Source organism: Sciurus vulgaris (assembly GCF_902686455.1).
Source record: "Sciurus vulgaris genome assembly, chromosome: 6".
NCBI classification, from domain to species: Eukaryota; Metazoa; Chordata; class Mammalia; order Rodentia; family Sciuridae; genus Sciurus; species Sciurus vulgaris.
In genome coordinates this window covers 36,472,169-36,616,347 of record NC_136466.1, presented here as the reverse complement: position 1 = coordinate 36,616,347, position 144,179 = coordinate 36,472,169, and the positions used below count along the sequence as shown (strand labels likewise).

Genomic DNA, 144,179 nt, shown 5'->3' with positions numbered 1-144,179 from the left:
CTTACAGGCAAATTGGGTCACGCTAACAAGCATCAGAATACTTAAAATCTTTCTGGATGCATCCCCTGTCCCAGAAAACGCTCTCCTTTCTGCAAATATTCCTGTAACTTTAACGTCTTTGTGGCCATTGATTCCTAGTAGTTACAGTCACACCTGGATGACCATGTCTGCCCCCGGAGACTTTCTGCCCAAAGCGTTTGCCTCACAGGATGGTCCTGGGGATCAAATGAGATGGCCTATTAAGTGTTAAGTCCTATGCCTGACACACAAAGGGTGCTTGACAGAGTTTGGTTGTAGTTAGTGGGGCTGTAGGTTTGTCATGTTCACTGTTTCTGTGTCCTGCCATTCATGCCAAGGGAGTGTGCCACAAACCAGGGTCCAGAGGGCAGAGACTCAATCTTACCTTGCTATGGAAAGCCCAGTCCTTGCCCCAGGTGTCAATCTAATACTGAGGACAGAAGTTTTTTTAAAAAAGGCAAAAGCAATTTTATTGCTTTGCTAGCAAAGAAGAAAAACAGAGGCTCCAGTCCCAGAGGCTGTGATTCTGCCCACCCCACCACAATGGAGGGCTTTTAAAAAGGTGATTCAAAGGTTACATTCCAGGTGTACCTTGTCAGGGGTGGTAAATTCACTTGAAGACATGGGCTGTTTCTTAGGTCTTTTGTATCATCCCTGAAGTCTGAATTATTTCATTCCTGTGGTGTGTTTGCACAAAGACAGATAACTCAGCCTAGGATGGGAAGAAGGGCAATCTTTTTCCCCCAAGTTGAAGGAGGAGGAGAGGGAGAAGAAAAACAACAAAAAATATGTCAGTTTTAAAATAAGCCACAGTGGTAGAACAGAAAATGTTATGTTCAGATCATGAAGTGAACTCCTGTTAACAGTATCTTATTGAATTCACATCCAGACCCACAGCAGATACATCAACACAAGTGCTAAATTACTAATATACAATGGGAACTTTTTTTAAAATTCATTCTTTTTAGATATACGTAACAGTGAGTATATTTTGACATATTATACATACATGGAGTATAACTTCCCATTCTTGTGGTTGTACATGATAGAGTTACACTGGTTGTGTATTCATATCTGAACATAGGAAAGTTATGTCTGATTCATTCTATTGTCTTCCCTATTCCCATACCCCCTCCGTTTGCTTCATTCCCCTTTGTCTAATCCAATGAACTTCTATTCTTCCCTTCCCCCTCCCCACCTATTGTGTTAGCATCCATACATCAGAGAGAACATTTGGCCTTTGGTTTTGGGGCATTGGCTTATTTCGCTTAGCGTGGTGGTCTCCAGTTCCATCCAATTTACTGGCAAATGCTGTAACTTCATTCTTCTTTATGGCTGAGTAATATTCCATTGTGTATATGTACCACATTTTCTTAATCCATTCATCTGTTGAAGGTCACCTAGGTTAGTTCCCTAGCTTTGCTATACAATGGGAACTTTATGTGTGGATGACTAAAAATTTCAGACATCTCTTTCCATGGTCATTGATATCAAATGACAAAATTATAACAATATAAAGATCTTAATTGGCTTTATTTTCAATTCTAGAATCCATCAACACTTCATTAAAAAAATAAGGAATTAGTGTTCCCATGGGCTAAGCAGAAGAGGTTGATTATATAGACAGAAGGGTTGAAAAAATCCAAGTAAAAGAGCAAAAACTATATTGCTCAAAGTTACCTTCTTTATGAAGCAGGGACTGAAAATAGAAAAATAACTTGTTGGGCTGGGGATGTGGTTCAGTGGTAGAGTGCTTGCCTAGCATATGTGAGACCATAGATTCAATCCCTAGTGCCATAAATAAATAAATAGTTACAATCAGCTTACTTCAAGTTACTTCTTGTAAGGATTAAAAGGCAGGGGAAACTTCTTTATTGCACCAATTGGAACTAGTCTGTTTGGGAAATTTGGCTCCTGTTTGTTTTCTTAGAAGGTCAGATAAAAACTTAAGTCTCAGCATGGTGATATGGATCTTTAGCTTGGGTGATTCCGTTTTGATTTTCAAGACTGATCTGTTAGAGTTCCAAGGCAGTAGCCTAGTCCAAAACAATGACCATCTGTAATTATGTAATACTAGGAAGCTGAATTAGTGATAAGATGATCATGAGAATGGGGAAGAGAGTAATAACAAGAGAGTGGCCCTTTAAGTACATGCAGGTTCTCATCCCACAACCACACATAGGAATAGGACTTTGTTAATAAAAGCTATGAAAAGCAAACAAAAATATCAAATAGTACCATCTAGAAGCAATTACTCAATGCTTTATTTTCTTTCTAGCTTTTTTGCCCAATGGTTCAGAATAATTTTTTTCTTTTTTTTTTTTTTGTCTAAGTAGTTACATCATTTAAAGTATACTAGACTTTTTATCCTGTTTATCCTTTCAATGAATATTTTCTTCCTATCATGCCTGTTGCCTCCCTCTTTTCTAAAAGCTCAATGATTCCCATAGACTAACAAGTTCTTGAAAAGTTTATGATAGATTTATTCTTAGGTACCACTTGGAGCTTGTAAAACAATTTCTGGAGAATAGATCTCTCTAAAGTGATTGTTTAATACAGCAAGTTAAACTGACCAGTTAGGAATATTTTTGGCTGCAAGTATCAGAAAGACTGACTAAACAGTCTGAAAATAAAATTACTCCATTTTGTCCTGGGTCAAGAGCATGGAAATGGGCAGATAAGAGCTGGTACATCAAAACAGAAGCATCAGGCTTACCCCCATGTACTAGTTAGAATCCTCCAGAGGAACAAAACTAAGAGGATGGAGAGACAGATGGAGATAGTGACAACAGACTGAAGTCAATCTGCTTGATTCGGTCTACCAATTTAAATGTTAATCTCATCAAAATATCCCCCCACCCAGAATAACATTTGACCAAATATCTGGGCACCCTGTGTCACATCAGATTGATATATAAATCTAAACATTATACCACATCCAAAGGATGCCTTTGGATCCTCCTGTTTTGTGTTAGTTAGAAAACTAGAGGTGTTCCAGGCATTACATGGACATTTAAGTAGGAAGAAGAGTACCAGCCAGCTCTCTTCTGTGCTGGTTTTCCTTGCTTAATTTAAAACAAAATGTTTCCCAAAGCCCACAGCAGAATTCCCCACACATCTCAGTGGCCCAAATTGGTCCCACCTGGTAAGCTGTAACCCTGAAAAAGGAGAACAAGAGTTATGTGTGGAGAGCTTATGCCAATTGTGATTAATCTAGGCATATGGCTGCCCCTTATAATCGTGGGCTTTACAAGCCCAGAAGAAAGGTGGAAATGGCTATTGGGAAGGCAAATAACAATTTCAGCTACAGTTCACAAACTGAAATCCAGATCCAGCTCTGCACTCTTGGTTTCTTTGGGGTTTATGTGTACTGTGGCCCTTTAGGGTCTCTTTTCCCTTGCTATGGAAAAACCATCATTGCCCACCAAATATCCACAAGCTCCTCTTCTTGCTAGCATTCTTTGCAGTTAGTTAGCACTATGACGTGGTCTAGTCAAAGACATATGGGTGTGACATAAGATACTTTCAGACCTAGTCCTTAAAAATATCCTATGGAATCTTCCAGCCTTTTCTTCCCCTACAGTGGTAACTCTGAATGCCACACCTTTCACATATTATAGCTGCCAGACAGAAGAATGAAGGCTGACCTATTGAGGATTATGTGAGCAACCAATGAATCTTAGACCACCAGAATGGAAGGTTTAGTTGTTACTGAAGCCTACTCTTAACTCATCCTAACAAAATCATTGCCCCTTTCCAGTGTCTCTGGGTCTTTGGGGGTATTCTCCAGGGCCAGCCAAGGATGTATGTGTGTCTATACTGCTACACTGCTGTCCCCTTTCTTCCAGTTTTAGAGTTTCTTTGTTTGGTTTTGTTTTTGTGGTGCTAGGGGTTTAACCTGGGGCTTTGCACAAGCTAACACTAGGCAAGCACTCTTCTACTGATCTACACCCCAGCCAGTCAGAGTACTTTGTACAGATAGATCACTTCCAGAGTTGTAGGGAACCTGGAACTCAACATGCAGGCCCAGATACAGTCCCAAATCTTTCCTGTAACTTCCTCTAGCCTAGTCAAAAACAAGTTTTCATGTTTCTCAAAGACTTTTGATTAGGAGAATAACCCTACTACTGGCCACTTTTCACACTCAGAGACCCTGGGTGGTTTTGTGAGGCCCCTGCAGGGCATCCACCCCCATATCCCCGCCCCCAGCTGTTGACCTCCTCCCCTGAAGTGATTCTCTGGGCTTTGAGAGAACACTTGATTCATCCTAAAGCTGCACTTTCAAGTGCTTGGGTCCTGTCCTTTCTCTTCCCAGGAAGATAGAAAGGTGATACATTGTCTTCAGGAAAATCCAATACCTATAGGAGTGAAACCACAGTGAAAATAGTTAATGTTTATATAATGTTCATTATATGGCAGGTCATGTTCAAAGGGCTTTACACATGCTAATTTAATTTTCACAGCAATCCTATGAAATAAGTACTATTACTACCTATTTTCCAGATGAGGAAATTTAAGACCCAGGAAAGTTAAGTATCAGTCCAAGTTTACATAGCTTACCATTCCTTTAGGAGACACAGTGCACAGTACTGATTCAAGAGAAATATCTTGGACCAAGTTACCATTTATTTCCCTAAAGTCAAGAAACAACAGGAAATCCAATTTTCTCTCCTTTTTAGTTATACTTTACCAACAAGTCAAATGATAATAAGTACAAGGAAAAGTGACAAGTAATGGCAAGGATGTGCAGAAAAGGGAGCCTTTACACACAGCCATTATGGAAAACAGCATGGAAAGTCCTAAAATATTAAAGGTAGTATTATTATATGATCCAGCAATCTCACTACGGGATCCAAAGGCAAAGGAAATGAAATCAGTATGCTGATGAGACATCTGTACTCCCTTGATTATTGCAGCTCTGTTTGCAAGAGCCTTCAAACACCTAAGTGTCCAAAAACTAATAAATGGATAAAGAAAATGTGGTGTTGTATGTGTGTTCTGTGTGTGTGTGTGTGTGTGTGTGTACACATGGGATGTTTTTCAGCCATAAAAAGGATGAAATCCTGTCATTTCTGGCAACATGAATGGAACTGGAGAGCACTGTTGAGTGAAATAAGTCAGGCACACAAAGGAAAGTACTGTATAATCTTCATTGGTAGAATCTACAAAGTTTGATCTCATAGAAGGTGAAAGTAGAAATGGTGGTTATCAGAGACCAGGGAGAGTAGGAGGAAGGAGAGATGGGGAGAGGTTGATCAGTGGGTACTAAGTTATAATTAGGTAGGGTCAAGAAGTTATGGTATGCTATTGCACTACAGGGCAGCTACAGATTACAATAATGTATACTTCAAAAGGCTAGAAGAAAGGATGCTGAATGTTTTCACCATAAGGAAATGATAAATGTTTTAGAAGATAAATCCATTTACCCTGATTTGAACATTATATACAATGTGTCTATGTATCAAAACATCACACAGTACCCCATAAATATGTGCAATTTTTAGGTTTTTATGTAACAGTTAAATAAATTTAAATTTTAAAAAATTACCTACTGCTTGTGTGGCAACACAACAGCCATCTTCTTGGTACCCTGTGATCTCTGAGTGACAACTATAGTATCTCCGGGAAGAGAAAAAGCAGCTGAGCTTGGACATGCAGGTGCTGAAAACAGCATTTCAAAAATACCAAAGACCAAAAAAAGAAATACATACACATGTGCATGCATGCAAAGATGTCAAATATCCCAGCTTCAAAACTGCCCAGTTGTATGTCCTTGGACAATTTACTTCCTCCTTTGTCTCTCCATCTGTAGGAATGGGTATATATATTGTGCTTTCATCATAAAGTTTTGCAGAAGATTCAATACGTGCAAGTATATAAAGCATTTAAAAGCTACTTGGCATAAGTACACCAAAAGGTCTTGCCATTGCTAATTATCATTTTAGATGAAAGTTTCAGTCAAGAATTTTGGAAAACAGGAAATATCCTTTGCAATAGAGCTCAGAAATGAGGATGGCAGAGGACTGCTTGCCCCTTCTAGATCTTTTTCCAGGGATTGTGACTTATTCCTTCAGAGTATAGATAACTGAAGTTTCTCCAGGTTCATCCCACTCTCCTTTCCAGCTCAAAGCTCAACAGCGCCACCTGCCTCACAGATTTTGCACATCCATGTAAAGGTCCACTGGTGAAAGAAATTCAGTCCACGCTAAAGAACATACAGTAAAGAGGACAGCAACATTCATGGCAAATTCAAAAGGTGAACTTCTGCATTATACAACATGCTCCCACAATGATGAAAAACTCTGCGAAAGACATCAAGAAAATACTTGATCTAAAATCAAGACAGGTAGTCCCTAGAGGAGATCACTGAGGATTAACAAACAGCAAATGAAACTATCAGATATATGTTTGGCATCCGCATTTAGAGAAAAACAAACCTGTCAAACCTAATCCCAAGTAGGCTCTTTACTTAAAATTGAAGGGCTTCGCCCCAAGCAGCCCGGCTCCCTCCGGCAGGAAGTGCCTTTCCAGGCTAGCTTCTTGGAGCAGACCGCCCAGTCAGAGCCTTTCTACACAGAGCCACCCACAAGTCCCCAAGCCAGCGGAGACCTCCGACCCCCAAGCAGCCTCTGGGACCAGGGTAGGGCAGCCAGAGACCTCTCCAGGCGGCCCTGCACCCCGGCCCCCCCCAGCCGCAGGCTTTTTCCATGGGGTGATCCAAGATGGTGGACTAGAGGGTGACTGCATCTCCAGTCGCTCCAGAGCCCAGGATTCAGAAAGAGGAGGCATTGAGAGACTCGGACTAAAATAGAACCACGGGGTGAGTCTCCCCCACCTGGTGAAGCTCGGCCCAGGCGGCAGGCCTGGATTCGGGCGGCTTATTAGAGTAGGCAGGGCAGCTAGAGTCTTCTCCAGGCAGCCCTGCGCACTCCAGCGGTGGGCTCCTCCTACACGGCCAGCTTTTCGGAGCAGGTCCCCCAGTGAGAGCCTTTCCACACAGAGCCAGCTCCAAGCCCTGGAACCACTAGCAGGCTAGGGACAGCTTTCTTCAGAAGTACTGCATTATCAAGTTACTCCAAGACTTCAGGCTAATGAAGGCTGGGAGGTGATACACTGGAAATCTACAGGGACACTATAAGCCAATAGAGGAAATCTACAATATCACAGAGTCCCACTGACATCTGACCAATATGAGAAAACAAGGGAAGAAAATACTATAAAAAATTCTTAAATTTGGTCTTTTCATCATATCCCATAATTCTTGTAGATTCTGTTCATGATTTCTTACCATCTTTTCTGTTTGGTCAACTTTGTTTTCAAGATTAAATATTTTTTCTTCAATATCTGAGGTTCTGTACTATACTATATCAATAAATACTATATCAATAAAACCCAATGACAGCACAGCAGAAGAAATGTCAGAAAGGGAGTTCAGAATGTACATAATTAAAACAATCAGGGAAGCAAACGAGGAGATGAAAGAGCAAATGTAGGCATTGAAGGAGGAGATGAAAGAGCAAATGCAGGCATTAAATGATCGCACCAATGAACAGTTAAAAGAGCAAATACGGGAAGCAAGAGATCATTTCAATAAAGAGTTAGAGATACTGAAAAAAAAAAAAAACAGAAATCCTTGAAATGAAGGAAACAATAAACCAAGTTAAAAACTCTATAGAAAGCATAACCAATAGGATAGAACACCTGGAAGACAGAACCTCAGATATTGAAGAAAAAATATTTAATCTTGAAAACAAAGTTGACCAAACAGAAAAGATGGTAAGAAATCATGAACAGAATCTACAAGAATTATGGGATATCATGAAAAGGCCAAATTTAAGAATTATTGGGATTGAGGAAGGCTTAGAGAAACAAACCAAAGGAAGGAACAATCTATTCAATGAAATAATATCAGAAAATTTCCCAAATCTGAAGAATGAAATGGAAAACCAAGTACAAGAGGCTTATAGGACTCCAAATATACAAAATTACAACAGACCCACACCAAGGCACATTATTATGAAAATACCTAACATACAAAATAAAGACAGAATTTTAAAGGCTGCGAGAGAAAAGCATCAAATTACATTCAGGGAGAAACCAATAAGAATTATCAGCAGATTTTTCACTCCAGACCCTAAAAGCTAGAAGGGCCTGGAACAACATTTACCAAGCCCTGAGAGAAAAGGGATGCCAGCCAAGAATCTTATACCCAGCAAAACTTACTTTCAGATTTGATGATAAAATAAGATCCTTCCATGATAAACAAAAGCTAAAGGAATTTACAAAAAGAAAGCCAGCATTACAGAACATTCTCAGCAAAATATTCCATGAGGAAGAGATGAAAAACAATGATGTAAATCAGCAACGGGAGAAACTAGCCTAAAGGAATAGCCAAATAAAGGAGAAACCAAATCATGTCAAAAAAAACAAAAATGAGTCAAATGACTGGGAATACAAATCATATCACAATAATAACCCTGAATGTTAATGGCCTGAACTCATCAATCAAAAGACATAGACTGGCAGATTGGATTAAAAAGAAAGATCCAACAATATGCTGCCTGCAAGAGACTCATCTCTTAGAAAGAAATACCCATAGACTAAAGGTGAAAGGATGGGAAAAAACATACCATGCACACGGACACAGCAAAAAAGCTGGAGTATCCATCCTCATTTCAGATAATGTGGTCTTCAAGCCAAAACTAGTCAGAAGGGATAAAGAAGGACATTACATACTGCTTAAGGGAAGCATAAATCAGCAAGACTTAACAATCATAAATATCTATGCCCCGAACATTGGCTCATCCATGTACGTCAAACAAATCCTTCTCAATTCCAGAAATCAAATAGACCACAACACAATAATACTAGGTGATTTTAACACACCTCTCTCACCGCTGGATAGATCTTCCAAACAAAAATTGAATAAAAAAACCATAGATCTCAAAAACACAATCAACAATTTAGACTTAACCGACTTATACAGAATATACCATCCAACAAAGAACAAATACACTCTCAGCAGCACATGGATCCTTCTCTAAAATTGACCATGTTTTATGCCACAAAGCTACTGTTAGCAAATACAAGAAGATAGAGATACTACCTTGTACTCTTATCAGATCATAATGGATTGAAATTACAAATAAATGACAGAATAAAAAACAGAAACTTCTCCAATACTTGGAGATTAAATAATACACTATTATATGATGAATGGATAACAGAAGACATCAGGAGGGAAATTAAAAAATTCTTAGAAGTAAACGAGAACAAAGACACATCATGTCAAAACCTCTGGGACACTATGAAAGCAGTACTTAGCAGAAGATTTATTTCATGGGGCGCATTCAACAAAAGAAGTAGAAATCAACAAATAAACGACTTAACACTACAGCTCAAAGCCCTAGAAAAAGAAGAGCAGACCAACACCAAAAGTAGTAGAAGACAGGAAATAGTTAAAATCAGAGCCGAAATCAACGAAATTGAAACAAAAGAAACAATCAGAAAAATTAACAAAATAAATAGTTGGTTCTTTGAAAAAATAAACAAAATTGATAAACCCTTAGCCACACTAACAAAGAGAAAGAGGGAGAAAACTCAAATTACTAAAATTCGGAATGAACAAGGAAATATCACAACAGACACGAGTGAAATACAAAACATAATTAGAAGCTATTTTGAAAATCTATACTCCAACAAAACAGAAAACCTCGAAGACATCAACAAGTTTTTAGAAACATATGAATTAGCTAAACTGAACCAGGAGGACATACACAATTTAAATAAATCAATTTCAAGCAATGAAATAGAAGAGGTCATCAAAAGCCTACCAACAAAGAAAAGTCCGGGACCAGATGGGTTCTCAGCCGAGTTCTACAAAACCTTTAAAGAAGAGCTCATTCCAATACTCCTCAAAGTATTCCATGAAATAGAAGAGGAGGGAACCCTCCCAAACTCATTCTATGAAGCCATTATCACCCTGATACCTAAACCAGACAGAGACACATCGAGGAAAGAAAATTTCAGACCAATATCCTTAATGAACATTGACGCAAAAATTCTCAACAAAATTTTAGCAAATCGCATACAAAAATATATTAAAAAGATAGTGCACCACGATCAAGTGGGTTTTATCCCAGGGATGCAAGGTTGGTTCAACGTCCTGAAATCAATAAATGTCATTCATCATATCAACAGAATTAAAGTCAAGAATCACATGATTATTTCAATAGATGCAGAAAAAGCATTTGATAAAATACAGCATTCCTTCATGCTCAAAACACTAGAAAAAATCGGGGTAGTGGGAACATTCCTTAACATTATAAAGGCCATCTATGCTAAGCCCACGGCTAATATCATTCTCAATGGTGAAAAACTGAAAGCATTCCCCCTAAAAACTGGAACAAGGCAGGGATGCCCTCTTTCACCACTTCTATTCAACATCGTCCTTGAGACTCTAGCCAGAGCAATTAGACAAACCAAAGAAATTAAAGGGATACGAACTGGAAAAGAAGAACTCAAACTATCCCTGTTCGCTGATGACATGATTATATATTTAGAGGAACCGGGAAATTCCACCAGAAAACTCTTAGAATTTATAAGTGAATTCAGTAAAGTAGCAAGTTACAAGATCAATGCTCATAAATCCAATGCATTTTTATACATAAGTGATGAATCTTCAGAAAGAGAAATTAGGAAAACTACCCCAATCACAATAGCATCAGAAAAAATAAAATACTTGGGAATCAATCTCACAAAAGAGGTGAAAGACCTCTACAATGGGAACTACAGAACACTAAAGAAAGAAATTAAAGAAAACCTTAGAAGATGGAAAGATCTCCCATGTTCTTGGATAGGAAGAATTAATATTGTCAAAATGGCCATACTACCAAAAGTGCTATACAGATTCAATGCAATTCCAATTAAAATCCCAATGATTTACCTTACAGAAATAGAGCAAGCAATTATGAAATTCATCTGGAAGAATAAGAAACCCAGAATAGCTAAAGCAATCCTCAGTAGAAAGAGCGAAGCAGGGGGTATTGCAATACCAGATCTTCAACTCTACTACAAAGCAATAGTAACAAAAACGGCATGGTATTGGTACCAAAATAGACAGGTAGATCAATGGTACAGAATAGAGGACATGGACACAAACCCAAATAAATACAATTTTCTCATACTAGACAAAGGGGCCAAAAATATGCAATGGAGAAAAGATAGTCTCTTCAACAAATGGTGCTGGGGAAACTGGAAATCCATATGCAACAGAATGAAACTAAACACCTATCTCTCACCCTGCACAAAACTCAACTCAAAATGGATCAAGGACCTCGGAATCAGACCAGAGACCCTGCATCTTATAGAAGAAAAAGTAGGTCCAAACCTTCAACTTGTTGGCTTAGGATCAGACCTCCTTAACAGGACTCCTATAGCCCAAGAAATAAAAGCAAGAATCAACAACTGGGGTAGATTCAAACTAAAAAGCTTTCTCTCAGCAAAGGAAACTATCAGTAATGTGAAGAGAGAGCCTACAGAGTGGAAGAATATCTTTGCCACTCATACTTCAGATAGAGCGCTAATTTCCAGAATCTATAAGGAACTCAAAAAACTCTACACCAAGAATACAAATAATCCAATCAACAAATGGGCTAAGGAAATGAACAGACACTTCACAGAAGATGTACAAGCAATCAACAAATATATGAAAAAATGTTCCACATCTCTAGTAATAAGAGAAATACAAATCAAAACTACCCTAAGATTCCATCTCACCCCAATTAGAATGGTGATTATCAAGAACACAAGCAACAATAGGTGTTGGAGAGGATGTGGGGAAAAAGGTACACTCATACATTGCTGGTGGGGTTGCAAATTAGTGCAGCCACTCTGGAAAGCAGTATAGAGATTCCTAGAAAGCCTGGAATGGAACCACCATTTGACCCAGCTATCCCACTCCTTGGCCTATACCCAAAGGACTTAAAATCAGCATACTACAGAGATACAGCCACATCAATGTTCATAGCTGCTCAATTCACCATAGCCAGATTGTGGAACCAACCTAGATGCCCTTCAGTTGATGAATGGATAAGGAAACTGTGGCATATATATACAATGGAATATTACTGTGCGATGAAGAATGGTAAAATTATGGCATTTGCAGGCAAATGGATGAAATTGGAGGATATCATGCTAAGTGAGATAAGCCAATCTCAAAAAACTAAAGGATGAATGATCTCACTGATAAGCGGATGAGGACATATAATGGGGGATAGGAGGAGTTAGCATTAGGGTTAGCATTAGGTTTAGGGTTAGGGATAAGGAGGGTGGTATGAATGGAGGAAGGAAGGACTGTATAGAGGGAAAAGAGGGGCAGGAGCGGTGTGGGGGAAGGGAAAAAATAACAGAATGAATCAAACAACATTGTCCTATGTAAATTTATGATTTTTTAATAAAAAAATAAAAAATGAAAAAAATAAAAATATAAAGAAAAAAAAGATTGAAGGGCCTCACAAATATAATCCTTCTCAAGAACAGTTTAACATTCTGATTCCATTTAGGTTTTATTATGTTTAAATTGATTTTTTAGTAACTAGTTCATTCTCATGATTGGAAATGCAAGGAATATATAAAGGATATGCATTGAAAATTCTCCTTCCCAGCCCTCCTTTTCAGTTACCCAGGAAACTCCCTGTATTATTTAATGAAGAGCTCCCCTTTATTTTTTATGGCTAAAAGTAGTATAGGGTTGAACTGTGTTCTCCTCCAAATTCATATTTAAGTTCTAACCCAAAATACCCCAAAATAGGACCCTATTTGTAAATAGGTTAATTTCAGACATTAGTAAGTAAAGGTCATACTGAAATAGTTTGGGGCCCTAATCCCACATGACTGCTTTCTTTGTGGAAAGGTAGAAATGTGCACATAGACACACTGTGTGAAGATTAAGAGAGTGGGGTGATGTGTCTACAAGGAACACCAAAGATTTTCAGCAAACCACAGAAACTAGGCAAGGTTCTCTCACACAGCCCTCAGAAGGAACCAACCCTTCTGACTTCTGATTTCATACTTTAAGCCTTGTGAACTGAGATAATAAATTTCTCTTCAAGCCACCTAGTTTGTGGTACTTTAGTACAGCAGCCCTGGCAAACTAATACATGTGGATATACAATACATCATTTAAGCACTTTTCTACTTTGGATCTTTTGGTTTTCCCCAATCTTTTACTTTAAAAATGCTATAGTGGATAACCTTTCCATGTAGCTTTCCATGTAACCTTTCCATGTACTTCTTTCACAAGTACATGTGTGTGAGTTGGATTTCTATCACTGTGACAAATCCCTGAGATAACTCAAAGCAAGGAAAGGTTTATCTAACAGTTTCAGAGGTCTCAGTCCATGGTCACTTGACCTACTGTTGTGGGTCTGTGGTAACATAGTACACCATAATGGGAGCATATGGTGAAGGAAAGCTGCTTGTTTCATATGGCCAGGAAGCAGAGAGAGGAAGTAGTCAGGGTTCCAATCCTTATCAACGCATATATGCCCAGTGATCCAAGTTCCTAGGCCCACTGAGGATTCTATCAGCTCCCAGGACTGCTGCAGGAAGGCTGTCTTCAGCACATGGGCCTCTGGGGTGCATTTCAGATCCAAACTATGGCAGTGTTACTACACAAGTACGGTGAATTTCTAGAGCAAAACTGTGGTGAAAAAGGATACGTGCATTTTGATCTGTATTGTCCCGTCCCCTCCCTGGAGGCTGGGTCAGTGCATGCTTCCTACAGCAGGGCAGAAGAGTGCTTTCCTCTGTGATGTCACTACCACAGTGTGTTATCAAATTTTTGGATGTTTGCCATTCTGACAGAAATAGGGTATTCTGTGTAGTTTGGATTTAAATTTTTTATTGAGTCATTTGTATATACTTTTCTGTGAACCCATTTTTCTAGTGGGTTGTTCATCTTACCAGTTTTGGAGAAGAACTTTGTATATTAGGGAAATTTGCCCTTGTGATATAAAAGGCAAATATTTTTCCCAGGTAGTCATTTGATTTTTTTTTAAACCATACTTATGGTGGTTTTGCCACACAGGGTATTTCATTTTTTATTTATTTGAATTGGTTATTCTTTACTTTTATGGTTTCTGGATTTATTACAGTAAAAAGGTAAGAAAAACAACCTTCCCTACTCCAATATGATCAAATAAAACATCTGTATTTTGTTCCCTAATATTTTATGGAGGTGGAAGCAGCATTAGTAATGGTCAATGTGTTATATTTCTATCTACCATTTATTTATTTGAGACAGAGTTTCACCATGTTGCCGAGGCTACCCTCACTCTTCTGGGCAACAAGCAATCTTCCTGCCTCAGTCTTCTGAATAGCTGGGACTACAGGCACACACAATGTAAAATGTGTATGGCATTTTACATTTCAGTCTTTTATGTATCTGTAGTTTGTCCTGACATAAGAGCTAATATTTCAATCTAACTTAACTATTTGAATAAACTTCCCAGTTGTTACATCTTTCTGTCCACATTTGTCACCTTTGTCAGATATACCCACATAGGTCTATTTTTAGGGTTCACTGATAAGTCTCAGAATTATACCAGCTTAATTATTAATGTGCTTAATATTTGCAAATAGGATAGTGATACCCCTGTTTCCCAAAACTTACATTCTATATTTTCTTTAATCTAGTTGCAGAGTGTGGTGATGGGTAATATCTCTTACTGTTTCTTTATTCTATTTTCAATGTTTCCCCCACTAAGCTTATTAGTGCTTGTAATTCCCCACTTATTATTTTGGGACCCTTAAAAACATTTTGTCCTTTGAATCCAGTAATTTCTATTCTTGTCAACTAAATATGGGAAAAGCTTTACACAGAATTATTTATTACTGCACAGACTTATTTTTTAAGATAATTTTAAACAACCTGATTAACAGAAAATGAGAATATAGTTCAACAGAATATCACAGAAATAAAACTATTAAGATATTTTACATTCTCTTCCTACTCAGCTTAGAAATCCAGTGTGAATTTTATATTCGCAACATATCTCAGTTCAGACTAGTGACATTTCATGTGCTCAATAGTCAGATGTGAACAGTAGTTCCATACTGGACAATCCAGCTCTAGACACTGCACTGATCTTCAGATATTTCAGAGTGTTGGAAGACAGTGTGAAAGGGTGTAAGGGTGTGTGTGTGGGTGTGTGTGTGTGTGTGTGTGTGTGTGTTTAAGCATAAAGCCAAACAAAAAGTACTGCAGCAGAACAAGACTCATGAATCATTATCTAAAATAAAACTCATCTAAAGCAATTTCTTAGGTTCCTCAATGATACCGCTCTCTCTCAAACTACCCTTTATGGAGCAAAGCACTCCAACCTGGACAGAAATATTTTTAACTTTGCTATCTAAATTGAAAACTCAGTCTTCACTGGCAGGCCAGCCTAACACAGCAGCCTTCAGTCTGAATTCTTCTGAAAGCTTAGGAGAAATGCCAAAGCTCCTTCTAGGCCTGGGCTGTCCAATAAGATGGTCACATGAGTCTATTTAAATTAAATATAATTAAAAATTCAGATCCTCGGTTGCACTAGCCACATTTCAAGTGCTCAATAGCTACATGTGTCCAGATTACTGGTTAGGGCAGTTCTAGGAGAATCTCCTTCCAATCTTCAACTTGTTGTGCTCATATTCAAAACTTCCTAGCCTGAAAAGGGTTTTAAGGATCTGCTTTCTACTACAGTTCATCACTGCCTTCTGCTCCAAGACAAAGCAAACCTCCATTGGCCCAGACCTCCTTTTGAGTATATGACATGCTGCCATGCAGCCCAAATACAGCCAAAGGCTTATTTGCTACAAACAAAACTCCTATACCTCTATTTACCCATGTAAACAGGGTGACTCAGACCTTGCATAGATACAAATGAAAAATAAGCATAAAATTGATGCAGAGCCCCAGCTTACTACAGCCATCAGTAAAATTTATCCTAGTATAATTTGAACTTTAAAAATAACAATCCTTACTAAAAGTTATACTTCCAAAGCATTTAATTTTTTGTGCCAGGACTGAACATAAGATTTTAAGCACACAATAACTTTGTTAATAACTAACATTTTTAAATGAGAAAAAAAATTATGAAGTTATCATTTCATCATGAAGATGTCTGTTAGGGTGTGTTAAACCAACACCCTAAAGAGCCAAGGGATCTATGGAATAAAAGGGTTTATTGAGCCACTACAGATGCTAATCAGAAAAAGAAAGGACCAACAAGATCCTGGGACAATTTTTCCCAACTACAACCAGCAGGGCTATATAACTGGAAAATGTCCACCAGAATGAAGCCAAGAGCATTTTACATAAACTTTTGGCAAAGATAGGACTCTAGGGAGAGCAGGATAGCCAGCAAAGAAAAGTATACTTGTTGCTTCCTGGAGTTTTGAGTGAGGGTTTCAATATACACTCAAGAATGTGAAGCAGTTTAGTGGGGGGGGAAGGGGGGTTCGTTTTTGGTTAGAAGCTGTTAGCTCAATAGCTTCTCTGATTTCTCTTCTCCATCCTCTTGCCTGTAACTACATTTGGGACATCTGTGAATTTTTCTTTTATCAGATGAACAATAAAACACAAAGCATAAAATATTTAACGGGATAAAATTCTACGAAGCGTGGAATAAAAACGGTTTAGATTAGGATAAAAATTCCCATGAGAAGCATAAAATAAAAACGTTTAAGTTCAAGGTAAAAAAAAAAATCTCCACAAATACAAAATGTATATTAAAAGTAGATGATAATATCAAATCCTCGAGGGTTTAGATCTCACTGGATACATTTAAATGATAAAAATTTGTTTTTTTAAATATCAACATTTACAGCACGCGAAAAATTACATTCTTTGCAATTATTTTAGCTTTGGGTTTTGGAGCCGGCACCGAGACAGGGTATGGAAAGATGGATTCTGTGCCAAGCCGACCAGACAGCGAAGTCGGGGTCTGGTCTAGAACCCGGCGGTGCGCTCCTTTCCCACACCGGCAGGCCCGGGGGCTTCGGTGGGCGTCCTCGGCCCGAGCAGTGGATTTACACTCTCGGGCCCGCTGCGCCCGCGCTCTACTAGGTTCTGGAAGCAGCGTATGGGGACCCAGCCCGAGCTCTCTTCCGCCCCCACCCGGATGCCCCCATGACCTGGTCGTGCAGTCGACCCTCCCTCTCCCCGCAGCATCCTCCCGGCTTCACTTAGTAACTGTAAGTTCGAGTATATCGGTAGAAAGTTAGGTATTTATTCTACCAAGCCACCTGCTTATTACTTGTACTCCCCTCCCCCGCGCGCCGCATTCTACACCGGAACGTAAAGTCCACGAAAACAGGAAACTCCACCTGTAGTTTCTTGGCCGCGCCCCACGTGCGGACCACAGCACCGGCACTAAATAAATAGCAGTGGGAAGAACTCCCCACCCTCCAAGACTAAGCCGGCCAAGAGGCTCCCTGGTCACGTGTCCAAAAGAGGCCATACCAACGAGTAGATCCTCCAGCTTCCCAGAGAGTCATCGGAAGTGCCCTGGGGGTGGCGCGGGTCTTTCCGGTCGGGCCGTCTGCGCTTTTGTCCCGCCGGCGGCCGGGCTCCCGCGGCGCCGCCACAGCCAGTACGTGAGTCCCCGGCAGCCTGCGCTCCCGCCCCCCCCCCCCCCGCCCCCGGCCCTTGCCTGCCACGCCCTTCCCTTCTTGGCCCGGTCCAGGCTGCCCCTTGGGTCTCGGGCGGGACCTGGGAGAAAGCATGCCCTCCCCACACGCATCTCAGGAGGCGGGTTCCAGGGGAGAAAAGGGGAAGGAGAATCTCTGGCCTGGGGTGTAGGGCCCGCCCCTGAAACAAACAGGGCTCCAACTCCCGTCCTCTGAGCAGGCCCGGGTAGTGTGAGCGCTGCCCCGGTGTCCAGGGAAGGACCGAATCTCGCCCCCGTGTTCCTTAACTGTTCATTGCTGTCTCGGGCGGGGAGGGAATACAAATCTGAAAATTAGCGCTTTAAAATAACTACCCTGTGGTACCCCGGTTACAGTTAAGTTTGGCCCTGGGCCTTAGGAGGAAATACTAGCGCCGGAAGGATCCTTAGGGGTGATCTGATTCGATCTACCTACTCCTTCTTTTTGATGGAGAGTGGTATTGAGAGACCACTGTTGCCAGTGTGGATGGAGCCCCCCAGAAAGCGCTGCCCGGCCCCACGCAAGGGTAAGCCCGGAGGAGGCGACTTGCCGCGGGCTCTCAATCTGAGGAATTGACTAGGTAGGGAGAAGGAAGGTGGAAGAGACTTCTAGACTGGGAAAGCCTAGGGGAAGCCAGATTTTGGACATATAAAAGATGAATGTGAGTTGAGGGGAGTCCGGGGCTGGTTGTGTTGTTCTAGATGTTTAGACTAGGTCGCCAACTGAGCTGTTTTCATTTTGAAAGTCCAACTTTTGAAAAATTAATTTTTGAATATATAGTATATTCATATGGTTCTGATAGTGAAAACGTAAAAAGTTGGAGAAAAGATTTTCCCCAAATTTGCTCAGCTGTTTTCTTCAACCCTCACTTTCTTGGTAACCACTTTGAGTTTGAGTGTATGTCCCAAGATTTATTTAAAAACTGGCAGATATAAATGTAGTTAGTTTTCCCTTTTTTCAAACAGGTGATACACTACAAATCACTACAAATCGCAGTGCCCTTTACTTCTTCCACTTAATCTGCTTTACAGATCCCTGTATATTAGAAAACAGTATTTTTTGTTTTTTTATTTTACAGAGCTGTGGTTTTGGATTGGTCATTGTTTAGATGTTTTGAATGTTCATAATTTGCTTTAGTTCTATTCAGGGAAATTTGGGTTGTTTCCAATTTTTTGTTACCCCCTAACAATGGTACACTGAATGACTATTAGTGTAAGGATTTTTAAGGAATTTTTGTTTTACATTAACTCAACCAGTTATTGGCAGATTGTTAAAATGTCAAGTCAGCATTATAATCACTGTGTAGAGTGTTTGGAGATCAAATAAAGCTATGTAAAAATGGAGTACTCTTTCCCTCTGGAGACTTGTGTTTATGATGTTTAGTCTTTCACTGGCCTAACAGACAACTGAATTCTATCCATGACTTTCTTCAAGCTAGTCCCTGCCCCTTTAGCTTCAGGAACTCTCTCCACCTGCTTTTCAAAATCTCCTTTACCTTATTCCCTGGGCCAATTAGAAATCTATTCTCCATTATCAGGTATGAGACTGTTCCTTTTTTCTTAAGAAAAAAAAAAAAATCACCTTTAATTCTTACTGATGTTTTTAAACAATTAGAAACAACTCATGTTAACCATTTACAATTCAGGTATTCACAGACTAAATGCAAAAATAACTAGAAAGCACAAACCACATTCTCTTTTCCCCTTTACAGATCACTTTTCTTCCCTCCTTCACTCCTTAGTCCCATCTTTCATTTGCCTGCTTCCCCTTTGTAGGTTTTTTTCCTTCTTGGTTAGTAATCATTTTGTGGTAATATTCTCTCTTTTGTTTTCTTTTTTCTCTCTAGTCATCTCCAAGTCAAATATAACATTTAAGAACTTAAGGGACAGAATCCCAATGTGACCCTTGAGATACTAGATTGCCTTGTGAACTATTGTTGCCCTTTGGAAATTCAGAGTAGCAACTGCTGTATTGTACCTGTTTCTTATTGCAGTCTGTTATTAATAGGAAAGAATTTTTAGCCACTGTGAGCCACAGTTATGCTCATGTGATTTGTCTAGGCTCTTAAGGAGTCACTCCAGACTCTTTGGTGCAGAGACAGGAATTGAGTTCGGGTTCTTATTATCAACATGTACTTTTGTTGGTACTGGTAGTAGATTGTGAACAAGCACATAAATGCCCAGAGATTGGAAGTGATACATAGTTTGTAAAAAAATGGAGAGCATTCTGTGGCTGTCTTTGACTGATGTAACCAGACATTCAGGGTCATGATCCCTCAATGTAAAGTAAATTCCAGGCACCATACCATTTTACCCTTGCATTGTTCAGATGGCATATTTTTTTTTTAAAGGGATATTTCTAACAGCTACAATACCATTATCACGCCATCGTAAAGTAACTCTGGTTCCTTTATATTATCTAAGAGGCAGTAGATTGGGAAACTACTTGGCCGGTAATCTGTGTGTATGGTCTATAAGTTAAGAATGATTATTTTCCCTTTGCAAGGGAGTGGGTACTGGAAATTAAACCCAGGGGTGCTTTATTTCACCACGGATATACATCCCCAGTCCCTTTTATTTATTTTGAAAAAGAGTCTCCTAAGTCGTTAAGGGTCTAGCCAAAGTTGCGAAGGCTGACCTCAAACTTATAATCCTGCCTCAGTCTCCTGAGTTGTTAAAATTACAGGCATGTACCTAACTGGTTTTTACATTTTTTTAAGGAATGTTAAAAAAACAATAAGCTCCAGTCCTATGTGGTCCACAAAACCAAACATATTACCTCTGATTCTTTACTGAAAATTATCACTAACCCCTGATGGCATAAAATAAGTGATCTTCCAAAATGCTTATATACATTTGCTTTTCCTTTGCCTAAAACTCTTGAGACTTAAGTCTGTACTCCTTAGTATGAATCAGACCCTGGTGCAGCCCTTATTTTTGCCCACCTGTCCAGCTTTGCCAATTGTCCTGTGGTCCAGATGTCTAGTGGGTGATGAATATCAGTTGCTTTGCACCTGTTCTTCCCTCTGCTGGGAATACTTACTCCTCCTTTCCTGAAGCTCTTCCTAGTTCTTCTGGGTAGTCTTTCCTTCCTGCCCCCACCTTTCCTCTATCTGAACTTTTTTTTGTCGTTTTTATCTCATCTGTTGTTTTCCTGTCAGGCATTCCTTCTAGTCTACAGGGACCTTGTTGGCTAAACCTTGTCTTATCTCTCTCTTTATTCTCAGGACTAGCTCAAGACCAGGGTAAAGAAAGCAAGATATGGATCATAATCTAAGTTTCTTGTGCAGCATTCAGCCTCAGAGATAACTGGAATACATTTTTAGTATTTTTCATGAGGATAAATTAATATTTTGTTACATTCTCTTGACACCTTTATTTGTTAGCAGCACTTACTCCAGGGCTATCTTGGTATTCTGTATTTTTGTTTGACCTCTTATTTATGATACTGATTAATTTGAATTCATTTTGAGCTGTTTTCAATTAATATGTACATTTGTATTAACCTATTTTCATTTTAATAAGAAGAGTGAACTACACCAAGTGATGGAACATTGTTCCCCTACTCAAACAGAGATGATTAAGCAAAATCAGAACCAGGAGACTCCTGGCTTATGACTAGCTTGGAGAGGTTGGTAGTGAAGTATTTGTGATTTTATGCAGACTAGGCCAGTCAGCAGCCAATTAGATGATTCCAAAGGATAGGAAGGGAGCTAAGAATTAGCCTGTTAAAAAGTTCAAAGAAAGGACAGACTGAGAATCATTGCAGGTAGTGGCAATGAGGGTGAATTAGCATGGTCCATTTTACGTTAAAAGAATCACTTTTTAGTGGCTGAATACAGAAGACTGACCACTGGAAAATGTGTTAGTTTGTTTTGTGTCGCTGTAACAAAATATCACAGATTGGGTAATTTATACTGAAGAGAAATTTATTTCTCACATATCAGGAGTCTGAGACTACCACGATCAAGATCACGGCACTTGTGAGGGACTTTATGCTGTGACCTCTTGGTGGAAGTCATAACTTGTCAGAACAGCAAAGAAAGAGGCAGAATGGGGCTGGACTTGCTCTTTCACTTTTCATTTTTTTTTTTTTTTTTTTAATGAGGATTGAACCCAGGACACTCTACCACTGAACTATATTCCTGGCTCCCTTTTTTATTTTTATTTTGAGACAGGGTTTTACAGAGTTGCCCAGGCTGACAACTTATCCTCCTGCTTCAGCCTTCTGAGCAGCATTCATCACTGTGCCAGGCTTAAGCTTGCTTTTTTTATAAATAATACACTCCCAGGATAATAGCATTAATCCATTCATAGCATAGAGGCAGAGCCATCATGACATCATCACCTCTTAAATGTCCCACTTCTGTCAGGCTTCTGTGGTGTGGTTCTATAGTCCCCAACTACTCAGGAAACTGAGGCTGGAGGATCCTCTGAGCCCAGGAGTTGAAGGCTAGCATGGGCAGCATAGCAAAAACAAAACAAATGGGAAAAAAAAAAAAAAAAAAGAGAGAGAGAGAGAGAAAACCAGGCTGAATGACACACTTTTATAATCCTAGCTACTGTGAAGGGGGCTGGGCTTACACAGGTGGATCACAAGTCCTAATGACTTAGCCTGAGCAGTTTAGCAAGACCCTGTCTCAAAATAAAAGAGCCAGGGGTGTAACTCAGTGTTAGAGTACCATGTTTATTCCCAGTACTGCAAATAAAGAATTTTTAAAAGAAAGAAAGAAAAAGACCCACCAGGAGTGGTGGCTCATGCCTATAACTCCAAGGACTTAGGAGGCCTGAGACAGGATTGCAAGTTTAAGGCTAGCCTTGGCAATTTCATGAGGACCTAAGCAACTGAGGGAGAACCTGTCTCAAAAATAAAAAGGCTGATGGTGTAACTCAGTGGTGAAGTGCCCCTGGGTTCAATCCCCAGTACCAAGAAAGAGAGAGAGGGCGGTAAAGAGGGAAGAAGAAAATGAAAGGAGGAAAAAGATAGGGGAGACCCACTTCTTAATTCTGTTGCAGTGGTGGCAAATTAATTTCAACATGAATTTTGGCAGGGACCTTCAAACCATAGCAGGGAGTGATCAGATGTGCGTTGTGCAAAATTCTTAACAGTTATTGGAAAATAATTGGACAGGCCTAAGAATGAAGGCAGAGAGACTATAGTAGCCGTTCAGAAGAGAATTTCGAAGCGTTTAAACTAAGGTATTAGCATCAAGAATGAAGATGGGGGAAGAGGTGGAGTTTTGAGGATTATTTTGACAATGAAATTAGCTGGTTTTATGGGCTATTTTGAAGTAGATTAGGGAAATGAAAGAGCCCCCTTCTGATTTAGGCAAAGGGAAGAACAGGGGTGGATAATTCAGTCTGTAATTAAAGAGTATTGCACTTAGGTCTGTAACTAAAGAGAAGGATCTGGGACAGAGATGAATATCTAAGAGACACCTTATGGGAGTGGTAGCAGCCATGCATATAGGTGGGACTGTCAGGGGTTAGTATCTAAGTATACAGAGTAAAGAGGAAAGATTCAAAATGGAACAAGGGGGCTAGCAACATCAAAGGAACAGTAGTCTGGGGAGCAAGCACCTGACCTAGAAAAAACTAATGCAGCATTGTCTGAATAAAAAAAAAAAAAAAAAAAAACAGGTTCATTCCATGGGACTAGAGGGGAGATGGGACATGAAGAGCACTTTTTCAAGACACTGAGTAGGAAGCAGAGTGGTGAAAGTAGTACCCAGAAGGGAAGTTGATGAGTTTATAAATTTACTTTTTGACATTTAAAACTTTTTATTTGGAAATAATTTCAGATGTACAGAAAAATTTCAAGACAGAGTACAAAAAAGGTGCCCTTTACTCAAATTCACTTATAGTTAACATTTACTTCATTTTGTTCTCTTGGTCTCTCATAGGTACAATTTTTTTCAAAATCATGTGACGGTAATTTACAGATATCCTCCCTGCACCATACCACCCCTATCCCATCTTCCTGAATGTATATAGTCAAATATTATGTTCCTAAGTTACATGAATTAGTTCTTTGTTTCTCTTTGTTTCCTCCCTGTGGGTTTGGTATTCATATGAAACACAAATGAGTTCATTTGTTTCTATTTGCTGCTTCTTTTAGCAACTCCCCCCTTTCTTATCCTTAGTGATTTAATATTATTCTTTGAATATGCAGAACATTATCATTCTTCCATAAGTAAAAGCTATACAAATGCTATATAGTACATATTTCTCCCCTATCCCTTCTGTTCTATTCTCTCACTCTACTCCTTATAAGTAATGACAGTTTTCTGGGCATTTCTATAAAGATAAGTAGATAGCTACTTATTTCTTTACTTTCCTTTATTTCTTACACAAAATTTAGCATATATGCTCTTTCCCTTTCATTTTATAATCTATATATCCTGGAAATTGCTGCATATCAATGAGATGCTCCTCATCCTTTTTTACTACTGCATTTTATGCTCAGACATGTAGGTAGTTTTTCATATTTTGTACTCACAAAAACGTTATAATGAAAAACTTTGTGCATATGCTTTTGTTTTATTGAAAGTGTACTTTCAGTATAAATTTCCAGAACTGGAGTTTCTGGATTAAAGGGGAAATGTGTATGCAGTTTTGTTACATATTGGCAGATTTCCACCCAGACAAATAGGGTTCCCAACAATGTATGAGAATACTTTTCCTTCACAACCTCAACAGAGTATTTTATCACATTTTGAATATTTACCTGTGTAACAGGTGCAAAATGGTATCTTACTGTAGTTCTTATGTTTCTTTTATTAGTGAAGTTGAATATTTTCATGTTTAGTATTTCTTTTTGTGAATCATCTGTTCATATATTTTGCCTGTTTTTCAGTGGAATTTTTGTCTTATTGTCCTTCACTTTTTGAAAATTCTTCATATTAGGATATTGACCCTAATGTATGATGTGTTGCAGATATTCTCTTCTATTTTGTCAGTTATTTCTTAATTTTTTATAGTATTCTTACCATAAAATCTTATTTTTATGTGGTTAAAATCAGTCTTTATTTTGCATCTTAGTTATAGTTAGAAAATTTTCTCTATACCCAGGTTATAGAGGCATTCACCCATATGTTCTTCTAGTATTTGTATAGCTTTTTTATGTAGAGCTATATTCCATTTGGAGTTTATTCCTATGTATGGTGTGAAGAATGAATGTAATGTCTTTTTCCAGATGGCTTTATAGTTGTTACAACACTGTTTAAAAGACAATTTTTCCCTAGCAATTTGAGATGCCATCTTTACTATTGATTTCTATGTGTATTCGGGGCAGTTTCTGAACTATTTCACTTGTCTGTTTATATACCAGTATCACACTATTTTAATTACAGCAACTTTATAGCATATTTTAATATTTAGTATGACTAGTACCTCCTCAACTTTTTTCTTTGCTTTTTCCCCCTACCAGTTTTTCATAGCTTTATTTCTTTTAAGGAGATTTGTTTTTATAACTATAGTATCATAAACATTTTTCTGTCCTATAGAGTAGAAGTGGAAGGAACAAGGTAGAAAAGAAATTGTATGGAGCAGGGACCTGATGTGTATGGAAACAGCATTCTGAACACAGATAAAAGATGCATTACTACTTACGATTCTGGAAGTATGCCCACCTAGTAGTCTTGACACTTTAAATGACATGGACCACTCTATCCTACGTAGTAAAAGGAAGCAATGAAGCAGGCCATGCCACTGTTCCTCAGTGACCTCTTACTTAGTACTTAATATTATATAATATTTAATTACATAATAGTCATTTTCTGATATTCTTTTGGCTGAACCACCTTTTGATTTACTGTCTACTGGGTGATTCTATCTTCCTAGTGATCTCCTGAGTTCCTAACTGCTTCTCCTGTAATTTTAATTTGGAGGCTTTCCATAAACATAAGTTAGAGCATGACTTTGTTTCATTTACCTTTTCTCAGGGTTCGCTGTGTTGCTGAGGCTGGCCTCAAATTTGCAGTTTTCCCTCCTCATCCTCCTGAGTAGGAATTACAGACATGTGCCACTGCCCTGCTTGACTGTGGTTCTTTTTCCATATCTACTCTAAAATATATATTTTACCTTCCTTTTATTGATTCTGTTTCCTCCTCAGATATTTACTTAGAGAGTTCAAAGTAAGATTATCCAAATTTCAAAATACTAATAAAAAAATCTGACACATACTCAGGATAAGAGGAGAAAATACAAATTTTAATTAAGTCTAATCACAAATATCTCATTGTCTAAGGTTCAGGAGTAACTAACTTAGAACGGTATTTTTTCTTCTCAGGACTCAGTATTTTAGTAAGTAGATAACAGTGGAGTACAAGTCATGTGTAATGTGACTTCAGGGTAACAAAGATCTTAGAATCTGTTTTGGGAATTTCACCTTTTCTGAGTCATAAGCTTTATCACCCAGGTTTCAATCCAATAACCTGACTTGAAATTCTTAATTTTAGTACTATAACAAATAATTATAACATTTAGCACTCACCAAGGAACAGGCACAATTCTCTGTACTTTTACACGTATTATCAGTTAATATTTACAATGACCCTATTGCCTTCATTTTATAGACAAGGAAACTGCTGCACAGGAGATTAAATAACTTTCTCAGGGTCATACAGCCAGGTATTTAAACCTAGGAAGTATTCCATTCATTCTTTGGGTACCAAAGGGAATTGATTCTAGGACACCCCCACATACCACATAGCAAAATCTGCAGATGCTCAAGTCTTTATATAAAATGGCATACTGTTTGCATAACACCCACACACATCCTCCTGTGTTCTTTAAATGATGATTTCAAAATTATTTATGATGCCTAAAACACTGTAAATGTTATATAAATCTTTGTCATACTGTATTTTTTTAGGAAATAATGACAAAAAGTCTGGACATATTCCATGTGGATGGAATTTTGTTTTTCTGTGTAGTTTTAATCCATTGTTGGCTGAATTTGCAGATGCAGAACCTGTAGATATGGAGAGTCAACTGTATTTCTTTTGCTCATTGGTTCATGGCTTTGCATCTAATTGTTGATATGCCCTGTGGTTAGCCTGTTTATAAGTAGGAATGAAAGCTGCATTTCTTGGCAGGCCAGAACATGTTCTTCCATGTAGAGTTCTTCCCTGACTACTCACTTTCCAGGGCCAGTGTTTTCCTTGGAGGGAAAGTCCAGGAGGCCAAACCAACTTCAGGCAGCTGCAGGTTGCTTTCTTTCTCATCTCTGCAGTGATCACCCTCATGATTTCATAACCACAACCACCTCCTTGATACTGCTACACAGGTACTGATTTCTTTTCTTCTTTGGTTTGCCTGTCCTCTGCTCATTATGTGTACATTTTCATCATTTAAAAAATAAAAAAAAGTTATGCAGAGCACAGTGTCGCATGCCTGTAATCCTAGTGGCTTAGGAGGCTGAGACAGGAGGATGGCAAGTTTGAGGCCAGACACTGTCTTACAATACAATTTTAAAACATTTTTAAAGGGGCTGAAGATATAGCTTAGTGGTAACGTGCCCAGTACCAAAAAAAAAAAAAAAAAAAAAAAAAGTTGTGACTCTTATCTTACTAATCTTTCTGTTTCCTGTTCTTCGGAGATTTCTTCTACCTTCTGTTCATTTTTCCATGACTGTGTTACATGTTCAAAAATTAATCAGTGTTATCTGTTGTTTTGTGCATCATTTCAGCTTGCCCTCATGCTAAACTGTTACCCAAGAATTGAAAAGCTCTTTGGTCTACTGGAAATTCACAACTCTGGTGTTTTAACACGGGGGCAGAAATTTTGTCATGTCTACTGTTACAGCCTCAGTATTTAAAATGGTATCTATCATGCATGCAGTCAATAAATATTTGTCAGGTGAATGAATGGATTTTGATGTTATTCTTCCAGTTTTTTCTAAACAAAGTGAACAGATATCATTTTCATTTTCTTGGTTTAGTGTCACATTTGAAGACGGGCACTGAGGATGAGGAATCAACTGAAAAATATGAAAATATTGAAAAAACAGAATCTAAGTGGCCAAAAATGGAAGGTCTTCACAAGAATCTTATGCAGGAATCTGTTGGTGAAACTCATGATTGGAATAGCAAGGCAGAGAATCAGTTGGAAAAACCTGAGTGGAAAAGAATGAAGGAAGACAAAAGTGGCATCAGGGAGAAGATTGACAAAACCAAGAACTTGACAAATATAAAAACAGAACACGATGAGGCATCTGAGAAAAACTTACATCTGAGCTCAAAACATGTTTTACATCAGACTGTCCCTATAGAACAGAAAAGCAGTGATAGCAAATGTGTTGAGAACATTAATGGAAACTCTCATGTGAGCCTACAGCAGAATACCAGTGCTGTTAAGAAATCACATAAATGTGATGAGTGTGGGAAATCCTTTAAATATAATTCCCGCCTGGTTCAACATAAAATTATGCACACAGGGGAAAAGCGCTATGAGTGTGATGATTGTGGAGGAACTTTCCGGAGCAGCTCTAGCCTTCGAGTCCACAAACGGATCCATACTGGGGAGAAGCCGTATAAGTGTGATGAGTGTGGAAAAGCCTACATGTCCTATTCCAGCCTTATAAACCACAAAAGTACCCATTCTGGGGAGAAGAACTGTAAGTGTGATGAATGTGGAAAATCCTTCAATTACAGCTCTGTTTTGGACCAGCATAAAAGGATTCACACTGGGGAGAAGCCCTATGAATGTGGTGAGTGTGGGAAGGCCTTCAGAAACAGTTCTGGTCTCAGAGTCCACAAAAGGATCCACACAGGGGAGAAGCCCTATGAATGTGACATCTGTGGGAAAACCTTCAGTAACAGCTCTGGACTGAGGGTCCACAAAAGAATCCATACAGGCGAGAAACCTTATGAATGTGATGAGTGTGGGAAGGCCTTCATTACTTGCAGAACACTCCTAAACCATAAAAGCATCCACTTTGGAGATAAACCCTACAAATGTGATGAGTGTGAAAAATCTTTTAATTATAGTTCTCTCCTTATTCAACATAAAGTCATCCACACTGGAGAGAAACCTTATGAATGTGATGAATGTGGAAAGGCCTTCAGGAACAGCTCAGGCCTTATAGTTCATAAAAGGATCCACACAGGAGAAAAACCTTACAAGTGTGATGTCTGTGGCAAAGCATTCAGCTATAGCTCTGGCCTTGCAGTTCATAAAAGCATTCACCCTGGGAAAAAAGCCCATGAATGTAAGGAGTGTGGCAAGTCCTTTAGTTATAACTCACTTCTTCTTCAACATAAGACTATTCATACTGGAGAGAGACCTTATGTATGTGATGTGTGTGGGAAAACTTTCAGAAACAATTCAGGCCTCAAGGTCCACAGGCGGCTTCATACTGGAGAAAAACCGTATAAGTGTGATGTGTGTGGGAAAGCTTATATCTCACGCTCTAGCCTTAAAAATCACAAAGGAATTCATCTAGGGGAGAAACCTTATAAATGTAGCTATTGTGAGAAATCCTTCAACTATAGCTCTGCCCTTGAACAGCATAAAAGGATTCATACGAGGGAGAAGCCCTTTGGGTGTGATGAGTGTGGCAAAGCCTTCAGAAACAATTCAGGTCTTAAAGTACACAAACGAATCCACACTGGGGAGAGACCTTACAAATGTGAAGAATGTGGGAAAGCCTACATCTCACTCTCAAGCCTTATAAATCATAAAAGTGTACACCCTGGGGAAAAGCCCTTTAAGTGTGATGAGTGTGAGAAAGCCTTCATCACATACCGAACCCTCATGAACCACAAAAAAATTCATCTTGGGGAGAAACCCTATAAATGTGATGTATGCGAGAAATCTTTTAATTACACCTCACTCCTTTCTCAACACAAAAGAGTCCACACTAGAGAGAAACCTTATGAATGTGACAGGTGTGAAAAGGTCTTCAGAAACAACTCAAGCCTTAAAGTTCATAAAAGAATACATACTGGGGAGAAACCCTATGAATGTGATGTGTGTGGAAAAGCCTACATCTCACATTCAAGCCTTATTAACCATAAAAGTACCCATCCTGGTAAGACCCCCTATACATGTGATGAATGTGGAAAAGCTTTTTTCTCAAGCAGAACACTTATAAGCCATAAAAGAGTCCATCTTGGGGAGAAACCCTTCAAATGTGTCGAGTGTGGAAAATCTTTCAGTTACAGCTCACTCCTTTCTCAACACAAGAGGATCCACACAGGGGAGAAACCCTATGTGTGTGATAGGTGTGGGAAGGCATTCAGGAACAGCTCAGGCCTCACGGTGCATAGAAGGATCCACACAGGTGAGAAACCCTATGAATGTGATCAATGTGGAAAGGCATATATCTCACATTCAAGTCTTATCAACCATAAAAGTGTCCACCGGGGGAAGCAGCCCTATAATTGTGAGTGTGGGAAATCCTTTAATTATAGATCAGTCCTTGACCAACACAAAAGGATCCACACTGGAAAGAAGCCATTCCGATGTAATGAGTGTGGGAAGGCATTTAATATCAGATCAAATCTCACCAAGCATAAAAGAATTCATACTGGAGAGGAAACTTTAAGTGTGATAAATGTGGAAAGTCACAGTAGCACATCCCAGAAGATAACCTACGAGGGAGGGAATGCTCTGGATGGGACCAGGATGAGGATGCCTCTGTGGGAGGCAGAGCTTACCAAGTCTCAAAGAACTCAAATGGAAGAAAAACCTTATGAATGTAAGAATTTCTGAGGCCCTTATTCATGGCTTACAACTTTCATAGTATAAGTGAAACCATTCTAGATGATCAAGAGTAATCTTTTCTATATGATTTTCAATCATAACCAGCAAAAAAGGCTCTAGTGTTAAAGTAGTTGAGCCTTTTTGGAGTATAATATAGTCCATTCTGGGAATAAAAGCTATCAAAGTTGTGGGATGTCTTTTAAGTCCTCAAAGTGAGCAGACATTTCTGGACATAAAACATGTATATGAGGAAAGGACTTCAATTAGAAATCACAAAATCACCATCTGAAAGTTCCTATTTGGGTAAATTCTGTGAATAGTAATGTAGAAAATTCAGGCATAGCTTTGAATTCCAATTGTATATTGGTCAGTGGGGAAAAAAATCCAAGAAGAGCCTCCAAAGGGCAAATTCAGGGAGAGATAGTCTTCAGGGAATATAAATGTATTTATTAGCAATCATGAATTATAAACAATTGAGTGGTTTGGGGGTAAGATGAGAAAAAATTAGGATTTCCTAGTAGAAAAAGTAAAAAGCATAGACATAAATCTAACAGGAGGTAGGAGAGTGTCATAAAAATGCAAATTGAGTGGAATGTACTATTGTAATTCAAGAGTTGAATGGGTAAAACAGTTTCAAATGAACCCCCTCAATGAATAATGACTCCGTGATGAGTTAAAAGTCTGGTATTCACTCATTCTACCATAAAGTGTTCTATCATGGATTTTGGCATCTTTGGTAACTAATGAATCTTCAACATGAATTTGCACCTTACAGGAAGAATTGATTCAGGGATTTCTATGAATAGGGACATTGGGAAGGAGGGCATTTTATTGGGGAAGCTAAAAAGCTATGTAGCTACCAGTAATTGAGAGAGAGGAAGTTCATGTTTCTTAATCTTGTCAAATGATTGTTTTGGAATATGTTGTAAAGATTTCATGCACTATATGTGTATATTGTCTGTCATAAAATATTTTGAGTACTTTGTTCAGGGCTCACTCTGCTCTGCCATGAAGGCCAGGTAGTTGTGGCGAGGTAAGGTGGAACTCCAATAAAGAAATTCCTCAAATGTAAACAGGCTGTGACTTACTTTAGATAGAACAATATACAGAGCCATTTGTGTGTTATATTTTTGTGGAATAAGTTATACCAGATCTAAACCAGAGAGAACATCAGAAGACTCATCCCACAGGGCTGGTAACTTATGGTGCCTCCCCTAGGAGAAGCACAGATAGATTTTGAGGGGACCACAAGTAAGCAATGTGATCCTTATCTTGGGGATAGATCATAACTTGTGGAAGTGGGCAAGCCATGTGAGTGATCATTTACCCCACAGAAACAATTCGTTAGGAACAGATAGAATTTAATATGAAATATTGTTAGCTATGTAAAAGTGTTAGCTAGGTAACTCATGGTAAACGTGAACTCCTCTGAGTTAACTAACTTGTCCAAAAATATTATGAGTGGGGCTTATTAGTAGAGGCTAAATTCTGAGTCTAGTCTCTGGCTTCAGAATCTTGTCTTTACGAGAAAACAATCTCCAGCCAGATGGTTTCCTATCTTTTGTTAGGATCCTGTCACTGCAGCCAGATAGTTTCCATGCTGCTTTCTAGGATTACTAGAGTACTGTCTTCCAACTACCACCTTTAGGTTTTGATGGATGACAAAGAAAGGAGGAGATTAAGTATTTCTGCTACTCAACTCCACTTTGAAATGTCATGACCACACTTGATATATGTTCTTTCCTATGTATGACACTGGCAAACCTGACTATTCATAGACTTGGATTAATTTGCTCAGCAAATATTTGAGAATTTACTAGGCACAATCCACTGTCTTTGGCACTAGGTGGGGGAGAGGATGGAAGCAGGAGTTCCTGGGAGATAGATATGAATAAAAGAAAAAGATTATCCCATTCTAATGAATTTCTGAACTAAGCTAACCTTTGCAGGTATTCAGAAGAAAGTGAGCACAATCAACAAAGAGGGGAGGCATCAGGGACATTGAATTGGTTTTTTTTTTCCTTTTTTGCGGGGGGGGCAGGGGGCGGGGTGGAGAGGAGTGGGAAATAACATGGCCTAAATAAAAGCAGCAGCACATGTGTTTAGGCATCTGGCAGGTCTGGTATCTGGTGAGTGGAGAAAAGGAGGCCTCAGAGTATCCATTCCTCATCGCTATGATATAGATTAGCCTTTTATTTGTTGAAGATAAAACCAGCTATGACTTCTTAAGACAATTCTGTTATCTGCAATTTCCATGTGCTCTATGGACAGGGCAGTCAGGATGCCTGTTATTTGAGGTCCCCCCCCACACACACAGTTCCAACTACTTGGGTTCCAACTGGACCACTAGCACTGCCTAATTTCAGGGAGGTAGGTTAAGTAACAAAGTAGAGATTCGCCACCTTTCACATGTGAATCCTGAGCACCCCAGTGCACTGAACATGGGGCATGTGCCTACTGCAGCTCCATCTATTTAGATGCTTGAGAAATAGGCCCCTGCCCTCTTGACCTAGATCTTGAATAGTTCTAGGGCCAGGTAAGTGTATCTTGGGCTGATTCTGTGTGTATCCAGGGTCTCTTGTTCTCTAGCTGCTCCAAGTGGACATCACAGAGCAGATCAATTAGTTACACTGAACCTATTCAGGCCAGTACCAGGATTTATGGTTGTGAGGAATGACCCCTACCCACTTCCAGAGAACAACACGGAAGCGGGTAGGGAGCGAAATTGCCAACTTCTAATTAAATCAAAATTTTTATTTTCAAAGTCTAATTCACAGAGCTAGAGAGAGAATTGAAATGTGAAATGTTGAATGATAGTAGGTAATAAGACCTTCATAAAAGCCTAAGTGTATTACATGGAAAGGGGAGGTCAAGATGTTGTTTAACTCGAGATTTCATAGTCAAATGTACATGGGAAAATGTCAGATAAGCATTAAAATGATAAAAAAAAATTTTAAATGAATGAAAAACGTTATAAAGAGAAAAAAGGTGGAAGGTTACTTTCTTTTAAAGGCAAGCTAATATTTGGATCAGTTTGGGTGTTTTTGAAAGGTAGGTAGATGTCCTCTTGGTCCATTCAGGCTGCCATAATAAAATACCACAAACTGGGTCATGTTTAAGCAAATGTATTTCTCAGCTCTGGAGACTAGCAAGTCTGGGTTATGTGCCTGGTGAGAGCTCATTTCCTGGTTTATAGATGGGACTTGCTTATTACATCCTCACATGGAGCATGTGAGGCCTCCTTTTTTTTTATTTTTCCACATTTTTTATTGATGCATTATAGGTTTACATGATGGACTTTGTCACATATTTGTATGTGCACACAATATAATTTGGCCGGTATCACTCAGCATTCCCCTCCCTCAACCCCACCATCCCTCTTCTACTGATCTCTCTTTGATATTCATGAGATCCCCTTCACCTTTCTTTTCCTTTTTTTATGAGGCCTGCTTTATAAGGGCACTAATACAGTTCATGAATGTTGCACCCTTATGACCTAACCACCTCCCAATGGTGCCAATTCCTAATACTATCACATTGGCAGTTAGGTTTCAACATATGAATTTGAAACAAATTGACACAAACATTTAGGCCATAACACTGTCTCTCCCTCTCAAAGAGTTTAGGCTAAAAAGACTGGGTTTAAAAATGGGGTCCTATAATTAAAGAGGTGACCACCAATGCAGCTTTTGTTTTAGACTGCTGATGCTATTCCACGAGTGCTAGATCAGGAGTTTGGGGCAAAGCCCATCCCAAATCATAAGTCTTAATAGGAGATCTTTCTGAAGTTAATCTGGGTTTCCAAAATGCTGCCCTTTCAAGGTAAGATGAATCAGATCTAATCCCCTTCCCCTAAGTGTAAAGACAATTGCCTTGTTACTGAGCAAAACAGTAGAAGAGAAAGGGGAAACATCCTTGATAAGTTGTGATCACAGACCTAGACCTTTACTCAGGTCTAGGTAAAACAAACACACCTGGTGAACACACACAATAAAGGATTCCTTCAATCCTAACCTCAGATAGCATTTATAAATCATTTTATTTCACTAAACAGTCAAAGATAATCAGGCACATAGAAAAAGGCAACATAAATGAAAACCAATAGAAAGGAACAGATTCACATAGACTTCCCATATTAAATTATTGGGCATATTTATGAGAATATCTAAAGATGTATTTGGCAACAGAGTGGGACAAACGGAAAAATAATTGAAAGATATGTAAAGAGGTTCAGAGTGCAGCTTGGAAATAGGACAATACAAGATGGGGAGGCTTCCCTGAGAAGTTTTTAACGTGTATTTGATCACAGTCTTGAAAGGACACAAGAAAAGGGAAAGAAATTGGGCTGAGAATTTTCTAGAACTGAAAAATACGTCTACAGATTTCAAACCCCAAAGAACACAAAGCAAAGTAAATGTATGAAAACCCCACCTATAGATACAGTGTAACTATACAAAATTATCCCATTATGTCCCATCATTCTATATAGAATTAAAAGCTTGTAACTTAATGGGTTAAGAAGGAAAAAAGTCCTGGCAAAAGACAAAGCAAAAATTATTGTAAGAGAAAATAAGAGAGTCTTAAAAATTAAAATTGCAAGTGAAAGAAAAGTAACAAGGTATGGGACAAAAAAAAAAGATGGTAAATATTTAAGCCCAAAATATCAGTATTTATATGCAATGTACTTTGTCAGGAAAAAAGACCCCACTATATGCTGTTTATAGGAGACTCAAATATAAGGACTCAAAAGTTTGAAAGTAAAAGAATGGAAAGAAATTAATATAAAGCAAATAGTAGTCAATAGAAAACCACCATATCTCAAATAATGTTAGCTGAAATAGAAAGTATGGCACAAATCATTCCTAGAGATAAAGAGAACCATTGCTTTAGAAAAAAAAAAAGGTCCAGGGAAAACACTGGGAAGATATAACAGTTTTAAGTTAGTACATATTTAATGGCATGGCTCAAGAGTGGGGAAACATTCACAAAAAGTAGTTGAAAGATTTTTGACACTTCTCTCAGTAATTTATAGCACAAGCAGACTAAAAATTAGTAATGCTATGATTTAAACAATATGATTAACAAGCAATCTAATGGATATACATACACCATGTATGGAGAATACAATGTAGTCTTTCAAACACACATGAAACATTTTCAGAAATTGACCATGTGCTGGGCCAGAAGGCAAATCTCAATAGTTTAAAAGAATGGAAATCAGGGTAATTCTGTCATACATTCAAATTAGAAATTAATAAGAAAGATACCTAGGACATTTCCATTATACTCAGAAATGGACAAAAACAAATAAATCATGGTTCAAAGACAAGAATATTTTAAACAATGATAATAAAATACCACATACCCAAACAGTGGGATGTTGCATAAGCTTAGAAATTTATAGCTTAAAAATATTTTTTAGAAAATCAAAAACTTATTAATCACCTAAGCACCACTCAAAAGTTTTTTTTTTAAAAATCCCCCCAAAAAGTTAAGGAAGTAATAAAAAGCAGAAATTAACAAAATAGAAAAAAACCCAAAGGATTAACACATCCAAATATGTGTTTCTTAGTTTAGGAAGACTACAAAATTGACATAACTGATGAGAAAAAGAGAGAAAGCACAAATAACCCAAATCAGGAATAAAAAGGGAATATAGAGAAAGGTAATATTTCCTTCTCTGAACATACACTGACTCCCTCGCTCCCTGAAACTAAGAATAACTCACTTCCTCTAAATTCCTTGAGTCAACAGTTTTGAGAACAGGATATAACCATCTAAAATGAGCCAAATCAAAGAAACACAGCTCATATTTTTAAGATTACAATGCCTATACCTCACCAATGCCCACCAAAATGGCATTGTGCACTGTTTCTTGTGTTTCTTCTAAAAACTAATTCTGCATGTTTGGAAAAACATTTCCTTTGAGAACTTTCCCTGCTCCAAGAGTTTCAAGAAACCAATTTTTTGGCATTTAAATCTAGGAGAATGTCTAAAGTTTGATGTTACAAAATGCTACCACACTAAAACCATAAGAAGGTATTATAATGCAGTGTTATGCCAAAAAATTAGAAATTTTAGATAAAAGTAGAAAATACCTAGAAAAACCTCTCTTACCAAAATGTACTGAAGGTCTCACATCTTGTAGATGTGGGAAGTATGGACTATAGAATGTGTTTAGTCCTCATTGAACTAAGGAGAGTCAACAGGAGGGGGAGGGAAAAGAATTCATGAAGGGAAAATCTGAATAAACAGTGAATATGGAAGAACCTTGCACAGAAGTGCTCATCTCAGTTTCTACTAGTGAATTTGTCTGAGATGAAAGCCTGAAGAATAATTTCATCTGGTTCATATGTGGTGCCTCTGAGGGGTGAAATGGTACTAAACTAGTTATATGATACAAGGGAACTTTTCGTTGTGGGAGTCAAAACAACAAAGGCTTATCAGGGGAACACCTGAGGATGAGTTAGCTGAGGATAGAAGATGGAGACCTGAAGTCTGGATAAGGACTTAAAGGATTGGGAGACAGCTGCCCTCAGGGAAGTCCCTGGGAGGATTCTCCATTAAATCCATGAAGAGAGGCAACCAAGCATAGCAGGCACTTAACCATGAGCCACATCCCCAGTCCTTTTTCATTTTTCTTTTGAGACAGGGTATCCCTAAGTTCCTAGGGCCTCTCTAAATAACTGAAGGTTGCTTTGAACTTGTGATCCTCCTGCCTCAGCCTCCCGAGTTGCTAGGATTACAGTTGAGCACCACTGAGCCAGCTTCCATATATATGTACTTTTTATTGGTGCATTAGAGTTGTACATAATGGTAGGATTTGTTGTTACATAATCCTACACACACACAAACTTCTTTTTATGCTTGTGTGTCCTCACCCATCTTTTGTCAGGATAATGGTAAGAACCTATTGTAATGAGGTTAGAAAAGTTAGTATTATAGAGCCCTAAGAAGAATGCCTGGAATAAGAGTTATCTCTATAATGGTGAATCAAGTAAGTCTGGCTGTATGGTGGCTCCTGTCCAAGGACTCAGACATCTAGACGTTCAGGCAATAGAAGACAATTCCTATCTGAAAGTCAAGAAAATTCTTCAAACATCGCTCCCTAGGCATATACAATTTGAGAATAAATGTGAGGAAAAAAATTTTAAATATGGTTTCTCAGTGGTATCTTGCTTCTAAGCAAGCAATCTGTTGTTTTTAAGCAAACATGCTTTGTTTTTGTCAGGGGTCAGCAAAAATAATCTCCCACTTGAGTCCAGCAATGAGGAGTGTTGAGTGAGGTGAAAACTGCTACATGCTTGCTTCTCTGGTGTAGGCAGCCTTGCCCACTTATGCTATACACATTTCACTTCTCCCCCGTGTTTTCTTGGAAATCCCCAGACATTCTGGAACTTACTCAGAAGTGTTGGTGAGAGCCAAGCTTCCATCATCTTAACCATGGATATTTTCTCTGAGTGTTCTTTAGGATCTAAGAGGATAATAGGAGGGCCTGGGGTGGTTAGGGCAAAGCCCTAGAGAGAAGCCAGCAAAGTTTCTTTGGTCTTGAATATAAACCTTAGGGCCAATATTCCAGTCAATGAAATAATCATGAATTGGTTTCCTGACCTGTCTACAATTTTTCTGTATGTAAAATTAGGAAACGATTCATTCACAAAGTTATTTTAATACTCTGGTTTCTCTTCAGATTGTATAAATCTCTCATCTTTTATACAGAGTTTCTTTAAATGTTAATGAAAAAGAACCCTGCATTTTAATTCTAAAAACTTCGTGCAAACATTATTGTTAAATCAACTAATGATTTGTTTTATTTTTTAAAGTTAAAGGAGATAATGAAGAGAAGAACATGAAAATGAAATGAAAACCAGAAACAACACAATAGAGAAAATCAGCAAAGTCAAGGTTGGTACTTTGGAAAGAGAAGGAAAACCTTTGGTGTAAGTGAACAAGAAAAAACAGGAAATCACAAAGTGAGAAATGAAAACTGGGAAATCACAGCAGATAACCTATGAGTTATTTAGAAGTCTATTTTTACTGTTCCAAATATATAGGGACTTCCTAAGTTAGATTTTTGTTACTTCATTGTATTCAGAAAACCTACTACATGTGATTGCAATTGAAATTTGTTAAGATTTGCTTTTTGGCCCTGCATGTTTGACCTTAATGAAGGTTCATGGGCACTTGAAAAGAACATGTGTTTTGTAGATGCTAGGTGAAGTTATCTATGTAAAGCCATTAGATTGAGTTTATAATGGATTAGGCATGTCTTCTCTGCTTTTGATGAATTTTTATCTGCTTATTTTATCAATTAATGAGATAATTGTTGGGGGACTTATTTCTACTCAGAATTCTGTGAATTTTGCTTTATTGAGACCACACAGATTTAGAATTATTATATCTTCTTGACCATTTGCAGTTTTATTTTTATGAAGCAAACCTCTGTCTCTAGTAATGCCTTTTGCTTACTTAGCCTCTTTTTTTCCAGTTTTAATAACACAAGCTTCTTTTTGATTACTCTTACATGGCTTATCTCTTTCCATATTTTTATTTTCAAGCTTTCTGTACCTTTACATTTTAGATGTACCTCTTAGAAGTAACATATAGTTGTTGTTTTAATTCAATCTAATAATTTATTTTAATAAGAACATTTAGTCTTTTAATATATAATTAATGATGGCTTTGGGCTTAAGTCTTATTCATTCCTTTTTATTCCATCTGATTTAATTTCTGTTATTTCTTTTCTTCTTTCAGATTGGATTAAAATTACTCTCAATGAGCACAAATCATGAAGCTCCTAGTTGGTAGCATTTTATCAGGAGGCTTCTTCCTATAAAAACAGTGACTGACTCAAGCATGTTGCAACAGAAATGCTATAACAGCAATACTATGACTAATTAATTTCTGTTATTTCTTTTCTTCTTTCAGATTGGATTAAAATTACTCTCAATGAGCACAAATCATGGAGCTCCTAGTTGTTAGCATTTTATCGGGAGGCTTCTTCCTGTAAAAACAGTGACTGACTCAAGCATGTTGCAACAGAAATGCTATAACAGCAATACTATGGCTAAGACTTTTCTTTCTTCCTGTGATCTTATTACTTTTCTCCCCACCCCTTCTGTCCAAAAAGTTTTTGACTACTTCTATAGAAAAAGTTACATCATTACCCAGTTCCACTCTCACCTCCACCCACATCTGGAAACTGTTACATTTTGTATGTGATTTGGGAGTGTCCCCCAAAGATTCTTTGTCCTGGAAGCTCAGTGATGGTGTTGAGATGATAGAACCTTTAAGAGGTAGAGCCTAGTGGAAGACACTTAGATTACTCTTGGGAGGGATTAATGCTGGTCTCCTGAAGTGATTTAGTTCTTAAGAGAGTAGGCTGTAATAAAGTGAGCAACCCCTACCCCACCCCCATGTGCTTCAGTCCTTCTGCACATGACTGGTTCCCTTTCCATTTCTCTGCCATGGCTTAATGCAGCAGAGGCCTCTCATCAGGACATTGGCACAATGCTAGTTGGACCTTCTAGCCACCAAAATTATAACTCAAATAAACCTCTTTCCTTTATAAGACATGAGCCTCGAGCATTTTGTTATAGCAACAGGAAAGAGACTAATACATGGGCTAATACATTTAGTGGAGCTTTGAAGGGCATCTTCAGGAACTTACTCATCCCGCAGCTCTTCAACTCTCTCTGAAGTTGACTGGCTCATGCCAATGCATTTAAGTCCTTGAGCACACTACTCCCTTGGCTAAGACCTTTCTCCACTGTGCCTAACCAGTCAGGTGCAGGGGATAGTGGACAAAGGCCATATCTTGAACACAGAATATGGCTTTGATGAGTCATTTTGTCCACGCAGCTTACTGTGGGGCTTTTACCTGAGGATTCTTAGCTCACCTCTCTTGACTTCCTTGCCACCTTTCTTCTAGTCAACCCCATAACTGTAGTATTTCAGGTGGGTTGGGGACTGGTGGAAAGGGACCATATACCCATTGCAAATTTAGATTAAGTTTCTCATATATAACAAAAAATAGTAAATAAAAAAGTTCCTCATTAATTAATTGGGGATTCAAAATCTTATTGGAAGGAAGATGGTGACTGAGGCCGAGAACAAATATATTCAGCACATCACAGTGAAGTTCTTTAGTGCTGGGGTCCCTAATCAGGTAGGATCCAAGCAGATATGTAATATTCATTTCTTGTGGGAATATAATCATTTTATTTTATCTCATTTATACTGAGGATCTAACCCAGGGACGCTTTACCCCTGAGCTACATCCCCAGCCCTTTTTATTTTTTATTTTGGGACAGGGTCTTACTAAATTGCTGAGGCTCTCACTCAGTGGCTAAGGCTGGCTTTAAACTTGCAATCTTCCTATTTCAGCATCCTGAGTCACTGGGATTAGGCATGCACCACTCTCAACAACACAAACATTTTAAACTCAGGTATTACATAACTATTTTGGAAAAAACTTAATGAATAATCTGTGCATTTAGACTTCAATATAAAATTGTACAAGGAGCAGGCTCTCATGGTTCCAGAACGACTTTAGCATCACCAGGGCAGTATATAAAGGGAAGTCAAAACAGCAGCATACACTGTTCTTAACAGCTCTCTATATCATGCCTCTAAATGGGCACTTTTGCTTCTAAACATATACTTTTGACTTTTAACAAAAGGAATCTTGTCATCTATAACATAAGCACATTTACATTTATATAATTTTTCACTTTTCTTTAGACGTACTTATACATCTTTTTGCATTCTTTCTAAGGGTTTCCTAATAACTCACTGTATAGTTATAATTCATTTAACCACCCCTCTTACGAGGGACTTTAATAAAATTTATTGTTATAGAAAGTAAATTACTATAAATAGCCCCTACTCACAGCCCCTGCAGAGAGCCTACATATCCACAACCCACCCCTGTTGTCACCACCATCTATCCCAGTGACTCTGGAATGACAAAATGGAAATAATATCATGGCAGTGTGGCCCTTATTTCAGTTTACATGCTCATAAAGAAGAAACCAGGTAGCTAGGTATGGTGGCCCACATCTGTAATCCCAGTAACTGGGGAGGCTGAGGCAAGAGGATTGCTAATTCAAAGCCAGCCTCAGCAACTTAGTAAGAGACCCTGTCTCAAAATTAAAAAATTTTAAAAAGGGCTGGCAATGTGGCTCAGTGGTTAAGTGCACCTAGGTTCAAGCCCTGGTACCAAAAGAAAGAAAGAAAAAAAAAAAAAAAAAAGAGACAGAGAAAGAAACAGATTTATCACATAGGCTGCTGGGTTTAATTACTATTTCAAGTTTAGAAATTGGGAAAACAGGTCTGCCTGTAGTTATTTCTTTGCTTTGTGGCTATTTCTCTATTTATGGTTTAGTTGTATCTCCCCAAAAGTTATGTTTAAGTGAACTAATTTGAAAATAGCATCTTTGCAGATGTAATCAAGTTAAGACGAGGTCATATTTGCTTAGAGCAGCCTTCAAAATCAATTACTGGTGTCATCAGGAAAGAAATTAAAGACATGCAGGGGAGAATTCCATATAAAGACTGAAGTAGAGAAACAAGTGGTGCTGCTACAAGGTAAAGAATGCTAAGGATAGCTGGGAACCAGGCAAGCTGAGAAAGGCAAGGAAGCATTCTTCCATAGAACCAACAGAGGGAATTGGTCCTGTTGACACCTTGATTTCACGCTTATATCTCCAGATCTGTGAAAGAATAAATTTTCTGTGGTTTAGTTCACTCAGTTAATGCTACTTTGTTATAGAAGCCCCCTGGGAAACTAGTTCAACCTACAAGAGCTGAACAACCTTAAGTATTCAGTGTTTCAAGTGTGGTTTTATGTTGCATTTGAAATTTGGATCAGAAAATCAATTTGATAATGAAACTATTACTGATAAATTATTGCATGCACAATTGAAACTGTTATATAAATTTTGTACCTGAAATGCACATTTAAAAATACTTACTTCTTTACTGATGATGTTAACATTTCTGATAGGTTTTTATGGGCCATACTTTATATATGGTAACTCATTTATACCTCACAACATCACCTTAGTTAGAAACATTCATATCCATAGTTTATGGAAGAGGAGTATTCCCTAAGACCATCCCTCAAATCACAGTTACTAAATGTCAGGGTTAGACTTGGACCCAGGGCAGTCTGCCTTCAGAACTGAAGTTCTTACCTGCCATAATCGTCATCAAGAAAATAGGGCAAATCCTGCTCTACACCAAGAAATGCAGTTTGGAGATGACAGAGATATTACTGATTTTTTTAGGACTCACCTGTGTTTGAAGGGTGAATGTCCTAATGAAGCCTCTGTAAATATTAGGGCACTCTATGAATAACTGATAAATTCCCAAGAAAATCAATGCCCAGGTACAGAGAGCAGGGGGCAATGAGTTTTTAAATGCCCAGGAGTATCTAAGTCAGTTTAGTCTGCTACAACAAATTGCCATATGCAGCTGGCTTAACCAACCCCCACTTTTTTTTTATTTTTAAACACAGTTCTGGAGGCAGGGAAGTTCAAGGTCAAGGAGCTGGAATACCTAGTGTCTATTAAGGGCTCTCTTTCAGGTTTAAAAATGGCCATCTTCTCATTTTACCTTCTCATAGTGGAGAGCAGAGACAGCAAAATCTCCTGTCTTCTAAGGGTACTAATTCCATTCATGAGTGCTACCCTCATGACTTAATTACCTCCCAAAGTCCCCACATCTTAAATTCCTCACAATAGGCATTAGAATTTCAACATTTGAATTTAAGGAGACACACAAACATTCAGTCCATTACATGAGGTAAATTAGTCCATTTGGGCTGCAATCCAGAAACTAGGTAGCTTGTCAACAATAAGAAATTTATTTTTCATAATTCTGGAGGTTAGACATCTGAGATCATGATACCAGCATGGTCAGGTTCTAGTGAGGGTCTCTTCCAGCTTGCAGATAGCTGACTTCTCATTATATCCTTACATCTTGGAAAAGGAGCAAATTAGCTCTCTGGCCTCTATTTATAAGGATAGTAATCCAATTCCTGGGGGCACCATCCTCATGCCTTAATTACCTCCCCAAAGTCCCACCTCCACATACTATCACATTGGGAATTTCAGTATGTGAATTTTGGGGCAACACAGTTCATAGCATGGGTGAACTGTGAGATTACTGACAGAATATGGAAAGTGAAGGCTTATTCATAAATAGTTCTTGGCCTGGAGCCTGCTGAATGCCAGTCCCACTGACTGGCCCCACTCCCATCCCCAGCCACACCAGAACCCAAAGTAAGAGGCTGAACGATCTCCTCCTTTCCTTTAAGTTCCTATAATGGGGACTTTTAAACTTGAGCAAGATCAGAATCAAATGGAGTGTTGTTGAAACATCAACTGGCAGGCCCATCCCCAAAGCTCCAAATTCAGTAAGTGTGAGGTGGCTAGGCTTTGCATTTCTACAAATTACTAGATGATGCAGATTCTATTGGTCTGGGGACCACAATTTAAGAATTGCTGTTCTAGAACCTCTCCACATTAAAGTCCATCAGCCCCAACTGGTCCCTGAGAGCTCAAGAGACTTTGTGCATGAGGCAGAAAGTGAAATCATTGTTTTCTTTGAGTAAAACTAAAAGGAATTACCAAGTGTTATTTCATTAGGTTCCCACTGATGTTGTCACAAAGTAACACAAACTGATGGCTTAAAGCAATACATTTATTATCTTAGTGTTCTGGAGATTAGAAGTCCAAAGTGGGTTGCACTGGACTAAATCAAGGTGTCAAAGGAGTTGTGTTCTTTCTGAAGGTTCTTAGAAGATAGTCTATTTCTTGTCTTTTTTAGCTTCCAGAGGCTGCCCACATCCCTTGGCTTATGGCCCTCTTCCATCTCATGATGCTTAATCACATTGCATCATTCTGACACTGACTCTCCTGTGTCCCTCCTTCACTTATAAGGATCCCAGTGATTACACCAATCTACTTGGATAATACAGAGTAACATGCCCATTTCAAAATCCTAAACATCTCTGAAGTTCCTTTTGTCATATATATGGTAGCATAGTCACAGGTTCTGGGGTAGGATGTGAATGTATTTAGAGGACCAATATTCTGCCTAATACAGTAGTGAAGATCACTAGTGGACTACCTAACTCAATTTTCCCTTTCTTTTGTCACAGCCTTCATTTCAGTTGGGTGACATATGACTAAAGTCTCTCCGGAGTAATGTAAGGGATATATATTACTTCCATGTCAGGCCCATAAGAACCTCCTTTACATGATCTGCAGCCCGTGAGCCTGAATGATAACAAGGAAGGGAACAAGTCACTGACCTGAATATTTCTACATTGTCAAGTGAGCAAGAATTAGATTGCTATTGCATTGAGACACACTGTAGGGTCATTGCATTTTGGGTCTCCTTGTTATGGTATTTAGTGGATTCAAACTAATACACCACCAGGAATGTTTCCTCATAGGCCCTTGACTCCCAATGCCCATTTTTTAGAAGACCTTATCTACTGCTTCTCTAACAAGACTGAGTTCATCTGAAATTGGCAACACTTTTTTCCCTCTCCCCTTCAAACATTTATTGGCAACAGGTTCAGGGTAGGTATACTATTAGACTTATGTTCCTGCTTCCTTTGTCTCTTTGGACATATTTTCCTTTCCTGCTTGCTGCCTTTTCTAAGCCACCACTTTCTCTTTCTCTTCTCCCCTGACTCCTTAGGTTTTTATTTCAAACGTGCTGGGCTTGATCCCAGTGTGAAGTCTGTGTTCCATCACTCTGTTGTATCATAAAACTGGTCCTCTATTTCTCTATGTCCTCCATTGTCCAACTTCATGAAAGAGTAGAACACAGCTTGGGCTGGACTTTCTCCCTCACCTCACTCTGCATCTCTTTTCCATATTCATTCGGGTTTCCACATTTGCTTAGCTAACTGATATTTACAGAACCCCTCATTGGTGCTGGGAATAAGGCAAGATTAACAGGGTTCCTGCCCTTATTTTGCTTCTTTCCATGTTCTCATCCATCTTATTGGTTTCCATCACGATTTTATAAACTAAAATGGCCTGTACTCAAAATCTGGGTGGGATGCCTGGTGGGCAGGGGTCTCTGGGTTACCCAGCGGGCCTAGGACGTGGATTAAGATCCATCTCTAGTGTCTAGCCCGCACCTGGAGCAGCTCGCTCTGCAAAAAATCGTTTCCGTTCCACATTCACAAACCCCAACCTCTCACCCGCACCCCAGAGCGTTTTCTTCTCCTCGTAAACCTCCTTCTCTTCAATTACTACGTGAACTTGCAAATGCCTTATAAGTTATCCTTTCTCCGCAGTGCTCCTGCCTGGAACTTTCTTCCTCCTCTTCCTTTGGTGGATTTAAACACTCAGCCTCAGCCCTCAGCCCTCAAGGGTCAGCACTAACACTGCCTCTTCATTTTGTTTTTCCTAGAGCCCCAGACCAGTCCCGCTCCTGCTGCCTGAGCTGCGGTCGCCTTTCCCTCCTTTCCCTTCTCCGCTCCCCACTGCTTGACTTTCCTTGTCAACGTTTATCCCCGTGGTTATCTAATGCTATTCCATCTAATGTTATCTTCTTTAAAGGGAGAATTATGGAGTGGGGAGGGAGAAGTGGGGGAGGTGGTATTTCAGCAAAGTTAGGAAAGTGGAAATGTACAAAAAGTGAATGGGGTTGGTCGATGTGATTAGGTCATCTGGGTTTGCTAACTAGCATTTATGAACCTTGAGAGCTGCAGTTCTTACAGCTCACCCCTGAGACATCAGGTTACTGGACAGCAAATCCAAGGCAGGGCTTCTCTGACTGTAGACATGGCACGTCCTGTCCCTCTCATCCTTACACAGGAGATAAGGTAGTTCAGAATGAAAACATTTAGATACAGGCTAGAACAAGAGGAGCTACAGGTGTTTTCATCCATCTTATTGGTTTCTGTCACGATTTTATAAAGTAAAATGGCCTTCCAATTAGAATGAAGATTGGCTGCTTTGATACCCTAAATAATGGTGGCTGAGACAAGATGAAAGTCTGGGCTGACATAATGTTTCTGCAACCATAAGAGACACAGTTGTTACCCATTCCCTCTTCCCTCCAGTAGTCCAAGAAAGATGCCCAGATCCTGCCAACTGGTCTGCATTTCAATCAGCAGAAGCTTCCTGAAAGAGTAGGAAGTAGCACATTTTTTTAAATAACAGTCAAAACTTGACTTCAGGGAAGCCCTGGAACAGGTGAGGAGAGTCAAACACTCTTCCTGTGTTAAAGGGAATCTGAATACCAGAACATCTAGTGTCCCCTCCCCCTACATAGTACTTCAGAGGGCTCTGGCCAGAATGAAGGGGAACTTTGGTGGTTCTGGTGGAGAGTAAAGGTCTATCTAGCACATCCATTGTGAAGCCATTTCATGGAGATAATGTCTGCACTCGAAGTAATATGGAATTTTTCAACTTTGGGATTCTTATTTTTTTTTTCTGAGACCAAAAACTGTTTGGTACGCATGTGGAAGAAGAACTGGGGGTGGGGTGAGAAAGCCAGTGAGCTACCTGTGTGAGAAGCTGTGGCCTGGCTCTTGTTGAGTCAGAACTATCTTAGCTAGCAGGTTCAGTTACAGCTCAGAGGCATAACCAATGCTTTTGGCTAAGTCATTGCACTCTCTCTTTATACTTTGGGAAGCAAATATCCGTGAAATGGTCTTCAAACTTTTTTTTTTTTTTTTTTAAAGCAGAGTAACTTAGTTTTCAGATAAAAGTTTTCATAGAACCCCCACATAGATAAAAGTGGAGCTTTCATATAGATGAAAGTGGAGTGAGGAATTGAAGTATTGACCATTGGGCCTTACAGACTCTCTGGAGTGACTTGAATGACTTCTAAAGAACGAGGTATTGCAAAAACTACTAACTACTCCAAGGCACCCAGTCTCCTCTCCTTCATTAAGTAATTGGACCTCTTCCACCAGAGTTATGGCGAGACACATGCCCATTTTCCCTTTGATCTTCTGTCCAGTGGGATATGAGCAGAAGTGAAGGAGCTACTTTCCGATAACTTCCTTAAAAAGAAAGCTTAGTCTTCTGCTTCCTCTGCCCCTTCCTCCTGACTGGGAAAGGAGACAAATGGAGCAGCATCTCGGGTCCACAGGTGGATACCACATATCTATGATGGCAAAGCCAAACTTGGTGCACAGATGACTTCATGAAACAGTGCAACTATGCTTTCAACCCCCCTCCCTCTACTTGCCCACCTCTGAACTATTACCTGAAAAAGAACAAGTCAGACACCTGTCTTGTTGAAAACAGTGTGTATGGTGTCCTTTGATGTAATGGCTTAGGCAGTTGCCAAACAGGAAAACCAAGGCTGAACAGAGCAGTTTGGGAACTTCTACATTACCTACTCCAAGCCAACATTCAACTTAAGGAAAACCATTTCTCTCTTCATGACACCTGTCCTTAATGTGTCTTAGGACCACTTTTAAAACGTCTTCAGCTCCAAGAGAAGAGAACTCTGCATCATTGTTGGATGAGAGGGTCTAAAAAATTCCTTCTTCTAATCAGTCATAAATGTAGATAGTAATTTATAAACTGATAAGAGAGCACAAATCAAATTAGTAGAAAATCTGATTCTGTTCCCTTTTTTTCTTGTAGTTCTTTCTGCAACTCTCACTCTTTCTTTATTCTTAACTTCTCTTCCTTACTCCTCTGCCCCCTATATTGTTTTCCTCTGGTGTGCCTAAGTAAACTGTCCCAACTTGTGGCATTCTGTGGATCATCAATGATGACTTATAGGAGGAGAAGTGGCAAAGCATCTAGAAGTACAGCAGACTGCTAGCACTCCAAGCACCAGGAGGTGGTGAGACTGCAAAAGAGCAACTGGCAGAGGATTTTTTTTTTTTCCTGTTGAATGCTGCCAAGCCTCAGAGGAAAGATAAAAAGATTGAGAGCTGCCTGCAAATAAAAAGCAACTGAAAAAGAAAAAAAAAAAAAAAAAAAAAACCAAAAAAAAAACCAGAGTGAAGTGCTCAAAAAAAACCTTATTTTTAAATTGAATGCTAAATAATTGCTATGATTTACAAGTCAGGCAAGGCATAGGTGTCTTACATATGTGATTTCTAAATTTTGCAGAATTGCTCAAAACGAACGTTCCCATCTAACAAATGAGGAAACTGGAGTTCGGTGGAGTAAGAGGCTTCCCCAAGGTCACACAGAGGATTTGAACCCAGCATTCTTTTTCCTTCCCAAATAGCCCTGCCTTCTGCATTAGATGAGAAAAATGAAGTATTAAAAACTGGCTTTAGCTGGGCATGGTAGCACACACCTATAATCCCACCAACTCAGGTGGCTGAGGCAGGCAGGAGGATTTCAAGTTCAAGAACAGTCATGGCAATTTAGTTAGACTCTGTCTCCAAAACCAAAACAAAACACTGGGGATAGAGTTCAACAGTAGAGCACCACTGGGTTCAATTTTCAGTATCCAAAACAAACAACAAACAAACAAAACAACAAAAAACCTGCTCTTGAAGGATGTAATTTAATGTTTAATTTTTTTTAATGACTTAAAACAACAGCATTTTATATCTCATGAGTTTGTGGGTTAGTAATTTTGAGCGGGCATGAGATAATTACTGTTCTATTCTGCTCTGAACTGCTTTCCTGAAACTTTCAGGAGTTGCTTTGAGAACAGCACAGCTATATAAATACTCAAACAAGCCAAAGTAAGAGCAATGTCTCCCAGTGTATAATCATTTGTTTGTGGAAGAGTTACTGTTCCTGAGTTTCTAGGCGGACTGCTTTTCCCAGTCTCCTTTGCAGTTAGGGGTGTTTGTGTCACTGAATTTTGGCCAAAAAATGGGTCAGTAGCAATAATGCATGAGAAAGAAAGAAAATTTTGAGCACTCAGAGTCACTGAGAATTGAGATTTATTTGTTACCTAGTCTTGGCTAGTCTGTCTTGATGAAACATGCATTAGTCTCTATTGTTTAGAAGAGGCTAGGTTGCTATAATAAAGAAAGTCAACTATACAATGGTTTAAAGAGAGAGTAACCAAGTGATTATTATACAGTTTGTTCCAGTGTAATTATTTTCATGAGTGTCTCAGTTTAGATGATAAATTACATGTATGCTTACTTAAAGAATAAAGAACTTTCTATCTCTCTGGTTTCATAATCCAAGGTAAGCATCCCTCCTGGCAGCTTTCCCCTCGATTTTAGTAATTGCTCAGCCACACTGCAGGGCATTGTTTGTCATTCAGATAGTTAAGCTGGGCTACTGCCATGCAAACTTATCAGTGACTTTTTGATTTTTTAATCTTCTGACTGATGTTCTAGACCAAGCACAAAGAGACTAAGGATCCTTTTTTTTTTTTTTTTTTTTCTTTTAACTTCTTATTTCAGACAACACATGTTCACAGACTGTTAGTTATAAGAATACAAAGATCCTGGGTACCTTTTACTTACTTTCTTTCAATAACATCTTAGAAAACAAAAGTACAGTATCACAACTAGAATATTGATATTCATACAAACCAAAGATCTTGTACATACTTCTTGTCTTACTTGCATTCCTGTGTGTTTGTGTATTTAGTTCTATGCAATTTTATCACGTGTAGTTTTGCATAACCACTGCCACATTTCAGATACAGAACAGCCAAGTTTGATTTTTCTCACTGTCACTTCTCCAAGGCTTGGCACAATGCCTGGTACAAAGAAGATACCCAGTTGAATGAATGAATGAATGAATGGTGCACCAGTCAGGGTTCTAAGGCACCATAACTGTAAAACAAGAAACCAGTAGTGTAAATGTGGACACATGTAACAGTTCAGAGGTAGAACCAGCAGGATGGCTGAGCCAGTTGTGGACATATGTAACAGTTTAGAAGTAGGACCAGCAGGATGGCTGAGCCAGGTGACTGCTGCTGTCTCACCATTTCCTAAGATGGTAGGCAGGGGGACCTGTAGGGCCAGTCTAACAAGGATTAAGGCCTGAAGGTTGTACAATCATATCTCCTCATATCCTAATGGCCAGAACTTAGTTGCAAGTACACACCAAGCTACAAGGAAGGTCAAAGTAGATTATATTATTTGCCTGCAATTCTTCCTCTACTTTCCTTTTTTGGCAATTCACCAAGGTGAAGAATACTTCCTCACCCCACTGGTATTGGGTTTTGGCCAGTGAAATGTGGGCAACAGTGATAGTATATTAGTTCAGAGGTGAGGCCTTAAGAGGCCTGTGTTTCTTCTCACCCCACTGACACCACTGCCACCCTCCATGAGAAGAGCCTTCAGAGCATGAAAGATAAATTGCACAGCCCTAAATTGGTTCACAGCCTGAAGCAGAGCAATTTTGGTATTGCTTGCCATGAACACAGCCTTAACTGAGGAGTTAGTTTTGCTATTAAAGAAGGGAAGAATGAACATTTGTGGACTACAAACATTCTACATGAGAGGAGCCCCTCCACCTGCAGGGACCCTTCAGAAGTTCAGAGCACAGCCTCACCAGCTGAGTTGCAAGGAGATAACATAAAAAGTACACTTTCCTGGGACTCTGTCATGAGTTGGGGGATGGGAGATAGGCTGACCTGAGGTCAGGCACCTCAGGACAGACCAGGAGCACCTCTGCCTGGAGGCATTCTGAGAAGGAAGGGCAGTTTGAGGGTGGGAAGAACCATGATAGTGGAAAACTGGGTCAAACAAAACAAAACAACATGGTGCATTAACAAAACACGTTGGGGAAATCTTTCCAGTGAGTGAAGAGATGGTGCTATTAATAGAATCCTGAAATAATTATACATTTTACCATATCAAATAGTTAATCCATGTTTATTGCCAATACAGTTATAGAGAATGATGCTGTCCCAATTTGGGTTGTAGACAAGATTTGTGAAATGCATGAAAAAGATAATCAAGGCTTCTACCAGATCTATCAAAATTTACCTGTAGATGATAATTTCTCTGCAGTGCGTTGGTGTCTCAGTACCTCAGCACTCACTGTCTGTGGGTTGAATGCAGCTTTTTAAAGGAAGTAGCTCTCTGTATTACCTGCTGATGATTCTGCCAACAATTTGGGTGTGCAGAAATGATGCCACATTTTTTCTACCTGGGAAATTGCTAGAGACGTGCAAGATGTAAAAAGCTTGAGAGCACAGCAATTTGAGTGTGAATATCCAGTTGTGGTGGAAGAATTAGTTCCTGATAAAGTAGTGACTGCTTTCATGAAAGTGGTTGAGGAAAATAAAAGTTTAACACCTTTCTTCAAATAGGAATACATTCTAAATTTTACTTAGTTTTTCTTGGGTATTTATCTTTCTATTTTTTAAAAAAATTGTAGTTGTGTATAGACAGAATGCCTTTATTTGTTTATTTTTATGTGCTGCCTCACATCATACTAGGCAAGCGCTGTGCTACAGTCCCAGCCCACATCTTTTTATATTTTATTGTGAAAAATTTCAAACACTTAAAAATGTCAAGAGAATAGAACCACAAATGCCTTCCATTTAGATTCAATGGTTGTTAATGTTTTATGGTATACTCTCTCTTCTCTCTCCTGACAAACACACGGACATATACCATTTTAAAAAATAAATTGTCAATATGAAACCATGATCCCTAAATGCTTTAATACAAATCTCTTAAGAATAGACAATCTCCTATATAACCACCAAACCACTATCACACCTAAGAAACTTAACAATAATTCTATAATCACAACTGATATCCACGTGGTATTTAAAATTTCCTAATTAATAATCCTTTAAAAATCTGTGCAATTTTCCTAAATGATGTAATCAAGGTTTATGAGTTACATCTGGAGGCTAATCTGGAAAATCTACCTCACCTTTGCTTCTACTTGGTTTTAATTTATGACATTAACTTTTCAAGAATCTGGGCCAACTTACTGAAAGTTGCACATTCTTGGTTTGTCTGATCATTGCCTGCTGTTGTCTTTTTACTTCTAGGTTTAAACTTTTATTTGCCTTAAAATGAAGTCCAGGTTGGAGATTCTTCATTAGGTTTCAGTTGAACATTGTTTGCTAGAATATTTCATAGACATCACATGAGAAGTCTCATACATTGGGTTTTTCCACAAGTAATGCTAAGGGTGGCAACTTGGTTTAGAAAGTAACTGCCATGTCTCCATAGGAAAGCGCCTTTGCCTGGAAACAGAGGCTGAGGAGGAGTTACATGCTAATGCTTTATGGGTGCTGGGTATAATCCTATGTAAGTAAGAAAGGGGAAAAAGAGGAATTGAGGCAGAAAAGGAGGAGAAATGCAAAGTGATTCACTGCCAAGTTGGCCATGGCTTCATAAACAGCATGTCTAGTCATTGGCCTTGTGAGACATCTCTGGAGGTGCTGTGTAGCACTATTTCATCTTAGAGGAATCTTTCCATGGAGCAGTTTCACAGGGTATTAATGTACCTGTTGCTTCTACACTGTTACTAGGTGCCTGTGAGCAACACTGGGAAAGTCATGGTGTCTATGGCTCCCATTGTGTTGGACTGAACAGGAGCTGCTGCAGTTCCTACCCTGGAAGATAAAATAACAGCTTTACCAAAGGCAGAACACCTATCATGGTGGGAGTAAGTGAACATTGCTTTACTCAGGAATAAGAGCAAATGGGTTCCAAGGGACAGGGAGAGCAAAATGGATGTAAGGGGTGGGTATACATTTGATCCAATACAAAAACATTTTTGTCTTTGAAATTACTAATGATTTGTGGGGTGTACTTTGCTTCAATAGGAATAACCTGTTGCCTAGCTACTTTTTATGTGATGGTTTTAACCCACTGATTATTCTTGCTTGTACAAGTTGTTACATAGGGAGATACAAGATATGAGGACCAGTTATGTTTATTATCACTAGGGTGTCATTGCTTCTAGGCTCTTTCAAGAACACAACTAAATTATATATTATATTTATACATATATGTATATATACACACATATACATATATATCAATATATAACATATATAATGAATTAGTATAACTTCATATTGCTATTAAATTTAATATAATAGTGTTTTCAATTCTTTTTATATCATTTTCTTCCTTTACTGAAGAAGTCCTCGTTCCCAATAGCATTATGTGTAGTCAGAGTAGTATGTTCAATCTACCCCAAATAACTTTTTCTTTCATTGTTTATTCATATTATATTTTATTTTATTTATTATTTTGTTCAGTGCTGGAGATTGAATCAGAACCTCACTCATGCTAGGCAAGTGCTATACCACTGAGCTATGCCTCTACCCCACATGGCTCCAGGAATTAATTTTATATAGAGTTGGGTTGAAGTTTGTTTTTTTTAAGGTTCAATTTTAGAGCATCTTCCTTTATAATTTACTTTTATTCCTGAATATATAAAATACATGGTTCAAACTTTGGATTGTACAGAGAGGAGTGAGGGGAGGGGTGGGATAGGTAGGGAGGGGAAGGATGGTAGATTGTGAGACAGACATTATGACCCTATACACATGTATGAAAATAATTTTTTAAAAAATATATATCACTGTCAAAAAAGGTTAATTAAAATAAATAAATAAATAAATAAATGATGGTTAAAAAAACAAAAAAATACATGGTTCAAAATCAACACCATAAAAAAGCATAATCAGAGAAATATTTCTACCATGTATACCCCCTTCAATCTACCTATAAGGGTAGGTAAGATTTTTAGTTTATGATTTCTCCTTTCTTGTATTTCATTTTGCAAAAATGAGTAAATATAGGCATATGTATATTTAGTTTCTCCTTTCTTATATGAAATGTGGCATGCTGTCTGCTCTGTTGTCTTGCTTTTTTCTCCTAATGAAATATTTTCAGAGAACCATTGCATATTAGTTCACTGATACCTTAAATGCTAAAACTCATTAACTATTGTGTGTGTGTGTGTGTGTGTAAAATGTATTAGTCACAGTAGACTAGGCAAAGCCAGAGTAAGTAAAAAAAAAAAAAAAAAAAAAAAACAACTCAGTGGCTTTTCAAATAAAGGTTTATTTTGCTCACATAAAGTCCTTTATGGATCAGGCAACCCTCCTTTGTCTTGTAGCTTCATTCCCTAGAATATGTGTCCCCAGTAGTAGTAGACTATTAGGCAGGGTCCAGACTTACATGGACACAGACTGAAAAAGGAAGTTGAAAATATCTCCTATTCATAAAGAGAAAACTGAAAAATGGAATTTGGTGAATAGTAGCATTGTCTCTGATATACTAGGCTTTATATTTATTATCTCAAACTCAAAACAGTTCTGTAAATAAGTTAGGTACTTTCATTTTATTCCCATTTTATAGCTCAGGACTTTCAAAGTCATAGGGTGTTCCTGTGTGTCAGGAGTCATTTCAGATGCAGGTGTATCTGCCTCCATAGTCTGAATTTGTTCCAAATTCTATGGCCAATTGGTATTGTCCACCAACAAAGTATGGCAAATCTACTTCATTCATCCATCACTGTAAGATCTCCAACATTGGAGATTAGAGCAATTGATATAAATATTCACAATAAATATTGATATAAGTATCACAATAAATATTGAGATCTAAGATTTATATGATGCTGTGTTTACTGCAAAAAAGTGAGATAAAAATTATATAAGGGCTAGTGATATAACTCAATAGTAGAGTATTTACCTAGATTGTGAGACCATTTTCAGTACCACCAAAATAAATAGAAAAATAAATCACTAGTTGGGTGTGGTGATAACACACCTGTAATCCCAGCTACTTGGGAGGCTGAGGCAGGAGGATTGCAAGTTCAAAACCAACCTGAGCAACTTAGTGAGATCATATCTCAAAATCAAAATGACACATAACTGGGTATTCTTTAAATGAAACATTTAGTGCAGTTTTCAAAAATAATCCCCTGCAAATCTCAATATCATATTAGCAACTTCAAACATTTTGGACATAAATATTGGTAATTGGTGTACAGAGCCACACATAGACATTCAGGTTTTATGAGACAAAACAGATACTCTGATCTCTTAACCTACCCCAACTCCCCACCTACCCTCCTCTATGCTACTCTACCTAAAATGCTAGTATTATCTAGATTCATGACCCAAACATTGTGACCAACTGTAGGAAACTCCTGAGCTACTGCTTATTACTTTGGATTGCAAATCACACCAGCATGTAGAGAATATTTATTTTCTCTTTGTTGCATAGCTCCTAAAGGAAAAATGAACTCAGTGCTTGGCGAAGGGAGTGTCATTGAGAAATAGTGACCAAACCCCATAATCTGAAGGACTTAGCACCATTTGTGAAAGGTGGTGCCACCTCTGCTGAGAAATGACAAGGCTCCAGTATTTTAGTGCCATATTAAAAATGTTGAGATTCAACTTAGCATGTTGTCCTGTCACTGGAATTCCTAGATTTAACAAAAAAACAAAAATTAGGATGCCCAATCAAATGTTAGTTTCAGATAAACAATGAAATAGCTTTTAGAATGTTTCATACAATTCCAATTTCTTTTTATTTGAAGTTCAAATTTAACTGAATGTCCTGTATGTTATCTGGCAACCTGACTGGTTGCACAATCTGACCTTTTACTTTGAAGGTCTAAACCTTACTGTGGGCATTGCTCCTGGGAAGAAGGGAATATCTGATAGTCTCCTTCTGCTCCCATTTTCATTTCTGGCTACACATCCTTCAGGGTTGGGCAGGGTTCCTTCATCCAGCTGGCACCCTTTGAAACAGAGCATTGGACTGATAAGGTGGCACAAACCCTGCCCCTGTTGTGTCCACTTGACCTTTGGGTTCTCCTAGAACCTCAGCATGCTAACTTTTGGGATACAGACTGTCTTACTGTTATCTTTTGCTCAGAGGCAAAAGCCCTATTCTGCTGAACAGAACCCCAGACTCTCCTTCCTGTGGGTTCCTGTTCCTTTCTCTGAGGGAGGGCACCACAAAGGCAAAACAGAGAATTGTTTCACTTCCCACTACAGCCCCCAGTCTTCCTCCTTCCTCCAATTGTATACATCCAAAAGAACTTTGTCATTCAGCAGTATTTATTAAATGCAATCCCTGTTAAGCAAAAGCATCATTGTGATTCAGGCTCAAAAATTCAAATGCTTAATGGTAATGATTCAAAAACATCTGAACCTCAACATTCCCCACAGAATTCACCCCAGTCATAGCTTTCTCAAGGAAGACTTCTGATCCACAGGCTAGGTCAGGAGCTTTCGGGGCACTTCTAGAAGTTTGCAATTCTACATTACTTATGTAATCAGGAGAGGTTGTGGAGTGGTCGTATATGGAGTAGAGCTTGAGTGTGAGCCCTGGCTCTACTATTTACATGCTATGCAGCTTTGAACAAGTTATACTAATTATTTGTGATTCGGTTTCCTCATTGTCAATTGTAGTACCTAAATTATAGGGCTGTTGAAGGAATCAAATGAATTACTGTGTATAAACCCATTGGGATTTTCTGATTGGCTGAGAACTAGACTATATGTCACATGAATTTCATTTGGAAGGCCACTTGAAGACTTCATCTGAGCATGAAGAAGGTAGTTCTCCAGAGAGAAATCAGGGTAAGATTACAAAAGTAAAGTAAAAATGATGCTAAGGAGGCTAAAAAGTAACTGTCCCCTTCATTTTGGCAATAGGGTAGATGATGGTACCATTCAGGAGATAACAGAACTCAGGAAGAAAGGTTTTTGAGAGTGAGTGATGAATTTATTATGATATATATTACAGCATGGATGAATTCTGAGGACATTATGCCAAGTGAAGTAAGCCAGTGAACCAAAAGACGAAGACAGCATGAGGTTCCTAGGGTAATGATTTCATAGAGAAAGTAGAAAGTTGGCTGCCAGTGGCTGGGGGCAAAGAGAAATGGGGAGTTATTGTTTAATGGACAGTTTCAGTTTGGGAGGAAGAGGAGTTCTGGAGATAACAATCTGAATGTACTTGCCACTGAACTGTATACCTAAAAACAGCTAAGATAGTAAATTTTATGTCATGTGTATTTTACAACAAAAATGTTTTTAAAATGATGTGAGAAACTAGGTGCAGTTAATGTCATGAAGCCAAACTAGTAGAGGGATTTTAGAGCACAGTGATCCTCGGTGTCCAGTGAAGTAGAAAAACTCTGGAAGTTAGTAAGCATTGCGAATGAGTGCCTACTAAAACCAGATATTATTATCTCAAGACCCTAAGTCCCTGAGAAGCTCAGGAATTCTGGGAACTGATTAATGAAAGGAAGGGCCTGATGTTGGCTTTTTTCTTACCATTATGGATGGATGGATCCAGGTCCTAGAAATGCAGCTCTTAGTGATATTATGCCACCCCTGATGCAGCAGAGCTACTCCTAAGTCTATGGACTAGTGTCTGAAAGCCACATACTTTGGTCATATTCAGACAATATGTGATTTACCTCATACAGACATGAGATTAGAGTTGAGACATATCTGGGCTCAATGTGTTATACATACCTTTCATCAGACATTCCCAACAGCTGTGTGAAATAGCTCCTCTTTTAAAATTCTTCATTTTATAGATGAAGAAAGGGAAGTTTGGGTCTTACGGCATGTCTGGTGAGGACTCAAGTCTCATCTTGTCTTGACTCTGGCTTGATGAGAGAGACCCCACCAGAGGGCACCAGGCAGCTTAGGAGTCTTCCTCCCTTGAACATAACTTTCTGAATTACGCTTCTCTTCACTCTCTCCCTTCATCCCAGCTGAAGAGAGAAATCAAGGAAAGGCTCAAAATGCCCCTTCCCTAACCTGTATCTTCTGGCAAATTGAATCAAGGATGAAAAATTAAAAAGCACGTAGATAATTAGAATGTCTCCTTTATCACCAGTGCCCTATTGATCCAAACCAAACCATTAAAAACAAAAATCTCTGTGCTCTTTAATTACCTTAATTCTCTCTTAAATAAAAATGACTTTATGTCAAAGCATACTTTTGTGTTATGGTGTGGCCAAGTTAGCTCATGCCCTCAAGAATTAGGACCTTTGAACTTTGTTTTCCTTTTTACTTTCCTCTTCATTACCCTACTTCTCCTTCCCCAGCAGAAAATCACTTATTGTCTGAAATGGATCATGTGACATGCTTGTAAGTTTCTCTGCCTTCCTTCCTTAATCTTTGACTAAAGGGAAGGATAAATGTCACCTTTTGGTCCAAATCTCCCAACACCCAGATCCTCAGGTCTGAGCTCTGAGCTCTGGGTCCTTGCAGAGCCTACTCTGAGGTAGTGTTGTAAGGCTGTCTTACATGTTTGTTTCTCCAATGGGCTGTGAGTAGCACATCTTTGCACCCCTGTTGCCCAGTGTCCAGGATGTGGGCCCAATGTCAACTCATGAAGCAGTCTTGCTGCAGTTGAACCAGGGTTTGTGTGGGGTTGGGTGTTGTAATGTATAGGCATAGTCCCTTAGTTCCTTCCTTTTATTTCAACAAACTTTTTCAGTAAATAGACCTTCCTCCCCCTGACTGCCAAGACTCAGTAAATACTGTTGCCCAGGTCACAGTTCTTCCAGGGCATTCTCTGTCTTCATTAACATTTCCCTACACCCTTCTGCTAGGGCCATCTGGATTTTCCACAGTGACATTAAAAAAAAAAAAAAAATAATAATAATAATAATAATAAAACAAAACCACAAAAATCTAGTCATTACTAATTTATAAATGGTTAAAGTTATTGGGATAATTTAAAATTCTGTATTAAAATACCTAACAGCTATTTATTAAACTCTACTATGTATGCCTAATATTGTTAGGGGCACACAGGATTAAGACACAAGTTTCTGCATTTAAGAATGATACTGAGGGCTGAAGTTGTGGCTCAGTGGTAGAGCACATGCCTAGCATGTGTGAGGCCCTGGGTTCGATTCTCAGCACCACATAAAAAAATAAAGATATAGTTTCCATCTTCAACTAAAAAAAAATTTAAAAAAAAGAATGATAGTGGAAGACAAGCTTTAAATACATGAAAGCTACTTAAGAATAACCAGACTTAGTAGATTTAAAAAGAGTTTAAAATGACTAGTAAAGTTCATATAATGATACTGTTTCCTCATCTGTGGAATGACAGGATTTGATCAGGTTTTCTTTAAAATTCCCTTATTTGTTCCAAATAAATGACCAAATAGACCTTTCAAATTTTATATAGGGCTGGGGATATAGCTCAGTTGGTATAGTGCCTGCCTTGCAAGCACAAGACCCTGGGTTCAATCCCCAGCACCAGCATCGCACAAAATAAAAATAAATTAAAAAAAAAATTTATATGTTACTTACTATGTGCCAGACATTATTCTTAGTAATTCTTCCAATTTTCACAATACCATGTAATGACTACTGTTAACTTCTCATTTGGAGAAATTGGCAGAGGGGTTAAAAATTTGCCGAGGGACACACAGCATTGTAGTACAGCTGGTAGTTGAATCCATGTAGCAGGCTCTCAAGTGTGCTCTTAACCACCATAGCATCTCTGTGAAGGCCTAAATTCATATTTTCCCATGATTTTCAGATTTTGCTTCCTTACTCTTTAAATGGGAAAACTACTTTTTTCTATTTTGTATTATCCCACAAACTTGGTCCTCTTACTTCAAACTGGTATAATTTATAATCTAGTTTCTACCATTTTCCTGGCTGCATCTTCTAAGGATTTTTTTTTCTTTTACTGGAATCAATAAATTTCATTCAGATATTAGTCCAAAGTCCTGCCTCATCCAAGGCATCACAGTCCTTCTCTCCTTTTCTCAAAACTTATAGGGTTAAATCTTTGCCATTTTGTAACTCTTTGCTACCCTCACCTCTTAATTTTGATTTCACACCCTGACCCTCACCTCAAGGACTTCTACACAATACCACTTCTCTAAAACCTGTTTCTTCCATGGCTGCTCAAACTTTGACTTGAATCCTTTCCAGATACTGCTGTAGGGGTGTGGAACTGAGGAATACTGAAAAGGACTAGGACAAGGGATGGTTTTATGCAATGAATTTCTGTAGTAGGCAAGGAAAAACTTAGCCCTGTGTTTTGAGGTTTCAAGAGTAGCATTTGAGTAGATATCTGAGGTCTTTTGTGAGTGGGGCAGAGATGGTACCCCAGGCTGAGGGAGAGATGAGTCTGAGGTCTCGTGTCCCTCAAATCAAATCATCCCTGATGTCTTCCCTGAAACGAACTGTGTGTGGTGATTCAGATTTTTCTTTTCCTTTTTTTTTTTTTTGGTACTAGGTTTGAACCCAGGGGTGCTTAACTGAATCACATCCCCAGGCTTTTTGATTTTTTTCTTGAGACAGGGTCTTGCTAAGTTGCTTAGGGCTTCACTAAGTTGGTGAGGCTAGCTTTGAACTTGGGATCCTCCTGCCTTGGCCTCCTGAACTGCTGGAATTACAGGTCTTTGATATGGTACCTGTCTGGTGTTCCAGATTTTGACAAGGTCCAGAAAAATTCAAATCAAAACAATATTCTCCACAATGTGGATTGCAATCATTTTATAGATTACACCCATTTCTCTGCTAAAATTCCAGTCCTTTTTCACCCACTCAAGAAGACATGTCAGAATGCACGCATGTGAGCTTGGTAGGTCCACAGAATGACATCAAATAGTTTGATTAATTTAGCAGGGTCAATCATCTGAAAAGGCCAGTCCTTTAATTGTTGTAACTGTTTTCCCCTAACTACTTTTCAACTGCTCTTACACGAGGAGTTGCCTTAGACAGATGTTGAAGGATTTGGTCAGGGTTTATGATGAGCTTGTCTCTGGAATCAGAACCAGAATCCAAGCTCCTGACACCAGACCCTAAATTAGAATCTAAGAAGTATAAACATTCCTGTTTTAAGCTTGGTTATACTTGAAGGATTTATGTCTCCCAAACCAAGAGCCTCTTTTCTGTTTTCCTTCAAGACACTGCTGATGAGATAATCCTGACTAATTTTACACCTCCCTAAATGTATCTTTACATCAGCACTTCTGAACTCTCTTTGGTTCCTTACTTCTTTGCTAATTCTTGAGAATGATTTTCCTCTTCATGTGACCTGAAATGTCTTGAAGGCAAAAAACAGGTCCATTTCTGACTGTTCCACTGATTGCTCCTCTTTCCTACTTTTCTCCCACTGCACCCTCCTTCCACACACAAGTAAGAGGCCCAGTATAGGAAAACTCAAGTCTCCTGGCCTCAGGAGGTTTCAAATATTCACTTGTTACCAGTAGAATAACCTCCACTGATGAAGTTAGTCTAAGGAAACACAGAAACGCACAGATGCTTCTGTTGTAAATGCAAATTCAGACAAATGAAAGAACTTGGTGATAGCTTGAACTTATATTGTCAAAGAAAGTTATTTAAGAACAAACTGGCTTTCTCTATGATATAACCCTGGGAAAAGAAAGAGGCGGTAAGAAATAGGAGTAGCTTCCTTAGGGAGAGGAAGCTTAGAGATTTCTTTGTTCACAAATGGAGACAGCATTTAGAGTGTACTCCCATGAAAATTCAGTATACACCAGTATCCTGGCACTTCTGATTGCTATCTGTGAATTTCTAAGTGCTACAGGTATTTATAGAGTTCTTTACAGTTTTAAAAGGGGTTCCCACGCCCAGGGCTTCATCTGATCTTTATGAATACTTTGCCAGAGGTAAAGGACAGGTTTCATTATCCTTGCTGTAGAAGGAAAACCAAATCTCTGGAGCCCACAGAAATCAGAGAAACCAGGATCTGAGCCTGTAAGCAAATATTCATTGAAATGAACCAATAAAGAAATATGAAGTGTTTTAAGGCAAAGAGGATATCTGTCCTTAAAAAGCTCATAATCTAGTTGGGAAGAAATGTCCAAATTAAAAATAACAATATAGGCAAGACCAAACATAAAACAGTAAATGCATCCTTTATTGTGAAATAAACTAAGAAAGCACTTTGAGTTTTCAGTGTGCTTATATACCTTTCATGTCATGATTGAACTAAAATTTCCAAGTATTTTCCACTGTCCCTCTGGCCCCCATGTTGCAGCTTAATATTCTGGGTTTTATGTAGATTCACAGCATCTATGGTCTTCACTTTGATACCTTAGCTATGGTGATATCTGAGCTTGTTACATCTTCTTCAGTCCTGTATTTACAGAGCACAGCAGTTCCTGGCCAAAAAGAAAAATATATATTTTTTTTTTTTTTTAAGAAGCCAAATGGAAAATTTGTCTTTAGTGTTCCAGAAAATTCCATCATTACCACCTGGAATTGCTAAAGGAATTTGATTTTTTGAAAATGGTGCAATGACTAATGAATTACACTTGAAGACAGACATGAAGGCAGGAATCTCAGGAAAAAATAATTGACCAGGTCAAAAGAGAGAGTGAATAAGAATTCAGAACATGCTCAAGGTCAGGACCGTCTCCTCCTGATACACAGAAGGATACATAGTGTGATAATTATTTGTGTGCTTATAGAAATAAAAGATCATTTAAAATTGTGATTTCCCCAAATGTAGAATGGCATTGGCTCTACTTGCTGCCCTCCAGTAAACACAAATTTCCCTAAATGCCTCATCCTTCATCTGGGGAACTGTATAGTCTTCCACATGGAAACTGTTTCCTTATTCACTTCAATTAGGGCAAAAACAGATGCATTGCAGAGAAAAATCTCACCTGTCCATCAATGGATGAATGGGTTTAAAAAATGTGACATATACACATAGTGGAATGTTATAGAATCATAGAAAGAGGTGCTGACTCAAACTGTAACATGGATGAATCTTGAAAATTATGCAAACAAAAGAAATCAGACATATGCAGTTCAATTCATACAAAATGTCCAGAAGAGATCAAATAATAAAGACAGAAAGTAAATCAGTAGTTGCCAGGGGACAGGGCAGGGAGGAGTACAGAGTGACTGCTAATAGATATGGTATCTTTTTGTGGGTGATGAAAATATTCTGGAATTATGGTGATGGCTGTACAACTCTAGGAATATACTAAAAACCACTAAGTTCTACTAAGTGGAAAAAATAAAAGATAGACAATATTAGAGTTTTAATTTGAATTTAAGGAGAGAACTGAATTATATTAATTAATACAAGATAATTATACTAATTGTTTCCTTGGAAACATAATAGAAATATAAAAAATAGAATAAGCATAACTGAAAAACTACTCACAAAACCCCCAAACTGGAAAAGAAACAAAGACATAAAAATGAGAGAGGTGGAAGATGGCAAATAACCCAACATATATATAAGTGATGTTCCCAAAGAGAAAAGAAAAACAAAACAAAAAAGTCAGAGTTATTAAATGGAAACTTCTGAATAATGAGAACCATAACCAACATTTATGAGCATTTATTATATATTCTAGGCATAGTTTCAAGCACTTCACATGCATTATTTCATTTAAGGCTCACAATAATTAAATTAGGTTAAGGACTATCATGATCCTTATTGCATTCAAAAGAAAACTGAGGTACAGAGAGTTCTAATAACAAAGAAAATATTTCAGTGAGTGGCAGAACTGGAGTAAAAAAAAATAAAACTAGAATCTTTGGATTTAAAGGGAATAATGAATCCAGGAAAAACAAATAACTAAGCCATTCTGGTATAGTTTATTGAACTTCAAAGATAAGGGTAAACCTACATGGTCATTCAAACTGGAAAATTCAAGGTTCTCCTAAGGGGAGAAAAACAAGATCAACTTGACTTCAGATTTCTCCTCAGTATCAACTAGTGTTAGATGGTCAAAAGGCTGGATCAAGGCCAACAAATCCTAAGGTAGACAGGACCCAAGAATTTCACGGTTGGCTCAGTTGCCCTTCATAAAGAAAGGCTCATACTGCTGTCACTTGTACTTGAGGTTTGTCACCTGAGAAACTATCAATTCAGCAAATCTCAGGAAGGACCTGGTCAGCAAAGCTTGGGTCTTTTGACACCCAATTTCTAGGATCTGGGCATGAAATGCCAGAACTAGCCTAGCTTGAGAAGAGACAGAGAGGATTATAGTCATGGAATAATTGGGAGATGAACTTCATGGCAGTTTGTGATTGACTGAATATGGGAAGTTCATGGAAAACATGGGTTCCTGGCATAGCAACTGGCTGTATAACTAATCTACTTGCTAAGAATGGGAATGCTGGGAGAGGACACGGATGGAGTATTTATGAGTTTAGCTTTGGACACTTGAATTAGAGGTTTAAGGGGATCTGTGAGGAAACTAAGTTGAGATGTCCAGCAGGCAGGAAGATCTGTGGGCCTTGAGGACAGAAGAAAATGATTTGGGGAATATGTATCTGGGTGTATTGGGCACAAAGTTGACAATGGAAGCCAGATGACTTCTGTGGGATCACCTGAAAAGAAAGTAGAAAACAAGAACTAAGTACCCAGAAAGAGTCCAGGAAGTCTAAGCATTTAAATGTCAGGCATAGGAAAAGAGGGAGAAGCTCATTAGGAGCAAGAGAAGGAGCAGTCAGAGAGTTAGAGGAAACTGAGGAGAGTGTGATGGTATGCAAGTCAGGGGAGAATAGTGTTGGGAGGAGAAAGGAATAGCTGAGTACATCAGAAGCAGCAAAGAATAGGATAAAAGGATGAAATGAATGTGGCTGTTTCCTTATGGGTATGAATTTTAAAAGATGTTCCAGAATAAAAGAACAAATAGCAAATGTACATGCTGACGTCTGTACTTTCAGATTTCAGACTAAAACCTGTACAAAGAATACCTCCCAGGGTAAGGAGAAGTCTAGGAAATTACTAGAGTACCTAGTTTCTAAACCAGTATAATCTGAAAAATACATGTATGAAAAAAATATGTGTGAAAATGACCAAGAAAATATTTAAAAAATGATAAGGTCAATGCAGGAAGACTCTTAGTACTTACTCTTAGCTACATAGACTGAAACAGGTATCAGAACAGATAACAAACCGGAATGGAAAGTCCCCAGTACGTTAATTTGGTAGGCCATTTGGATGAGCCCCTTAGATTAACTTCTTTCTAGTTGGAGAGGTAGGAAATTTGGTTCCTTTGCAATTAGATTCAGCTAATTAGGTGTCCTTGAGCTAGATTTTGGAAAGCAGAAGAAAGGTGGGAGCCATTTTCCTGCTGCTTTTGACAGAAACATGAAGCAACCACAGGAAGGAGGAACCCACCTGGTGTAAACAGCCTGTTAAGCCATGTTTTCCAGATATTTAATCCCTTTTGGCTACCCAATCTAAATGACAGTCTAGGAGGTCCTGCCCTTGGGGACTCTGCCAAAAAGTCCTTCAGGTGAAATAAGTGATACACAAATCTCTAGCTTACACCTCGGAGTTTATCCTAAAGGCAGAGCATGTGCAGCAAAGCCAGATAGTACTGACTTCTATCTTCTCTAAAGCAAAGGGGGACAATAAAACATCATGTCCCTGGAAGCTCAAAAAACTCAGCAAATTAAGGGAACAGTGGGAGCAAATTTGGGCAGAAAAGTCTACTATTATCTTAAAGGACAAAGGCTTTCTCTTAAGGACACTGCAAACAAAGATAAGTTAGTGTTACCTAACACTAAAACTAACAAGTTAGTGTTAGCTAAAGTAGAAAGCTACATTTTTTTTTTTTTTTTTTTGTGAGTACATCAGGATATTTTTCTATCAGATTAGCAAAGACATTAAAAAAAAAAAAGGTAAGATAGTGCTGGCAGGATGTGGAGAAGCTAGTTATCAAAGCAGTGATAACACGTATCACTGTAGGTCTTTCTGCTAACATGCACCAAAAGCTTTCAACAATAAACACACCTTTTGACATCAGATCTAGAACGTTATCTTGAGGAAGTAATTAAGGATGTGCACAGAGACCTAGCTACAAGTAATAATATAAAAGTGAGAAGCTGAAATAACACAAATGTACAAAAAGAGGGGGAGAAAGATGGTACATCTGTATAATGAGAAATCAGAGTCATTAAAAATGCTGTAGAATGGCATGCAAAATGGAAAAATGTTCACCATATATTAAGCTATACAAGTCAGTTGCAGTATGATCCCAAATATGCATTTACGTGAACAGAACAAATGGGAAGGTTTGATTATTTCTGTTGCTGTGTTTACTAATGGGTTTTTTCCCCATTTTGTTTATGGTTCACTACTTTTCCTCAATGTACATTTCATTTGTTATAATTTTTTTTTTTAAACTAGCAATTTTGTGAAGGTGAAAAGGAAAGAAAGGGCAATAGTAAAATTTGAATAGACTGAAACAAAACTGTAAAAGATCACTAACCAGTAAATAAACAAATCATTAAGTATTAACATTTCCTTTGAGTTAACTAGATTTAGTTTTTCTAGCACCAAAGGGAATGAGACTTAGAATATAAATTGACCTGAGGCCCCGAAAAGAAAGCCACAATACAGATATTCCTGTCTTTGGACTGCTATCAGTTATGTATGTATATGTGGATGCATAAATATTTGAAAGGATATCCATTAAGTTGAAAACTGTGGTTCCCTTTAGTAGGGTAGGATTAGAGGGGAAGAGGAGATAATTTTTCTTCACACAACTCCATGTAATTTGATTTATTATAACAGGTATACAAAAATCTAAGTGAAAAGTGCAGTTAAGATAAAAATGATGTTTATAATTATGAAAATACTTAGAAACATGAAGTACGGTATGATGAATAAAAATCATAAGGAAAATATAGCAGGGAATCAAACAAATATGCTTCCCCTCATGGAATTTAAATTCCAGTAAGGGTGAGACAAACAATAAATAGTTAACACAAGTATGCTAGGAGGCCATAAGTGCTAAAGAAAAAAATAGAACAGGGTAAGGGTAACTGGCAGTGCTGTGGGGAAGAGGCAGGTTTACATATAAGTTGGTTAAGGAAGGTCTCATGGAGATAGTTTGAGAAAAACATCAAGGGTTGAGGTAGTGATTGACCATGAATATCAAGAAGAGCTTCATAGAGAGGATAGCCAGTACAAAGGCCCTGAGGTAGGCTCAAAGAACAGAACTGAGGGCCATGTGGTTGAGACAGAATAAGTGTAGGGAGTAAACCTATCAGAGAGGTAAGCAGGCCACTGATAATGATCTCTATAAGATACTGTAAGAACTTTGGCTTTTTATATCAAGTGAAATGGGATCTCTTATTGTGATTTTGAGCAGAGATATACCAGGATACCACTGGCTGCTGTATGGAAAATTGGCTGAGGTAGGGCAAAGACACCTGATTGTCTAGGTGAAGGATGAAGGCAGCTGTGGAGACACTGTTGAATCCTAGACATAACTTGAAGGTAAGGCCAATAGAATTTTCAGTCGGATTGGAAGTAAGACAATAGGAGGATGACCTTTTGGGTTTTGAGTAAATAGAGCTGTCATTAATTCAGACAGGAAAGATGGCTGATTTACGTAGGTTTGGAATTCAGGATAGAAAAGAAACTTATTTGTGGACTTGTTATACTTGAGTGTAAAAGCAATATATATTTTTAAAAATAATGTTCCTAAAATTATGATGACATCTTTCCAAATACAAAATTCATTTCAGGACTCTGGGCCCAGCTACTATTAAATTTCCAGCATGGAACGGTTTCAAGTTAGTAACTTCCTGATCTAGAGAAATCACATGGACAGAATATATGCAGAAGCCGGGAGCCTACCTTCTGTTTCAGTTTTCAAAAAGTGGGAAAAATAGAGGCTGGAAAATACATCCACAATCCTGGCAAGTCTCAAGGCACATGAGCTCCAAAAAGTATTAGTGGCTGTCCTTGGATTCATCTTGAAATCAAGGGGGGGAAAAAAGCAACAGGGCAATTTTGGAAGGTGTAAATCCAGTATTTGAAGGAACATATTTAAGGAACAGGCGGCACTGGATAATGGCAGTGCTGTGTATAGTGTTACAGAGGAGGTCAGCAATCCAGACTGCAAAGTTCAAGTACAGTATCTACTGTCCTGCAACCGTGGGCATAACTCTCGCTCTGGTGACAGTATTTGGAGTCCTGATCTGTGGGTATTCAGTCACTACTTGTAAAGAGCTCGGTACGGTGAGTGTACAGTGAAGGGCTATGAGAGAGGGGCTTTCTGTCCCCCCCCCCATAAGTATCCACACCCTTTCCCGTTCTAGAAGAGGAAGATCCTGCCTAATGCAGAGATGAAGCGAGAAAAAGCGATAAACAAAACAACTTTCCTCGGGTATTGCTACACAGAGCTTTCAGCATAGGAACAGGTAAATAAAGAACCAGCTAGGAGGACCCGCATTCAGAAAGCGAAGCTGCCCCAGGCGTTAGAAGCCAGGTCAAGCGAGCCATGGCCAGGCTGGGGGAATAGGGGCAGGGTTACACTGCAGAAGCTCCGCCCCCACTTCCGTGCACTTCGCATCCCTTTCCCGCCCAAGTCCCGCCCACTAGGCAGCCTGAGCCTCAACGCACGCGACAGGCTGAGGCACCGCGACGCAAGCGCTCTTAGTCCCGACCGGCTCGGCGTGACGCTCCCACTCTCGGCCACAGTCTCTCTGCCCCGCCCCCTCCTGTACGACTACTACCCTGAGCCCCCAGCTTCGTTCTCACCCAGACCTGGCTCTACCCAAACCTCGTCTTCAATCCTGTGAACAGTGACTGTAGAACAACCTCCAGCACAGCAGACCCACATCCCGACTCCCGTAGTGGCGGTGGTGATGGGCGGGGGTGGAGCGGAGTAGAATAGGCGGGCCATAAGAAGGCAGCGGTTGCAGCGAGCCCACTTCCGGAGGATGGGCGGAAGTGGCTGCGGTGGATGGTGGGAGGGGGAAGGGAGCGCGAGGGGAGGGCCGGGCCGGCGGGGGTCGAGGGGGTGGGGCCTGGGCGCGCGGTGGGGACCAGGCCCAGGGCCCGGACTTCGACCCCGGGCGGGCTGTGGCACCCGGCTGGCACAGGGTGGGCGGGATCCAGGTAACGACTCAGCGCGCTAGCGAGAGGGTCGTCCTTGCGGCGGATCAGTAGGGTTCGGAATATAGAGAGGGTTGCAGTGTCACCCCCTTGCCCCGTGAACACTGAGCTTGGGGTTCGGAAGAGAAGGGTGGGAGGAGTTAAATTCTTGGTGGGGGAGGGGAGGTCATGTGGACGCCACGCCCCTACAGGAAGGAAGGAAGGAAGGAAGGAAGGGTGGTGTGTGTGTGTGTGTTTAGGAATAAACTTAGGAGGGGGCCATAAGGGTGGGTTCCTGGAACGTTAGTGCTACTACAAGACTGGAGTCAGGCCTAAAACATTCCAGGAGAGTGCTTTCGGGAGTGGCCCTGCGAAGGAGTTTGATGGAAATTAGGAATTACATCCCTGGCACAGTTTTGAAAGCAGAGGGGGAGGTGAGGGTTGAAGAAAAGAGAGCAAGGAATGCATGTAGAAGGTACCTACATCTCGGTATGGAATGGATTTAGTTCAGTTGCAGAGAGCTGACGGATTAAAACACTGAACACCCTAAGAAGCTTTAGAGATCCGATTAGTATGTGGTGCCTTAGATGAGTGGAGGACGTTCTTTTCTGTATTTCTTAGAAGACAGTACTTCCCCCACTCAGTACTTTTGGTTACTTTTCTGTACCAAGAATAGGTATGACTCTTATCCTGAGCCACATCTATGTGCCCATATTGATGAGGTAACTTTTGAGGTACAGTATGCGAATGAAGTAGGTACTAAGGTACTTTTTAGGGCTGGGGATGTGACTCAGTGTTGGAGCACTGAATGCGCAAGGCCCTGAGTTCAGTCCCCATGACAAAAAGCAACAAAACAAAACAAAAATAAAAGCTTTGTATAACCTTGTAGAGTATTTAAGGAAGGTTTTCAATGATGGAGCATAGTAAAGGAATATAATTTAGATATGGGGGAGGAACTAGAAACTCTTAGGAATCTATTCTGCTGTGTACAAGATTAGGGAATGTCTTAATGTGTAAATGTTCCGCAGGTTAATACAGAAATCAGCCTTCTGGGCCATGCGGGTTCTAAGGCCTGTTTCTTCTCACGAATCCAAGCAGAAGACAGACGGACCAGCCCTCAGGGTGGATGACATCCCCTACCTGAACAGGAGATGGGATAGTACCTGGATTCTGCCCATCACTACCCTCTGAGCTTAGTAAACCAGCTGAATGAAGGGATGTAATAGACCCCTGGGAGGGACATTGAAGTCTGCAGTGTGGGGGGGAGGGGCTTGGACACACCCCTTCCCCCCAGACTCCTCCTCCTCAGAGTTCATTCAGCCATGGACTTTGGAACTGGATAAGAGGAAAAAGCTGCACTTTGGTGGATCTGATTTGGATTCCCAGTTTTGAAAATGGAGTGTTGGATGGGGATTTCATGATCTCCAGGGGAGCAACTGAGAGAAGAAAGGTAAGATTCCTGGCTCATAATTCCACATAGTGCTTTTGTGCTCCTGTGTAGAAATGTTTGAATGAGAAACACGGGATTGGAATCATTCAGGAAGTCAGGGCACCACCTGTGCCCTGGTGAGAACCCTTGTCCTAAACTTCACCTCTCCTTTATGCCCCCCACGTGCACACTTGTAGCCATCCTTTCCTTCCTGAGACCAGAGGGATACTTGTAAAGAGAGTATTGTGAATAATTAACGATTGTGAGTTAGGTCTGGTGAGGTTAGGCCAAGAAGAACATGAAAAGAATTCAGGCTTCTGAAGGGTTGTTGGATTAAATTACCTTTAAAGGTCTTTCTACCAGTGAGATAATAGGATTTCAAGTAGGTTTGGACTAAGACTCTGAAATGGATTACCCAGGCAGAGGCAGGTTGCTCTTTTTGGGGAGCTAACTAAATAAGGCAACCAGGTGCAGTGGTGCATGCCTGTAATCCCAGCCATTTGGGAGGCTTGTAGGAGGATTGCAAGTTCAAGGTCAGCCTCAGCAATTTAGTGAGGCCCTACGTAACTTTGTGAGACCCTGTCTCAAAATAAATTTAAAAAGGGCTGGGATTGTAGCTCAGTGGTAAATTTCACCAGGGTTAAATCCCCAGTTACCCCTTCATAGGACAATGAGGAGGGGATTAGGAGTAGGAAAGATAAATTGTTTCCTCTTCCTTCCTCTATAAGGGAATTTGGGCCATGATATCTCTTGGAAAAAATAAAGAAACAACCCACGTTTGGGAACCAGTAGGTTTTGTGTTCTACCTCTGACTTTCTGAGTCAACGTGCAATCCTACATGTATTGATTAATCTCTGCTGCTGTTGTTTTCTTCACTTGAAAAATGTTGATAACTATAATTATAGGTACCTCCCAAGTTTTACTAGGAGCAAATGAAACGATGCATTTTGACAAGTACCAAGGCCATGCACATATAAAATAATAACATTGGCATCACTTGACATACCTGTTTGTACATTGAGAAAAGCTCTGAATTAGGAGTTCTTTCTTATATTGAATTAGCTTACTGGCAAAAGCCTTAGAAGATGCTCTTAATTAAAAACCTGCCCTGAATTTGCCTCATCTTGCTGCTGTTAATACCTGGCATTGTCATATTGTAGAAAAGGTGAATGGATTAAGGAGAACTTAAATTTGAGGGAGTATGTCAGCCACTGTACGGGCCCTAATGATTCTCCATTCATTTTGGCAGTGTACCTCTTTTGGGGGTAGCAGATTAAAGAGGGGAACAGGGAAGTTTAAATCTCAAGGGCCAAGTGTCTGGTTGGGAGATAGAGCTCCATTTCTTGGAGTGAATGTGGTTCTTTCCTTCTTATGCCATATTCCTAGTCTTCTACTCTTGATGACAGTTTTTTTTCAGACTGACATCTCTTAGCCATGTGTATTTCTGCAGATTGTCTCACTTAAAGCAGACCTGTTCATGGTAGTCCTATTACCGCTTGCCCACACCTTTCTTAAACTCAGTTCTTATGCCAAGATGACTGCTTTTTCTTAGTGACAACAAATAGTGGAAAGGAGAGGTGGCACATGGTGTCAGGAATTTTGAGACCGTAGAGTATGGTGGTCTGGGCCAATGTGCTGGTCTGGGCCAGGTAGTTTTTCTTCTGGAATTTCTTTGGGCCTCACATTCAATGGGGACTGGTGATAATAAATGAAAATCCAGTATTTATGCCTTACTTTCTTTGTTGAATTTATTTATTTTTTTCCCCCACTCCTTCCATTCTTCCTTGCCATAGGAATCCCTACTTTCTCCCACTGGCCTAAGGGCTGGGCAGGCAGGCATAAGTGCAGGGATCACTGACCCTGAGATGTTCTTCTTCTGGTGTGATGCCTGGAGCACAGCCTCTACTGTGTGGGTGGGTATGTCACCATCACCAGCCTCACGCAGCAAATACCTGGTGCCAGTCTTTGCTTAGGCAGAGGGGATTGCAGTGATCTTTCTGTGCTTTGTGAGCCCAGGATGCTTCCTCAACTGTCTCTGGGGTCCATGCTGTGTGAGAAGGGTCCTCATCTTCCTACCTTGGAGTTGCTACTGTCCTGTCACACTTGTGAGCTCCTCCAACCACTTGAAGTACTGAAGAGTATTGTATTTGTATAGTGCTGATATCATGTGAAGAGTTCAAGTTGTTGTGTCAGTATGCCCTCACTACTTTGTTGTGATGAAGACAGAGTGGCTATTATTTCCCGAGTTTGAGGAGAAACTACAAAAGCCCTTAAGCAGGAAGGGCTTGCCTGAAGGCCGAGTGGCATACATTGAAATTGCCTGTGTAGTGCAGAGCTGCTTTTACAACATGTGATCTGACAAGGGCAGTTTGGTCCTGCTGCATACCTCCAGGGAGTTACACTTTGTCCTGTCTGACAGTCCTTTTGGTAAGACATTTCCTCCTTAGAGTAAACCAGAATTCCTCTTCCCTGTCAGAGCAATAGCTCTGCCCTTTACCCAACTCCCCCACGACATTTTTTTCAAGACAACCATCCACCTTATTGCAGGGCCACCAGGATGCCAGGGCCTGGCACTCATGGGCTGTCAGGCCCTATAGTAAGGATCAGTGATAGACTTAAACATGTTATGTGTGTGTTTTTATCTATATCCTTCTTAATTCGCAAAGGAATTGTAGATGGATGACTGTGAGTTAGATTTCACAGACCTTGTTCATTGATTATTGTGTTAATCTCTTCTCCTTTCTTTGACTTTATGAGCTGGTTTTCTCTGTCTCCCTGGGGAGATATTGGCACATAATCCAATCCCAGTCATATCTGCAGAGTCTAAACACCTGTTTCCTTGTTTTGCCCTTCTTTTCATGATAGCTTCTCATGAAACCTCTATCAAGAGCCCAAGGCCTGTGTGTGTGTGTGTGTGCGCATGTGTACGTGGGGGAGATACTGGGTATTGAATCCAGGTGTGCCCTACCACTGAGCTACATCCCCAGCCCTTTTTATTTTCTGTTTTGAAGGGGCATGGGATTGGATTATGTGAAAATGGAATAGAAGGATCTGGTCACAGAATAAGAGAGAATTAAAAGGAGCAATACACTCTCCTGCCTACCCCACCCTACTGCCACTAAAGAGAACTAGACAAAAAGAGAAAGAAAAAAAAAAAAAAGAAAGAAAATTGTTCTGAGTCGTTGAGACCGGCAACTTGTGATCCTCCAGCCTCAGCCTTCCAAGTCCCTAGAACTTCAGGTCTGTGCCACCACTCCTGGCCAAGGTTTCCTTTTCCCAGGTCATTTTAGTACTCATTTTCCTGACTTCTTGCCTCTGAGACCAAATGTTTCCCCTTTTTTACATTCAAAAATTTACCCCATTCTGATTCTCTACACAGGCCCTATCTTCTTGGGGATAGCCTTGGAATTTAAACAAAGGACTGCAGAGCTTGGTGGTGAGTTATGCACATATAGCACACCCCTCCCCCACCCCTTGTCATCTTGTTTCCCATCCATCTGCCTTAGATGGAGAATTATTATGGTTAGAGGCAGATTTCTGATGAGACATGGGCTATCCAGTCTTCCCCAACCTTTCAGCACCCCACTATGTCCATCCATTCTTCTGGAATGTGGTTTTAGGTTTTTAATCTACAGATCAGCTTCCCAAACTTTAACACTGTTTAGGGAGCTTCATTGTTTTCCTTCATACTTTTGACACTGAGTGTGATATGTAGGGCCCCTGTGTCCCTTAATTCTCTTCGCAAGGAAAGTGCAGAGATGTTGGCCTCTTTCTGGCACATGAGCATGATCTTGAGTTTTCTGTCACAGTCTAGGCTGTCAGCTAAACCAGAGATCGCAGATACCCACATACCCACACATAGTGAAGCCTCATTGATGTGTCAGCTCTTCTCTTATTGTACTTCTTCAGGGCAGGACTCCAGCTGCTACAATTGAGATTTCTCTGGTATCCCATTGTGTTCCTGTCATGCTGGGCACACAGCCATCTCAGAAAACTGTGACACTAAGCATGCATGAGGGGAGAAAATAAGTGATAGGTTTGGAGGCAGGAATGCCTGTGCAAAAACCTGGCCTTGGTCCTCACTAAGGACTGTGACCTCCAGCAACTTGGTGCTTACCCTGAGCCTCAATCTCCTCATCTGTAGAATAGAGATTATGATGCATACTGTGTGGAGCTGCTAGGAGAATTAATGGAGAGGCCAAGGGAGAGGTCTGGCCTGTGGAGGCCTCTGTGCCTGGTGATTCCTTAATAGTTTTATTTTAGCTCTTATTTACATGCAGGGGCCTTTAAGATATGTTCTGCTTTTTATTTCTTTAGAACTCTGCACTATTCTTGGCTTCGTGTAGAAACAACTTAGCAGAGTCCCTCCCCAACCACACACTGAATAGTTTCAGGCTGCCTTGTGCTCTAGCTCACCTTGGGGAAACATGTAGATCGGGGAGGGTCTGATGTCAGTGGAGTGTGTCCTGATGACACAGTGGCAGTCCTTCTCTGGAAAGTCATCCACAGAGCAGCTATGTAGTTCTCAGCCCCCCACCCTTACTTCTTAGGGTGAAAGGGGTGGGTGGTGGTGAGTTGAGGCCTCTGCAGAGGGTTTCACAGGGGAGGATGTTGGTGGAAGGGAGCGGGGAGCATGTTGTAGAAGTGAATATACAGAGCAAGGACTTCCAGACACTTCTAAATTCCAGAATGATTCAGTATGGTGCCTGGCTTTTAGTGGAGTGGCCTGTCATGGAATCCAGTGCTCAGGCCTTAGAGAAATTCTCTCTTTGCTCTGATCCACTGCTGACCTCTCAGTAAGCCCTGCAAACTCTGGTCTTCATCTTTTCTCCACTCTTTTTATCTTTGCTTGTGACTCAAGTCACTGGTGTTTGTTACTGAGCTTTCCCCTCCTTTGGTTGGCATGAGTCCTGAATCCCTCGTCCACCTCCCCTTCAGTTTCCTCTAAAATATCAAAGGGACAAAGACATCTTGGCTATCTCTTATCTTTTGGTAACCCAAAAGCCTGATTTCTTCCCTCCTTATGTCTAGTGGTCCCAGCAGGCAAGCCTGTGTCTCTGCTTTTTCACCCAGAACTAATCACTTTCATTCCCCACCCCCAAAAGAAAAAACAAGAAACAAACAACTGGCTCTCATAGCGCTTTTGGCCACAGGTGTTTCCTCCCTGACTTCCTTTTGACACTCAGGCTCCTGTTCTTAAACACCTGTATCACCAACCCCTCTTGTTTTCCCAGCCTAGACTCTGAAGCCTCCCTGGAGTTGCGGGTAGGTGGTAGCTCCCAAATCCCTTGGGTTTGGCGAACGCCCTGCTTGGGGTGCACTGCTTACCTGGGGCACACCCCTTGAAACCATATATCACCGGTTCCACTCTTTCTCCAAACTCCACAAAGCTCTGGACACTAGAGCAGTGGAGAGGGAGATACCGGGGGAGTCTGGACTAGACCGGGCTTTGAGTGTGGGTGAGGTCGGGTATCAAGTCTTTGAGAGTTGTGACTGGAAGCAGGGAAGAGCCAAAAGTAAGTTATTTCTGTGTTCGCTCCTGAAATTGGGGACCCAGGAAAACGAGTTGTTCGGATCACGCGGGTAATTGGAAAGTCCGGGAGAGGAGGAGGGCCCAGGAAGGCGGGGCCAGGGCGGGCCCTCTCGTGGCGGGGCGGAGAGCGGTGCCTGGCCCCGCCCTCCCCCGGGAAGGGCCACGTTTCCCGCCGGGCGGTCGGGCTCCGGCGCGCCGCAGGAAGGGCTGGCTAGGCGAAAGTGGACGTCAGCGGCGCGAGCGCCTGGAACGCGCCGGGGCACTGGGCTCGCTCCCCGCGCCCGGGGCGGGCTAAGTTTAAGGCTGGGAAGTTGGTAAGCAAGGGGCTGGGGACGCCAGCGTCCTTCAGTTCTGAGGCTGGTCCCAGGGAGGGAACTGAGGAAGGCCCCGCGGGTGTGGAGGGACGTTCCAAGGGAGCCGGGTGCGAACTCCTGGTGTTGTCTAAAGTCCGGGTACTGTTGAGAGCCCCCGCAAGAAGGGCTTGCTTGCCTCGGGACCTGCCTGGGCCGACCTATGTTCCGGCTGTGCTTCAGTCTCCTGTGAACCGGGAAGTCAGAACTCCGCGTTCAGCTTTTGGAATCCCGGGCCTCCAGCTGTTGGAGAGAGGGCGGAGTGGAGAGGCTGTTGTGAAACTCGGCCGCCGGGCGACCGTGGGTGCGGGGCTGGGCGGAGGTGGGATCGCTTCAGTGGGTTTGGGGAACGGGAAGTAGCCTTTCCCCAAAAAAGTACCCAGTGTCCTTTACACAAGTTTCAATGGTGGTTTTTGCCCAGCCATAAGGAAAAATTGAACCAATGTTGAAATATGTTGTTAGAAAACTTTTTTCCTACCTGCTTGCTAATGTGTGTGAAGTAGGAACCCCTTGTCTTACTTTAGAGGAGAGGGACTGTGGGTGGTCGGGTCAGTGTCCCCGTGGAAGAGTGAGCCCAAGGGTGAAACTTTACTTGGATTAACCTTTGCTTCTGTAATGTGTTTAGTCTTTACTTTTGAATATCACTGGCAGATAATGTTGTTCAGCTTTTTTTTCTGTCCTTTAAATGCTTTTCAGATCATATAGTCTTCTCTCTCTCATGTTGGCATCCTCCAGCGTGTTCCTCCCATCTCAAATCACTGCTGCCTCATTTCTTCACATTAAGGAGACCACAGAGCCCACCTGGTTCTGTGTCCTCTTCTTGCAGAAAGTACTGTAGTATGTCTGTAACCTTGGTGGCATATGTAATAGGTTAAGCTCATTTCCTGTTTGAGGAATTGGGGAAATTGTAACTCTCATCATCATCTAGACATGAAGGACCTTGGAAATGATCTATCTCAACCCTGAACTTTATAGATGAGGGTCAAGTAGCTTGCCCAAGAGGTTACCTGGCCTGTTGGTGCTAGATTGCCTGAATCCCAGACCTTTGTGCTTTTTTCTGTACTGGGATTGTATTTCCTCTACCCTTTTTTTTTTTTTTCCAGGATGAATAACCTGCATCCCATCCCTACTTATTTTGTAAATAAGGTCTTATTTTGTAAACCCTTGAATTATTTAGTGTATCTTCTGACTCTCTTTCAGTTCTTCCATCCTTCTGAAATTATGGATTCTGGTACATGATACAAGAATATAATAATGAACAAGAAAGTGATTCACATAGATCTCTTATCTGCGATGTGACCTATGTGTTCTGAACTTTTTAAGCAGTACTTTGTAACACATCAAGCAAGGGAAAGTTTGTAGACATTTGTTACTTCTCTGTATTTAATTTTAAAGCTAGACATGATTTTTCCATGATTGCTTATAATTAGAAGTTGGTTATTTGGTGTTTACTTGTTGAGAAACATTTTTGCCAGAAAAAGGGCACAAGCATGGAATCAAGAGTGTTAGAATGGAATCTGCTTTTAGGCAGTTCTTCAAAGAATAAACTAAATCCTGTAGGGATTGATGGGACCTGCCCATAGTCACTTGGGGGGGAGTTGGGGGGGGCGGGGCGGGGATGCTGGGGATTAAACCCAGGGCCTTGTGCTTTGGAGGGGAGCACTCTACCAACTGAGCTATCTCCCCAGCCCTGTCACCTCGCTTTTAGTGGAAGGTTTTACATATTGAAAAGACTGTTATCTCCTGCCATTATGCTGATTTCTTGAAACTTGGTGGTACGGATTGGCTGTTTCATTTCCCTAAAGGAGTCCTAAAAACTCTAGAAAATTAAAACCAGTCTTGAGTCTGGGCTTTGCTGACAAATCTCTTGAATAGTATTAGGAACTCAGGTCAGGATGACAGATAGTTGTGGTTTTTTTGTTTGTTTTTAGGGTTTGTTGTTTGTTTTGTACTGTGGATTGAACCCAGCGGCACTTTTCCACTAAGCTACATTCCCAGCCTTTTTAACTTTTTGTTTTATTATGAGACAGAGTCTCACTAAGTTGCTTTGGGCTACCTTGAACTTGAGATCCTCCTGCCTCAGCTTATGGAGGTACTGGGATTACAGGTGTGCACCATTGGTAGGCAGTTGTTCTGTTTTAAAAAGGAAGGCATGGAAGATTGTTTTTTTCCCAAAATGACTTTCCCCATAAATATCCCTTCCACATGTATTACAATATGATATTGTCCTCTTCCCTCCCATAGGTGGAGTTTGTGGTTTTCTTCCCTTGAATGTGGGGAGGGACCAGTGATTCCCTTGACCAGTGAGTAAGGCAGTGTGATCCAAGGTTAGATCAGGAAAAGGCCACAACTTCAATTAGCTTGTACTTTTTCTTGGGACACTTACCCTTGGAACTTAGCCATCATCTTCATAGGAAACCCAGGCCATGTGGAGAGACCTCTTGGAGGTTTTCCAGCTAGCACTCCAGCTAATGTCTCATCCAATGCCAACATCAACCAACAGATGTGAGAGAATAAAAGTGTAGGGGAGTCAAGCCTTCAGCTTTTGAGTCATTCAGTTTGTGTCCCAGAGTGGAAGAGAGACAGGTCGTCCCTTCTGTGCCCCACTTTCCAAGTTCTTGAGCTGTAGAAATTGTGAGAGGAAATAAATAATTGCTATAGTTTTAAGTGACCACATTTTGAGGTAATTTGTCATTTAGCAATAGATACTTAGTAAGGAGGGGGATGTGAGTAGAAGCAGGGTCTCTGAATTTGGACTTGGAACCAGAGTAAAAGGGCAGAGAGGAGCATTTGCCCTGCTTGGAAGAGTTACTTAGATTCTATTTTACTCTATATTTCAAGTGCTGCTTTCTCCTTAAGGAGTCACCACAAAACGTAGGAACTTGAAATAATGGTTTCAGCTATGTTATTCTTGTGGTCTTTCATGCAGTTACAGTCAGAAGTGGCTAAGGCTGGGATCATCTGGAAGGCTTCCTCTCATTTTTAGTGGTTGATGCTTGCTGTCAGCTGGAATACCTTTCAATGTCCTGCCCATGTGGGTTCCAAAATCAAGTATCTTTAGTGTACCAGATAGAATCTGTATTGCCTTTGTGAACTTGTCTTGCAGGTCACATAACCTTACTTCTTCCAGAGTCAAAGTGAGGAAATGTAAACCCTCACCTTGGAGGGAAGAGTGTCACTGTCATTTTATAAGAAGAGCATATTAGATGGAATATGTAGCAATCATCTTTGGGAAATGTAATCCTTCACTTTTCTTACTGCTATTTTGGCCTTTCTTTTTCTCCCCAGTGTAGTTAATAATACAAACATATGTAGCCACTTGAACTTTACACTTGTGCTGAGCACTGTTATAGATACAGAGATCATAGAGCTTTTTTTTCCTAAGGAGTAAGGCGAGAACCAGGTAAGGCATGGCCACAGATTCTGTTACAGTGTGAGAGAGTGCCGTGTGAGCTAGTCATGGTACGCCTGGCTCTGTTCAGGATGTTATGGAAGAAGTCACCTGAATTGGATCTCAAGGAATGCGTGGGCGGCTTACAGGTTAATGTTAATGGATAATGTTTCAGGATGAGGGAATAGATGGAGCAAAGATATAGCAGTGTATAGCATTTTACAAGTATACTTACTGGAGAAGTAAATAGCCTTCTGAGACCAAAGTATGGAGCCTGTGGGGTTCATGGTTAGAGGTAAAGTTCTAAAAGGATTTGAGTCCCTTTGTTGTGCAGGTTCATATGGGTCATAAGGAGTTGGAATTTTTTTTTTTTTTTCTCCCTGTGGCACGGACAGCCTCTGCTTTTAAGGCAAGTGAATATTACGAGGCATATATGTTAGGAAGGATGTTCTGTTGCTATTGGAAAGGTTCTTTAGAGGAAAACTATAGTTAGATTAACTGGGAAACTACATCAAGAATTGTGACTTTAAACAGTATTCATAAGGAAAGAGTTCAGGTTAAAGTGTTTGAGAGCTTGAAATGGTACTGTGGTAGTGAATGACTAACTTTGTCTCTTCTGTTTTCATAATTCTGATGTTCTTGGGACCAGATATATTTTAAAATTTAGACTTTGGAATTTTGTCTTTACTAAAATGACCTGATACATCTACTATGTTCTGAGATCTGAAACTGTGTATCACAGTTCACCATGTTTATTTCTGTAGCAAAATATATGATTAGACACATTAAGTGGGATAAATAAAAACTATACATACCTCATTAGATCAGATCAGATTTCACCAGATGAGGTTGGTGACATTTTACTGCCAGAAAACTAGTTTTTAAAATTTTTTTTCTATTTTTTTTTTTAATTCACACAAGAAATTTTATTAAGCGGACAGGCAGAGTGTCTGCCTACAGGGTGAAAGAGAGAGAATCTCAATTTTTTTTTTTTTTTTAATTTGGGAATTGCAGTTGAGGGATTGTGGATATGTGTGACATCTACATTGAAACCAGTTTTTAGGTCACGCCACATCTCCCAAATACTGAGGGTTCTACCTAGCACAAACCTGGTGGAGCTAGTCCCTATTCTTATGCAGCTTTTGGCTGAAAGGGTTTGCTGATTATCCTGAAGGGGATGGATTTGCATGGTCTGAAGACATCAAAGAAGAGGTCCTGGCAGATGTGAATCCAAAATAGGAATTGGCAGACTGGGCATCCACATGCGTGCAGAGACCCTGAGGGTAGAATTGAATGTTATAGTACCAGTAGTGAATCTAGTAGAGTGTGGAACAAAGAAACAAGTGACTGGCATAGATTTATGTTGCCATGCATCTGGCACTGTTCTAAATATCGGACATGGGTTATCCCATCCAATTCTCACAGCAGCCTAGGAAGGTGTTTTATTATGATTTTCATCTTAGAGGTGAGAAAATTCTCAGGGAGTGGAAAAACAGGGTGATGCTAGGCATTGCCTCTGGGCTTCCTGGTTTGCCTTTGTTACTGCCCTACCTTCCTGATGGTGGCCTGAGCAGCATTCAGAGGAGTGGGTCAGCTCTTCTGGTCAAGGTTTCAGTTTAGTCATCACTCTAGACACAAACAGCTGCTGGAGAGTGCATTGCACTAATGATCAGTGTGTGTGTACACATTGTTAACTTCCAGACAGAACTGAGCATACTGCCCTAGAGGTTATACGGATAAGCAAGGGCCATGGGGTGGAGAATGAAAACATTGGGGGCTAAGGTAGAGGCAGGACTGGGCTGGGGTGGATTTTCCTGTGGGCCATTCACCTACTCTAGATGTTTGTGAACTTGCTAAGAATCTAATCCACTGAGGAGGTGATTGAAGACTACATTGATCTGCATGACTTAGAAGGGTGAGGAAGGAGGTCTTCTAGGTCTCCTCCTAGTAGTTGCATTCCACCTAATTCCATTGCTTAGAGAAGAATGAAGACTAATCCAAAGGGTTCAAAATTCATCTGAAGGATTGAAAGGATATAATCTCTTGGGATTTTGTTACCAGTCTGAGAACTTGTAGGTCTGAGGTGGCTCATTGATAAATCAGGTGCAGTCTGTTCCCTGAGCCCCGAGGACAACGCATCAGTTAGTGGAATTCAGTCTCTTTTCTTCCCCTTCCTCCATCCCTTTATCTGTAGAGACTTTCCTGCTTAGTCACTTAGGAGGCAGGAAGTTGGGAATAGGGAATCCTGACTATTAGTTCCAACTTTGACCACATCCTGAGGAGTGAAGAAACTGGAAATCTGCATTTTTTTTATTCTTAATACTAGAGTATGTGAGCCCTAATAAATAGGTATATAATTACACAGATAAGTGGAAAAAGACTTGAGGTTTCTGAGAAGACTAGTGTTCTGGAATTGTGGGGGTGGTTGGTTTCTAGGAAGAAGACCAGGTAGTGGTAGATGACAAGCAGGGATTGGCAGTCTCTCCAGACAGGAGACAGAATCCAAGTCTCTTTAGAGACCTTTCAGGATCAGTCCTTTGATTCCACATCTGTCGAGACCCCACAGCTGCAGAGATTAGATATAGGACCCAGGCTTTTGGCTAAGATAGAGTACTGGGTTGTGAGGCGCAGGGTTTCTGGCAGAGCAGTTGGCACAAGAAGGTACATGCCTGAAACTTTGGGGTATGAAGGGTTGCGACCAGAGGTAGGAATGCCAGTGAGTCATGTGGTTTGGAATGGCAGCTGTCTGGGAATTAGAGGATGTTTTAGATCTTTCAGGAGATGGGTCTGATGGAGTAAAGAGAGTTGGTGGGACCATGCCTTCTTCTTGGCTTTGGGTCTTTCCAAGAGTGTCACAGAGAGAAGATGTGTGTCAGGTGATTGAGCAGTTGTAGGCAAGCATATTGTCTCATTTTGCCTTATTGGATGTGCCCAGCTCTGGACATGTTAATGGATGAAGCCATTCAGAGTTGTAGCCATGTCCCCTTATCTTATTTTTAAGAAACTTTATTTGTAAATAGTTTCAAACTTACAAAAAGAATTGCAAGAATAAAAATGGTATGAGGGTCATATTCCTTTTACTTGGAATTATGTGTAGTTAACATTTTGCTCCATTTGTTCCCCACTCTGTGTGTATGTGTGTGTGTAGATACAGATATAGTCTGAACCATTTGAAGGTATCTGTCAGGACCCTCTAAATACTTGAGTATATATTCCCTAAGAGTTGGGATATTCTCTTACTTAACTCGGTAGTTATCAATCTTTTAATACTGATAATTTACTGTCTATATTCGGTTTTGTCATTTTAGTTATTTTTTTTAATAAAAGAGATTTTGAGGTATACTTGACATACAGTAGACTGCATGTATTTGAGGTACAGTTTAAGTTTTGACATGTATATGCTTGCAAAATTATTGTCACAATTAAGATAATAAATTTATCTACTCTTCCAAATGTTTCCTAATATCCTTTTGTAATACCCCCAAACACTGCCCCCATCCCCAGGAAACCGGTGATCTGTTTAGTTTTTATTTTCTTGAGTTTTATGTAAACAAAATGCAGTGTATTGGCCTTCTACATCTTGCATAATTATTTTGAGATTCAGCCATATGTTGTGTGTATCAGTAGTTTATTCCTTATTGCTGAATATTACTCCTTCTATTGGTAAGCCACAATTTGTTTTTACATATTCCCCTGCTGATGGATCTGTGGGTTATTCCAATCTTGAGTGGTTATGAATAAAGCTACTTTGAACATTCTTATATAGGTTTTTGTGTGGATATCTGTTTTCATTATTCTGGTGTGTATACCTAGGAGTGGGCTTGCTGGGTCATATGGTAACTATGTTTATCATTTTTTTTAATTAAATATTTTTTATTTTTACAAACACATTTTGATTCATTATACACAAATGGAGTACAACTTTCATTTCTGTGGTTGTACACAATGTCGATTCACACCATTCATGTAGTCATACATATATTTAGGGTAATACTGTCTGTTTCATTCTACTGTTTTTCCATCCCCACCCCCTCCCACCCCTTTTTCCTCTACACCATCCAAAGTTCCTTCAGTCTTCTATTCCACCCCCCCATCACCTCCCCTCATTATATATTGTCATGCACTTATCAGAGAAAACATTCAGCCTTTGGTTTTTTGTGCTTGGCCTATTTCACTTAGCTTGATATTTTCTAACTTCATCCATTTACCAGCAAATGGCATAATTTTATTCTTCTTTATGACTGAGTAATATTCCACTGTGTATATATGCCCCAATTTCTTTATCCATTCATCAATTGAAGGTCATCTAGGTTGGTTCCACAATCTAGCGATTGTGAATTGAGCTGCTATGAACATTGATGTGGCTGCATCACTGTAGTATGCTGATTTTAAGTCCTTTGGATATAAACCAAGGAGTGAGGTAGCTGGATCAAATGGTGAGTCCATTCCAAGCTTTCTGAGGAATCTCCATACTGCTTTCCAGAGTGGCTGCATCAATTTGCAACTCCACCAGCAGTGTATGAGTATGTGAGTGTGCTTTTTCCTCACATCCACGCCAATACTTATTATTGCTTCTGTTCTTGATAATAGCCATTCTATTTGGAGTTAGATGAAATCTTAGGGTGCTTTTAATTTGCATTTTTCTAATTATTAGGGATGATGAGCACTTTTTCATATATTTGTTGATCACCTGTATATCTTCTTCTGTGAAGTGTCTGCCCATTTCCTTAGCCTGCTTATTGATTGGGTTCTTTGTATTTTGGGTGTAAAATTTTTTAAGTTCTTTATAAACTTTGGAGATGAGTGCTCTGTCTGAAGTGTGTGTTGAAAAGATTTTCTTCCATTCTGTAGGCTCTCTTTTCACATTATTGTTTCCTGTGCTGAGAAAAAACTTTTTAGTTTGAATCTAATCCCATTTATTGATTCTTGCTTTTATTTCTTGCGCTATGGGGGTCTTGTTAAGGAAGTCTGGTCCTAAGCCAACGTGATGGAGATTTCGGCCTACTTTTTTTCTATTCAGTGAAGGGTCTCAGGTCTAATTCCTAGATTCTTGATCCATTTTGAGTTGATTTTTGTACAGGGTGAGAGATAGGGGTTTAATTTCATTTTACTGCATATGGATTTCCAGTTTTCCCATCACCATTTGTTGAACAGGCTATCTTTTCTCCATTGTAAGTTTTTGGCACCTTTGTCTAGTATGAGGTTACAGTACTTACGTGGGTATGTCTCTGTGTCTTCTATCCTGTACCATTGATCTACCTGTCTATTTTGGTGCCAGTAACATGCTGTTTTTGTTAATATTGCTCTATAGTAAAGTTTAAAGTCTGGTATAGTGATACCTCCTGCATCACTTTTCCTGCCCAGGATTGCTTTGGCTACTCTGGGTCTTTTGTTCTTCCAAATGAACTTCATGATTACTTTTTCCTGTTCTATGAGAAATGTCATAGGGATTTTAATTGGAATTGCATTAAACCTGTGTAGCGCCTTTGGAAGTATGGCCATTTTGATAATATTAATTCTGCCTATCCAAGAACATGGGAGATCTTTCCATCTTCTAAGGTCTTCCTCAATTTCTTTCTTCAATGTTTTGTAGTTTTCATTGTAGAGATCTTTCACCCCTTTGGTTAGATTGATTCCCAAGTATTTTATTTTTTTGGAGACTATTGTGAATGGAGTTGTTTTCCTCATTTCCCTTTCAGATGATTCATCATTTATGTATAAAAATGCTTTAGATTTATGTGTGTTGATTTTATATCCTGCTATTTTGCTGAATTTATGAGGTCTAGAAGTTTTCTGGAGGAGGTTTTTGGATCCTCTAAATAGAGAATCATGTCATCAGCATATAGTGACAGCTTGAGTTCCTCTTTTCCTATTTTTGTCCCTTTAATTTCTTTGGTCTGTCTATTTGCTCTGGCTACTATTTCAAATATGATGTTGAATAGAAGTGGTGAAAGAGGGCATCCTCGTCTTGTTCCCATTTTTGAAGGGAATGCTTTCAGTTTTTCTCCATTAAGAATGATGTTGGCTGTGGGCTTAGCATAAATAGCCTTTGTATTGTTGAGGTACGTTCCTACTATCCCTATTTTTTCTAGTGTTTCGTGCATGAAGGGGTGTTGTATTTTGTCGAATGCTTTTTCTGCATCAATCAAAATAACCATATGATTCTTATCCTTAAGTTTATTGACATGATGGATTACATTTATTGATTTACAGATGTTGAACCAACCTTGCATTCCCAGGATGAACCCCACTTGATCGTGTGTGCACTATCTTCTTAATATGTTTTTGTATTCAATTTGCCAGAATTTTGTTAAGGATCTTTGCGTCTATATTCATCAAGGATATCAGCCTAAAATGTTCTTTCCTTGATGTGTCTTTGCCTGGTTGGGGTATGAGGGTGATATTAGCTTCATAGAATGAGTTTGGTAGGGTTTCCTCCTTTTCTATTTCCTGGAATACTTGGAGAAGTATTGGAATGAGTTCTTTGAAGTTCTTGTAGAACTTGGCTGAGAATCCATCTGGTCCTGGGCTTTTCTTGGTTGGTAGACTTTTGATGGCTTCTTCTGTTTCATTGCTTGATATTAATCTGTTTAAATTGAGTATGTCCTCCTGGTTCAGTTTGGGAGGAGCATATGTCTCTAGAAATTTGTCAGTGTCCTTGATATTTTCTATTTTGTTGGAATATAGATTTCCAAAGTAGCTTCTCATTATGTTATGTATTTCAGTGGTGTCTGTCATGATATTACCTTTCTCATCATGAATTTTAGTAATTTGAGTTTTCTCTCTCCTCTTTGTTAGTGTGGCTATGATTTGTCTATTTTGTTTACTTTTTCAAAGAACCAAGTTTTTCTTTTGTTAATTTTTTGAATTGTTTCTTTTGTCTCAATTTCATTGATTTCAGCTCTGATTTTAATTATTTCCTGTTTTCTTTTACTTTTGGTGTTGTTCTTTTCTTCCTTTTTCTAGGACTTTGAGCTGTAATGTTAGGTCATTTAGTTGTTGACTTTTTATTCTTTTCTTGAATGCAGTTCATGCAAGGAATTTTCCTCTTAGTACTGCTTTCTTAGTGTCCCAGAGATTTTGATAGGTTGTATCGTCGTTCTTATTTACCTCTAAGAATTTTTTATCCCCTCCCTGATGTTTTCTGTTAAACATGCTTCATTCAATAGCATATTATTTAGTCTCCAGGTGTTGGATTAATTTGTTTTTTATTTTGTCTTTGATTTCTACTATCATTCCATTATGATCTGATAGAACACAAGGCAGTATCTCTATTTTTTGCATTTCCTAAGGGCTGCTTTGTGGCATAACATATGGTCTATTTTCGAGAAGGTTCCGTGTGCTGCTGAGAAGAAAGTGAATTTGCTCGTTGATGTATGGAATATTCTGTTAAGTCAAAGTTATTGATCGTGTTATTGAGTTCTGCGTGTTCTTTGTTTAGTTTTTGTTTGGAAGATCTATCCAGTGTTGAAGTGGGGTGTTAAAGTCACCCAGAATTATTGTGTTGTGGTCTATTTGATTCCTGGAATTGAGAAGGATTTGTTTGATGTACATGGATGGGCCGTTGGTTGGGGTATAAATATTTGCGATTGTTATGTCTTCCTGATTTATGGTTCCCTTAAGCAGTATGAGATGTCCTCCTTTATCCCTTCTGACTAACTTTGGCTTGAAGTCCACTTTATCTGAAATAAGGATGGAAACTCCCACTTTTTAACTGAGTCCGTGTGCGTGATAGGTTTTTTTCCCATCCTTTCACCTTTAGTCTGTGGATGTCTTTTTCTATGAGATAAGTCTCTTGAAGGCAGCATATTGTTGGGTCTTTCTTTTTAATCCATTCTGCCAGTCTGTGTCTTTTGATTGATGAGTTTAGGCCATGAATGTTCAGGGTTATTATTGAGATATGATTTGTATTCCCAGTCATTTGGGCTTATTTTTGGTTTTTAACTTGACTTGGTTTCTCCTTTGAATGGATTTTCCTTTAAGGTAGTTCCTCCCTTTGCTGACCTACATTGTTGTTTTTCATTTCCTCCTCATGGAATATTTTGCTGAGAATATTCTGTAGTGCGGGCTTTCTGTTTGCAAATTCTTTTAACTTTTGTTTATCATGCAAGGATTTTATTTCATCTTCAAATCTGAAGTTTAGTTTTGCTGGGTATAGGATTCTTGGTTGGCAACCATGTTCTTTCAGAGCTTGAAATATGTTTTTTCCAGGCCCTTCTAGCTTTTACAGTCTGGCTGAAAAATCTGCTGATATCTGTATTGGTTTCCCCCATATGTAATCTGATGCTTTTCACTTGCAGCCTTCAAAATCCTATCTTTATTTTGTATGTTAGGCATTTTCATTATAATGTGCCTTGGTGTGGATCTGTTGTGATTTTGTGCATTTGGTGTTCTGTAAGCCTCTTGTATTTGATTTTCCATTTCATTCTTTCGGTTTGGGAAATTTTCTATATTATTTCATTGAATAGGTTGTTCATTCCTTTGGTTTGTATCTCTGTGCCTTCCTCAATGCCAATAATTCTTAAATTTGGTCTTTTCATGATGTTCTATAGTTCTTGGAGATTCTGTTCATGATTTTTTACCATCTTTTCTGTTGGGGCAACTTTATTTTCTAGATTAAATAGTTTGTCTACATTATCTGAGGTTTTGTCGGGCTGAGGGATCCTGGAGATGGGGCTCAGTCAGTCCGGCCAGGGGTCCTATAAGTCCTGGCTGTTGTCTCAAAATGGCGGCAGCCATGTGTAACCAAACCTGCAGGTACTTTGACAGTGAACTTCCAAGAAGCAGCAGGCATGTGGTGCTCCACTGGTGGTCTATGGTCAGTCTGCTGACTGCTGTGGGATGATTGGGAGGTGAACCTCGGGCGGTGGGTGATGGGTAGGTGAAAGGCAGGTGATGGACATGCAAACGGCAGGCAAATGGTGGATGGTAGGCGCCAGACAGTGAGCAATCTGCACTCAAAAAGTAGTCAGTATGCTGGCAGACTGCAGGTGATCACAGTAGACAAATGGGGTAAACATAAGGGAATCAATAAGCTGCCAAAACTGCCTCACCAAGAAACAGATATCCTCTGCTTGAAACCCGAGTTAGGGAGTGACAAGGAATGCAGCTTACCTCTAGTCTACCATCTTGGATCTCCCCAAACTGTACTCTTAATGCTCAACTACTTGGGTGATTTTTTTTCTAGATGGTTTCTGAAACAGGTATACTGTCCTTTTAGATGTCTCTCAAATAATCTTACTGTTTCACTCAAATTCAAAAATCTCTATCATTTTAACAAATAGCTAAAGTGCTGTAAAAGGACAATAGATCCATATCATTTTATTACAAAAGTTAACTCAAAATTAATCATAATTCTAAATGTAAAACCTGAAACTATAAAACTTACAGAAGATCACAGGGATAGATCTTCATGGCCTTAGATATGATCCCAAAAGTGTGATCCATAAAAAAGAAAATCCTAATTGTACACTATCAAAATTAATTGTGTGTGTGGTACTGGGGATTGAACCCAGGGCCTTATATATGCTAGGCAAGTGCTCTACCAGTGAGTTAGCACCCCCAGCCCAAAATTAAGAATGTCTGTTCTTTAACACTAATAAACTAGAAGGACAATATTTTTGCCAGTCTAATGGGTGGGAAATATTAGGACAGTTTTATTACCAGTGTAGTTGAATACATTTTTGGTATGTCTAAAGACCATTTTTGTATATTTTCTTTTGAGTTAGCCATTTTGAGATGGTCCATTTTCTATGGAATTTTTCCCTTTTTATTCCCCTCATATTTTTCTGTTTTTGTACTGGGAATTGAACCCAATTGAACTCACAGGTCCTCTTGCGCTAAGCTACATCCCCAGACCTTTTTATTTTGAGACAAGGTCTTGCGAAGTTGCTTAGGACCTTATTAAGTTGCTCAAACTTGAGATTCTCCTGCCTCAGCCTCTCCGCAGTTGATGGAATTACAGGCATGTGCTACCATGCCTGGTTTCCCTTCAGGTTTTTAAAAGGCCACATCTCCAGCCCTTTTTATTTTTTATTTTGAGACAGGATCACGCTAAGTTGCTTAGGGCCTTGCTAAGTTGCTGAGACTTGTTTTGAATTTAGGATCCTCGTGTCTCAGTCTCCCCCCACAGCTACTGGGATTATAGATGTACACCACCATGCCTGACAAAAGTTCATTCTTTAATAAAAGTGTTATACCTTTATTTGTCATTTATGTTGCCAAAATTCTCTCCCAGTTTTTCATTTGTTTTTTGACTTGCTCATGGTGTTTTTATCCATGCAAAAGTGTTCCAAATAATAAAATACATCAATCTTTTATTGTATCAGGATTTTGAGTGATACTTAGAAAACTTTCCCCTACACTCAGATTCTAGAGGCATTTATTTACTCAGATTTTCTTCTAGGACTTTTATAATTTTATGTTGTACATTTAGATTTCTGATCCACTGGTAAATTATCCTTATGTGCAGGTCTAATTTTACATTTTTTGATTTGGCTGTGTAATTATTATTAACCCTCTTAACAATACTGTCATTTCCCTAGTAATTTAAAATATCACCTTTGTCATATACAAAGATGTCATATACACCTTTGTCATTTCTTTGTGTCTATTTCTGGAGTTTAAATTCTGTTTCACTGGGAGGTCTGTTTATTTGTACCTATCGCACAGTTTTAATTATAGAGGCTTTATGCAGTATTTTAATATCTGGTAGGGTAAGTCCTTCTTCACAACTCATTATTTTCCTTGATATTCTTGTGTGTTTAGTTTTTCATGTCAGATTCATGTGATCTAGCTCCATAAAAGTATTCTTATTGGGTTTTCTGTTGATGCTGAAATGTCCTAACTGAGGAAAACACAAATTTTTTTGTGTTTTTCAGAAATTTTAGTTTTATTCATATAGGTTTTGAATTTTTCTTGTTAAGTTTATTTCTAAATATTTTATAATTTTCCTGACCTTTCTAAGTAGGATTTCCTCACCCATTTTTTTCCTCTAATTAACTATTATTTATGGATGTAAGGGCTCTTGATTTTTTTTTTTTTTTCATGTTTCTATATCCACTCCCTTGCGTGGTTCTTTATTTGGTTTCATTTTTATCATCTAGTGTTTTAAGAGTTTTCTAGGCACATTCTTGCAGCATCAGCAAATAGACATAATTTTACTTTTTTCCCACTTCTGCCTGTTTTCTCTAGTACAGTTGCATTGGCCAATACCTCCTAGAATGTTAATGGCTGTGGAGATCATGGGGAGTGTGGCTTTACTCTTGAATTCATAGGAATGCCTCTGGTGTTTCCTTATTAGGTGTGATATATAATTTTTAAAATCAGTAATCTTAGGGTGGTTTGATTTGAGGAATGGGAAGAAGAAAAACTCACCCCTCACTTCTCCCCCTAATCTCTGGGTGGAAGATGGGAAATGAAGTCTGTCAAATAAAGAAGGGAGAGTTGGTGTTCTTTTGTTCTCTTTCTTCCACCTGTGTCTCTACCTCCCCTGTAAGCATGTATTGCTTTTCTGAGGATTCATTAGCTCATTTTGGATAGTGGAGCGTGGCACCCTAATCCTAGTTTAGGGAGAGGGCAGCTCTTTTCTAAGAGAATCTGGAGTGAGCCTCCTAGCTTCCCTTCTTCACATTTTCACCTGCTCCTGCGCCTCACATTCTTACACTCCATAGGATTGTAGGGTTATGTGTCTTTGTGGTGATGGTTGGTTTTTCTCTCTCCTCTCCTTAGGTACATGGCTGCTTCCTAGTCCCATATTCTGGAGGAAGCAATCCTAGAACTGGGCGAGTGAGCCAGGAAACCGGGCAGCCTTGAGTCCTCTGTTTGCCCGCCCTCCCCTGTGGGGGCCAGGATGCTGAAGAAGCAGTCTGCAGGGCTTGTGCTGTGGGGCGCTATCCTCTTTGTAGCCTGGAACGCCCTGCTGCTCCTCTTCTTCTGGACACGCCCAGCGCCTGGCAGGCCGCCCTCGGACAGTGCTTTTGATGATGACCCAGCCAGCCTTACCCGGGAGGTGACCCGCCTGGCTCAGGATGCTGAGGTGGAGTTGGAACGTCAGCGGTGGCTATTGCAGCAGATCAGGGAGCACCATGCTTTATGGAGCCAGCGGTGGAGGGTGCCCACTGTGGCACCTCCTGCCCGGCCTCGTGTGCCTGTGACCCCACCGCCAGATGTGATCCCCATCCTGGTCATTGCCTGTGACCGCAGCACTGTCCGACGCTGTTTGGACAAGCTGCTGCATTATCGACCCTCAGCTGAGCACTTTCCTATCATTGTCAGCCAGGACTGTGGGCATGAGGAGACAGCCCAGGTCATTGCTTCTTATGGCAGTGCAGTCACGCACATCCGACAGCCTGACCTAAGTAACATTGCTGTGCAACCGGACCACCGCAAGTTCCAGGGCTACTATAAGATCGCCAGGCACTACCGCTGGGCGCTGGGACAGATATTCCATGAGTTCAAGTTCCCAGCAGCTGTGGTGGTGGAGGATGATCTAGAGGTGGCACCAGACTTCTTTGAGTACTTCCAGGCCACTTATCCACTGCTGAGGGACGACCCCTCTCTCTGGTGTGTATCTGCTTGGAATGACAATGGTAAGGAACAGATGGTGGACTCAAGCAAGCCTGAGCTGCTGTACCGCACAGACTTTTTTCCTGGCCTGGGCTGGCTACTGTTGGCTGAATTGTGGGATGAGCTAGAACCCAAGTGGCCTAAGGCCTTCTGGGACGACTGGATGCGCCGGCCTGAGCAACGGAAGGGCCGGGCCTGTGTGCGCCCTGAGATCTCAAGAACGATGACCTTTGGCCGTAAGGGTGTGAGCCACGGGCAGTTTTTTGATCAGCATCTTAAGTTCATCAAGTTGAACCAGCAGTTTGTGCCCTTCACCCAGCTGGACCTGTCATACCTGCAGCAGGAGGCCTATGACCGGGATTTCCTTGCCCGTGTCTATGGCGCTCCTCAGCTGCAGGTGGAGAAAGTGAGGACCAATGATCGGAAGGAGCTGGGTGAGGTGCGAGTGCAGTACACAGGCAGGGACAGTTTCAAGGCCTTCGCCAAGGCTCTAGGTGTCATGGATGATCTCAAGTCAGGTGTTCCCAGGGCTGGCTACAGGGGCATTGTCACCTTCCAGTTTCGGGGCCGCCGTGTCCACCTGGCACCCCCACAGACTTGGGATGGCTATGATCCTAGCTGGAATTAGCAGCACCTGCCTCTCCCTCTTGGGTTCCTTCCTTGCCATATCATGAGCTGAGATAGGATAGCAGTCCCTGGGCTGCATCATCCTGTCTGTGTTTTCCTCTTGGGTCCATTTTATCCTTTTTTTTTGAGCAGCATTCAAGTGCGCAAATGATAAGGTGAGGGTTTATTCTCCCGTTCTCAAGGGAGTCAGATGGGGAACCATTCTGGGGCATGTAGGGGGGTATTAAGCAAGAAACCACTGTGTGGTAGTGGGAGACTTGGGCTTGTTGGGACTAGGAATGTCTATGTCCTGAGTTTTCTCCAAGTCATCTGTAGAGAGGTTGGCAACTAACTCTCTTGATCAAGCCTCTTCTCTCAGCCAGGGCGTGAGCCCTCCTGTACTGTTCTCCTCCTCCACCTACTCCCAATGTGGGACTGGGTTATGTGAGAAGGGAACATATTTGTGGCCAAAAGGAGACTAAAAAAAAGAATTTCATTATGAGGGGTAGAGTAGAGAGTTATTTGCCAGGGTTTACTGCTTCCAGCTTCCAGCTCCTCTCTCCTTACCCTGATTTCCTCTCAGCTCTTCATTCCCTGCAGCCTAACAATTTATGATTTCTAAGATGAGAAGTGGAAGAGGGAAAAGCAAAACCCTTCCTTAGCTCATGTCAGGGCAAAGATGGTAGGAGGAAGCCTCTGTGAGACTACCTTCTTTTTGCCTCAAAGAGACCCTATCCTTCCCCCTTCTTTTAAAAATCACTCCCTTCCCTGTTGCTTTAGGAGGGTTCCATGCTGGCTTTGGTGGGAGACAAATGAGCTCTTTGTGTCCTTTTCTCCCTGGGGTTTGGTGCACACCTTCCCCTTGAAGGCTTTGGCTTCTGGTGGCTCTCTCCGTGTAAGTTAGAGTAGCTGAGACCAGGACAGCCCTATCCATGGATCAGATTCTGCTGAGCCTCCCCCAAATATTGCCATGTCCTTACAGATCAGGATGCAGATGGCAGATTGGAAAGGAATTTGTGTGTTTTATTTCTTGCCTGACCTCCGTTTCATGGAAGAAAGTGGAATCTACAGAATTATTTTCAAAAATAAAGGCTGAACTGTCTGAAAAATGTGTGTTAGTGTATATCTTGGGAAAGGGGAGCAAAAGTTAAAAAAGGGAAGAATGAGCACTAAGGTAAAGTGGATAGGAAGTGGAAAAGTTGAAGGAAGGCAAATGATTCTTATCGGAAGAACACGAAGGAGAAACCATCAAACAGCTAAGGAAGGAACCAGATGGGAAAGAGGCCAAGCTTGAGGGCATAGAGGGCCCGCAGGTTCCACTCCTACTGTTAATCTCCAGAGGTGAGCTGCTTTACCCTCTGCAGGATGGTTGGAAGCCAGCCTTTCAGGCTTGGTCTTTGGGAGAACCAGGGCATCTAAGCCCTTCAGGTAACTGCTTTGGACTGTGCGCCCTCTGCTGGCTTAGGTAGCTCCCTCTCCCCAGGTGGGTGCATAGTGGATACCAGGGTAGGCTGTGCAGTGACACTCCTGATAGTGACCCAGTGAGAATATTTTTTTTACACTAACAAATACCCAGAACACACAAATATACCAGATCTTTCCTAAAACTATCCATATCATATGCAACACATTCTGAGAGTTTCAGTTCTTTGCTAATTTTTTTTTCAATGTTGCTTGTGACCCATCAATTTGATTTCACTAGTGGGTTTGAAAAATCCTGGGGCTAAATGACTTGGTTGACAGAAACCACTTTGGAGCTTTATACCAGATAGTGGCAGGGGTCTTTGGGCGAGTTCTACCCAAAAGGGATGGGCACTGGGGAAGCAGCTTTAGGAGAGCTATTTCTGCCTTGGCCTTTGTCCTCTTCTTATCTTCACTCTTGTGGGATGGATCTCATCCATTGAGTGAATCACCTCCAGTGCAGATAAATGTGTGAAGTCTCTGGCCAGGCCTATGCTAAGCCTTCAGTGGACTTCTCTATCAAAACTGGGTTGCCAAAGGACAGGCCAGGAGGGTGGGAGGTGGAGGGCAGTTAATGTCAAACTGCCGCTTCTAAAATTCGCTTCTTTTTCCTTAATAATGTTTATTTTAAGAAATCAAAACACTCTTTCACATCTTTCTTTATACCTTGGTTGTATACCTACCAGACTTCTTACATACCTAGATAGATAAAATATTGTTACAGTTTAGATATGAGGTCTCCCTTAAAAGCTCACGTGAGGCAATGCATGAATTTTCAGAAGTGAAATACTTAGATTAATCCACAGATTAACCATGGTAACTGTAGGCAAGTAGGTTGTGCCTGGAGGAGGTAGGTCACTGAGGGTGTGCCTTTGGTTTTTATTTTTTGTCCCTGGTGAGGAGTTCTCTCTGCATGCTTATTGTCATGACCTGGGCTGCTTTCCTCTTCCATGCCCTTCCACCATGATGATCTGCCTTACCTTGGGCCCAGAGCTGACTGTAGACTGAGCCTCTGAAATTATGAGCCAAAGAAAACTCACCTCTCTCAATATTGTTCTTGTCAGGTCTTTTGTTCACAAAAAGACTAAGAGCTGACTAAAACATTTATCAGTAAACCCACAGTTATGTAAATATTTAGCTTATATATATTTCTGAAACATACAAATTTACAAAACATACAAGTTTATTTCTTCAATATCTTTAACAAATGGGATTTCAAACTTCCTCACAAGACCTATGTAGAGTTAAGTGGTTTACCACCAGAGGCGCCCTTGACCCCCACCTGTTCTCCCACTCACCCACTGTCTAACCTGGGCAAGTCACAGGGAATTTATAATAGGGAACTCAGGTCAGAGAACCTTGCTGGTAGGGGCCAAGTGCCACATCTTTCCTGATGCATAGACAGCAGGTCTGATAGCCAAAGTCACATGGTGGTGATGGACCCCCTACCTTCATGTCTGACTTCAGATCAGTCATTTGTCCTGCCAGAGCCTCTTCTGTAGGACCAGAACAGTAGTACCTCCTGGTGTGGTTATGGAGATTAATATAAGTGGAAGCAATGTAAACAAAGTCCCTTGGAAATCCCTGTCTCTGTTAATCTCCTCCTCCTCCTTTTCTTGGTGTTCATTTTGGTTCCTCTCTACTGATATCCCCTGACCCCACATGTGCCTGGAGAGAACAGAGTGGCAGTCATGAAGTTTGAGTAGAAAAGGGTCCTGGCAGTACTGAGGCTGTTAAACTTTCCCATACTGCCTCCCTTGGCTTATTAGAAGTCTGACTCTCTTTTTTCTGATATAAATGTGTCAGAATTAGATTCAGATGCATATAGCAAGAAACCCAGATCACTGTGCCTTATGGCAGTGAGCGGTAGGACTGGCATAGTGGTTCTTGATATCATCAGGACCCTAAATGCCCTACATCTCTATCTTACTCTACTTAGCTTGAGGCTTCCATCCTAGATGTCACTTCTTGATTGAAGGAGCTCCAGCCAGCACACTTACATTTCACGTAGGAAGAAAAAAGAAGGGAGAAGGTGGCAAAAGGTGGATGCCAGCTGCCATCTTCCTTTTCTGAAAGTCGATAGCACCTAACCCAGCTCCCTGGCCAGAACTGGATCACACAGACACCTATCAACAAAAGAGATTTGGAAAAACAATTTTTCAGCTGAATTCATTCTTACTCAGAACAAAATTCCTGTCACTAAGGAAGAAGGGAGTAATTGTGTGGGCAACTAAAGAGACCTGAACCACACACAGCCTGGAAGACCAAACTTGTGACAGTGGCTGAAGAAGCTGGAGAGGTAGTATGATGGGGAGGTTGAGGGAAGTACATTAGGAACCATAACCTGGTGAAAGGCAGAATTAAATCTCCTTAGGTCCCTAACTCTAGTGGGTTGTGTGAGAAACATGTCCTACAGTGCTCAAGGGGGCTGGGGCCTTCCCAGGGTCACACATGACAGCTGAAATTCTTCAGGGCCACACGCAACCATAGTAATGCTGATTGACAAGGACAGGTGGACCAGGGAACTCAGTCATCTATTTTGTCATTCTGCCATCTTCAGTACATGGCGCCTAACTCATGGTCCAAGATGGTGCCTTGGTTCCAGCCCCCAGGAAGAAGGAAAAGGAAAAAGAGGCCAAACCTACTCCTTTACAAAATAAAACCAGTGTACATAGCCATTCTCTCATAACTCATTCACCAGAACTTAATCTAGTTAGTTATCTTCATTGCAAGTGTGGGGAAGTGAGAAATGGAGTCTTACCTTGGCAGGCATGTGTTCAGCTAAATCTTTTTTTACCACATATATAAGAAAGGAAGCATGGTTACCAAGAGACAACATTCATATTCATTCTCTCTCTCTCTGTCTCTCTCTCTCTTTCTCTCTTTTTTAAGTACTGGGGCACATTACCACTAAGAATATCCCCAGTCCTTTATATTTGAGACAGGGTCTCATTAAGTTGCCCAAGCTGACTTTGAACTTGTGATCCTTCTGCCTCAGCCTCCCAGGTCACTGGGATTACAGGCATGCACCACCATGCCTGAGAGTCAGTAGTCTCTTGAGTATAGGTAATATGGCAAAACCTGTCAAAAATTTTCCTTGCAAATGACGTTTATTTTTCAAAGTTTCTACTTAGGAAGGGAAAAAACCTTCAGGATCAGGGGTGAGTGGTGTTGAGTCCTCACCAAGGGCCCTCCACACCTTTCCTGAGGAAGGCAACAAGAGCACCCCACTGTGGGAATGGCTGCCTCAGTCCTGCATGAAATCATGCCATGCAAATGAGGTTATGTGAATTTAAGTTAGGTTGGAAAAGGTGTATTAGGTACCTTTCACTGTAACAAATTACTAGACACAGGCTATTTGTGAAGTAAAGAGAGATTTGTTTGTTTTTTTTGACTCACAGTTCTGGAGGTTCAAAGTTCAAGATTGGAGTGCATGTCAGAATGAGTGTTCACATCTCCAGCCAGGAAGCAGATAGAGGATGAGCAGGAATCCTACAATCCCCTTTGGGAGGTACAACCCCAGCGACCAAAGACCTTCCACAAGGTCACAAAATCCCACCTCCTTTGGGTTCCTTAACTTCCCAAGGATAATACTTAAGGACCAAGCCTTTAACATTGGCCTCTGGAGGACATTCAATATTCAACTATAACAAGGGGTTGTGACTTCTGCCATTTGTTGAAACATTCAGCTTGAGGCTTTGAGCACAGGAGTTGCCATATAAGAAGTTTGACTAAGCTGGGAGTAGTGGCACTCACCTGTAATCCCAGCGACTTGGGAGGCTGAGGTAGGAGGATTCCAATTTCAATGCTGGCCTCAGCAATTTAGGGAGTTCCTACGCAACTTAATGAGATCCTGTCTCAAAGTAAAAAAAATAAAAACGACTGGAAATTTAACTCAGAAGTAAAGCACTCCTGAGTTCAATCCCCAGTACCAAACAAAAACAAAAGAACAAAAACAAAAACCCAAAGTCTAACCACCTTGAGACCACTTCACTGGAGAAGCCAGGTGAAATGGTTGGCAGCTAGCATTGTCTGCTGCCATCTTGGATATCCAGACCTGTGCAGCCTTTGGATGTTTGCAACCCTAGCCAACTTCTGACTGAAACTGCACAGGACATCCTAAGCAACAATTGCCCAGTCAAACCCTTTGAGAATTTCTGACCCTCTAGCAAAAAAAAAAAAAAAAAAAAGATTGTTTTTAGCTGCTAAGTTTTGAGGTAATTTGAAAAGTGAAAGTAGTAACTAGAACTCTTGGATACTATTTCTCATTAATACCCAGGGGTGAGGATATTGTTATATAGGACAGTGTTTCTATTACCTGGGTAGAAGTTGTCTTTGAATTAAACATGAATCTTTTTTATTCTTCCAAAATGTTTTTTTCAATTTTGTATTCAAAATATTATCCAGGTTTTTATTATGAAAGTTTTCAAACCCGTAGGGAAATTGAAAGACTAGTACCAAGAAAATCCATATTCTTTCCACTGAGATAACAGCAATTAATATTTTGCCATATATAGACACACATACACACACACATTTATTTTTTTTCTCTACCATTCAATAAAGTATTGCAGGACAAATTTTAAATAACATTTTTTCATAATAATGTAAGTAGCATATTTTCAATATGAAACTATTAGAAAAAATTTTTAAAATCAAAATTAATCCATAACCCCACTGCCCAGAATTAACTACCTTTAATTCTTGACTTGCTAAACAAGTTTCTAATATGAATTTGATCTTCATTAGGTAGGAGTGCCCTCTACTGATGACTGGGTGAATTGTTAGGTATTGAGATTTTCATTTGCATAGTCTCTTGTGGGTTTTTGGTTAAATTGATTCCCCTGACTGCTTGCTTATGGATGAATCAAGAATATTGATTTCCTGAAACTGCAAAACAGAGCCTGATGACCATTACCTGTGGGTTTTATTAAAAAGTTTTGGGCAAAATCTCACCTATAAAGGCTAGTCTGACTTACCTGTCATTGCCATATTATTTCTTGAATTGGACCCTATAGGGATGGACATCTATGTCCCATCCATGGCCTGGCATTTCACCACTCTAGTTAGATGGCACACACGTGTTGTTTCACCCCTCATCCCCAACTGAACTGATACCCCTGATTTTTTTCTAGATTCTTTTTCTTTCTCCTCTTTCAGCTCATTTTTCTTCTCCCTTTCTGTTACATCTTGTGTTATTTACACTTTCCACCTCCTGGACCTCTCATGTAATTCACTTCAACCAACAAATCAGTCTTCATTGCAAATTAATATATTCAAGGATCCACATTTACATAATAGCACATCTATAATATTTATGAAAAGTATATACTTTCTTCTCTCAAAAAATTAGAGGCAATGAAGATCTCAGTCATATCTCTTGGAAGCTATGGTTCAGACAGACATGAGGCAGGAAGTCACACTCCTCTGGAAGCAGTATTATGACTGCTTCTTCAGAAGGTCCCTATAGCAATCATATTGAGCTCAGGTTGAATAGTTTGTTGTCTGCCTCCTTTCAGTAGCTCATAGGAACTAAATAAGTTTTGCTCTTAAGATAAATGTATAAAGTTTTATTATAATCTAGAGATTTCAAGGCTAACAGGAAAAGAGGAAATGTTTTTGTGGCAAGCATGTGGTGAGCCAGAGTGGAGGAAAGAATAAGGTGTTTGAACATTTCAAAAAAGCGGAAGCATTGATCTAGAGTGGGCCAAAGTTCAGTGCAGACAGAACTGGATCACTCTTAAGTGTTTTTGGCTAACAGTCTTGTCTCCTTGCCTCCCTCCCTTTTACTGACCTGAGACAACTCCCTCCCAAGAGGTGCCAGAACTTTGAGCTATGAACTGTGAAACAGTCTCAAATTCTCTTCTCATTTGGCACATAGACCCATGATGGGACATGTAGACCATGATGTACCATTCCCATTAAAATCAGTAATATGATCACTTCCTACCAAAATGCAGTAGTGGTAGTCAGCATGATTCATTAGGATGGTGGTGGGATAGTGTTGGTTTAAAAATTGCAGTGATAAAAAGTTTGATTGAAGTACATTAGGAATTTTATCTGCGATAAAAAGTTTGGTTGAAGCAAATTAGGAATTTTATCTGTGAAATGAAACTGAATTTGTATCTGCCATATTTATTTATAATATGCCCATGTCTAGATCTAAATGGCAAGTGGGTTAACACTTTGAAAATCTCCCCACCAAACTCATGGAAACAATATGTTAAATAATAAAAGAAATATAAGGACACATCAAATTAGTTAAGTATAAGATAATTATATCTGGAACAGATACAAAAGATAATGAGACCATAGCAGATGGTGTTAAGTAGGTTAGTATCATGATTTGAATATTAGGTGTTCCCCCAAAAGCTCCTGTGAATGCAGGAATATTCAGAGGTAAAATGATTATATTATGATAGCTGTAACCTAATTCATCCATCCTAGTTTGAATGGACTGGGTGGGAACTGTAGGCAGGTGGGGTGTGGCTGGAGGAGGTGGGTCACTGAGGGAGTGACCTAGAAGGGTTATTTTTCCTGAGACCCCCCTCCCTTCCCTCTTTCTGCTTCCAGACTCTACCATGAAATGAGCAGCTTTTCTCTGTTGGGCGCTTCCTCCATGTTGTGCTGCCTCACTTGGAGCGCACAGCAATACAGTCAACCATCTGTGGACTGAGAATCTGAAACCATGAGCTCTAAATAAACCTTTCCTTCTCTAAGTTGTTCTTGTCAGGTATTTTGGTCACAGTAACAAAAAGCTAGTCATGAACAGGTGGGTAGAAGAAAAGGACAATGAAGGACAGACATTAGGCATGTGCATTAAGAAAAATCCAGAAGTCATAAAACTGAAGCCACAGGGAACCTTATTGAAACATGCAATAAGCATTTGGGGAACGAGAACTGGAATGCCTAAACTTCCTCATGCTTTGATAATTATAATCCCTTGAGGGAACTATTACTTAAAATCATGGGAAACCCTAATTGAAGCAGTCCTGAAGAAAGTGGGATCTGGTATGTCAAAACCTCACCCAGCAGTAGTTAATTATAACCCTTCAAGGGAAACAACTGTTTCCAGACCAGTTCTTATAACCAACATTATGACCATGTCACAACTGCCCAATCACCCTGGAGAGCGGAACATCAAGCCCCTCACAAAGAAAGTTTGCTGAGGGCTATCCAAATGGCAATAAACTGATTAAGAGTCAGGAGAATTGAGGCAAGAACATGGGGCCTTAATTTTATTACATTCTAGCTCAGTGAATGCTGCACTGTCTTTTTTAAATTTTTTTTATTTTTTGGTTGTTGATGGACCTTCATTTTATATATTTTTTATATGTGGTGCTGAGAATCAAACCCAGTGCTTCACACATGCCAGGCAAGCGCTCCACCACTGAGCCACAACCCCAGCCCTCACTGTCTTCTTTTTGAGATGGTTTGTACCATTTCTGTGCTGTACCCTTGCTTCTTATTCTCTCTGTTTAACTTTTGCTTACTATTCCGTGTTTCACTTGAATTCTTTCCCACAGAATCACAAGAACCAGTACCAGAGAACCACCACAGCTGCCCAGGCTCTGGGATAGACACTTGCCAGGTAACAGTGGCACCTGGTATGTTTTCCTCATATATGAACCAGTCATCGTAATATTGGTCTCTGTAGGGTAAAAGGCTCCCAAATATATGATTATATATCCCAAATATCTGACATCACTTTAGAAAATTTATTTCTACCATCCATTATAAATACCAATTCTGGATTGGTAGAGGCAACCAAAAATCTGATAGACAAGAGATAAATTGGAGAGGGTGCATGAAGATAGGGGAAAGAAGAATTAAGAGAAAAGTAACACAGAAAACCACTAAAAACTTTCCACTGAAAATGAATGTGTCAACCAATGTTCTAAAACACAAAAAGAAATCTAATGCTAAGATAGCCAACAAATTAAATAATAAGAACATGAGCTCATGGACTTTAAAAAGGCTACTAAGACTTAAAAGGCTAATAAAGATACTTTTTAAAATGTAAAGAATCATCACAGAGAAAACTTTTTTTGAGGGGAGAGGGATTTTGGATTGAACCCACTGAGCCACATTCCCAGCTATTTTTAGTTTTGATTTTGAGACAGGTTCTCACTAAGTTGCTAAGGCTTACCTGGAACTTGTGATCTTCTGCCTCAGCCTCTGAAGTCTCTAGGATTACTGGTGTAAGTCTCCATGCCTGGCATCACACACACACACACACACCAAAAAAAAAAAAAAAAAAAAAAACCTTGGGAGAGTGATGTCATCAAAGTGGTAGAGTACAAATGTTTGATTGGGCTTTGCTCTTTCTCATAGAAAACCAATCACAGAGCCTAGTGCAATGGTGCTCACTTTTAATTTCAGTGATTTGGGGAGGCTGAGGCAGGAGGATCTCAAGGTTCAGGCAGCCTCAGCAATTTAGTAAGAGCCTCTTAGCAAGACCCTGTCTCAAAATAAAAGATTAAAAGGACTGGGGACGTAGCTCACTGGTAAAGTACTTCTGGGTTCAATCCCCAGTTCAAACAAAAAAGAGAGAGAGAGAAACCTGAAACCCAATTACAACTTTGCAGTGACAAAATTACCAGCCAGAATATCCAGAACTCAAAACTGAGGGTATGATGATCCCTTGGGCCACAAGGAAAACAATGATAAGCTGGTAAGAAAAACTGATCTCTGTAACCATGACCCCTGCTCCCCAAAACTTATGGGTGGTGTGTAGAAAAAAAGTCCCTTTGGATTTGCAGTTTTGACACTGGAAAAAGTGAGATTGAGGTAGGCAGCATTTTCCTCACCATCCTGGATTTCATCACAGGAAAAACATTTCTGCCTCAGCCCAAAGGGATCATCTCCAGTGCTTGTAGGGCTAAAACTCCTGAAGCCCCCTAATGACAAAGAAAGGGGCGGGGCTAGTGATGCTTCGCGCTAGTGATGGTCAGTGTGCAGAGTGCTGATTGCTCCCCATTTTGCCATATTAGAAGCCTAATCAGAGAGGCTATACAGAGATCTTATGCTGCAGGAAACATATTCCACAGGTCCTTTGGGCAAAAGTCCCTAACTGGCCTTTACATACTCTTAGGTTATTCCCTTGGGGTTGCTTCTTATTTTTGAGATGATAAACTTTTGTTATATGTTACCACAATTACAATCTTAATTTTATTAGCAATAATCTTATCTGATTTATAGAAAAGAAGAACAGACAAGATTAAACTGACAAGTTCTGACACCTGTATAACAGAAATTTCAGAAGAAGAAAATTGAAAGAATGAGGAAGAAATATTTAGAAAGAAAATTATCACAACTATCCTGAATTATAGAAAAACAAGCGTGACAGTTCAGCTGATGGTAGATCTCTTATCCATAGCAAAGGTTCCAGAAGAGGGAACCTTTATTTTCAAAAGGCTGGAAGAATTAACCATCCTTTTAAAATTTTATATTCAATCAATTTTTTTGTGTAATAAAAGACAAAAATAAAAACATTTAAAGATAAAAATATGTAAAACCTAAGGAAGGTTATCATTCACAGATCCTCAATAAAAAAATTATTGAAGAATGTATTTCAGCAAGAAGAACAAGAAGAATAGAAAGTATGTATCTTCTTTATGGAGAGAGGTCATGGGATTAAAAAACTGTGAACACTGTTACTCATAAGCTGGATAAATATAATTGTCTAATGCATGTGAAACCCCTGATTGTTTTGTGTTTAAATATTAAGTGAAGTGGGTTGGGGATGTAGTTTAGTGTTAGAATATTTGTCTACAATGTCAAGGCTGTGGGTTTGATCCCCAGCAACACACACACACACACAAGTTAACAAGAATAAACAAGATTGAGAAATGGTTGTTGAATAAGTATTGTGAACTAAGGTGTCTATCAGAAGGATAATAGTAGTAATAAGAAAATTTGTTGGAAAAACAACACATATCCCACACAGGTTAATTCCTAATCTGAAAATCCAAAATCTGAAATATTCCAATATCTAAAATGTTTTCACTATCAAAATGACACCAAAAATGGAAAATTCTACCCCTGACCTCCTGTGATCTCATATCACCAAAACTCAGGTACACTAAAAATATTGTGTTACATAAACTACTTTCAGCTTATGTGTATAAGGTATAAATGAATTTCATTTTTATACTTGGGTCCCATCCCAAGCTATACATGAAAATATTACAAAATCCAAAATTCTGAAATCTAAAACACTTTGGGTCCAAAGCATCTCAAATAATACATACTCAAGCTATAACAGGAAGAGGGTGGGGCAGAATGAGGAGTGGGGGAACTGGGCTGCAGACATCAGGTGACTTGTGCTTTGAACTGTGTATCTGTGCTCCTTATTTCACATTTCCTCTGGTCATCTTGGTTGAGACTGTAGATTGCCACCTGAAATAGTTCAGAGGGGAAAAGGTTTTGGCCCATGGAGTAGAAGAAGAGCACCAGGAGAGTGGCAAACTGGATTAGCTATTGAGCAAGGACCACACCCAGGTGGTGTTACCAAAATCCTAGGGCTGAGGCCTGACTCGGTTTCTCAACAAACCAAGTTTGACTACTTGCACCAAAAACCAAACAGAAAAGGAAATGGTAAAAAGCAGGAAAGGAGTTTTTAATCAATATGTCCATAATGGGAAAGCAAAGTGAGACCAAATATCTTAGCCCTATTTTTGTGGTGCTAACATGAGCTTTTAGTTTAAATGGAGGAAGAATTGGGGTAGAGAGTGAGAGGAATGTAATGAAGAAGTCTTGGTCAAACTGTGGCCTGGTTGATTATTATTTAAGTTCTGCTTCTACAAGGTAGCTCTGGTGAAGCCCTTATCACAAGGGCAGTCTCAATGTGGGGTGAGGTGCCTGTAAGGCTTCACCAGGTAGGACACTAGTCCTGGAGACTTCTAGACACTACTCTAGGATCTGAAATAGGTTTCTGCAAATCTTGCCTCAATCTTGAAGGGAAATAAGAAAAGTTAGGTAAATTTAGGGCTAAAAAGCCTTGTATTACCAGTTTATAAACACTCCTTAGATGAACATGTCTATGTGCAGAGCTGAGCAGGTCACAAAGTTTAAAATAATAAGCAAGTAAATCACAAAATGAAGGCAGAGATGCCAAGTTTTAGTCTGCTTTTATTTACTCATTGGGCATCTATAGGTCTAGGTAAAGAATGCTTTTAACTTTTAATGCTTTTAACTTTTAACTTTAAATGCTTTTAAAGCAACTTCTTTAAGCTCTGTGATAATTGAGACTTAAGGACATGCTGAGATTTCCCCTTACAGCTGTTTTGAACAGAAACTCTGCAGAGAATTAATGGAGGACACAGGGTCTATGGTCCTGTTATGTGGGCCATGACTGGTCGTGCCACCATTTCTACCCACCCCAGTACTCACATTTGAATTGCTTTGCAGAATATCCTGGTCCCTCCAGCATCTCATGGTCACTTGGCTACTCCTTCATGGTCAGGCAGACACAGCAGCAGCTTTAGGGCCAGCAAGGGAAAGACAGCATCTCTTGAATGGGCCCCAACTGCTAAAGCTTCTGAATTCACAAGCACACTGTAATCAGGAGTGTTATGTGAACATTGACCATCAGTCTCCCTGTGGAGGCAGTTTGGCCCCAAATGGGAATGGCTGAGATTTTGCCTTTATAGGGGTACATACATTTCTAATTCCAGTTTGCACTAGGAGGAATTAAACAGTCTACTAGGATCCCTTTTTAGTTTGTCCTACCCTTTATGCTCATCTTCCTGAAATCCTGTCATCAGATCAGGAATGGGATTCCACAGGGAGGAAAGTATTTCAGTTCACCTTGGGACAGGAAAAAATTCACTCCTGCTGAGTTGCTTGAAAACAATCACCATCTTCCATCCCCATTCACTGTACATTGCAAAATTGGATTCAAATGGCAGCTGAGGACCATATTGATGGAGTTCTATCTTCTAGATGGCATTTGGGGTTTCCTGAGGAGGTAAGAAATGCAGGCATTTGGGGGTAAGATAACAATGGCACTTAACTGAGGGCTCATGGGTCTGGACACTTTGCTTTACTAGCATAGGTGGAGGTTCAGGTTCCCAAGAGCCTTTTTACCATGAAAACTGGAAGCTATAGTACCTTCCAAGATCTAAAGTGGAATAGGAACTTCCCTATAAAAGTAATATATGAACATTAAAGACAATTTGGTAGTGATTAAAAAAAGGTCATCCACATTGCCAGCAGTTTAATACAACCACTTTAGCATTTTTAAAAATCTTTACTTTTTGCATGGTTTGAAAGATAGCTGTCTTCACTATATATTTAACTTTGTATTATTATTTTTTCACATATTATTTTTTACAATCATTTTCCTGTCTTATCACATTGTTTTAATAGCTGCATAACTGGCCATCGAGTGGAAAAGAGCGTGTTTATTTTTTAACAATTTCCCTATTGCTGGGCATTTAAATTGTTTTTTGGTATTTATTTAAATATTTGCAATAGTTATTTAAGTCATTTTCTGGATTTGGGGATAAATGATAGGAAGAGTAAGTGGAATTTTGGATGAAATGGAATGACTATAATACCAAATATCTTTCCTAAAGGAAAGGTTATGATAACAGTTACCACCAAAGATGTTGCTGGTGAGATTGTAAGGGAAGTGAGAGCAAAGCGTTGGAAGAGTCTTCAGAACCTATTGCCTCATGAAATCGACTGATCTTTAACCTAAGTGAGCAAAGTGAAATACAGGTAATGAGTATTTCATGAAGAAGGAATCTGCCTCTTAACAGGATAAGGGTGCTTTTCTTGGCTCTTAGGATTTTTGTCTCCCAAGACCTAATAATAACAGGTAGATGAGGGTAGAATTCCTGAACAGATAGAGATGCCAGCTGTGGGGTGGGAGGTTCTGGGAGGATGGAGAAGGTGTTAGCCTGAGAAAAGGAAAGTGCAAACTGGAAAGCTTTAGAATGCTGTCAGTGGAGCTTAATGGGTGATTCTGGTGGGAGCTCAGAGGACCAGAATGAAATTAGGACTAGAGACAGTAAAAACTGGGCTCATGAGATTTCAGAGAAGAAAGACTGTATTAGAAATTGGACTAGAGGCCATTTGTGTTACATTCTAGTGAAGAAGTTTTCTACATTTTGTGCATGCCTGAGACTTTCTGGGAGGCCAAATTTAAAGATGATGGACTAATTAGTCTGATGGAGGAAATTTCAAGGCAATGCAGCATTCAGGTGGCAGCATAAATATTGCTGGTGGCATTTAGACAAGTTTACTGTGATAATCAGGAGCAGAAACGAGCAAAAAGACTTAAAAAACTTGTAGTTTGTCAAAACAGTGAAAGTAAAACTGGGGCTAAGGAAATAGTGGTTGTTAAGGAGACTGTAGCCACTAAAGAGATACTAAGCAACTTACACAGAGACAATAGGAAAAGTAGCTTTTGAGGGCATTTCCAGAATTGGCAAAACCACATCTATCTCAGGATCAAGGATGTAAAGGTAAAAATTTCCATTGAGAAGAGATCACAGGGGCTCCCTGCTTGCACAGGAAGGTCTAGGAAGTTGTTTTACGGTGCTCAGCTGCTGCCAGGCACTCAGAGGCTAGAAAAGAAAGCCCACGTATAAACCTTTGCATCTCTGGCTAAATTATTTCAACAATATTCTCAAGACTATATGATACAGTAAGGTCAGTCTCTTCAACAAACAGTGTTGGGAAAATTGGATATCCACATACAAAAAAATGAAGTTGAATTTTTACCTTATTTCATATAAAAATAATTTTAAAATTTATCAAATAGCTGAACATAAAATATAAAACTATAAAACTCTTGGGGAAAAAAAGCTTTACAACATTGGATATGGCAATGGTAAATAGTACCAAAAGCATAGGCAACAGAAGTAAAAATAGATAAAATAGGACTACATCAATATTAAAAACTTACATGCATTAAAAGACAAAAACAAAAGAGTAAACAATCAGTCAACAGAGTGGGAGAAAATATTTGCAAATCATGTACCTGATAATAAATATCCATAATATATAAAGATCTCTTATGATTCAATAACAAAATAACCCAATTAAAAAATTAGCCTGCTGAAGAGAGCGAGAAGGGCAGGGGGCGTGCACGCCTCTTCCGCCCTGGGCCCAGAAGGGTGATGTGGCTGGGGCATCGCTGGCCTCACTATGTCTGCCATTTTCAATTTTCAGAGTCTGTTGACTGTAATATTGCTGCTTATATGTACCTGTGCTTATATCCGGTCCTTGGCACCCAGCATACTGGACAGAAATAAAACTGGATTATTGGGAATATTTTGGAAGTGTGCCAGAATTGGTGAACGAAAGAGTCCTTATGTTGTGGTATGCTGTGTAGTGATGGCCTTCAGCATCCTTTTCATACAGTAGCTTGGAAAAATGCCAGGATTTAATTGCCATCATATTTCAGTGTGAACATGGACTTACCTGCAGAAAATAATGGAAAGAATGGTTAACCCTTTTATCTCTGAACATTGAATAAGATAAATTTCCAGATTGTGTTCTCTATTTTTATGTTATGGGACCAATGTTGTATAAATAACTAAGATATAACCATTTAATACAGAGTTTGATAGTATGTAACAATCAACCTCAGTACTGTCACTACAATATTACATTCTGTGCAAATGTAAAAAAAAAAAATTAGCAAAGGACTTAAATGGACATTTCTCTGAAGAAAGATAGAAATGGCCAGCAAAAATGTGAAAAGATGTTCAACATCTAATCAATAGGGATACAAATCAAAACCATAGTGAGATATCACTTCAAGTCAATTAGAATGACTTATAAAAAACTAATGCGTTGGCAAGAATGCAGAGAAATTGGAAACTGCGTATTTCTGGTAGAAATTCAAAATGTTTAACTGTTGTGAAAAAAAAATACAGCAGTTCCTCAATAAATTAAAACAGAATTACCATATGATCCAGAAATTCCACCTCTGGAAAATAATTGAAAGCAGGGTCTTGAAGAGATATTTGCATATCCACCTTTACAGCATCATTTTTCACATTAGCCCAAAGGTGAAAGCAATCTAAATATCCATCTAAGGATGAATGGATAAGTAAAATGTGACATGTACACAGTGGATGTCATGGTTTAGGTGTTGGTTTGAGTAGTATTGAATGATTTATTATTCTTGAAGGTTTGGTCTGCCAGGGGTGGTGTTGGGAAGTGGTAGTAAGTTTGAGAGGTGGGGCCTAGTGGGAGGTGCTTATATCACTGAGGGCATAAGGTATTTCTCATGTGACCACTTTGGTAGTTCTCATGAAAGGATTGTTGTCAAAGGAGAAAGCCTGGCCTTTTTGAACATTCTCTCTTTCTGTTTCTGTCTTGCAATGTGACTATTTTCCCTGTTACATGTTCCTGACATGTTTTGACATCAGATGGGGCCCCTCGGTCTTGGACCTGGAACTTCCAAACCTGTGAGTTCAATAAACCTTTTTTCTTTATGTGAACTTCTTGAGGTATTTTGTTAAAGTGACAAAAAGATAACTAATACAGTGAAATATTAATCGGCCTTAAAAAAGAAGGAAATTCTGACATACATGCTGCAGCATGGTTGAACCTTCAGAATTTGGTGCTCAGTGAAGTAAGCCAGTCACAAACAGACAAATGCTGTATGATTCTATTTATATGAGGTATCAGGATCAGTCAAATTCATAGAATGGTGGTTACCAAGAAGTAGTGGAGATGGAAATGGGGAGAAGTACTTTTTTTCCTTTTAGAGTAGTTATTTAATGGGTATACAGTTTCAATTTTGAAAGATGAAAAGTTCTGGAGATCTACCACACAATAATGGTGAATATACTTAACACTATTGGACTGTAAACTTCAAGTTTAATTACTTGACACATTTTGTGTTATTTGTTTAGGTTAGAAATAACTTCAAAAATCAATAGCATTCTGAAATACTAACAGTTATCATGTAGAACATGTGCCAGGGACAGGGAGAAGGATGGGCAATACTTATATGGAGAAATTTATAACAAATTTCTGAAAATACACAAAAAAGATTTGAATAAGCATAGAGATCTAACATATTCATGAATTCAAAGACTGTTCTTAAAATGTCTATCTTTCCCAAGTAAATTCTATTTATTCTCCAACTTATTTCAATAAAATTCTAACAATTCTTTTGGTAGAGCTTTAATAGATCCTAATACCCATATGAAAAACAGTGAAGAAGAGAAAAGAGAATTTTATAAAAGTACGGAGACATGAGCTTTGGCTTCACATTAAGATATTATTGTCTATGGGAATTAAGATAAAGCGATATTAACATAGGTATAGAAGATGAAATGGCAAACTAAAAGAGAAGTACCAGAAATAGATTCATGTATATATTGCAGTTTGATACACGACAAAGGAAAAATTATTGTGTAAACCTGGACTGTCCAATGAATGTTGCTGAGACATGTAATCTGAAAGGAAAAAAGTAGATCTCTTTATTATACCATAGACAATGTTGATTCAAGACTTAATGTGAAAAAGCAAGATACTGAAACTTTCAAAAGAGCATAAAGAAGAATATTTTATGTCCTTATCTTGGAAATTCGTTTCTTATAAGAAGAATAAAGCCATAAAACAAAGGATTGATATTCATCACACATGAATGTACACGTATATGTGCACAAACAGAAAATATACACATACTTTATTAATAAGGTTAACAAATATAGCTAGGGATTAGGAGATACTTTAATTTATATAATGAAAAAAGATTAGTATATAGAATATAAAATACATCCTACAAATCTTTTAGGAAAGTACAAATATCCTAATAAAATGGAAAATATATAAGCAGATAATTCCAGAAGGAAATTGGATTGCAAATCTTGTGGGAAAATGCTTACTTGTAGTCAATGAAATGCAAATTAAAATGGGAGCGAGGTACAGTTTCATACCCTTCTGATTAGCAAACATCTAAAAGCTATTTTTTTCTTTTTCCTTAGGACATAAACAAGATAAACTCCTGCAATTCAGAATATCTTTTATGTTGAAAATTGTCATCCCCCTGACCCAGTATTTTACTCTGTGATGAATTATATAAAGAAATTCCTGCACATGGGCTATAGAGGTATGTATAAATATGGTTACTGCCACATTGTTCAAAGTGACAAAATATTAGAAACAACAGAGTGGTTTCTTCTTCAAGAATGATGATTAAACAGTTATATTGTTGCCATGAAATTCTGCATAGCAACTGAAATGAATAAATTCTTCAAACCCTCCCCCATGTCCACACCCCAGTGGAGAACAATCTTAGGAGAAAAGTGACAGCCACTTTCACTTATTTCTCACGGATTTGCATTTTTCTTCAGTACCATGTATTTTTATCTGTTTATTAAAAAAATTTTTTTTTGCAGTGCCAGGAACCTAATTCAGGGTCTCACTCAGGCAAGTGCTCTACCACCGAGCTACATTCCAAGCTCCTATGTGTATATTTTTTGTGCAGTGTGTGGGAAAGATTTTTCACCCTTGGAATCAAAGACATTTTGTTTTAATTATAGTTTTCCAACTGTGCTAGTTTTTTGTTCATGGAAAGTTTATTAAATTATTCTGTTTGTAGCCTTTAAGTGACCATGAGACTCTTATGTATCTATTAATTATGCTCAAGTTTCATCCAAGGCAAAAGAAAGGACTACTTCCTTTGAGTAGTCCTTATTTTTATTCTCATCATCTTTTTTGTTAGAATTTTTCAATCATATTAATTGTACAATGGGTTTCATGGTGATGTTTCCATATATGCACATTCCATGCTTTCATCCTTCCTCCCTGCTACCATTTCTTGCCTTCCCTTCAAATCATTGAATCTATGTCTGATCCTTTCTACTGTCTTTCCTATTTCCATTCCCTCTCCCTTCCCTTCATTCCCCTCTTTCTAATTCACTGAATTTCTATTCTTCCCTCCCTGCCCCCACCTTCATTTTGTGTTAGCATCCGCATATCAGAGAGAACATTCAACCTTTGTTTTTTTGGGATTGACTTATTTCACTTAGCGTGATAATCTCCGGATCCATCCATTTGCCAACAAAAGTCATAAAGTCATTCTTTTTTATGGCTTAATAATATTCCAGAATCTATACGAAAATATAACTTCCTTTTTTAAAAATGTATGCTGAAAAATGACTTGAATGTCTTGAATGCATTCCATGGATATACACAGTGATAGAACTTAAAAAAATAAAATATTGAAAACAACCTATGCTAATTATATGGTAAAGAAAACTATTATTATATGAAGAAAAAATCCATCGCTCTCCCCACCTCCTTACCATATTCAACACTCTTCATCTAATAAGCATAGTTTGGGGTGAATCTCCCCATGCTTCTCTTTATGCTTGTATAGCCACACATATGCAAACATGTAGACTCACCCACTTATATATTACAGAAATAAGACAACACTACCAATGTCACTGTGAACCTGCTTAGCTTAACCCCTACTGGGTGTAAGAGTCTGGCACTGCTGGCACTGGGAAGCTGTGTACCTTGAAAAAATTATTTGAACCTTCTGTGTATCAATGTCCTCTTTTATAGAACAGGAATAAAAATGGTCAACTATGACTCAAGGAGTAATTGTGTTAATATGTGCAAGTTCTTAGAATAGTGCCTGTTACATTATATAAGTTTTAGGTATTATTTTTCTTTCCAAAAGTATTTCATCTAAGAAGACATTTCCCACCCTTTTGGAAAATAACTTTCTTTTATAACTAAACAGCATTTTGTGAAATTTTTCTAATTTGTATGTAAAGTAAGATATGGTATGGTAATACTGTTTTAAATGTTTCTCATATTTCCCTTTAAAGTTTTATGCTTTATGAATAAAAGGAGAGATCTTTAATTTTGTACCTTGTTTACAATCATTTCAGGTGATGTTTCTCTCTTGTTAGACTGGGGACCTCCTTATAGACAGATACATATTTTCTCCATTATTTCAGGCAAAGAAAAGACACTGAATAAATGTTTTTAATTACAGTAAAACTAACTACCACAGAATGAATGTCGAGCACCAGCCAGGCACCTCACATACATTGTGTATGTACAAACTGTGGTACAGGACAGGCCACACAAACTTCGTGTTACCCATGGGAAAACTGAGGCTTGAGCATGTCAACACAGACTTTTGCAATCACAAAGTTAGGTATATGGCAGAATGATTTCTCCCATATCGTCTGTGCCTTGAATGGATTCAGAAAAATTTTGAATCTTGCTTTTTATTTCTCAAGCATCCAGACTAGTATTCATTGCTCAGTAAATAATTATAGAATGAATTGATAAAGAAATGCATTTAATTTTTTAATTTTTGTGGACAATACCAGGGTATAATGAAATAAGGACTATTAATACATTGAGTGTAGTATATAAGAGAATTTTCAAGCATCAAACTTTGCATGAAAGAAATAAATATTTATCAGATCCATAATACACGTAAAAGAGACATGAACATTAGATGATTCCAGAGAGGAAACATTTGGATTGTGGTAACCATGGTGGCTCCAAGTGAGACATGAAATTTGGTTTGACTGAAAGGCCAGTAGGATTGGAGTCAAAGTAGGGGATGTGGGAGGAATCCCAGGCTACAGAGTTCATGAGCAAGGGAGAAACTGTATTCTCTCTCTTTTTTTTTTCTTTTTAATGTTTGTTCTATTTAGTTATATATGACAGTAGAATGCATTTTGACTCATTGTACACAAGAAGAGTACAACTTTTCATTTCTTTGGTTGTACACAATGTAGAGTCACACCATTCATGTAATCATATATGTACATAGGATAATGATGTCTGTCTCATTTGACCATCTTTCCTACCCCTCCCCTCCCCTCATTTCCCCCTACACAAAGTTCCTCCATTCTTTCCTTACCCCCCACATCCCCCCACCCCCGTTATATATCAGCATCCACTTAAAACATTTGGTCTTTGGTTTTGGCTTATCTCGCTTAGCCTGATATTCTCCAGCTCCATCCATTTACCTGAAAATGCCATAATTTTATTCTTCTTCATGGCTGTATATATACCATAGTTTCTTCTTTTTGTGGTGCTGGGGATTGAACTCAGGGCCTTGTGCTTGCAAGGCAAGCACTCTACCAACTGAGCTATATCCCCAGCTCCTATACCATAGTTTCTTTATCCATTCATCTATGAAGGGCATCTAGGTTGGTTCCACAATGTAGCTATTGTGAATTGAGCTGCTATAAACATTGATGTGTCTGCGTCACTATAATATGCTGATTTTCAGTCCTTTGGGTATAGGCCAAGAAGTGGGATAGCTAGGTCAAATGGTGGTTCCATTCCAAGTGTTGTAAGGAATCTCCATACTTAGAAGCTGTGTTCCGAGGACACAGAATACAAAAGAATTTGGGCAGAGTGTGGGGAATAGAGAGAACAGACTGGACTGAGCCAGTCAGTTGGTTGTAATTGCCACATTGGGGCCCAGAGGTCTCCAAGGTCAGTCATGATAAACAATTCTTTCTTCACTGCTCCTAAAGAGATTGTGCCAGGTTTCCCAGGGGATAACTGGTAGAGCTTAGTCAGTTTTCCCCTGCGGGAGTTCAGCAGAAGGTGGTCTGATAATACACCAGCTTCTTCCTGTCTCAGCTGGCTAGGGTGACTGAACCAGAGTGCAGTGGGAAGATGCTTCCACCTCCTAGGTTCTGGGCCTCAGCTGGCTCCCCTGTTGAGGGAGGGAACCATATGGAAGCATGACTTCTCCAGGACAAGACTCTGGCGCAAGCCCTCCACTCCACAGATGAAGTCAGGACCAAAGAGAAACCTGTCTTTCCCAGACACCTCTAGATGCCACCAATGTTGAATGGGTCTCACATCATCTTGGAGGCAATAGAATCGAGGGAGGTAAATGTAGCAGTTTTCTTTCATAGAATTCTGGGTGAGAACTGACTGGGTGTGCCACTCTGGCTTCATGGTGTCTTCCAAAACTCAATCCTGTGATGCCATTGCTCTAAACATGTAAAGTGTAGACATCAGAACCAGAAGGCCAAGAACAGAGTCATGGTCGGAATTGTTGCATATAAATCAAGACCATTATCTTGAAGGAGAGGATACCTCCTGGAAGTTGGCAAGAATCCACTATATTGAGACAATGCTGTGTGAGGAGTCAGAGTTAAAAAAAGAAATTAATTGAATTTAGCTTTTGGATATTAATTAAGCTAACTAGATTCCCACTGTTTTTCTGCTTCTACACTGGAAAACATTAGTGTACTATTACTAAGTATTTAATAGAAGAGTTGTGAAGATCACCCTAAATACTCAGGGAAATGTTGGGGATCGTGTGACTTTTGCATGAGAGCGATGGGATTAGGATCAAAGAATGATCAAATCTGTGGAAGTGCAGACTGTGATGGAGAACAGGGAGAAGGATACTTTTGTGCCCAAATTTAGTAGTGTGTTCAGTTCTCTGAAAACTAAGAGAGCTACATGAAACAAGCATAAGAGGGGAAAGAAAAATTCAAATCAAATTGAAGGTTGGGTGTTCTAACAATGAAGGTAATTAGTAAGGTTTTGTAGAATATCCTGCTTCACTCAGACAGAAGATTAAAAACTTCTGTCTCAAATGTGGCTCTATTATAGTTACACAATATCAATGAATCACTGAATTATGAAGGATACAGTACATTATTTTGTTATTTACATTGAGAGCAGATACTCTTTTATTAACTGACCAGATTACAAAAATATGATGGTAGATACCGTAGTTCATCCTTCTAATAAGTCTGTTGTTCTGGTCTTCCCTGTTGTCAGTATCTCCACCTTCTACGAAATGGGTGGTCTTTTCTTCATTCCACCTCTTGGAGAAGATAATTTGAAGGCCCACAGAAAGTTATTTGCTTCTTTGAAGCATTTTCCAACAGTGTGGATCTCATGAATCAGATCCTCCAATGCACGTGATGCCATATTTACCAAGAGATTGTGCAATTAAAGCATTATCTGTCAAGGTAATTTGTTTCTTATTGATTTTGCCTTAGCCATGCTTGTAGATTAGTTCATTCACTGACTTCAGGTTTGGGTAATCCCATGCAATATATGGTTCCATGTCCTCAGCGTGTTAACTGAAGCCTTGTTGAACTTAGTGAATGTGCCGTTGAAGATCTGGCGGAGGCGAATTAGTTGTAACACATTATGAACCTTTGGGCTCACACCATTGATATCCCTGATCCTGATGACAAATGCCAGTTTGGGTTCTGCAGGTACATAGAAGTTGCCAGCTTTTCTTGCCATCCTAGCCATTCAAATCTCTGTTCTGTACATCTGCCTATATTCTTTGTAGTAATGCTTGACTTTTTCATAGATAAGCTTCCTCCTTGCCTTTCAAAGCATCTTTTGGGCAAACTTCTTCCTCAGGTGCTTTACCTTCAGCTCTGCATTATTTCTTCGCTTTTTCTTAAGGGTTTCTGGCACAGCAGGAACCTTCTTTTTCTTCTTTTCGGCAACCTCCATGGTTCCAGCCGGAAAAAGACCTAGTACATGATATTTGATCTCAAGAGGTTTATTATTGGCTGGGGGTGTAGATAGTGGTCAAATGCTTGCCTAGCATGCAAAGGGCATCGGTCTGATTCCAAGCACTGCAATAAATAAAGATTTACTACCTACGGAAATCATACACAGACATAGATTCATATACTCAGAAACAAAAACACAGAGTTGAACACAGGGAATTGCTGATTTTTTTAATGCACACCAGACAATCAACAGTATGAAATATGCAAATATCAAAAAGCTTGGTTTTTCTTAAGGAAATTAGGAGTAAAGACTTAAAGTTTTGAAAGATAATTTAAGAGTAGCAAAATATAGGATATAAGGGTTGAGTTTGGTACTTGATATTATCAAACTTAATATTCCAGGTAATAGGGAACTATTTTTATAGCATTCAGGAAGTTCAAATTTCAGCCTTTGAATGAGAAGGAAGCTTTCAAGTGACCGGAATATCACTTCCTTTCTAGGCACTGTATATTTAGACAGCTTTAATTTTTGTAAGTTTTATTTTGAGTCACATTCTGTTTTCTTATAAATTTCACCAGTTTGTCCTAGTTTGGGCTTTGAAGAGGAACAAAGCAAATTACCAACGTTTCCATATAACAGATCTTTAAACATGAATATCAGCTATAATGCCTGTCCTTAAGCATTCCCTGGTATAATACAAAATACACAGTGAAAACATCTATTTTTCAAAAATATTTTCAGAAGACTCCTTGGTTTCATTGTCCTTTGAGTCTGTATTTTGTAAAGGTTTTAATCTAAGCCTTTGACAGAACTTGAGAAATCCTCAAAATTCAATTTGACTACTGCAGAGTGTTGGCCATCATACATTTATTTAGATGTGAATTTGCAGACAAATTATTTGAAAATAGGGATAGCTGCTATAAAAACAGGAAACATGAAGAATCAGTCACATCACTTCATCAGTTTTTCCATTACCAGAATGGCAGATTTGGAAAATATTTAAGAAAATGGTCATTTTGAACCCTCACTTAAGGAACGTGGAATCTAGTAAAGGTTGCATGACATGATTGTTTCCTTCAGTATATGGATTATTGTCATTTGAAAGGAGGTTTGGGTTTATTCTGTGTGCTCCCCTAATGAGACCTTCCCCACCCTTCCTGGCATAATTAGTACAAATGCTTCATAGAAGTCTGAAGTTCAAACAAGAGATTGGTAGAGGCATGGTTGGGGATTATCAACACAGTGACTCTGTGATGCCAACCCTGGAATGAATGGCATTTTCCAGTAAGTGTTTTAGATTGGTAAGAGAAGAGGGTTTGGGATGGAACCCTGAAGAGGAACCCATCATGAAAGGGATGCACAAAGAAAGAGGAGTATCCTAGAGACTGAGGGGTGACCAAAGAAAGTGGAAGATATCCAGGAAGGTAAGGGAAGATGTTTTGTGTAGAAAGAGAAAGTAGTCAACATGTAAAATGCTGTGACAAAGAAGGAACTGAAAATGTTCATTGTGTTTTCTTATTAAAGTAGAGAGGGCAAAATCCATATAGAAGTGGGTTGTGGACTGAGCTCAAGGGGCAGTAGTAGAAACACTGAGCAGAGACAACTCTTTTAATAAAGTAATCTATGAAGAGGAAGAAAGACATAAGACTGTAAGTAAAAGGGGACATTAGGGTGAAAGAAACGTTTATCAATGGCTGAGCTTTGTTCATAGGTCACTTCTGTTGGGAAAGAGTCAGTAGAGAGGGAAATGTTAAAGACACATTAGAAAAACTGTGAATTTTTGGTCAGACTGATTTAAGTGCTCATATTATTCATTTCAGAATAATTTATTAACCTGATTTTAGCCATAGAAAATGTAGAGAACTGCATTCTTCCAGAATTGGGTGGATGTGAGAGTTCTAAGTGATACAAAATGATTGACATGAAGACTCAAGGAGTACAATATTCTGTCCCTCCCTTCCTTTGCCCTCCCCTCCCTTCATTAATTCATTCAACAATATTTTTCAAGAGCTTTTTATTCCCCAGGTACTGCCCTGGGAGATGAGAAAATTATGTTATAAATTCAGCAGATACAGTTGCATGGAATTTTAAGATTAGTTATGGAGAAAGACAAAAAGAATAGTTCTCTCTCTCTTTTTTATTGTAAGTTACAGAATGTGTCATACCACTTAATCCCAAACTTTTTTTTTTAATCCCAAACTTTACATTAGTATTACATTACTAAATTAGTTTTACATTAATAAATTATTTTCTTTGTTTTCAGGTAAGTAAACTAAGAATCATAGAAATGAATTTTTCAGAACAGGTAGCTCATCTGGTCAGTGGTAGAATTGATTGGTTGGGATCTGGTATGCACGCTAAATCAGTTGTAATCCACTGTGATGGTTATTAGAAAAACAGCTTTGGAGTATTGGTTAAAGTACATGTGAATTAACAGTTTTATCATAAATTCACATTGCATTCATCTTTTTCCATAATGTACTTAAGGATAGTCTCCAAATTCATCATTATCGTTGATCCAACATTGATCCATTGATGATGATTTTCTAGTTCAGTAAACTTGGCATTAGAGAAATCAGCTAATTAGGAAAAGATATTTCATACTGAGCACAAGCCAGACTTTTGTTAATCACCAGTTCCCTGCTTTATTTTCTGACATATTTTCATATGATATCATTGGATTTCTACCACAAGAAAGATCAATCTTTCATGGAAGGCAACTTTTGATGCCTAAACCACTTTGGTAGTTCATCAGAGTGTGTTATATGTTAGTCTGCAGGTTTCTTGGAGGAAATGAATTTCCATGAGATTTTATGGAGGGTCAAATGTTCCATGCAACAAAATTTATCTAAGAGCTACTATGTGGCACAAATGAAAGTAACATCATCATATCTTGAGTACCATAAAAATGCTAATATTTACTCTTAAATACAATTTGTTCTCTACCACCAAATAACTCTCAACTCAGAAAGGGAAAGAGACACATAAAAAGAATATCAGTGAGTGGCCAAGTGCTAGAAAGAAAATACACAAAGAGAGCTATGCTAGAGAAGAAAGGATAACTCTCTTTGTGCAGTTGGAGTATGAGATTTATTAGTTGAAGAAGTGGAAGGAGGGGTATTGAAGGTGTGATGACACATTATTCAGAATTTATCTTCTGTTAATTGTTTTTTTCCCCTAGAGTCTTGAATTGACACTCAGTCCTTTGTGACAGGTGTCAGCTGGTAATGAGAAGGGCAGCAAGATAGGAACACTGGCTATGATCTCCCAGCAGAAGGTAGTGTATCAGCACCCACAGATCAAACTCATGATTTCAGTTTGGTTAATTCTTTTTTTTTTTTTTTTTTTTTTGGTTAATTCTTTTAAAAAAAATTTTTTTTTAAATTTTTAGTTGTAGATGGACATAATACCTTTATTTTATTTATTTTTATGTGGTGCTTAGGATTGAACCCAGTGCCTCACACATACCAGGCAAGTGCTCTACCACAAGCATAACCCTAGCCCCCAGTCTGGTTAATTCTTGATTAAAACCTGAAATAAGCTACCCAAGACCAAGGACAGGGGCAAAAGATAACAACAGAGAAGAATAATGCTGCATTCTTACATGTTAGATATTTAAAATCAATTTCTACATTACTACATTTTGTTCTAATCTCATTGCAATGAGGAGGGAATACATCATCTCTATTTTTAGGCAAGGAGGCATCAGATCCACAGGACTGGGTGACCTGAACAAAGAAACAACAGACACAAGACTGGTTGAAACGATGCCATCATTTCTGACACAGTGATTTCCAGTTTGAAGAACAGAGTAAGAATTGAAGTCTGGTTAGAAATGAACTGAATAGGAAAACAGAAAATAAAAAGCATGATTTTGTAGTACGAGGGAATATTATAATATAATTTTTAATTCATTTTCTTCATAGGAGACATTGAATTGTCCTCTGTTATTTGTGCAGGTGCAAGGCTATGGGAAGTTTCAACACCAGCTTTGGAGAGGGCTTCATTTTGGTGGGATTCTCAGACTGGCCTCAACTGGAACTCATCCTCTTTATTTACATTTCAATTTTCTACTCCCTAACCCTCTTTGGCAACACCACCATTATTGCACTGTCCCGACTGGACCCTCAACTGCACACACCCATGTACTTCTTCCTCTGCCACCTCTCCTTCCTGGACCTCTGCTATACCACCAGCACTGTGCCCCAGTTGCTGATCAATCTTTCTGGCTTGACAGGACCATCAGCTATGGAGGGTGTGTGGCCCAGCTCTTCATCTACCTTGCTCTGGGCTCCACTGAGTGTGTGCTCCTGGTGGTGATGGCCTTTGACCGCTATGCTGCTGTGTGTCGTCCACTCCACTACACAACCATCATGCACCCTCTTCTCTGCCAGTCACTGGCTATTGCTGCCTGGGTGGGAGGACTTGTGAACTCGCTAATTCAGACAAGCCTCATGATGGCCATGCCTCTCTGTGGCCTCCATTACCTGAACCACTTCTTCTGTGAGATGCCTGTACTCCAGAAGTTGGCTTGTGAGGACACAGGAGGCACAGAGGCCAAGATGTTTGTGGCCCGAGTCATAATCATTGTTGTTCCTGCAGCCCTGATTCTAGTCTCCTATGCACACATTGCTCAGGCAGTTCTGAGGATCAAGTCAATGGCTGGGCGCAGAAAGGCTTTTGGAACATGTGGCTCCCACCTCCTGGTGGTTTGCCTTTTTTATGGCTCAGCCATGTACACATACCTCCAACCTACAGGCAGTTACTCTGAGAGTGAGGGAAAATTTGTTGCTCTTTTCTATACTATAATTATTCCCATGCTCAATCCTCTGATCTATACCCTAAGGAACAAGGATGTGAAGGGGGCTCTGTAGAAAGTACTGGGGAGAGGCAGAGACTTGGGGTAGGAGGAGAAAAGAGGGTTAGTAATGTTTTCTGTCAACATCCCTCTGACTATGGAGCCCATCCTGTTCCTTGTAGAAAACGGTTTTTAGTAGACCTCAGGGTTTTATTGCTTTCCTTGTTTGGAAGTTTGAAGGGGAGATCTCTTGAGATGCTTACTTGCTATGATCACTGTGCAGCGGGGAGTAAGTGTTGATTTGTATCACCACTTGCTAAGGGAATGAGATGGGAATAAAGTGCACTGTGACCACTTGTGGAGAATGAGGTTGTGTTCTTGGCAGGTCTGAGAGTCAGAGAAGAATCCGTTCAGAATGACCACACTTTTATCAACAGCCAGCTTCAGACATGGTGCCACATAGATGGCACTATGACCAAGGCATAGGACATAAGTTCACCCTGATTTTCTTATCATTTGTGATTCTGGTCATATTCATTTCTATCTCAGGGCCTGTTTTAAAAGTCTCTTACAGTTATTCCCCTTCTGCAACATTTGGAGCAAACTTCATGGGGCAGACCTGCTGTCACTCAATTGATCATCACTGAATAAAGGGAGAGAGCAACATCTTGTCAGCCTCACCAAGAGTCTCAGTCATGCTGCTGGTGTCATGGAGAAGAAATTTCCCATGAAAGAGAGAAGAGACTAGAGAAGAAATGAGTATAGAAATTATGAACTAAGAGGAAAAATTTTTAAATAAAAAAACTACATGTTGTACACAAAGGAAGAAAAGTATATAGACAAAAAGTTATTTCAAAGAGCATTATAAAATAAAGAAAAAGCAAAATAAAGATTCATAAATATTTTATCCTTTGACCACATATCTAAAAGTTTATTTCTGTGCTTTTCTATATTCCATATTTCTACATATCTGTCTTCATGGTAGTAACAGATTTCTACCACTGCCTTTTCATTCCTTGTACTTAAATGATGGTTTCATAACAAAAAGTGCAGGTATGTTGGTCTTGCCTTTTGCAGTCTTCTCAAATTTTAATTTGATTTAGTCATCTTTTATTCCAGTAACAATCAGTAATATTTGCTTAATATTTGAAAATTTGTTTTGCATAAATTGTCATTAATTTTATAACTATTGAGTTATATTTCCTGCTTATTTATGATGAAACTAAGGTTCAAAAGTTTTAAAGAATTTATTCCAGTTCAGATAGAAAATTAAGTGTGAAGCCAAGGCCCACGCTTCTGCAATCCTAAACAAAACCTTTAGTATAACATACTGCCAGTTCCATTTTCTGAGAGCAAATCTGTAATAAAGATTGAGATTAGGAAGAAATGTTAGAGAGGTGAACAGGATGCCAAGATGGTACAATGGAGAGAGGAGTCTCATTAGCAAGTGGTTTTCAGAAAATTGGCTATCCTCTTGAGATGGATGAATTTAGATTCTCAACTTATTATATATAATATATATGATATATGTATATACATAATATACACATGCATATATATAAAATATATATTATATATATATACACACACATATATAAAAATTAACTTGAAATATGTCGAATACTTAAACACAAAATGGAAAACTATAAAACTCTTGGAAGAAGACACAAGAGAATATCTTCATGACATTGCATTTGGCAATGACTTCCTGGATATTACACCAAAAGCATAGGCAGCATTGGTGAAACTAGATAAACAGGACCACATCAAAATTCAAAAATTCTATTCATCAAAGGTCACAATCAACAGAGTGAAAGGGCAAAGTACCCAATGGGAAATCATTTTTCCAAATCACATATCTACTAATATATAAAGACCACCTACAATTTAACAACAAAAAAAATGGATAGCATGATTAAAATATGTTCAAAGGAGTTGAAGAGACTTTGCTCTTACAAAGCTATCTGAATAGTGTATAAAAAGATGCCAAAATCACTAATCATTAGGTTCATGCAAATCAAAACCCCAAGCACATACTATTTACACACATTAAGGTAAATACTATTTAAAAAAAAAAAAAACTGAAGATAATAAAGATTGGTGAGAAAATGGAAAAACTGAAACTCCTCATGTACTCTTAGAGGGAGTGTAAATTGGTGTCATCTCTATAGAAAACAACATGGAGTTTCCTAAAATAAATAAATGAAAGCAGCTATTTTTATTTCTGAGTCTATATCCAAAAGAATCGAAAGCAAGGTTTCAAAGAGATGTTCGCATGCCCATCCATTAGTTAGGCTCCTTAGAGACAGGACCAATGGGAGTGGGGGAGAAAGGTGGGTGGGGTGGGAGACAGACAGGTGTGAGGGCATTTATCAGGGTAATTGGCTCATGCAGTTGTGGAGCACAAGAAGCCTCACAACAGACCACCTGCAAGCTGGAGACCCTGTGATTGCCAGTAGGGTAGCTCAGTTAAAGTCTAGAGTCTCAGAACAAGGGAAATCAATGTGTAACTCTCAGGCCAGGTGAAGGCCTGAAAACTGAGGGCTTATCATATAAGTCCAAAGGCTGGGGTGACTAGAGTTTTTGTGTCTAATGATAGAAGAAGATGGGGTTCCCAACTCTGAGAGAGAGAAAGAGAGAGGGGGTGGCAGAAAGAAAGAGAGAGAGAGAGAATATTCACACTATAAATTCCTATTTTACTCAATCTAATTCTAATTATTTCCCAACGTAATTCTAAAAACATCCAAACAGGGGCCTTTACAATTTGAATAGATCCTAACACTCTCATGGAAGACTGAAGAGTCACAAAAGTAAAGAGAATTCTGAAAAAGGAATTGGAGACTTGGGCTATAAATTATGAAGTTACTGTAGATCTAAAAATAAATTAATGAAAGGAATGTAGCAGTGATCCACTTCACCTTTTGAATATAGCTCTGAGGCTTATTTTTAAAAGGATCATGTTTTCCTTTTCCTCTTCTCCTTCTCTCCCTCCCTAACCTGGGGGTAGGGAACAAGATTACCTTGAGTTATCTGGGGTCCACAGGAAGGAGATATCTGCCAGAGGATCTAGAAAGTGAATATCTCCCAAATTAACAAGTGAATGCTAACACACCATTAAGGTGCCCTGGGACCCCCTGTCAGGGCACACCTGGAATGTAGCCTTTGAAGAACTCCTTTAAAAGCCCCCTGTTCCTCCTGATGGGGAGAATCAGCCTCTGGGACAGGAGTGCCCTGTGCTTTTCCTTTGCTAGCAAAGTAATAATACTTCTTTTATCTTTTTTTCAAAACCTGTCCTCATTATTGAATTGGCATCCGGGACAAGGACTGAACTTTTGGTTACAGGGACAGCAGAAGATGGAACAGAACAAAGGACCAACAGAAACAGAAAATTTTGTTTATGACAAAGGAAAATTTGCTAGGGAACCAGAATTGTTTAATAAGTGTTACTCGAATAGATGATCCAAAAGGAAATAAATAGATCTATATGTTATACTACATACCAAGTCAATTCAAAGCCTCAGCATGAACAGCAAGATACCAAACTTTCAGAAGGGCATGGAGAAGGATATTTCTAGGTCCTTAACTTGGAGACTCTTTTTTTTTTTTTTTTTTTTTTAGTTTTTAAAATTTTTTTGTTAACATGCATTAATTGTAAATATTAATGGGATTCAGTATGGTGTTTCCATACATGCATATAACACTCATTGATCAAATTCAACCTTCCTGCATACGCCCTTCTCAATTTCTTGTATTCACTATTCCACTTTCAGGTAGGGTTGCTTTTTAATTTTTTATTTATTTCCTTTTTTGGCTTCTGCAAATGAAGAAGAACATGTAATACTTGTCTTTCTGTGTTGGGTTTATTTCATTTTGGCAAATTTCTTTCAGTTCCATACACATTGCTACAAATGACAGGATTTCATCCTTCTTTACAGTTGGATAGTATTCCATTGTATAGAAGTACCACATTTTCTCTATGCATTTATCTATTAATGGGCACCTAGGCTGATTCCATATCTTAGCTCTTGTGAATAATGCCACAATAAATTTGGGTGTGCAGGCATGGAGATTCAGTTTTTGAGAAGACTTGAAAGGAAAAGGTAAGTATTAAATGTATGTGGATACACAAATGTTCATGAATGCTCTCTCTCTTTCTGTCTGTCTGTCTGTCTCTCTCTCTCTCTCTCTCTCTCTCTCTCTCTCTCTCTCTCACACACACACACACACACACACACATGCATACATAGTCCTCATAAATAAAATGAAAACCATGCTAGAGATTAGGAGGTATTTGCAATGTGCAAAATAGATCATATGTACAAAATAAATTGATTTTATAAATCTTGTTGAAAAGTACAAACATCACAATTAAAGAGAAAATACATATTCAGATAATTCTAGAAGAAAATTGGACTATAAACCATGTGAAAAAATTCTCAACCTCTCTCATGATTAAAGAAGTGCAAATTAAAACCTTGATAAAGTATAATATTATACTCTTCAGATTAGCAAACATTTAAAGGTTTGTTTTTGTTTTTGTTTTTATTGTTTTTTAAATGACAGGGATGAGATGAGTTCCAGTGTTTTGGAGTACTTTTATTGTTGAAGAAAACATAAGTATGTTTTCTGACTCAAATTTGATTGTGATAAATCATTTAGAACAACCCTTGCCCACAGCATAAGAGCCATGCATAAAATTCTTCACTACCATACAGTTTGAAGTGGGAAAATATCTGAAATAACACAGTAGTTTGTTCTTCAAATATAATGATTAAACAATGGTATGTTGTTTCCATGAATTTATGTAGCAATTAACATAAAATCCTCAGCTCCCCACCACCCCAGTGGAGAGCCATCTGAAGAGGCCATTGACAGCTGCTTTCACGCTTCCATTTCTTCATATTTATTCCTGTGGTTACATGTACTTAGTAGAATTGGAAAAGATTTTCACACTCAGAACCAAAAGAATTTTGTTTTAATTATGGCTTTTTCATTGAACTAATTTCTTTGTCACAATGAATTCATTAAATTATTCTGAGGGTTTGGTTAAAAGTATTCACAGGACTTTCTGCTAACTATAAATGATAGAAAGATGTTGTGAAGTGAGCTCAGGTTTAATTTTTCTTATGATTCTGAAGGTAAGAATAAGGATGGATATATTGAAATCTATAGGAAGTTGAATTTAGCTGAGCAGAAGGAAGAATTTATGAAGGTAAGAGATGCATAACAGGGTGTTCCTAGGCAATGATAATACATTACACATTACAAAATAACTAAGAGTAGATTTTAAATGTCTCACTATGAAAAATGTTAAGTAAGCAAGGTTATGGAAATGTTAGTTACCTTGAGTGAATCATGCACATTTTATACACACATGAAGATTTCATATATTGGACCATATAAACATATACCATTATGATTTGTCAAATCAAAAAATTAGAAAATATAAGTGCTTCCTAGAAAGTAGTGAGGGCCCCTTCCCTGAGACTTTAGATAGGAGCTGCATGGCCATGGTTAGCTACGGTGCTTAGAAGGTCTGTGAATCAGCTAAGGGCCTCAAAATTTGCTTCCAAATCTTATTTACTGTGCTAGAATTCCCAGACTTTGCCTCCTGACCTTTGAAAACTCAGGGTTACAAATCCAATATTCATGGTACAAGGAGGATATGTACAGAAAGGGGCTGGTTGGGTGAAACAACTTCATGCTTGTTCAGTGTAGGGCAGCTTTTGCTAAACTCCAGTTAATTTTATTTGAGACAATTTAGTTACAGTGTTGCCATATCTTTTAGCGTTTCAGAGAAGAATAAAATCTAGATTTTTATGTAAATTTTATTGATATTTAAACACAAGCAAAAGCTCAGTTAAAACTAACTAATATGTTGTTAAATGCCTTTCCAGACTTCTTTGCTTTCCTTTCTCTCCCCCGACTCTCTTTCTCTGTTGAAATTATGCAGAGGAGTAAAATTATTTGCAAAATAATATGTTTATGTTTTTGACATGTATAATTAATGTCTATTCATCAAAATATTTGATTTTACTTTTATTTTACTTGAAATTACAGAAATCAATATGTGCACACAAAAATTATTATATGAATGTTTTATAGCGGCATGATTCATAATAGCCAAAAACTGACAACAATCCAAATAGCATTCAAAAGATAAATAGACAGGTCAAAATGATTTAATCATACAATGGAATGTTGTTCAGCCATGGAAAAGAATGATGTGCTGATATATGCTATTATCTGGATAAACCTGGAAAGGATTATGCTAGGGGAAGAGAGAGATTTGACAGACTGAAAATTAAGAATCCATTTATATGAACTGTCCAGAAAAGTTAAATGTATAGAGACAGAAAATTCATTAGTTCTTGCCTAGATTTGAGGGTGAGAACTATGAGTGTTTGCAAATGGGCCAGAGGTGTCATTTTGGAGGTGAAATATTAAAAAATGATGGATGCACAGTTCTTGGAATGTAATAAAAATAATCAAATTCCATACTTTAAATGTGAGAATTGTAGGATATGTGAATAATTTATCAATAAAGATGTTGAAAGCAATCTATGCTAATTATATGGTAAAGGAAACTATTACCATACCAAGAAAAAGCAATCACTCTCCCACATTCAATACTCTTCATCTAACAAGCAGTATAACCATGCACATTTTATGGTGAATCTTCCCATACTTTTCTTTATTCTTGTATAACCACACATGTGTAGATTTATATAATACAGAAATAAGACATCACTACCATGTCATATTATCAGTCTTGTAAGAGACAGATATCCCCAAAAATAATCTCTCTGAGGATCAGAGAGATTAAATAAATTATTCAAGGCTAATATGACCCAGGGAAGCTGGAGACTCAGGGAAGAGTTGACTTTGCAGTCTTGAATCTAAAGGCAACCCAAGGACCAAATGCCTTCCTGCTGAGGGGAGGAGGTCTTTTAAGACTTTCAACAATTGGATGAGGTCTGCCCATACTGTAAAGTGTAATCTTCACTCTAAGTCCACCGATTTAAATGTTAATTGCACTTAAAAAAATACCTCCTAGAAAAATCTAAACTGATATTTGACCAAATGACTGGGCATCATAGCCTAGTCAAGTATATATAAAGAATTAATCATCCCAGGTAGGTTAATATTTTTAACTGATTAAATAAACAGAGGCTCAGAGAGAATAAATAACTTGCACATGGACATATGATGAATAAGTATCAGAACTGAGACTCAAACTCAGGGACGTACCTCTCTCTTTTCAATATACTCTTAACATGTTAAACTGATAAAATGTAAATTTGGTAATACAGAATTATGTACTTCATATAATTCCATTTGACTAAAATCACCCTTCTCTATTTATCTGTCTATCTATCTATCTATCTATCTATCTATCATCTACCTACCTATCCAATCATTATATATTCATATGGTATCACATATACACCCCTTCATTGAATCTCTATATATTTCAACAGAAGATTTACTGTTTTTTCTTGGATTAAATTTGTGAGGTGAGATCAGATTCTTCTATGCTAAGGTTTACTTCAACATTTTTCTGTTCTTAGCCCGCGGATAAGCAACACATAGGTGAACGAATGGGGATAATACTATCTTATATTCATTATGTGACCATAATGAACAGACACATTTTACATGTATTATATGAATCTTAGAACATAGTAGGTGCTATGCAAACTTTATTTCCATCATAACTTTATGTGTCAAATGTTATGAATAATGGTCACATTATTTAGAAAAAATATTCCTTTTGACTTATTGTTTTGTTGTTTATTTGAAAGATTCCACTTGTGTATTTTTGCTTCATTTTATTTGTGTTTACTTGAGCAATAAAACAATTAAGTATTTAAAAAAAAAAAAAAAGACATCACTACCATGTAATTGGGAGCCTGCTTAGCTCATTCGTGCCTGGGTTATAGTCTGGTACTATATAGTCTTGAACCCTCTGCTTTAGTGTCCTCGTCTTTAAAAAAGGAATGATAATTCACCCAAGGTTACTTTGAGGGCTAATTGGGTTAACACATAAAGGTTAAGTAGCATCATAAGAAGCATGTTTCAGGTATTATTTTTCTTTCAAAGAGAAGTTCATCTAGGTAGACTTTCCCCAGCCTACTGGAGAGTAACTCTCTTTCATAACTGTAAAATTATATTTTGTGGCATTTTCTTAACTGCATATAAAGGAAGATCCAGTCTGGTAATATTGTTTTAAATAATCCTATGTTTTTAATTTCTTTGAACAAGAGTAGAGAATTTAAACTGACCACCTCATTTGTAATTATTTTTGGGGATATCTGTCTCTTACAAGACTGAAAATTTCCTTGTAGATAGGGATCATATTTTCTTCATTATTAGAAAAAGAGAAGAGATAAAATAGATGTTTGTTAAACAATATCACTACCACTAAGGAATGTCCACCACCCACCAGGCACCTAGCATATGTGTGCCATTAATGTACAAACAGTGGTACAGGATAGGCCACATTATCATCATCTTAATGATGGGGAAACTGAGGCTCAAGCATGTCAAGACAGCTTTCCAAGGTGACAAAGACAGTTATGGCAGAGCTATCTTCTCTACATCATCTATGGGTTTAAATGGTCACAGATAAATTTCAAGGCTTCTTTTTTATTTTTCAAGCATTCAGACCAGTATGCATGGCTCACAATAATAATTGTGGAATGAACTGATAAAGAACCCACTTAATTTTTAAGTTTGTTGTGAACAATGTCAGGGTATAACAAAATAAGGATTAATACATTGAGTATAGTGTGTGAGAGAGATTTTAAAGCATCAAAGTTTTCATGAAGAAGTTTTTATCCATGAATCTATACATGATAAGTATTCTTATGTTTATCGATGATACACATAAAGGAGACATGAGAATCCAGAGAAGGAAGACATTTATATTGTAGTGAACATGTTGACTTCAGATGAGATGTGGAATTTGGTTTGACTGAGGTCTGGTAGGATGAGGGTCAAAGTAGGGGATGTGTGAGGAATCCCAGGCTACAAAGTCCTGTGAGCAAGGGAGATGCTGTTTTCTGAGCACACAAGATATGTCAGTTTGGTTTGGGCAGAATGTGAGGATGGAGAGAACTGAGAACTGCAAGGCTGAACTTGAGCCAGTCAGTTGGTTATAATTGCCACATTTGGGCCCAGAGGTCCCAAAGGCCAGTCATAATAAACAATTCTTTCTCCACTGCTCCTAAAGAGATTGTGCCAGGGTGCCCAGGGGGTAATTGGCAAAGCTCGGCCCATTCTCCCCTGCGGGGAGATCAACACCAGCTTCTTCCTGTCTCAACTGGTTAGGGTGACTGAACCAGAGTGCAGTGGGGAGATGCTTCCACCTCCTGGGTTCTGGGCCTCAGCTGGCTCCCCTGTTGAGGGAGGGAACCATATGGAAGCATGACTTCTCCAGGACAAGACTCTGGTGCAAGTCCTCCACTCCACAGGTAAAGTCAGGACCAAAGAGGAACCTGTCTTTCCCAGACATCTCTAGATGCCACCAATGTTGAATGGGTCTCACATCATCTTGAAGGCAATAGAATCGAGGGAGGTAAATGTAGCAGTTTTCTTTCATAGAATTCTGGGTGAGAAAAAAAAAAAGAAAGAAAAAAAAGAATTCTGGGTGAGAACTGACTGGGTATGCCACTCTGGCTTCGTGGTGTCTTCCAGAACTCAATCCTGTGATGCCATTGCTCTAAACATGTAAAGTGCAGACATCAGAACCAGGAGGCCAAGAACAGAGTCATTGTTAGAATTATTGAAAATCATTTAAGAAAGGTTGGAGAGAATCCTGGAAGTTGGAGAGAATCCTTTATATTTGGAGACAAGGATGTGTTGGGAGTCAGAATTAAAAAAGAAATTTGTTAAATTAAAATTTTGGGGTGTCTGATTAGACCCCAATTGTGGTTTTCTGGTTCTACAATGGAAAACATTACTATGCTATTATGAAGGATTTAATAGAAAAGTCTTGGAGATCACCCTCATTGAAGGAGATTGTGTGTTATCTAGTGTAAGTGTGATGAAATTGAATGAGAGAATGTGTCTGTGGAAATGTAAACTGTTGGAGAATGGGGAGAAAGACTCTTTGGTGGCTAGGCTAGGCTTCATAGTGATTTAAAACCTCTCAAAAGTAATCAGAGATCTACATGTGCAATCATAACTGGAGAAAGGAAAAATCAGTTCAAATTGAAGGATAGATGAAGGTAATTATAATAAGGAGTTTTTAGAATATCTTGCTTCACATATAGTAGATTAAATGTTCTGATTCTAATGTGGTTCTATTATAATCAGACAATACTATTAAATTAGTAATTTAGAAGAGTATAGTACATGATTTTGATCTCAAGAAGTTTATTATTGCTCAGTGGTAGAATGTTTTCCAAGCATGTAGGAGGTATTTATTCATAGGTTTGATTCTCAGCACTGCAAAAATAAAAGTTTATTTACAGAGATTATGCATAGATACCGATTCATATGCTGGGACACAAAAACAGATAAATCACTGATCTTTGTAATGCAGACAGTCAACAGTATCAGATATGGAAATGTCAAAATGTTTGGTGTTATGGGAATTAGGAGTAAGAGTTAAATTTTAAAGAGATAATTTGAGAGTAGCAAAATATAGAATATCAGTGTTGTGTGTTGTGCTTGATAATATCAAACATAATATTCTAAGTAATGAGGAAACATTTTTCTAGCCTCTGAATGTTTGAATTGTTTACTGGGAAGTGGTGGAGCCTGTAGACAGGTGGGGCATGGTTGGAGGAAGGAATGTCATGATGGTTTGCCCTTGGGGACTATATTTGTATCTGCCTCCCCAACTCTCTGCTTCTGGGTTCCATGAGCTGAGCAACTGTCTTCCACCAGGTCCTTCCTCCATGATGTTCTGCCTCAACTGAGGCCCAGAGCAGTGGAGTCAGTTGACCATGAACTGAAACCTGAGAAATTTTTAAGTCAAAATAAATCTTTTGTCCTCCAAGTTGTTTGTGTTATGAGTTTTGGTAATAGTGATGAAAAATTGACTAACATAGGCTCTGTTGACTTTTATATTGAGGTTTTGCCACTACTCTCCAATTCATCTTTGTCTTGCATTTTTTTATTTCTTATTTCATTTAAAAATAAATTTCCTCATGTATAAAACACGTAAGTAGTAAAATAGTTACTCTCATGAAGCAAATTAACTTGTACACCATCACGAAGTTTCTTATTTTCTTAATTTACCTTACAAGAGAAAATAATCTACTCATTTTGCACAAATCACATATGTGGCATGACTTTTTTACCTATATTCTTCATGTTATTATTATATCTCTAGACTTTTTTTATTTTAAATATTTTCTACCACATATTTACTCCCTCATCTTATTCCTGACAACCGTGGTTTGTTTGTTTTTTTTACTACCTTCGTATATTTGACTTTTACAATGCACATGTAATGGTTTTATGCAATTTTTATTGTTGGCTTCTGGCTTATTTCCCTTACATAGTGTCCCCCAGTTTCATCCATGTCATAGCAAATGACAGGATATCCTTGTCATATTCTCTGTGAGTCATTTTTGTATATGATAAAGACACGGTCTAATTTCATTCCTTTGATATTTAAATTCATTTCTCTCAGCCATTTATGGAAGAGATTATCCTTTCTTCTTTTTTTCTTCTTGGTGCCCTGATGAAAAATTAACCATATATGTTAATATTTATATCTGGGCCATGTCTTCTGTTACATTGGTCTGTCCGTAGTATTAGGGATTGAACTCAGGAGCATTCTATCACTGAGTTACATTGTCCGTCCTTTATACTTTAAGATTTTTGAGACAGGGTTTCACTAAGTTCTTGAGGCTGGCCTTGAGTTCACAACCTGCTTACTTCATTCACCAGAGTTGCTGAGATTACAGAGGTTCCTCACCATGCCTGGTGTGTGTGTGTGTGTGTGTGTGTGTGTGTGTGTTGCCAGTACCACCCTTCCTTTGCAATAAAAAAAATTAAAACAGGAAGTATGATATGACAACTTTATATTACTTTCTAAGAATTGCTTTTGCAAATGGTTGTTAAGTTTGCAGTTTCCTATGTGTAAAAGGAACAGTGTCAGGTTGGGGAATGAATTCATTAAGTAATTAAAAAATAGTTTCTGAGGGTCTTTTCCTTCCCAGGCATTGCCCTGGAATAGGAATACTAGGGTGAATGAATTAAGCTGACTCAATTACATGAAACTAATATTAGAGACGGAGCATTATAACTGTTAAAAGTGAGACTAGTTCTTTTTATTGTAACTTGCAGAATGCACTACATCATTTAATTTTAATCAAAATTTTATTAAATAAGTTATTTTCTTAGTTTTAAATGTAAGTTAAGTAACTCATAAGTTTTTCAGGTGGTACAGTTGGTCAGTGGTAGAATTGATCAGTAGGGGCCTAATATGCATCCTAAGGCTCTTTACTATGGTGGTTATTAAAAAAACACTTGGAAATATGAAACAGATACCTAATAGACCTAATAGACCAAAGGGAAGAGTAAAAGAGAGCAATAGAGAATAGCAATGCTACATTTTTGCATGTTAGGTTTTAAAAGCACTTTTTACATTGCTTCATTATGTCCTAATTTCAATGCAATGAGGAGGGATAAGAGAAAAACAAAAAGAATAGAAGAGTGAACAGAACTGAACTTGATAGTAAAACAGAAAATGATAAGCACGGTGTTGGAATACTGATGGATGATTGTAAAGTAATGTTTTAATCCAAGTTCTTCATAGGAGGCATTAAATGGTCTTCTATTATTTGTGCAGGTGCAAGGCTATGGGAAGTTTCAACACCAGCTTTGGAGAGGGCTTCATTTTGGTGGGATTCTCAGATTGGCCTCAACTGGAACTCATCCTCTTTATTTACATTTTGATTTTCTACTCCCTAACCCTCTTCGGCAACACCACCATCATCATTCTTTCACAGCTGGACCCTCGACTGCACACACCCATGTACTTCTTCCTCTGCCACCTCTCCTTCCTGGACCTCTGCTATACCACCAGCACTGTGCCCCAGTTGCTGATCAATCTTTCTGGACTTGACAGGACCATCAGCTATGGAGGGTGTGTGGCCCAGCTCTTCATCTACCTCTCCCTGGGTGGAACTGAGTGTGTGCTCCTGGTGGTGATGGCCTTTGATCGCTATGCTGCTGTGTGTCGTCCACTCCACTACACAACCATCATGCACCCTCTTCTCTGCCAGTCACTGGCTATTGCTGCCTGGGTGGGAGGACTTGTGAACTCGCTGATTCAGACAAACCTCATGATGGCCATGCCTCTCTGTGGCCTCCATTACCTGAACCACTTCTTCTGTGAGATGCCTGTACTCCAGAAGTTGGCTTGTGAGGACACAGGAGGCACAGAGGCCAAGATGTTTGTGGCCCGAGTCATAATCATTGTTGTTCCTGCAGCCCTGATTCTAGTCTCCTATGCACACATTGCTCAGGCAGTTCTGAGGATCAAGTCAATGGCTGGGCGCAGAAAGGCTTTTGGAACATGTGGCTCCCACCTCCTGGTGGTTTGCCTTTTTTATGGCTCAGCCATGTACACATACCTCCAACCTACAGGCAGTTACTCTGAGAGTGAGGGAAAATTTGTTGCTCTTTTCTATACTATAATTATTCCCATGCTCAATCCTCTGATCTATACCCTAAGGAACAAGGATGTGAAGGGGGCTCTGTGGAAGGTACTGGGGAGAGGCAGAGACTTGGGGTAGGAGGAGAAAAGAGGGTTAGTAATGTTTTCTGTCAACATCCCTCTGACTATGGAGCCCATCCTGTTCCTTGTAGAAAACGGTTTTTAGTAGACCTCAGGGTTTTATTGCTTTCCTTGTTTGGAAGTTTGAAGGGGAGATCTCTTGAGATGCTTACTTGCTATGATCACTGTGCAGCGGGGAGTAAGTGCTGATTTGTATCACCACTTGCTAAGGGAATGAGATGGGAATAAAGTGCACTGTGACCACTTGTGGAGAATGAGGTTGTGTTCTTGGCAGGTCTGAGAGTCTGAGAAGGATCAGTTCACAATGGCCACACTTCTCCACCAGTCAGATACTAATGTGGTGCCATTGGCATTCTGACAAGAGAAGAGGATATGAGTTGTTTTAGTCAGCTTTTTTCTATTGTGACTAAAAGGATATGACCAGAACAATTTTACCGGAGGAAAAGTTTATTTAGGGGCTTTTGGTTTCAGTCCATAGACAACTGGTTCCATTCTTCAGAGCACAAGTGAGGTAGGATGTCCTGGTGGAAGAGTGTGGCAGAGAGAAGCAGGTCACATGCTGATCAGAAAGCAGAGAGAGAGAGAGAGAGAGAAAGACTTCACTCTTCAGATATAAAATATATACTCCATAGCCACACTACCAATGAACCACCTCCTCCAGCCACACCCCACCTGCCTCTGGTTACCACTCAGTTAATCCCATCAGGGATTATTTAACTGATTCGATTAAGGCTGTAACCCAATCATTTCTCCTCTAATTGTATTGTCTGAGAGGATCCTTTGGTGGGGGACACCTCACGTTCAAACCATAACATGAGTTCACTCAGATTTTTTAATTATCTGTGACTCTGGTCATAATCATCCATATCTCAGGACCTATTTCAAAAGTCTCTTACAGTGGATCCTTTTCTATGTATTTGGTGCAAATAATTTTGAACAGAACTACTTCATGAGGCATGTAAATATCAGATCTGGTGTCAATTATCCATTGAAGAAAGATGTGATATTGATTGGTCAGCACTAAATAAGGGAGAGAGCAACATCTTGTCAGCCTCACCAAGAGTCTCAGTCATGTTGCTTGGTGTCATGTAGAAGAAATTTCCCATGTAAGATAGAAGAGAATAGAGAAGAAATGAGTGTACAAATAATGAACTAAGAGGAAAAAATATAAAATTAAAAATATAACTCTGGTAACATCAGTAGGAAAACAACATTTATTTTGAAGAATGTTATTAAAGAAATAAAAATAATCAAAGGAGAAGACATAAATACAATTTCAGTATGTATGTGAAAGATTATTTCTAGATTGTTCTCTATTCCATTTTTCCACGTGTCTGTCTACATGACAGTATAATATTTCACCACTATTATTTCATTCCATGTACTAAATGATGGTTTCATATTTTAAAATGTAGGAATGTTTGTTAACAACCTTTCACAATCTGCTCAAATTTCACTTTGATTTAGTTGTTTTATTCCAATAACAATCCCCAAAATTATTTACTATTTGCAAACTTATTTTGCATAAATTGTCATTAGTCCTTTAACAGCATTGTGAAAATTATTTGTTTTATATTTATATTTTGCTATTTCCTGGCTTAATCACAATGAAGCTAAGGATCAATGGGCTTAAATAAGATGTTCACGTTCACATAACAAATGTGGGGTGAAGCTTGAATCCAGACTTCTGAAATCCTAAATATGACACTTAGTATAACATGCTGCCAGTTCCGTTTTCTGTGAACAAATTTGTAATACAGGAAGTTTGAGGTTAGGAAGAAAGGAGGTAGCAGAGGTCAACAGCATTCCAAGATGATACAATGGAGAAAAGGTAGTCTTTTCAACATACAGTTCTGAAAAACTGGTTATCCACATGCAAAAGAGTGAATTTAGATCTTTAAATTATGCCATATATACATATATATATATAAAATATATCAAATACTTAAACATACAATGGAAAGCTATAAACTCTGTTAAGAAAATATAAGAGAAAAGCTTCATGACATTACTTTAGGAAATGGTTTCATAGATATGACCCAAAAGCATAGACTGTAAAATCAAAAATAGGGACCACACCAAAATTAAAACCATCTGTGCTTCAAAGACAAACTCAACATTGGTAGGAAGTATTTTCAAATCACATGTATGGTAACAGTTAATATCCATAATGTATAATCGCCACGTACAACTTAACAAAAACCAAAGTAACCCGATTTAAAAATGTGCAGAGTTTAATAGACATATATAAATGGCCATCAAGCATATAAAAGTTGTTCAAATCAGTAATCATTAGGCTAATGCAAATCAAAACCCTAAGGATATACTATTTCCTATCTTAAGATAAATATTATTAAGAAATATCAAAAGATGACAAGTATTGTTGAGAATGTGGAGAAATTGTAACTCCTAGTGTATCCTTGGTGGAAATGTGAAATGTTATATCTCTGTGGAAAACATTATGGAGTTTCCAAAAAAAAAAAAAAATACAAATAGAATAACATACTATACAGCCATTTTATTAAGGCTGCATAAAGAAATAAGACAAATATGTGGCACCTTATAGAGAGAAAGAGAGAGAGAGACAGAGAAAGGGAGAGAGAAAGGGAGAGAGGTGCGAGGGCAGTAGGGGAAGTTGTTCATGCATTGTGGAAGTTAAGAAGCCCCACAGGCCACCTGAAAGCTGGAGATCCTGGAATGCTGGTAATGTGGCTCAGTTCAAGTCTGAAAAAACAGGACAAGGAAGCCAACCTTGTAACTATCATCTGAGGCTGAAGGCCTGAGAACCTGGGCCTCCTGACCTCCAGGATAAACTCCTGAAGTCCAAAGGCTGGGGAACCTGGAGTTCTGCTGTCTAATTGCAAGAGAAGTTGGGGGTTTCAGTTCTAGGGAAGAACTTTTCTCAGCTTTTTTGATCTATCCTGGTTCCTAGCTAATTGGACAGAGCTTCCTCAAGAATGAGAGCAGATTTTCTCAACTTGGTCCTCTGACTAACATACCAGTCTATCCTGGAAATACCCTTACAAACGCATTCAGAAATAATGCTTTACCAGTTCTCTTGGTAATTCTTAATGCAGTCACATCTAAAATTAACTATCAAACCTACATTTTTAGCGATATTATTTACAATAGCCAAAGGTGGAAGCAACTTACTGTTCACCTATAGATGAATGGATTAAATAAAATATGGAATACACACACGCACACACACACACACACACACACACATGCACATATGTATATATTTACAGTAGAATATTATTCATCATTAAAAGGTTAATTTGGATATATGCTACAACATTGATTATTAGCCTGGTTTTGAATTATAAAGCATAAGTGAAGTTAGATAGCCTTCACAAAAAGACAAATTCTACTTATAAGGCCTCTATGGATAAAAATACAATTTCTGGAGAATACAAAAAAAAATCCCTAAATAATAATAAGATCTACATATTCATATTTGGAAGACTCTGTATTATAAGAAATTCTCATTTTGCCTGAACTAATTCTAGTTATTCCCCAATGTAATTTTTAAAAAATCCAAACAAAGTCCTTTGGTAGAACTTTGATAGATCCTAACTCAACCATAAATGAAAGGAGTGGTATTAAACGCACATGGAAACAAGACACATGCAGGAGTGCATGCACACACATGCACACATGCACATGTAAAGACAAATACACATAGTCCTCATAAATAAAGTGAAACCATGCTAGAGATTAGAAGGTATTTGCAATGTGCATAATCAACAAAGGTTAATATGCACAAAATAAAATACATCCTGTGCCAGGAGTATTGGCACACACCTATAATCCTGGCCGCTCCAGAGACGAAGGCAGGAGGATTGCGATTTCAAACCCAGCCTCAGCAATATAGCAAATGTTGGGGATGTGGTTCAATATCCATGGGTTCAATCCCTGGTACCAAAAAAAAGAAAAAAAAATCCTTTGATAAGAGACCACAAGGGCATCCTGGAAATGTAATAAAATATTCAAATTTCATACTTTAAATGTGTAGGATGTGTGAATTATCTTTCATTAAACGTGATGAAAGCAACGTAAGCTAATTATATGGTAAAGGAAACCATTATTGTATGAAGAAAAATGAATCGCTCTCCACACTTCCTTCCCATATTTAACACCTTTCATCTAATAAACAGTATAACTGTGAATGGTTTGGTGTGAATCTTTCCATACTTTTCTTTATGTTTATATAGCCACACATATATACATATGTGGATCCCCCTATTTATATATTACAGAAATAAAACAACACTATCTATGTCACTGGAAACCTGCTTAGCTCCTTCATGCCTGGGGTGTATAGCCTGGCACAGGCAATGGATAAGCTGGGCAAGCTTGAAAATTGTTCTTGAATCCTCTGCCTCAGTGTCCTCTTCTGTAGAAAAGGAGTGATAATTCACCCAAGGTTATTATGTGGATTAATTGGGGCAACATACACAGGTTCTTAGGATAGTGCCTGGCAAATTGTAAGAAGCATATATGTTTTAGGTTTTTTGTTGTTGTTGTTTAAAAAAGCGGTTCATTCATGTAGATTTTCCCCAACCTCTTATAGAGTAAACCTCTTTCATAATTATAAAAAGCATCTGTGGCATTTTCTTAACTGCATATTAAGTAAAACCCAGAGGTTAAGTTCTTTAAAAAAATATTTCCCTTTACTTTTATGTCCTCTTGAGTAAGAATAGAGAATTTGAACTTATCACTTTGCAATTAATTCAGGTAATGGCCATCTCTTGCAAGACTGTGGACTTTCTTGTAGACAGAGATCATATTTTCTTCATTTATTTCAGAAAAAGAGAAGGCATAAAATAGATGTTTGTTAAACAATACCACTACCACTGAAGGAATGTCCACCACCCACCAGGCACCTAGCATATGTGTGTCATTAATGTACAAACAGTGGTACAGGATAGGCCACATTATCATCATCTTAATGATGGGGAAACTGAGGCTCAAGCATGTCAAGACAGCTTTTCAAGGAGACAAAGACAGTTATGGCAGAGCTATCTCCTCTACATCATCTATGGCTTTAAATGGTCACAGATAAATTTCAAGCCTTCTTTTTTATTTTTCAAGCATTCAAACCAGTGTGCATGGCTCAATAATAATTGTGGAATGAGTTGATAAAGAACCCACTTAATTTTTAAGTTTGTTGCAAACAATGTCAGGGTATAACATAAGAAGGATTATTAATACATCAAGTACAGTACGTGAGAGAGATTTTAAAGCATCAAACTTTTCATGAAGGAAATAAATATTTATTGGATCCATGATACACATAAAGAAGACAGGAACATTCGATGAAAATTCCAGAGAAGAAAAGACTTGGATTGTGGTGACCATGGTGGCTCCAAGTAAGATGTGAAATTTGGTCTGATTGAAGGGCTGGTAAGATGAGGGTCAAAGTAGGGAATGTGGGAGGAATCCCAGGCTAGAGTCCCATGAGCAAGGGAGAAGCTGTGCTCTGAGTACACAGGATATGTCAGTTTGGGCAAAGTGTGAGGACGGAGAGAACTGAGAACTGCAAGGCTGAACTTGAGGCAGTCAGTTGGTTATAATTGCCGTATTGGGGCCCAGAGGTCTCCAAGGCCAGTCATGATATACACTGCTCTTAAAGAGATTGTGCCTGGGTCTCTAGGGGAAAATTGGCAGAGCTCAGCCAATTCTCCCCTGCAGGATTTCAGCAGGAGGTGATCTGATAATACACCAGCTTCTTCCTGTCTCAGCTGTCTAGGGTGACTGAGTCAGAGAGCAGTGGGAAGATGCTTCTGCCTCCTGGGTTCTGGGCCTCAGCTGGCTCCCCTGTTGAGGGAGGGAACCATATGGAAGCATGACTTCTCCAGGACAAGACTCTGGCGCAAGCCCTCCACTCCACAGATGAAGTCAGGACCAAAGAGGAACCTGTCTTTCCCAGATATCTCTAGATGCCACCAGTGTTGAATGGGTCATCTTGAAGGCAATAGAATCAAGGGAGGTAAATGCAGCAGTTTTCTTTCATAGAATTCTGGGTGAGAACTGACTGGGTATGCCACTATGGCATCACAGTCTCTTCCAAAACTCAATACCTATGATGCCATTGCTCTTAACATGTAAAGTGTAGACATCAGAACCAGGAGGCCAAGAACAGAGTCATTCTTAGAGTTGTTGAAATCAATCAAAAAAGGTTGAAGAGAATTCTGGAAACTGGAAAGAATCCATTGTATTTAGAGACAATACTGCGTGGGAAGTCAGCATTTAAAAAGCAATTTGTTAAATTCAGCCTTTGAATGTCAATCAGCTGATTAGACCCCCAATTGTGGTTTTCTGGGTCTACACAGGAAAACATTAGAAGGTTATTATGAATGATTTAAAAAGAGTCTTGAAGATCACCCTAAATACATGGGGATAGGAAGGAGATTGTGTGTTATCTAGTGTGAAAGCTATGGGTTTAGAATGAGAGGTTGAGTCTATTAGTGCAAACTGTGATGAAGAACAGGGAGAAGGATCATTTCATAGCTAGTTAGTTTTGGTAGTGAGTTTAATCCTCGGTAAACTAATAAAAAACTTGCAACGTGAGCATAACACGAGAAAGGAAAATTGATTCAAATTGAAGGGTGGATGTTTTCACAATAAAGTGGATCATAAGGAGTTTGTAGAACATTATCCTTTGCACAGATTGTCTTTTCTGGCTCAACTGTGGTCTCATTATGGCCATACAATATAATTAATATAGGCAAAAGGTGTGAAGAATTTAGTACATGATTTTTTATCTCAAGAAGTTTATTATTGACTGGGGGGTGTAATTCAGTTTAGAGCACTTGACTATCATCCAAGAAGCCATGGGTTTAATTCCCAGTCCTGCAAAAAGAGTTTATTTTTTACAGAATTTATGCATAGACAAAGATTCATGTATTCCAGCACACACAGAGATAATCATAATCACTGATTTTTGTAGTGTAGAAAATCAACTACGCAATGTCAAAATGCTTGATGTTTCTTAAGGGATTTAAGGATTTTTTTTTAAAGAGTAAAGTTTTAAAAAGGAAATTTAAGAGTGGCAAAATATAGGATATCAGGGTTTGGGGTGGTGCTTGATACCACCAAATCTCATAGTCAATGTCATGTGCAAACATTTTTACAGCATCCTGTAGGTTAAACTTCCAGCCTCTGAATGAGCAGGAAACTTGCAAATGACCAAAATGTCACTTTTGTTCCAGGCACTGTATGTTTAGAGGGCTTCACTTCTTTCAAGTGTTCTTAATTGAGACTTTGAATGTCAATTGAGGTGATTGGACCCCTACTGTGGTTTTCTGGCTCTATACTGGGAAACAGTGTGTTATTATGAAGAATTTAATAGAAGAGTCTTAAAGATCACCCTAAATACATGGGGATAGGAAGGAGATGGTGAGCCATATTCTGTTTTCTGATGTATTTCACTGATTGGTCCTAGCGTTGGCCTGTGGGGAAGAACAAGACAAGTTCAACACCTACCTGTTCCATATGGCCAGTCTTTAAATAGGATGTACACTATCATGCCTGTCTTTCAGCATTCCCTGTTATAATAAAAATATACAATGAGAAACACCTATTTCTCATAAAGAATGTTTAAGATGACTTATTGGTCTTATTGTCCTTTGAGTCTATGTATTTTGTAAAGGTTTTAATCTGTCTCTAACCAGAACTTGAAAAATTCTCAAAATTCTTTTGCCTAGTGCAGAGTATTGGGTACCATACGTTTATTAAAATATGATTGAGCAGACATCACTTAAAAACACTTAGAGATGGCTGCTACAAAACCAGGACTCAGTAGAAAACAATTTTATTAGTTTAACATAATTTGGGAAAATCAGTTTAAGAGATTTGGAAAATATTTAAGAAAATGGTCATTTTGAACCTTCACTTAAGGAATGTGGAATCCAGTAAAGGTTGTATGACATGATTGTTTCCTTCAGTATATGAAGTACTGTCATTTGAAAGGAGGTTTGGGCTTATTCTGTGTGCTCCCCTAAAGAAACCCCCCTATCCTCCCAGCTATATGCACTGGGACTGTTTATATGAGCCTAATGCTGTCTGTCCTCTGAGCCATTTTGATCACTGCTATGCTTGGCTTCTGATCCAACTCTCTTGGTTTATTAGATTTAGGACTGGGAATATTGTGTGGGATCTACCAGAATTCCAGTGTAGGGTCCATCTGAGGAGTAATGTGCAACTGTTGTTGAAGATGAAAAAGCTCCCAGGGAATTCATGAGTAAGAAGAGTTTTTCTTTCCATGATTGCCAGATGTGGGCATGGGGCAGACCCCAGCAGTGAGCCCAGGGAAGAGTGGAGAGCTCTATGAGGGACTGGAAAATGGACATCACTATAGGAACTGGATTCTGAGTGGCAGAGATGTGCCCAGTGCAAGAGGTTGAGGATGACTGTGCTGAATATCAGTCTTGGGAGTTTAGTGAGACTCTTCATTTGGGTATGTGTGTTGTGTTTCTAGAGATCAGATCATTCTCATCAGGACCCTGGGTGTTAGCACAAAATGACGGAGCCAGGTGAAAACTTCACAGGTCAGCAGAGCCTTTATTCAGTGATGGGGTCACACCTCTGATGGACCCACTTTCCTGGTGGAAAATGAACCATTGGCCAAAGGGGGAGT

At 39.1% G+C, this 144,179-nt stretch overlaps 4 protein-coding genes, 1 long non-coding RNA gene and 2 pseudogenes across 10 annotated transcripts; 5 read left to right on the top strand and 2 right to left on the bottom strand.

Moving 5' to 3' along the window:
• The first annotated feature begins 17,498 nt into the window (after positions 1-17,498).
• On the top strand, positions 17,499-38,320 carry ZFP62 (ZFP62 zinc finger protein). Its single transcript, XM_079144135.1, has 3 exons — positions 17,499-17,654; positions 27,652-30,411; positions 38,240-38,320. Coding segments are annotated over exons 1-3 (2,802 nt in total). The 5' UTR covers positions 17,499-17,653; the 3' UTR covers positions 38,281-38,320.
• A 22,335-nt stretch (positions 38,321-60,655) lies between these two features.
• On the bottom strand, positions 60,656-69,041 carry LOC306663761. Its single transcript, XR_013764524.1, has 2 exons — positions 68,836-69,041; positions 60,656-62,467 (listed from the first exon to the last, which is right to left on the bottom strand). It is a non-coding gene; the product is annotated as an uncharacterized lncRNA (long non-coding RNA).
• Positions 69,042-70,484: 1,443 nt separating this feature from the next.
• On the top strand, positions 70,485-93,418 carry MGAT1 (alpha-1,3-mannosyl-glycoprotein 2-beta-N-acetylglucosaminyltransferase). Of its 4 annotated transcripts, XM_079144220.1 has the most exons (3): positions 70,485-70,621; positions 73,980-74,036; positions 91,605-93,418. In XM_079144220.1, exon 3 carries the CDS (start codon positions 91,726-91,728, stop codon positions 93,067-93,069), a length of 1,344 nt encoding a protein of 447 aa, XP_079000346.1. In that variant the 5' UTR covers positions 70,485-70,621; positions 73,980-74,036; positions 91,605-91,725; the 3' UTR covers positions 93,070-93,418. The 4 variants fall into 4 exon arrangements, with proteins under 4 accessions (XP_079000346.1, XP_079000347.1, XP_079000348.1 ...); XM_079144221.1 differs by lacking the exon at positions 73,980-74,036; XM_079144222.1 differs by lacking the exons at positions 70,485-70,621; positions 73,980-74,036 and adding an exon at positions 75,845-75,865.
• LOC306663714 (olfactory receptor 2Y1B-like) lies at positions 70,498-121,849 on the top strand (annotated as a pseudogene). Its single transcript, XR_013766672.1, has 3 exons — positions 70,498-70,621; positions 102,035-102,099; positions 120,935-121,849. The product of XR_013766672.1 is annotated as an olfactory receptor 2Y1B-like (transcript).
• On the top strand, positions 108,602-109,144 carry LOC306663748 (protein kish-A-like). Its single transcript, XM_079144318.1, has one exon. The coding sequence runs from the start codon at positions 108,669-108,671 to the stop codon at positions 108,885-108,887; it is 219 nt and encodes a 72-aa protein (XP_079000444.1). The 5' UTR covers positions 108,602-108,668; the 3' UTR covers positions 108,888-109,144.
• On the bottom strand, positions 116,232-117,087 carry LOC306663717 (large ribosomal subunit protein uL30-like; annotated as a pseudogene). Its single transcript has one exon. The product of its transcript is annotated as a large ribosomal subunit protein uL30-like (transcript).
• A 12,745-nt stretch (positions 121,850-134,594) lies between the features above and the next one.
• Positions 134,595-135,676, top strand: LOC306663706 (olfactory receptor 2Y1B-like; the record flags this gene model as incomplete). Its single annotated transcript, XM_079144252.1, has 1 exon — positions 134,595-135,676. One exon carries the CDS (start codon positions 134,595-134,597, stop codon positions 135,531-135,533), a length of 939 nt encoding a protein of 312 aa, XP_079000378.1. The 3' UTR covers positions 135,534-135,676.
• Between the last annotated feature and the right edge of the window lie 8,503 nt (positions 135,677-144,179).

Coding starts and splice junctions, on each gene's coding strand:
- ZFP62 (XM_079144135.1), top strand. Junction 30,412..38,239: donor GGAAGAAAAACCTTATGAAT/GTAAGAATTTCT, acceptor TATTTTTTAAAG/TTAAAGGAGATAATGAAGAG.
- MGAT1 (XM_079144221.1), top strand. CDS start 91,726: ATGCTGAAGAAGCAGTCTGCAGGGCTTGTGCTGTGGGGCGCTATCCTC.
- LOC306663748 (XM_079144318.1), top strand. CDS start 108,669: ATGTCTGCCATTTTCAATTTTCAGAGTCTGTTGACTGTAATATTGCTG.